General features: G+C 49.5%; 6 protein-coding genes across 16 annotated transcripts; 4 read left to right on the top strand and 2 right to left on the bottom strand.

Annotated features, from left to right (window-relative positions):
* Window positions 1-19,544: 19,544 nt before the first annotated feature.
* LOC310890094 (uncharacterized protein) lies at window positions 19,545-21,941 on the top strand (the record flags this gene model as incomplete). Of its 2 annotated transcripts, none has more annotated exons than XM_083818644.1 (5): window positions 19,545-19,651; window positions 19,879-19,983; window positions 20,249-20,334; window positions 20,778-20,889; window positions 21,135-21,941. In XM_083818644.1, the coding sequence occupies exons 2-5, from the start codon at window positions 19,981-19,983 to the stop codon at window positions 21,939-21,941; spliced, it is 1,008 nt and encodes a 335-aa protein (XP_083674770.1). In that variant the 5' UTR covers window positions 19,545-19,651; window positions 19,879-19,980. The 2 variants fall into 2 exon arrangements, with proteins under 2 accessions (XP_083674770.1, XP_083674771.1); XM_083818645.1 differs by lacking the exon at window positions 19,545-19,651 and having other exon boundaries at window positions 19,956-19,983; window positions 21,135-21,221; window positions 21,387-21,941.
* A 934-nt stretch (window positions 21,942-22,875) lies between these two features.
* On the top strand, window positions 22,876-24,632 carry LOC310890092 (uncharacterized protein; the record flags this gene model as incomplete). 3 transcript variants are annotated; one of them, XM_083818628.1, is made up of 4 exons in its annotated part: window positions 22,876-23,034; window positions 23,232-23,636; window positions 24,215-24,402; window positions 24,491-24,632. In XM_083818628.1, 4 exons carry the CDS (start codon window positions 22,876-22,878, stop codon window positions 24,630-24,632), a joined length of 894 nt encoding a protein of 297 aa, XP_083674754.1. The 3 variants fall into 3 exon arrangements, with proteins under 3 accessions (XP_083674754.1, XP_083674753.1, XP_083674752.1); XM_083818627.1 differs by having other exon boundaries at window positions 24,215-24,550; XM_083818626.1 differs by lacking the exons at window positions 24,215-24,402; window positions 24,491-24,632 and having other exon boundaries at window positions 23,232-24,188.
* Window positions 24,633-25,428: 796 nt separating this feature from the next.
* LOC310890095 (maestro heat-like repeat-containing protein family member 7) lies at window positions 25,429-27,737 on the top strand (the record flags this gene model as incomplete). The annotated part of the gene is made up of 4 exons (XM_083818646.1): window positions 25,429-25,506; window positions 25,923-26,063; window positions 26,597-26,773; window positions 27,273-27,737. 4 exons carry the CDS (start codon window positions 25,429-25,431, stop codon window positions 27,735-27,737), a joined length of 861 nt encoding a protein of 286 aa, XP_083674772.1.
* Window positions 27,738-31,503: 3,766 nt separating this feature from the next.
* LOC310889672 (adenylate cyclase type 10-like) lies at window positions 31,504-67,563 on the bottom strand. Of its 3 annotated transcripts, none has more exons than XM_083817498.1 (25): window positions 67,437-67,563; window positions 46,578-46,682; window positions 45,604-45,642; window positions 45,127-45,270; window positions 44,179-44,381; window positions 43,622-43,715; window positions 43,218-43,306; window positions 42,454-42,645; window positions 42,117-42,238; window positions 41,414-41,490; window positions 40,340-40,529; window positions 39,346-39,398; window positions 38,453-38,606; window positions 38,030-38,222; window positions 37,620-37,706; window positions 36,883-37,166; window positions 36,079-36,215; window positions 35,310-35,441; window positions 34,460-34,714; window positions 33,977-34,315; window positions 33,707-33,758; window positions 33,236-33,458; window positions 32,759-32,866; window positions 32,404-32,585; window positions 31,504-31,736 (listed from the first exon to the last, which is right to left on the bottom strand). In XM_083817498.1, exons 2-25 carry the CDS (start codon window positions 46,594-46,596, stop codon window positions 31,523-31,525), a joined length of 3,582 nt encoding a protein of 1,193 aa, XP_083673624.1. In that variant the 5' UTR covers window positions 46,597-46,682; window positions 67,437-67,563; the 3' UTR covers window positions 31,504-31,522. The 3 variants fall into 3 exon arrangements, with proteins under 3 accessions (XP_083673624.1, XP_083673625.1, XP_083673626.1); XM_083817499.1 differs by lacking the exon at window positions 67,437-67,563 and adding an exon at window positions 62,562-64,005; XM_083817500.1 differs by lacking the exons at window positions 45,604-45,642; window positions 46,578-46,682; window positions 67,437-67,563 and adding an exon at window positions 44,543-44,779 and having other exon boundaries at window positions 45,127-45,262.
* Window positions 67,564-75,344: 7,781 nt separating this feature from the next.
* On the bottom strand, window positions 75,345-99,499 carry LOC310889689 (fatty acyl-CoA reductase 1-like). Of its 2 annotated transcripts, XM_083817553.1 has the most exons (9): window positions 87,285-99,495; window positions 85,489-86,103; window positions 83,719-83,894; window positions 80,911-81,090; window positions 79,691-79,868; window positions 78,614-78,658; window positions 77,762-78,525; window positions 76,782-76,918; window positions 75,345-75,766 (listed from the first exon to the last, which is right to left on the bottom strand). In XM_083817553.1, exons 2-7 carry the CDS (start codon window positions 85,549-85,551, stop codon window positions 78,505-78,507), a joined length of 663 nt encoding a protein of 220 aa, XP_083673679.1. In that variant the 5' UTR covers window positions 85,552-86,103; window positions 87,285-99,495; the 3' UTR covers window positions 75,345-75,766; window positions 76,782-76,918; window positions 77,762-78,504. The 2 variants fall into 2 exon arrangements, 1 of the variants encoding a protein (XP_083673679.1); XR_014576712.1 differs by lacking the exons at window positions 75,345-75,766; window positions 76,782-76,918 and having other exon boundaries at window positions 77,820-77,829; window positions 78,614-79,868; window positions 86,016-86,103; window positions 87,285-99,499.
* Window positions 99,500-102,704: 3,205 nt separating this feature from the next.
* Window positions 102,705-112,302, top strand: LOC310889677 (maestro heat-like repeat-containing protein family member 7; the record flags this gene model as incomplete). Of its 5 annotated transcripts, none has more annotated exons than XM_083817520.1 (11): window positions 102,706-104,548; window positions 104,814-104,899; window positions 105,343-105,454; window positions 105,700-107,599; window positions 107,797-108,201; window positions 108,780-108,967; window positions 109,056-109,193; window positions 109,957-110,071; window positions 110,488-110,628; window positions 111,162-111,338; window positions 111,838-112,302. In XM_083817520.1, the coding sequence occupies exons 4-11, from the start codon at window positions 107,441-107,443 to the stop codon at window positions 112,300-112,302; spliced, it is 1,788 nt and encodes a 595-aa protein (XP_083673646.1). In that variant the 5' UTR covers window positions 102,706-104,548; window positions 104,814-104,899; window positions 105,343-105,454; window positions 105,700-107,440. The 5 variants fall into 5 exon arrangements, with proteins under 5 accessions (XP_083673647.1, XP_083673646.1, XP_083673645.1 ...); XM_083817518.1 differs by having other exon boundaries at window positions 102,707-104,216; window positions 104,444-104,548; window positions 104,814-105,454; XM_083817521.1 differs by having other exon boundaries at window positions 102,705-105,454; window positions 107,797-107,951; window positions 108,063-108,201.
* Between the last annotated feature and the right edge of the window lie 474 nt (window positions 112,303-112,776).

Here is a 112,776-nt window from a genome sequence, read left to right as displayed (position 1 = left end):
ATTTGATGATAGAGCGTACATAGATTCTATTGGGGTGCCTAGAGGAGTTCCTGATGTAAAGCCAGGAATCAAATTGCTACAGGGTTTGAGTCACTGTTCTGGTGGGTAACAATTAATAAAAATGTGGATTGGATTAATTATATCTAGTATAATCAGCAGAGATTCATAAACTATACAAGAGATGCGATAAGAGGAATCGCTGAACAACTAGATGCCACCAGCAAAATGGCTTGGGAAAACAGAATAGCATTAGATATGATTCTTGCGGAGAAAGGTGGTGTGTGCGTGATGCTGGGCAACCGTTGTTGTACTTTTATCCCTAACAATACTGCCCCGGATGGCACAGTAACTAGAGCATTGCAAGGGCTTACCACCCTTGCCAATGAATTGGCAGAAAACTCAGGAGCTGACACTTCCATCACAGGATGGTTGGAATCTTGGTTTGGTAAATGGAAAGGGATGGTAGTGTCCATATTTACATCCTTGATTGTAGTAGCAGGAGTTTTGACAGCCATTGGTTGTTGCATTATCCCCTGTGTAAGGGGACTTGTCCAGCAGTTTACTGAAACTGCACTTTTGAAACAAATGACCATGGATCCACCACCCTACTCAGATAAGATGATGATATTAGAGGAAATGGAAAGCAAAGAAAGTGAAGAAGAGGAAGACATCTACCAAATTACATCTTAGAGAAAAATTTTGCAAAAATCAACAAATTATAAAAAGAGAAAAGGGGGGAATTGTGGGAATAGAAATGTTGTTTTTGCGGTGTTACATTGTATAGAAGGAAGGAATGTGGTATTGAGATATGCTTACTGTGATAAGAAAGCTCAGCAGGTGACCTCCTAAAATGCAGACAACCAGACTCCTTAGAGCAATCAGGTGAAAATCACTATGTTAAGTCAAGCCAGATAAGGGGAGAAAACATTACCATCTCAAAAACAGGCCGGCAACTGAAGGCCAGGCATTGTCTGTGAAGCATCAGATAGATTGTGAAACTGGATTACCCACTCCAGTGGGGAAACAGGGGTGGGTCCTGTCATCAAAAAGTATATAAACTGTGTTTTTGGAACTAGTAGGTGCGCTCTCCTGCTTGTGGGGCGCCCGCCATTGCAATCGCGAATAAATTACTACTTCACTGAGATCCTCGCCTGAGCCTAAGTTATTGGCTACAGAGTGTTTCTCACAGAAAGAAGAGTTTAATCCCAGAGAATTGGGACATTTGGGAATAAGATTAGGAAAAGATAGTAAAAACCTGCAATAAAAAGGTTTGCGTGGAAATTGAAACAAGGGACAGTAACTAATATAAATAAATAAAAGGGAATGGGAAATCAAGAAAATGGGTAAAATCCAAAACAAAGATGTCCTAAAAAAAAAAAGCCTCCTTGGGTGCATATTGGCACATTGGAAGGATATTGTTAGAAATGGGGGCACAGAAAGCAAGAGGACTTCCACTGAGTATTGCAATCAATGGTGGCCACTATATAAACTAAATGGCCACTTTATGGATCAATCGACTATAACAGTGTCTTGCAATTAATGTTGTTTTTGAGGAGAGAAGGAAAATAGGATGAAATGTTGTATACTGATATGTTGTTTCAGCATCTTGGAGGGAAAAGGTATGGAATTAAGTTGGCCCCTGACTGAGCCTTTGGTGTTGGCATTAGAAAAGTACAGGCTGGAGAAAGATAAAGGAAGTGTTAAAAGGGTTGTTGAAGGTGTTAAAGGTTGTGTGGCATGTAGTATTTAACAGAGCTGTTTGAAGCTGAATGAGCAGGGAAAGAGGATGTAGGAATGTTAATAGTTCCGCCTCAAACCCCCCCCCCCCCCCCCGCCCCGAGGCTGAGATCTCTAAATCACAGGCGTGAGCCCTCTGGGGCAGAGGGACCATGATGGGTCCGGGAGAGAGTTGTCATGGAAACAGAAAAGCAGCTAACTCTTAAAACAACCTGAGTTCATGTGTGAGTTCAGATTGCCAATGGGACCGCACAGGGAACTGTCAACGATTGCATTCCCCTGACCGACCCCCTCACTGAGACCCTGATCACCCCGGAAATTATGTAAATACCAAAATCTGGTTAAAGTGGCTATTGGGAATTGAGAATCTGTTCCAGCAAGGTCCAAAAGAAACCCCTATGGAATTTATGGAATTTTTGGACCAACTTTGAAATGCAATGAGAAAAAAAAACGGACCTGGCTTAAAAAAAAAACACAGAGGCAACTGGCTAGCCTCTTTCCAGGGCAATTGGCCCCTGATATCAGAAAGAAATTGTCTTAGGCTGCAGGACAAACTTACAACAGTCAGGAATGACGGGGACATGGGGCATCTACCCTAGCAGGTCCACTAGTTGAAATAAAGCTAGGAAACGAAGACAGAGGCTTGAATTTTTTGTTGGTTATGGGAGCTTCTTTCTCTGTTAATTAGTCAGTAAATGTAATAGGAGCAACATATTCAGTGTTAAATAGTTTAAAAGGACGATTAGGAACTAAGACAACTACAATAATTGGAGCCACAGGGAAGGAGGAGGAACGGCCATTCTTACAACCCCTTGACTTGCGTTTTGGGGGTAAGGAACTAACCCATGAATTTTTGTATGTACCAGAATGCCCGATTCCACTCTTGGGACGGGATCTATTAGCCAAATTAGATGCAAAAATAACCTTTGAGGATGGAGAATTAATAATGAAGGTACCTGAGTCCAAAGTAGGACAAATCCTAACGATCGAAGATAAACCCTTTGTTAATATTCCAAGAGAAGTAGAAAACGCAGTTATACCAACAGTAAGGGAAACAGATGTACCAGGGAAGTCGAAACTGGCACAACCGGTAAAGGTGGAATTAAAGGAAGGAGCCAAACCTGTTCGAATCAAACAATATCCACTTAAGATAGAAGCTAGGCAGGGGACAGTGAAAATTATTGACAGATTTCTCAAACATCAGATTCTGGAAGAATGTAAATTGGAATACAATACTCCAATTTTTCCAGTAAAGAAGCCGAATGGCGAGTATAGATTGATTGGTACAAGATCTTAGAGCAATAAATGAAATAACAAAGGATATTCACCCGGTAGTAGCTAATCCTTACACATTGTTAACATCTGTGAGAGAGAAATATAAATGGTTTACCGTGATAGATTTAAAGGATGCCTTCTTTTGCATACCTCTTGATAAAGATAGTAGAAAATTATTTGCCTTCGAATGGGAAAACATATTGAAGTTTTTGGACCACATATGGTAACAACCGTTTTAGAACAAAAGGGGGGGGCCACTGGTTATCACCCAGCCAGATGATGAAATATCAGGCAATACTAACTGAACAAGATGACATAACCTTGAAAACGACTAACCTGTTATATCCAGCAGTATTTCTAGGAACTGTTCCAGCAGAAGGACCGTTGGAACACAATTGTGTGGAAATAATCAAACATACTCACGCCAGCCACAAAGATTTGAAGGATGTACCCCTTGAAAGGTATTCAGTGGGAATACCATACTCCGTGGCACCCACAAAGCTCAGGGAAAGTAGAAAGGATGAAACAAACAATAAAACAACAATTGGCTAAGTTAATGATTGAGACACAGCTGCCCTGGACGAAATGCTTACCATTGGCACTTTTAAACATAAGAACTAAACCACACAGTGAGACTGGATTATCATCATATGAAATGTTATATGGTATGCCTTATTCTCAAGGGATGCCCCTAGGGAACAATGTAGTTGAGGATCATAGTATCCAGAAATACATAATTACCATTGGAAGGAGATTACAGGAGCTAAGAGAAATTGGGATGATGGCTCAAACACCACCTTTAGGATTTGCTATTCATAAAATACAACCAGGAGACAAGGTCTTAATAAAAACCTGGAGAGAAGAATCATTGAACCCCTGATGGGAGGGACCGTACCTTGCTTTACTTACTACTGAAACAGCTGTGAGAACAGCAGAAAGGGGTTGGACCCACGCATACAGAATAAAAGGACCAATAATTACTGAAGCCTGGAGGGTTGAGTCCACTCCTGGGGAACTGAAACTGAGACTAAAGAGGAACTGATATCCCAGCAATGAGGTTCTGCATGAATTAAGGGCACTGGATAAAGAGGACAAGTCTGAAGGGAGGAAAGGGAGAAGGCAAGACTGGGGTAGGACCCTCCACTGCGGCGTGTATGGTCTACCGAGGGAGGCAACCCCTATGGGTATTGACCGCCTAGTGAGAGTGCCTCGACCGGACTTCTCCCGCGCTAAGATCAGTTTGTCCTGAGAAAAATAACATGAGAACCTTTTAAACCCATAATAAAATTGTGATTAGTTTTTCCAGGAGCTGGATCACCCCGAAGGGCTGAATGGTAACACAAGCTCTGAAAGCGGGCCCAACCCCATGATTGAAGGCGCTTCGCACACTCTCAAGATTGGACGGCGAAAAAGGATAAGAAATGCTATACTTCCTGGTATTGTTTTTACAGGGGCAATTGGACCATGGGCAGGAATGGAGGAATAACTTTTTCACTTTGGGGGAGGAAGTGGCCAAGGCCTTTAACCTTAGTAACTGCTGGATTTGTGGAAGACCGGGGGGGAACTGAAAGTTGGCCCTGGGTAGCAGGTCCGGTCGAACCCAAATGGTGGGTCAGTAATTTGAGCGAAGTTCATAATGGGACGCAATTTTGGAAAGAGGAAGGAGGCCCATGGCAGTTGCACTCGTCAGCTCGGGGTGTATACTGCTTGAACAGAACAGGAACAGTGGCGGTGGGAAAAAGCATTTGCACTTGGACTCTGTCCCCCGGATATGATTGTGCCGATCCTGGATGTAGCCCTGTAAGCTGTACAGCACGTAGTGGGAAATGGAACGCCACACATGTTCAGCTGAGAAACGGGACTTGGCTGAAATGCTCATATTGAGAATTTTTTGGATCCGGATGTGAAACTGTGGCAAGAGCACAAGCGGTGGGACAATTCGATAGTCAAATCTTGAGCTGTCAGCGTGATAACACCACTAAGGAATAGCATGTGGTGCGTGTCTATCGTTGGAAATGGCAGGATGAGAATGGGAGGCCAGTGTTCTTTAAACATTTCTGGTCAGCTTATAATATGACAGGCCGCCAAAGAGAACTGAATTGTGACTGTAAGTGGAAACCCAACGTGGGAGCTTGGAAGTGCGCATATACGAGTACAAACGGGGCAGACATTGTAACAGGAGCACTCGGTAACAAGGACACTCTGTATTATCACGCCCCAAAGGGTAAAGAGGGATGGGATGGTCCTTTTCCAAACGGGACGTGGGCCCTAAAGGGACATTACTGAGTGTGTGGCAAACATGCTTACAAGAGGCTACCCGGAAACTGGTCGGGAATATGCTACGTGGGGTACATAAGACCCTTGTTCTTTTTATTGTCACAAACACAAGGAAATCATTTAGGAATAAGATGATATGATGACCTGAACAGAGTAAAACGATCTATTGATACTTCCTTAGCTGGGGGTAGTGCCCAAAACTGGGGAAAGGATGAATGGCCTCCTGAAAGAATCATACAGCATTATGGGCCAGCTACCTGGAACCCGAATGAGTTGGTATCAGGAGCCCGAGAACCTATTTATAATTTGAACCGAATAATTAGGTCGCAAGCTATCCTCGAAGCTGTAACCAATCAAACAGCGATGGCCTTGGATCTTCCGGCTGATCAATCCACTCAGGTGAGAAATGCTATCTTTGAACATAGAATGGTCTTAGACTATTTACTAGCAGAAGAAGGGGGAGTGTGTGGAAAACTGAACGATTCTAGTTGTTGTTTACAAATTAATGATAATGGAAAAGTGGTTAAGCAGATAACAAAGGAAATTAGGAAGTTAGCCCACGTCCCAGTACAAATCTGGAAGGGTATGGATTGGGATTTCTTTTCGTGGTTGCCTGGTGGACCATGGGTTAAAAGGATGCTATTTTTATTTTTATGTGGTGTAATGACATTATTGTTTATACTTTGTCTGATACCTTGCTTTACGTTGTTGGTACTGCAAATAATAAATAGCACCCAATTTGTGATGACTTCGGGAGAGAAAAGGTGATGTGTCGATAATGATGCTTAAGAAACGGACACCCTGAGAACTGACTGATGAAATCCAATTGTTACTAACAAAGGTTGAAGAAGAGACACAAATTGACGATATTAAAAAGAAGGGGAGGAATTGTAAGGAATGGTCCAGCAATTCGTGCCACTAAGGGATTTGAAGGGTTAACACTGAGGCCTGGGTTTAGGTGAGAAGAGAACAAAGGGATTTCTTCAGAGAAAAACCGCTGACTCTGCACGGACGTGCAGTAACTTCTGACATCCGGCCAAGAGACCACTAGATAAGGAGGAAGAATATGAGCCTCCCCGTCCGAGCGGCCCCCGAGAGACTAACAGAGACTGATAAGCAGGCGCACCTGGGAGGACTTCGGATTCGGGAAACCAATTATAATAACCCTGCCTCTTCTAGAAGTAGTAATGAATATGTATTAGCCTAGGAGTATAAAAATTAGCCGCCTTACGTAACGGCTGTGCGTCCTGGTGGAGCAGAGACTCCTGGTGCACCCAGCACTGTTTGCTTGCCTCTATTCGTTTAATAAATTGTAAACTTTGACTGTAATCCTCTTTGGGACTCAGTCATTTATAACACCGTCTCATCACAGAGCTTAGCCACGGCGCCTCTGCTCCGCTCTACACTCCGTACTGCTGTTCCTCTTAGAGTCAGCACGCCAGGTTCCCCCAGTGTGATCAACATCTAAGGCTGGAGGCCTCGGGATCTTTTATGCAGAGCAGCTATGCTCCACCCTGGAAGCTTCTTCAGCACCGTACCTTTTCTTTAAAATGGGAATATCAGTTTAATTTTCAGGTCACCTGAGGCAATTATTCCCCACGGCAGGGACTAGGAATGCTAAGTAGAGGAGAAAATGAATGTTGTGGGCCTCAAGCGTGCGCAAAGAGCGTAAGGAGGGCTCCTGAGAGGACGGGGGAACAAAGGGAAAGCTGCTTACCTCTGACAAGTCGTCCTCGATCTTCGTGCCACGGACGTTTGTCTCGCAAGCTCGGCGCACGAATTAGGGGTCCCCATACATTTGAAGGCTTCTTACCTCTGAGAAGTTCCCCCCGGGCTTTCTTCCGCCAGACGATGGCTTTCCTGGGGACTCGCCGCCCCGCACGGAGATATCCCTGCCCAAGCAGCTCACGGCCTGCGACGCCACGCGCGTGCAGCCATTCTCAGGAAGAGGCACGCGCGGCTTTACAGCCTGAGTGGGAAATGGCAAGCGTTTCCTCGGGGCAGGTTTTCCACCATCATCTGCCTCCGCAGGAAAGGGAAAAGTCGCTCCTGTCGGCTGCTCCTCCTAACATTCCTAACATCCCCCCACCTCCCCGATCCCACCTTCCCCTGCTGATTTTGGTCCTCTCGGGTCGCTGCTCGGTACCCTCTCTGCAGCTATCCCTATTGTGGGAATGGCAGACAACCCCGCAGGTCGTCCGTACCCAACAGCCTGAAGGATCCGGTTACCCGGAAAGTTTTGACAAGAGATTACAGAAAAAGAGTCGCACCTCTGCGCAACGCATCCCCCTTTCCAGAGAGACGCAAAGACGTCACAGGCGACCTCCCTGTAACTTTTTCAAATTCGGCAACGGTTTGCGGTGGGTATTATGAAAAATAACATTAGAAAGAGAAGACCGGTTCCTGACAAGTTCCCGAAGCCAGGAGAACTTGCCCAATCAACCCCAAACCGTTCGCTAGAGTAACTTGTTAGTCCGTTTCCTTTTGAAAGCCAAACGAGGAGGCGCGCGTTCTACTCTTTCCCATCCGTGTTCTCGTTCCAGCTTAACCCGGCAGGCAGCCAGAGCGAATGGCTGAGTGGTGCTTTTCTCCCCACCGTGGGAGACTCGGGAAGAAAAAGTAGTCAAAGCTCGTGGGGTCGGATAAAGACAGTTTAATAGGACAAAGAAGGCAGGGAAATCATAACAACGATGAGGAGGGAACGTTGCAAAGCAAGCGATGCGTGATGCTATTGCTCACCACCTGCTGACTGACGCCCAGCCCTCCCCGAGCAGCGGTCCCCCCTCCGCCCCCCGCCATCCTGTTCTCCACCGTTCCACCGGACAGGTTAAGAAAGGGGCCAGGCAGCAGGACACTCACCGCAGCTCCCGCTCTGCGTGCTGCCGGGACGATTTCACGGTTCAGGTGCTTCTTGCTCGCTCTCTCCCCCGGCTTCCTCCTCGGTAAGGATCCGGAGGCTGAGCTGTCACCCCCCGGGAGAACACACCAAGAAGAAAGGAGAAGGAAAGCTTTTGCTTCCCTGGCCACAGCGTGTTAGAACCCCAGCAGGCAGCTGAGCACCACACAGCTGTTCTCTTACTCCGTCCTTGCACCGGGAGTAGGGAGAGAGCTGGAGGGTCCAAAGGGAGAAAAGTCATGCATTGAGGGAGTGCCCAAAGAGAGTGGGCTGGCTTCTCCTGCGATGTCAGCCATTGCTGCGATGAGCACTGAGCCAGGGCCAGGGAAGGCGCTGCAGCTGACATGCGGGACAATGGAGGGATCAGAAGCAGCCAGCGTGGGTTTCTGAAGGGCTGGTCCTAGGTCTTTGTGCCTAAAAGCAGGACTCCGCAGAACCAGCAGCAGGGGACAGGTATCAACCCTTGGGCCACTGGGTCCTCAGGGTTCATCCCCGAGTACTTTCTAATTCTGACCCCGAGTCTCTCATATGAGTTCTGTGTTGTGGGCTGTTACTGTTTCAGTTGGATAAGCGGATATTTCTGCTCTATCGGAATTACTCGTGGTCTGGGGGGGTGTTACTTCTTTCCTATTCTTGCATAGCTGCCTGGCAAATCATTTCCCTCCTAAACATTCCTCTCCAGTGAATAACGTACTCAAGATTGACATTTCCCTCTCGGGAATACAAATTAGGCCTTAGAAGCGGATTTGACTGTTCTGCTAGGCCCTCACTTAAAGGCTTCATTTCCTTCTTAAAACTCCTAACCTGTCTGCTGGTAAGGGGGGAGTGGCACCGGCCCCGGGTCGGCCCTGCACGGCCCCGAGGCCCCACCGGGACCCCCCCCCGGCTCCGCTCCTGCCGCTCCTCGCTCCCTGGCGCGACTTCTCCAGGGACAGCGTCAATTGCAGTCCCTGTCTCCCCTCCTGGAGCAGCTGCCGCTGCCTCCGGTGCAATATTAGCATTATAGGGAGCATAACTTGATTCCTCCTCTGGAAAAGGAACCTTATTGTTTGCATATAAATTTCAAGCCTGAATTTTCATCAGACCCGTATTTTGGCCAAAATACCGAAGCTCCTTTTATTAGCTTTTTAGGCCAGACAATTGCACAATATTTAACCATTTTTTAATTACATTTTTAAAAATCTTTTTCCCTAGTTTTTGGGTTGTTTTTCCAAATCCTTACCATTCTCTCCAAAGGCCTATCTTTAGGCACAGTCCCGGGGTCTCCAACCCCACCCTGCTGACTCTTGGAACCCTTAGTCCCCAGCTCTTCCTGACGTGCTGCTGTGGCCTTTACCACCCACAGGGTACCACACGCCTTCACCTAGGATTAGGACAGAGGTGGGGTGTACTGCCGAGCACCTCACTTCACTGTGCTCGGGGTACCATACACCTAAGGGCCCAAACCCCCGAGACTCTCTTTCGCTCTTCTCTCTTTCGCTTCATCCCTCTCCAGCCGAGGGGACCTCGTTCGTCCCCTCGCGGGACTACAGAACGTCGCGGATCGGGACTCCACACTCGCCTCGCACTAAAAGTGCGTCTCATTCACACTCCACACAAGAGTCTCCCCGAACCCAGCTCGAGGCAAGGCACGGTAAAGTTGCCCTTACCGCGGTCCGTGCACGGCTTCCCGGTCCGGGTTATCAGCAGTAATGCCTGTGCCTGTTCCCGATCTGGGCTGGACTATGTCTGGGCTGTGTCTGTGTATGTCAGAGCTGGCCTCCCTTCTCCCCAGAGCTTCGCAGAGCCTGTCTTCAGATTAACGGTCTCGGTCCTTTGCCGGCCGTACCGAGACAACCCACCACCCCCGACGGGACCGCTGAAGTCAGCAGGGTGCCCCTTCCTCTCTGTGGTGGCAAGAAAGCTTTGGCAGGCGACAAGATCCCAGACGAGCCCCCAGATTTAGAGAAACATCTCAAATAATTTTCTTCAGACAGGATCTTCTGCGAAGCTATTTTATTTGTGATTGCAATGGCAGGCATCCTGTCAATTAGGAGCACAGTTTAGTAAACAAATCATAACCTTTTATTCCCAATTACCCGACGCCTGATCACCTCCCCTGTTTCCTCATTGGCTGAGTACTACAGGTTCACAAGCTACTCGACGCTCCTCTATACCATATATGTACAAGTTTTCTTTTTTTCAACCCTTTAATTTCTCCTTTCTTATGTTTTGAGAACTTGTGATCTTTGTTTTACTGTTCTCACACCGCTCATCCTGTTTTTCTCAAGCTTCTGCCTTATTTTGGAACAGTGAGGCCTTCTACTGTCCACTTATCTACTTAGCATTTCTCCTTATTATGACTACACGCTACCTCGGAATACAGAAAATTAGTTCTCTACCGCAAAAACACAACTTAGTTTCTTACACGTTTGGAGAAAGTGCTGACTGCCTTGTGGAATGGGGATGTGAAAGGTTTGACAAAGGAGGCTGAGGGCTTCCAAAAGATTTCCATTGTGAACACTGTTTCCTGGGAGCCATAGATGGGGTGGGTGTTGGACGTAGGGTCATGGTTAGGGTTAGGGTAAGAGTTAGGTTTGGAGAGAGAGAAAGTGCAGACTCCCTTTATTAGTGGGGTTTTGAAAGGGCTTCTAAAGACAGTTGAGAGCTAACAGAAGTTTTCCCATGTGAGCGCTGTTTCATGGGAGGCCTACGGTAGGGTGGGTGTTGGAACTGGCTGCTCTCCAGGGTTAGACTTAGAGGCAGGGGTAGGGTTTGGAGAAAAATAAAGCTCATACCACTCTTGTGAGTTTGGAGAAAGCTGAAGCACAGACTACCCTTATGCATGGGGCTGTGAAAGGGCTGAAAATGAAGTTGAGGTCTACTAAAAGACTTCCCTTGTGAGCAATTTTTCATGTAAGCCTTAGGTGGGGTTGGAATAATACCCGGGTGTTGACTAGGATTAGGTTTAATGTTAAGGTCAGGGTTTCTGGTATGGTTAGGGTTATGTTTTGGGGAGAGAGAAAGCTCGGGCTCCCTTTGTAAGTGGGGCTGTGAAATGGCAGCTAAAGGAATTTGTGGACTATGAAACGCCTTCTGTTGGGAGCACTGTTAACTGCCATTCAGCAGTCACTCGCCCGAGGCGATGGGCTCCGGGGCAGATGTATTCTGCAGTGGAGTGGAGATCACAGCGTGCAGCCCTCAAAGCAGCTGAGGGAGCCACCAGAAGCCAGCAGCCCTCACGAGGGGGCTTTGCTGCAGCCAGGAGTGCCCCCCTCTGTCATACAAAGGCAGCCCCTGAGGAGGGGTGGGAAGGCTGAGCTGCCCGGGCACCAGCCCAGCGGTCAGAACAGCAGTGGGCTTTCTGTGCAAAGGGGAGGGTGGGACCGGCCTCTGTGCTCACAGAGCAGCCTGGCCCGTGCCCCCCCCCGGGTCTTGATGCCAATGCTGGCATAGTGACAGCAGCGCTCTGCCTGCCCTGCAGATCAGTGCCAGCCCCTGGCAGCTTCTCATGATTATTTTCAGTAACATAGCTATGCTAGTAAGATGCCTGTTAAGCAGTGTGTTTTGTTAGATTGCGATAAACTGCATGGATACAACTGCTGTGCCAAAGAAGTGTGTCTTTTTTTAACAAGTGCTTTTTTTTGATGGCCTAGCTAAGAAAGTAACTTAACTGTAGGCGGAAGAGAAGTCGTTGTTCACAGCTAGCAGTTGCCTCCACAGATGACTATTTTTAAATACTGTTATAAATGACTGAGTCCCAAATAGGATTGCAATCAAAGTTTACCATTTATTAAACGAATAGAGGCAAGCAAACAGCGCTGGGTGCGCCGGGAGTCTCTGCTCCACCAGGACGCGCACCTGTTACGTAAGGCGGCTGGTTTTGATGCTCCCAGGCTAATACATATTCATTACTGCTTCTAGAAGAGGCAGGGTTATTGTAATTGCTTTCTGGAATCCAAAACCCTCCCAGGGGCGCCTGCGTATCAGTCTCTGGTGGTCTCTCGGGGGTCGCTTGGGCTGAAGGCTGGTGGTCTTCCTCCCTTTTGTTCTTCAGTCGTCCTTCAGCTCCCCCTTCCTCCTTATTTGGCAGCCTCTGGGCTGGATTTCAGAAACTCTCACAACATCTCGTGCAGTAGTCAGCAGTTTTCTCTAAAAACTCCCTTTGTTCTCTTATCACCTAGACTCGGGCCTCAATGTTAACTCTTCAAATCCCTTAGTGACACGAATTGCTGGACCATTCCTTACAATCCCTACTGTGTCGATAAATATTTCCCATGTATCTTGCAGTGCAACGTACAGCATGATTTTATTTAGTAAATTCCAAATTTTTTTTTTTAGGTCTGCACATCTAATTCGAGACTGTTTAAAATCTGTAGCCAGAAGCACTAGAAGTTTGGACTAAAGATGTTCCATTCCCTTTGTCGTTTTCTGACTTGCAGACTCTAGCAGGTCAACACAATGTCTTGCCCGGAATTTCCTTACATTCTAAAATTAGAGAAGGATCTAAGAAACAATAGCAAATCAAGTCTCTAAATGTCCTGCTCTGGCTTGAGGCTTGGCTGTCATTTAGGCTTTCACCTACTTCCTTTTTTCTTAAACTGATTTTACATTAGATAAACTGAATTAAGAAGAGCTCATGCTGCTCAAAATCAAACTGAATTTACTCTTCTCCTGATAAAGCTTTTCATACTCACAATGAAGTGATACACATACGATTTCTGTTAAGCTTGAGTAAATCTTAGACAGCAACCTTTGCCAAGCGTCACAGCCTAAAGGGTTACCTGGCCTGTGTGTGTGCAGAGACTGCAGCGGTGAGTTTTCAGGATTCTGTAGGACACAAGCACACGGGAGCTTTCTTTCCTGAGCTTCCTTACTTCATTACAAGTTACTACAAATCACGAGCATACCAATGATTAAGAAAGCAGGTATACTTCAACCTCTTACGAATTATTAACAGGGAAGCACACATATACATCTCTATTATCAATAGAAGCAGCAATCAACGGTAGCAGCAATCAGTAGTAATACCCGAGAAAATACTCTGCGATCAATATTAAAGGTTACTACAAACCTATCCTTAGTAAAGAAGCGAATGTACTTACGATTGGTTCCCTATACGTGCATGTATATACACGTATTCCAAATGTTACCGGTATCAGGTGTGATCAAACTGATCCCTCAAACCGACCTCAAAAACAGCCTAATTGAGAAAAACAACCACAGAAAAGGGTCAATGAAGAAAATGGACTTCATAAGGCACAACCCCCCCCTGCATCCCCCCCAAAGAGGGCCCAGGTGTGGCCCTCTTAAAATAACAAGTCTCATTTTGAAGATGACCTGCCTTAGGGAGTTCAGAGTCAGCCAGGTGTCCCTAGCGAAGGTCCAGTTTGTTTAGGAAGTCCTGGAGGAAAAGGGAAGGTTTCACAGTATCACAGTATCACAGATTTCTAGGTTGGAAGAGACCTCAAGATCATCGAGTCCAACCTCCGACCTAACACTAAGTACTCCACTAAACCATATCGCTAAGCTCTACATCTAAACGTCTTTTAAAGACCTCCAGGGATGGTGACTCAACCACCTCCCTGGGCAGCCCGTTCCAATGCTTAATAACCCTTTCGGTAAAGAAGTACTTCCTAACATCCAACCTAAAACTCCCCTGTCGCAACTTTAGCCCATTCCCCCTCGTCCTGTCACCAGGCACGTGGGAGAACAGACCAACCCCCACCTCTTTACAGCCTCCTTTAAGGTAACTGTAGAGAGCGATAAGGTCGCCCCTGAGCCTCCTCTTCTCCAGGCTGAACAAGCCCAGCTCCCTCAGCCGCTCCTCGTAAGACTTGTTCTCCAGACCCCTCACCAGCTTGGTCGCCCTTCTCTGGACTCGCTCGAGCACCTCCATGTCCTTCCTGTAGCGAGGGGCCCAAAACTGAACACAGTACTCAAGGTGCGGCCTCACCAGAGCCGAGTACAGGGGCACAATCACTTCCCTAGACCTGCTGGCCATACTGCTTCTTATACAGGCCAGGATGCTGTTGGCCTTCTTGGCCACCTGGGCACACTGCTGGCTCATATTCAGCCGACTATCAACCAATACTCCCAGGTCCTTCTCGGCCAGGCAGCTTTCCAGCCACTCATCTCCCAGCCTGTAGCTCTGCTTGGGGTTGTTGCGCCCCAGGTGCAGGACCCGGCACTTGGCCTTGTTGAACTTCATACAGTTGACCTCAGCCCATCGCTCCAGCCTATCCAGATCCTCCTGCAGAGCCTTCCTGCCCTCGAGCAGATCGACACACGCACTTAGCTTGGTGTCATCTGCAAACTTACTGAGGGTGCACTGGACGCCCTCATCCAGATCATCGATAAAGATATTAAAGAGGACCGGCCCCAGTACCGAGGCCTGGGGGACACCACTAGTGACCGGCCTCCAACCAGATTTGACTCCATTCACCACAACTCTCTGGGCCCGGCTATCCAGCCAGTTTCTAACCCAGCGAAGCGTACGCCAGTCCAAGCCCCGAGCAGCCAGTTTCTTGAGGAGAATGTTGTGGGGAACGGTGTCAAAAGCCTTACTGAGGTCAAGGTAGACCACATCCACAGCCTTTCCCTCATCCACCAAGCGCGTCACTTGGTCATAGAAGGAGATCAGGTTCGTCAAGCAGGACCTGCCTTTCATAAACCCATGCTGACTGGGCCTGATCGCCTGCTTGCCCTGCAAGTGCCGCGTGATGACCCTCAAGATAAGCTGCTCCATGAGCTTTCCTGGCACTGAGGTCAAACTGACAGGCCTATAGTTCCCCGGGTCTGCCCTGCGGCCCTTCTTACAGATGGGCGTCACATTTGCTAGCTGCCAGTCAACTGGGACCTCCCCCGATAGCCAGGACTGCCGATAAATGATGGAAAGCGGCTCGGCCAGCTCCTCCGCCAGTTCTTTCAGTACCCTCGGGTGCATCCCATCCAGCCCCATCGACTTGCGCACATCCAAGCTCCGTAGCAGGTCGCCAACCATTTCCTCATGGATAGCGAAGGCCACATCCTGCTCTCCATCCCCTTCCACCAGCTCAAGGCACTGGGTATCCAGAGAACAACCGGTATTGCCGCTAAAGACTGAGGCAAAGGCGGCATTAAGCACCTCAGCCTTTTCCTCATCCTTAGTAACTAGGTTCCCCCTCGCATCCAGTAAAGGATGGAGATTCTCCTTAGTCCTCCGTTTCGCGTTGATATATTTGTAAAAGGATTTTTTGTTGTCTTTAACGGCAGTAGCCAGGTTGAGCTCCAGATGAGCTTTGGCCTTTCTAATTTTCTCCCTGCACAGCCTCGCTACATCCTTGTAGTCCTCCTCAGTGGCCCGCCCTTTCTTCCAAAGATTATAAACCCTCTTTTTTTCTGCTAAGCACAAGCCGCAACTCTCTGTTGAGCCAGGCCGGTCTTCTTCCACGCCGGCTCGTCTTTGGGCACGTGGGGACGGACCGCTCCTGTGCCATCACGATTTCCTTCTTGAGGAGCGCCCAGCCTTCCTGGACTCCTCTGCCCTTCAGAACCGCCTCCCAAGGGACTCGGCCAACCAGCGTCCTGAGCAGCTCAAAGTCAGCCCTCCGGAAGTCCAAGACAGCAGTTTTACTGGTCCCCTTCCTGGCCTCGCCAAGAATAGAGAACTCTACCATTTCGTGGTCACTCTGCCCAAGACAGTTTCCGACCACCACATCTCCCACCAGTCCTTCTCTGTTTGTGAAGAGAAGGTCTAGCGGGGCACCACCCCTGGTAGGTTCACTGACCAGCTGCGTCAGGAAGCTATCTCCCACGCTCTCCAGAAACCTCCTAGACTGCTTTCTCTGTGCCGTGTTGTGCTTCCAGGATATGTCCGGGAAGTTGAAGTCCCCCACGAGGACAAGCGCCGACGATTTTGCAACTTCTGTCAGTTGCCTATAAAACTCCTCATCCGTCTCCTCATCCTGGTTCGGCGGTCTATAACAGACCCCGACCAGGATGCTAGCCTTGCTGGCCTTCCCGCGGATCCTAACCCACAGGGATTCAACCTTATCATTCCCAGCCTGGAGTTCCACAACATCAAAAGATTCTCTAATGTAGAGAGCCACGCCACCACCCCCTCTGTGCTGCCTGTCCCTCCTGAAGAGCCGATAGCCAGGCATTGCAGCACTCCAGTCGTGGGAGCGGTCCCACCACGTCTCCGTGATGGCAACCAAGTCATAGCCTGCCTGCTGCACGATGGCTTCCAGCTCCTCCTGTTTGTTACCCATGCTGCGTGCATTAGTGTAGATGCACTTCAGCTGGGCCATTGTTTCCCCCGGCACAGCTCCAACAAGCCTTGTTTGAGCCCTGTCCCCCTTCTTACCTAGTTTAAAGCGCTCTCTACGAGCCCCGCCAGCTCCTGGCCTAGGATCCGTTTTCCCCTTGGAGATAGGGACCCGTCTGGGGCCATCAGGCCGGGTGCCGAGTAAAGCTCCCCATGGTGAAAAAACCCAAAATTTCTGTGCTGGCACCAGCCTCTGAGCCACCTATTAACCACGCGAGCTTTCCGTGTCCTCTCCGTGCCTCTCCCTTCCCCCGTAGGGATAGACGAAAACACCACCTGCACTCCCGCTCCCTCCACCAATCGTCCCAGCCCCCTATAGTCCTGTTTGATAGCCTTAAGGCTTCTCTTTTCAACATCGTCACTGCCAGCCTGGACTATCAAAAGCAGGTAATAGTCAGAGGGGCGAACCAGGTTGGGAAGCTTCCTGGTAACGTCTCTGACCCTGGCCCCAGGGAGGCAGCAGACTTCCCTATGTGTGGGGTCAGGCCGACAAATAGGGCCCTCCGTTCCCCTGAGGAGGGAGTCGCCCACAACAATCACCCTTCTTTCTTTCTTGGTGGAGGCAGTCCTAAGGCATGGAGTCAACTTCCTCACCTCAGGCATCCTCCTGGGTAGGCTTCCTACCTCATCCTCACCCGCCGGTCTCTCCAGCTCCAGGGCCTCAAACCTATTGTTCAAGGGCACCTGGGAAGGCGGCACCGGAAGGGGAGGGCATCTCCTGCGAGGTCGAGCAGGGACCTGTCTCCATTCCTCCTCAACTCGCAGGTCCCCTCCCTCTGCCCGATGGCGACAGGGCAGGGGGTCCACCCCCCTTTGGAGCGTCTCACCCTGGTCCCTCTCCCTCCGGTCCTGCAGGGAGTCGCTCCACCAGTCTATCTCCCGCTCGCACTCCCTGATATCCCTCAACCTCTGCACCTCCTCCTTGAGCTCCGCCACCATGCGGACCAGGTCGTCCACCTGCTCGCACCTCACGCAAGCAGTCTCCCTGCCTCCCGCCGATGGCAGCAAGAGGCTCAGACACTCCCCGCGTCCGGAGACCTGAACTGCCGCATGTTTGGACGGGCAGTCGGTCTGGGTGTGCACTGACTTCCTAGAGAAAGCACCGTGCCTGGTGGAGACCATCGCAGCCCAGCTGACGGGAGAGTGCCGTTAGAGGAGTTGTCCCTATGGGCGGGTGTGAGCGGTCTGCCCTTCCTGCCCGCCCTGCCCGCGCTAACTGCCTCGCTAACTGCCGCGTCACTCCCTGTTTGCCGGCCCTGTTTGCCGCGCTCCTGGTCGCTCGCGCTCCCTAAGGGCTGCCTTTGAACGGCCGGGGGGAGGAGCTGTCGCTGACGCTGCTGGCTCCGCCTACGCCTCGTCAGCCTCCCTCACGAGGGCTGCCGGTGCCTGGCGGCTCCCTCACGTAGGCTCGATGCCCGAAAAATAGCCCTGCCTGTCCCGATCCCGCGCTCCGCTGCAGCACGCGTCTGCCCCGGAGCCGGTCGCCTCGGAAAGAGTTTGTGTGGCACGAGAAGTTCTTATAAGAGAGAGGCTTCCTTTTTGGTCCAGACCAGGTCATTTCTGTGTCACAGAGATGTAAGAGGGTGTAGGACACCTCCTATTAGATCAGCCAAGAGATGCTGCTAATTTCTGTGATCTTTCACTGGCGACAACCAGTGACGTTTCCTATTCTCTCAGAGAAAAATCTTACATTTGCCAAACTGCTTTCTTTTCTTGCTTTTTCTTAAAGAGCCAAGAGGGGCTGACATTCCTACTTTCCCCCTTTCCCAAAGTATTTTTCACCTTTTCAGACAATAAACTGCTGTTAGAGTTCCTCCTTTTTGCCCTTATCAGTGGTCGCTAGGGAGGTTTCTGCTTCTTAGGTACGCAGCTAAAGTTCCAAGAGGCCACCTGGGCCTTCTGAAGGATTAGCAGTTTGCAGGCTGCCTGGCAGTTGCATCTGCCGGTGTTTTAGCAGACCTTTTCTGTCAGAACGTCTCCCAGGATTGCCAGGTTACCTCCATGGCCGCTCTGGCCACTGAGAGGGAGAGGCAAGGCTCTCGCGTGCCCATGAAGACAAAGGGAGGTCCTTCGGGCACACTGGCACTCTGGGACGCACCACAGAGCCACGGGGAGGTCCCAAGAGGCTGTGAGGGCACACAGGGGCCTTGGGGCATCCAAGAGGACTCAGGTGCCCGGGCCTCACGCCCTCCGCCCTGGAGACGCCTTCCCCCTTCTGACCCGGGTGACAAGTCACAGCAGGGCCCTTTGTGACTCGTCCCTGGGACAGCCATGACTACCCAGCACCAGCAGGGCAGCCCCACAGTTCCCAGGAGGATCACAATGGGACAAGGCAAGAGTTGTGAGGCTCCTGAAGATGCCCAAAAGGGCATTGAAGATCTTGCCCTGGCAGGGCTGCTATTAGTTGCCCCCAGGATCCTGGTGGCTGAGAAGGATGGCAGGTCTCCTGCCGATTCTCTGGGGGAAACCCATCTGCTCCAGGAGGGTAAGTACGCAGGCACCACTGGGCCCGTCCAGCCTGGCCCCAGTTGCCAAGGCTCCCCAGCAGGCTGCAGTCGGGGCTTCGCCAGGGACGAGTGCCGCAGCATGGCACTGCCATGCCACTGCCACCACTGAGGAAGCCAAGCGAGCGAGGGTCCGCAGCGGGCCGGGCGGGACCAAAGTCAGTGAGTGCACCCTGTTCTGCAGCGCGAGCCCGTTTCCCTGGAACATCAGCAGTGGGGTACAGCCGGCGGGGGGCATGCCGGTTCCTGAAGGGCAGGGTGGCGGTGAGCCAGGAGCCAGCCCCAGCACAGCCTCCCCTGGCAGGAGGGGAGGCTCCCAGCGGGAGAAAGGGGAGGGGACCCAGCTCCTGCTGCGGGGGCAGGCAGCAGAAGGCTGCTCACCTGGCAGGAGGCTGCGGTGCTGCAGGACAGGGACTGGGCAGCCTGCTCTGCTGCCAGCGGCAACCTTGAGGAGAGGGGGCATCGGTGCTGTGACCCAGGGCTTGCAGTTGGCAGGGCAGTGGGCACAGGGCTGAAGAGAGGGCACGGCTCTTCCCTCTGCCTCCTGCCCCGCCTACAGCTCTGCCCACTCTATCTTAATCAGATGCTGCTTCTGCTGCCTCCAGCAGGCCGCTGGAGGGCAAGGACAAGGAAGCCTGTGACTACTTCTGGGCGTTTCTCACTGGCACCCAAAAGGTAACTGCAGACCTTGTCAGTGCGTGAGGCTCAGCCTGCTGCTCCCAGCTGGGGGCCCCCGTGTTTGCTGCCCACGCACAGGCTCTTGGAGAGCTGCTGGCTGTGCTGAGCTGCTGCCCTCCTGGCCCCTCGTGCCATCACTGCACGCCCCGCGGTGCAGTGGCCCTGCCGGCCACGTTGCCGCCCTCTCACCCTCCCTGTTTGTCTCTCTGCTCCCTCACTGTCAGGAAGAGGACTCGAAGCTGAAGTTTCTGGCCTCGATCTGCACCCTCTGCGGCGCCAGGCTGGAGGGGAGGTACCTGCCCGATGGCAAACTGGGAGCGGAGAAGATGGTGAGGGGACACCCAGTGGGACGGGGAGGGGGGGAAGGCTGAGCTGCCCGGGCACCAGCCCAGCGGTCAGAACAGCACTGGGGTTTCTGTGCACAGGGGAGGGTGGGACGGGCCTCTGTGGGCACAGAGCAGCCTGGCCCGTGTCCCCCCCCGGTCTTGACGCCAATGCTGGCATAGTGGCAGCAGCGCTCTGCCTGCCCTGCAGATCGGTGCCACCCCCTGGCAGCTTCCCGTGTCCCATCCTGACCACGCTGTCTCCCTCCAGATGCAACTGCCTAAGTCATCCTCTGCCCACCTGCGCGCCGTGATGTTCCTGGGCTGGCAAGCTGCGTACGCCATCACTGAAAGGAGGTACCTTCCCCAGACGCTGGCTTGGCCAGGGCCTCTCCACAGCATGGGCCTGACAGCAGCAGGCTTCCCCCGTCCCGGCAGGACTTCGATGCTCTGTCTTAGGGCCTCTGCTCTCCCCTGCGCTCTGCCCATCAGTGGGACAGATGGGAGGGCAGAGGGTGCCGTGCCCAGGGGCTCTCCATCGTCTCCCTTCCCGGCTTTTTTCCCTGAAGGGAGAGGCAGGAGCTGGAAAGGGCTTTGGGCACTGCGTGCCATGACTGCCCTCTGTCCCTGGCTCAGCAGCACGGGAGAGGGAGAAGATGCTTCCACACAAGCCTTGCCCACCCAGTACGGGTCCCACCTGGTGACTCCAGGCCCTGACATCTACGGTCACCCTTCCAGGGCATCCGGGCACTGCTCCTAGTGCCAGCATCCAACGGGCGCCTTCTCTCCTCTCCTTGCAGCAAAGAGAACCTAGCAGTGCTGTCACAGCACCTCGGCCCCTGCATCAACACCATCTGCTCTCTTGCTCCAGAGAGGGAGAGGGGCAAGTTGGATGCTTCAGTTTATGCTCAGGTAAGCACTGAGTGAGCTACAGAGAGCCTGCTGCCAGTCAGTTCCCGCGCACTTCTTCCTAGTTAGCTTTGGCTGCTGGAAGACCACAGGAGAAGCAGAGAGACAACAGAGATCCTGAAACACCACCGGGCAGGTTGCTGGCACCACTGGGCAGCTGAGGCCTGCCTCAGGCAGCAGGCATTCAAGCCAGCTTCCCATGAGGAAAGACCAGCAAGAGAGCCCCACCCGCTCTATCCTCCTTACAGATTCTGAAATCTCTGGACAGCGTGCTGGAAGTGCTGGTGTGTGCTTCGCCAGGCTACACTGCCACCACCCTGGAGATCATCTTGCAGGTCTGTCCCCAAGGCCGCGACGGGGCAGCCCCGCTTTCCAGGCTCTTCTCTTGCTCAGGAGAAGCCTGGGCGCCTTGCGTAAACCCTGCCCGGCGTTTCGCAGAACTGCCGCTACGGGAGCTGCCACCGCATCCCAAGGCAGACCAGCAGCTTTTCTCTTCTCAGGCCCTGCTGCCCTTCACAGAATCCCAGAAAGCGGCAGCGCGTCGGTGTGCCGTGGGGAGGATTGCCAGACTGAGCGAGGTCCTGGTCCCCGCTTCTCTGGTGCAGGTAAGGAGCTGGTGGTTCAGGCAAACTCTAAGCACCCCCTCACCCTTTCCTGGTGTCTCAAGCGCACCAGCTCAGCCAAGCTACCGCTGTCCATCCTCTCACCCCCAGGACTTGTCCAGACACAGAGCGGGCACGGTCAACCTTTGCCCCTTCCAGACGAAGCCTGTGCCACTCCTCGGGCAGCTGATGGGGTGCCTCACCCTGTGCTGTGCCGAGGAGGACCACGACATCAGCTGCGCGTCTGCAGAGGCTCTGCACGCCATCCACAGGATCATGATGGTGCGACAGAGTAAGAGAGGCTGGGGCGGGCCGGCACCTTCCAGACACAAGGGCCCAGTCAACACCAGGCACGGTGCTGTGCCGCTTTGTCCGCCCTCCCCAGCTAGAGGAAGGAGTGGCAAATTCCTCCAACGGCGGAGCAGGGGAGCAGCCGCGCTGCACCAACCCTAGGGGGCTCCCACAGCCCCTGTCGGAGCAGCAGGATGTCCCCTGGGGCAGTGGCTTAGTGGCACTCCTGAGAACCAGCGGACTGGAGAGCCTGTAGCAGTAGCAGCATCGCGGGGCTTCTCTCCTGCTTCAGAGCAGAAAGCCGGACCAAACTCTCTGGCCTTTCTGCAGACTACGAGGCGGTTTGCCCTTCTCCCCCTTGCAACAGAAGACCCATTTCCTCCCCGGCATGTCTCCTGTCCCCACCCCCACCCAACGCAGAGTGCCCCTCTTTGCCAGACACAGGGCCCTGCCACAAACAGAGCTCTCCTTGATGTTCTCAGCTGTCTTCTCCAAGCAGCAGCTTCTCCGTCATTCCTACCACTCACCCACCCTCTGTTTCCCTTGCTGCCCAGGCTACATGATGACACCTGCCCATCCAAAGCTCAGGCTGGAGGAGGAATGCCCAAGCACCTTCCTGCCCAAGGAGACTGCTAACGAGATGACGGTAATCAGCCCCTCCCTCGCTGGGATTCTCGGCTGTGAGGTTGACAGGAGACCTGGATGAACCAGCGCCCCAGGAACTGTAGGCAGGAGGCAGGGTCCGTCACGGCCTACCAGCAAGCCGGCTGCAGGGTCCCACCATGTCTCAGCAGGGAGTAGCCAAAGGCTGGGGTCAGTGGCCAGCATCAGCACCGCAGCTCCAGCTGTCCTGGCCACCCGCAAGGCCTGGCTGCCCACACACAGCCAAGTGTGCCCCGACCCTGACCTCCACCACCTGCCTTCACCCTGCGCGGCGGTTCCCTCTCCGCAGCCACTGAGGCTACAGTCACCCCAGCCCAGGCCAGCCCTTGCTCCTGCCTGTGCTGGGGGCACAGTGCCAGCACTGCCCTGGCTCCCTCTCCAGAGCTGCCCCCACCGCTCAGCTGCGCCCCGCCACCAGGGCAGGCTGTGTGACATGTCTTCCCTCCCACAGGTCTTTGGCAGCTTCCTCCTCCCCATCGAGAGGAGGGCCTTCGTCCTCACCGTCTTGGAGGGCATGACACAGCCCAGGGTCGCCGACACAAAGGTGGTTGCCCGTGTGTTGGATGTGATCACAGACTCACAGATGGAGGAGGTTAGCAGTCTGCAGATGGATTGCTTTTTCCCTGTGCTTTTTCCCTCTTGGGGGCTGTTCCCCCTGGCCTGCGTCCAGGGCTTGGGAGCCCCCGACAGCCATTCGGGCTGGCAAAGAGCCACAGGAGGGAAGCATTTGCTGGTGGCAGCTGGGGCCATGGCTGTGCTCTGCTCCATTCTCCCTCGTCTCTCGTCCAGGTGCCATGGGTCATGCAGATCATCCACGACTGCCTGGTGTCGGTCAGCAAGGAGTCACTCCTGGACAGCCTGAACAGGACCCTTTTCCAGATCACCTCCTTGGACCCTGAGCATGCGGTCCAGGGCCTGCTGGAGGCCTTCCCGTGGTGCGATAGGTATGGGGCCCACCCATCCACCTCTGGCACAGCTCAGGACGCCCAGGGCCGGCACAGGCCGAGGGGCGGTGGCTGGGGTGGCCCCACCGACAGCATGCTTTGTCTCTGCAGGGTTGCCACGGCCATGTGGCAGACGATGGTCTCCGAGCCCCGCGTTGCAGAGGACGTGCTGAGAAGCCTGCTGATGCAACGCACAGGGCCTGAGCACGATGGCTTCGGCCCACAGCACAGCTGCGTCCGCTCCTGGGCTGTGAGTTCCTGGACCAGGCCTCGCTCACCCCCAGCGGGGCTGCACTCCCCTCCCCGTCCCCTCCTCCACTCTTCCCCTGCTCCCGAACGACAGCCTCCCCTGGGGCTCCCCAGTCAGGGGGCCCGGGAGCCAGAGCCCAGCAGGGCCACGTGCACTGCTGGGGCCCCACTGCGCACAGGCACGCAGCCCGCCCCGGCGCTGCCACTCTCCGTCCTCCTCCCTCCCCACCTGCTCCTGCCTTGCTGGGCAGCCCGGGGCCGGGCGGCTCCCTGGCCCAAGCAGGCTGCAAGGTGTGGCCCAGGGAGCCCAGGGCAGCTGGCAGGACCCCCGGGGACTGCTGGGGCCTTTGCTCTGGATACGAAAAGCTGGCTTGCCCGTGACACAAAGCAGAGCCGACCCCAGAGAGTCGCTGGGGCTGGGCCCCAGGCCAGGCAGCCAGGCAGCAGGCTCTGCCCTGGTGTCTCCGTCAGCTCAGAGCGGCGCCTCGCCCTCACCTCCCCCACCCCCCAACCCGCAAGCTCTGACAGTGCTGCAGGGACATCCGTGCACTGAGAGCTGCGCCTGGCTGTTTTCTGCAGGTAACCAGTGCCATGCACAAGATCTTCCAGCTGCCCTCCAGCAAAGGCGTTGCGCAGTCCCTGTTCCACAAGTCCTACGTTGCCGTGCTCTTCCAGATCTCCTTCACCCACGAGTGCACGCTGCAGGACTTCAGCATGAGCAGCAGTCAGACGGGGGAGCGCATGTGGCCCCCGGGCAGCTTTCTCAGGTGCTCCATCCCCACTGCCAGGTCTGTGCCCCAGGCCAGAGCCAGGGCCGGGGCTCCACATGTGACGCATGCTGTGCTCTGCATGCAGGACTGCTGTGATGACCATGAGAGCGCTTTTCCAACACCTGAAGGGTGCCGCTTTGGTTGAAGACATCCAGACGCAGGGTGGCTGGGACATGCTTTTAAGCCCTGAGACCTTCCACACAGGTGTCGCTGTGCTGACTAGGTGAGCGCCTCATCAGTTGTCCTTGTCTCCCCTGGCATTCTTCTCCCGGAGGTGGAGGGCCCCACGTGATCCCCTTCCTCGTGGCTGCTGGGGTGTCCCCAGGGGTCCGAGGGACAACGCTGACCCTGAGTGCTGGTGACGGAGGGATCTCAGAAGAGACCGACAGGGGGAGAGGCCGCTTTGATCTTTAAGGTCCCTTCCGACCCGAGCCATCCTACGGTCCATTCTGTGATTTCCACGCCGCTGCCTCTGAGAGTTCCTGGGAGAAGGGCTGCTGTTGCCCGGTGCACGAGGAGGACTCGCAGGACCTGTCACCTTCCAAAGCGCCCCTTCCTCGGGGACCAGCGGGACAGGAGAGTGCTGGGGCTGGCTCTGCAGGCAGTGCCGCAGCCTGCGCTGCAGCTGTGTGGCAGAGCAGCCGGAAGGGTGGCCAGCGAGCATGGGAAGGCTGGGGGGCCTGGGGATCCGAAGCGGTCAGGAAATGGCATCTGTTGGAAGGCCACAACTTGCGTGTAGGCGGGGCGTCTCTCAGTAAACCGAGCACATCTATGCTCGTCACCCTCCATGCTTGCAAAAGCAAGGTGTATGGCGAAGGGCGGGCGGCCTCTCCTCAAGCGGATAGCACCAGCTGCTGAAGCAGAGCGCAGAAATGCAAGCCTTGCCCTGGCCTGGCCCATGGGATAGCAGCTAGCGCTGGCAGCGCAGTCCCAAGGAGGTTCGTTTGCCCAGCTTGGTGCTACCAATGCGTTCTTCCCCTGGCCAGGGCTCTGCGAAGCGAAGCGCCACTCTACTGTGCCTCGATGTTTGAAGAGGCAGTCACGGGTCTCTGCCAGAGACGGAAGCACAAGGAGATCGTCGCCATGGCTGTCTTCACGGAGGTAGGGCCTAGCGGCAAGTGGTGCCTCTCCAAGGTGTCTTGAAACTCCGGGCTGTCTGGCAGATAGGGGAGGGGCCAAGTTGCCAGTCTGATGGAGCTGGGCTGGTGACTGCGCTCTCCTCCCAGTCACTGAGGCCTTTTCCACTGAGGGACCGGGCCTGGAGCATTTGCATTTTGTCCGTCCTCGTGGACAGCTCCCTGCACACAACCTCTTCCGAAAGTGCAGGGAGCAAAAGGCTGCAAGTGGTTCAGCGGGCAGAAGCAGCGGGCGAGGGAGCTGCACTGCGTGCCGCGAGGCAGAGCTGTGACTGGCTCCGGGGCCCTTGCCCCGAGCTGTGTGGGAGGGCTGATTCAGCGTACTGCCAGGAGTCCTGCCGGCTGGGCCAGGCCCTCACGGAGCTGCTGGGTGTCTTTCAGTTGCTGGACTGCGTCGACTTTGAGCAGCACATCGACGACTGCATCCTGAACCTTCTTCAGTCACACATGCACAGTCAGTCCTTGGTGCTGCGTAGGATGGCGGTCACAAGCCTCGTCGTGCTGTCTACGAGACCCAAGACAGTGAGTGGGGGCATCTGGGCCAAGTGGCGGCATCCACCTGGGGCGGGGCTGCAGGCGCTGTTGCCCGCAGAGGCTTGCTTGGACTTTGCCAGGAATCGGGAGGGGCGGTAGTGGCTCCACTGCTCTCACTGCCTTCTTCATCGGCCCCTGAGCGCTTCTGGCCAGCCCCTGGACCGTGCAGCACGAGGAGAGCGGCACCGGTGTCCGCTCAAAGGCACCTCCTGCTGTGCCAGGAAGAGGTCAATGCCAGGCCCCAGGCCGGCCAGCGCGGGGCTGCCTCCGCTGCAGGAGCACTCTACCCAGAGCAGTCATCCTGCTGAGGTTGGGAAGATGAGCCCCCACACGGGGCCAGGCTGACACAAGTGGCTGCTTCTGCAACCCAAGGCAGCAGCCTTCTGTCCCAAGGGGCCTCAGCATGCTCCGTGCTGGCCTGGAGACAGACCTCTGCCCTGGGCTGCGCCCGCTGTGAGCAAAGGGCTTCTGCTGGAGTGGTCCTCGGTGTTTCTGAAAAAGAACTGCTGTGTTTCATGCAGGCAGTAACTCTGCAAGGCCTGCTGCCAGAGGTCATGCAGCAACTGCAGGATGCCGACGGCGACATCAGTATGAAGGCCCTGACTGTCCTCCGCAACGCACTCCGCCTGGCAGATGGGCAGGTGGCTGGCCCCATCGCTCTGCAGCTGCCGGAGAGGCTCCTGCCCCTCTTTGAAAACGTAAGGCTGGTGGGCAAGCGGGAGGTTTGGCCAGCGTGGCCACGGGGCACGTGAACGTGGCCTGGGGGTGGTGCATCCCTCTCCGCGTGTCTCACTGGCCTGCGAATTCTTCTCCCACCACGACCCCTGGGCACGTGCTGGAAACTTTTTGCTTGGTGCTTCTTGGGCTCTCCTGCTGGGGCAGTCCCTCCCTGTGCAGAGCCCTGCAGACGTGTGCTCCACAATGGCAACTTCTCCTCGGCCCCTCGCTGCCCGTGGCAGCTTCTCCCCTTGCCACGTGTCCCCTTGCCAGCCCCAGGGTGGAGCATCTGCAACCCACTGCCTTGCCCTTCCTGCGTCCTGAGCCATTTTGCACTGCCTGCACGCTTGGCCTTACCTACCACAGCTCACTGCAGCGTGAGAGCCAGGAGCGTGTCTCCCTATGAGCCACACCGACCCCTTGCTCACTGTGAGCTCGGAAGAGCCTGGACTGAGGTCCTCACTTGTTCTGTCTCGCCAGGAGTCCAGCTGCGTGAGAGAGCTCTCCATCCTTCTCTGCAAGGACGCCATGGAGGTGGCAGAGGGCACCCATGAAACGGAGATGAAGAAGCAAGTGCAGAGCACCCTCCTCCCGCTCTTCTTCCACCTGCATGACCAGAACCAGTGTGTGGCTCAGGTGGGGATTTCTAAGCTGAGCGGTCGCTTGAGGGGGCAACACCCCTCAGGAGGGCCTGCGCATCAGGGGCACGGGCTGTTAGCAAGGCTCCCTCTGAACGTGCCTCACCCTGGGGCCGAAGCTCCTGAATCCAGAAGAAAGGTGCAGAGCCCCTCCGTGCCTGCACCAGGCCCACCACAGCCGTTTTGCCCTTGCTGCGCCTCCACCCACACAAAGGGCCAGAGCGGAGGGGCCTCTCCCTGCCCCACATCCAGCCCCACACGCCACCCTCCACAGAACAGCCCGCTGGGAGGCTTCCTGCAGCCCTAGAGCTGTCAGGGGCCGAGAAGGTGGGCACGGGCGTTTTCCAGGCCCGCCCTGCCTGCTCCCAGCAGTGCTCAGCAGTGGTGCGTAGCCACGGATACCTAGGCACTAGAGTTTTCACGGGCACCGGCCTGGGAAGGGAGCTGCAGCCAGGGCAGGGCTCTGGCCCTGTGTCCGCGGTGGCGGGCTCAGGAGCCCAGGCCCTAGGGAACAGCCTGCTGGGGTCCCCGTGGGTGGTGCCCCCGGCTGCCTCCTGCCGCGGCGCCTCGGTGACTGCAGCGCTTCGGCTGCCTCCTGGCCTTGGCTGCACATGAGCAGCTCTGGGGGACCTCTGTCCTGCAGCCCCAGCAGCACAAACTGCCAAGCCTGGTGCTTGCCCCACACCTCTGCTCGAGCACTGAACCCTCTGGCAGACGCCTTCCCCGGCTGCTGCACCTCCCCAGCAAGGGCCGGGAAAGCCCCCGAGCCTTGACGACGTGCGGGACAACCAGGTCCTGTCCCACGCGCACTTGTTTCATCTCCCGCTCTCTGCTGCTCTGCAGGCCTCTCGGGAAGCCCTCCTTGGTGCTGCCAAGCTCCTCAAGTGGAAGCAGCTCAGGAACCTGCTGGAGACAGCGCAGCCACAGAGGGTTGGCAAGTGCCTGGTAAGGACAACTGCCCGAGGGCTCCCAAAACCTGGCCCAGGCGAGGCCTGCCAGCCCTGGCCCAGGGTGTGGGGTGGGTAACCCTTGCCTCTAGCCACTGCTGCAGGCCAGAGCCCCCAGCTTGCAGCCACGCACGCGCCCCCACCCCCACCCCCCAGCACATAGCAGTACAGGCTCTTCGACAGCCTCGTCGCTCTCCCAGGTCCCAGGCATGCCGACAGCTGACCCCTGGCAGCGGGGTGGCACCTCAGCACCCTGCCCCCTGCTCCCTCCAAAGCCTCGCCCCAGCACCAGCTGGCTGCTGGCTGGGCATCAGGTGTCCCGGCAGGGGAAGCCAGTCCCGGGCACAGGGCCTGCCTGGCCAAGGGGAGAGGCTGCACCAGCCCCATCCACATGTACTGCTCTCTTCCAGCTGCTGAGGCACAGCAGCAGAGTGGATGATTACCTGTGCCAGAGCCTGCCGTACCTGTGGAGCCCCCAGGAGCCCCTGCAAGAGGCGGCCGTCAGGTTCATTGGTGAGTCACAACCCCACGGGCCCTCTGTGCCGCACAGCAGCTCGGCCCCAGCCCCAGCTGCTGTGGAATCAGCCACGTGGCTGCAGAGCACTGCCTGCTCAGAGTGGGCCTGGAGTGCCTGTGGGGCTCCCTGCCGCCCTCGCCCACCCCTGCCCACGCAGCGGTTGTGGTGGGAAGCTTAGCGGGTGCCTCGCAGCCTCCTTGGGTGTCGTCACGCTTGGGCACACGTGGCCAAGCCGGCGGGGATGCTGAGGGGGGACTGTGTCTGGGCCGAGCTGGCCAGCGGGATCTGTGATGGGCTGTGTGTACCTAGGGCTTGCCGGGCAGCACTTGGTGGATGGGCGCGAGGAGAAGCTGAAGAACATCATCGAGGGTGAGTGAGGGCAGTGGGCTATCAGCAGGAACTGGCTGGGAGGAGAAAAGACCCTGGGCAGTGAGCTGCGACCCCTGCCCCAGCCGAGGAGGTGGGGCGGCCTTGGCAGGAGGGGTTCCTGGGCTTGCTTCCCACTGATACGGGCTCTGACCTCCGCTCTCTTCCTTTCCACGTCAGCACTCAGAAGCACGGAGGGCTACAGCAGCCCTTCGGTCTCCTCCCTGGTGGCTGAAACCATCCTGGTCCTGCGAGCTCCCTCTGAGTTCAGCCTGCAAGCGCTACGTTACCGGCTCCGGAGAGTGTGGGAGAGGAGGCCCCGCGTCCCGAGAGCTGGCTGGCTGTGCTGCTGCAGCTGTGCTCAGCGCTGAGCCCAGCTGCAGCCCTCGGGCCCTGCCTGCCCCTTCGTGTGCTCCCTTCGTTGCGCCCTCTGCTGGGCTTTCCCCAAAGAAACAGCCCTCTTTCTTCACCGCTTGAACGTGTCATTTTTTCTGCGAAAACCGGACGGTTAGAAAACTCCACGGCACCAAGCTGCTCTGCTAGGCTGCGAAACCAAGAAAGGAGAAGGAAAGCTTTTGCTTCCCTGGCCGCAGCGTGTTAGAGCAACCCACCGCCTCGGCCTTCCTGGGCCTCGGGCCATTTGGCTAGGAACAGCACAATTTTAGAGCGAGCCCGATGGTACGGAGCCGATAGATTGCATGGCCAGCCCTGAGGCTGGCTGACAGCCTACTCACGTCCCCTGGATGAACTTTGCTCATTATAATCTCATTAAAATGCCCAGATACACCTCCGTTCCAAAGGCTACCTGCCTCCAAGGTGCAACTCCCTCTCACTGAGCACGCGCTCCGAATTTCCCTGAGCGAACGCAAAAGCGAGAAAAATTTATACCAATCACAACGAAGACGCATATGACTAGAGTCACTCGCTACCTAAAAGCAGGAACATAGGCTGAGCTGTCACCCCCCCGGAGCACACACCGGGGTGTGACACGCCTTACGCGGGCCAAAGCGACGGTGACGACGGGGTCAGTCGCGGCGCAGCGACCGAGGCGGCCGCCCGGCAGCGCAGGACTACAGCTCCCAGCATGCCTCGGGACGGAGCAGCCCACGTGACCCCGCGGGGACTCCGCAACGCCCCCCCCCGGGGCCGTTCCCCGCCTCTCCTCTCCTCTCCCTCTCCTCGCTCTCCCTCCCTCCCTCCCCCGCCCCTTTTCAGCCGGGCTCGCCGCCGCCAGACCCCACAGCCCCGCGGAGCACGGGTCCGGCGCGGCGCGGCGCGCCCCCCGCCCCGCACAAGGGCCGTTGCCCCAGGAACTGCTGCTGACGGTGCGGCGCCCCGACCGCCCGCCGCCTCGCCCCGCGCGCCGTCCCGGGGCGGCCCCAACCACCAAGCCCGTTGTGGTGTGGTGTGGTGTGGTGTGGTGTGGTGTCCCGTCCCGTCCCGAACCGAGCCGAGCCGAGGCGACGCGGCTTCTGCCCCGGAGCAGGGCGCCGCCACTTCGCCGCGGGCAGGGGCACCGACGAGAGTGGCGGCGGCGCGGGCGCCACCGCGCATGCGCGGGGCCGCTTAGCCTGCAGTACCGGCTTTTGGCCAGCAGGTGGCGGCAGGGGGCCGCAACCGCGCCGGTCCTCGGGTCCTCGGGTCCTCGGCTTCCCAAACCGTTTTCCCGGAGACCCGCAAAGGAAAACGGCAGAAAAACGCACCCCACGCCGTCTCGGGGAGGAAATACCTGCCCTGAGCAAGGCTGGAGGGGAGGCACCTGCCCGATGGCAAACTGGGAGCGGAGAAGAAGGCGAGGGGACACCCAGTGGGGCGGGGAGGGGGGGAAGGCTGAGCTGCCCGGGCACCAGCCCAGCGGTCGCAACAGCGCTGGGGGTTCTGTGCCCCCCAGTGGGGGTGGGACGGGCCTCTGTGGGCACAGAGCAGCCTGGCCCGTGGCTCCCCGCCCCGGTCTTGAGGCCAATGCTGGCATAGTGACAGCAGCGCCCTGCCTGCCCTGCAGACCGGTGCCAGCCCCTGGCAGCTGCCCGTGTCCCACCCTGACCATGCCGTCTCCCTCCAGGTGCCCACACGGGCCCCAAGGGAGCCTTCAGACCGCCTCCCCGGCAATGCAGCTTGTGCTGACGGGCCTTCTTCAGTGCCCCGCATCTCTCGCTGTGGGAGCGAGCTCTCCCTTTCTGAGAAGAACTTTCTTCTTATTTCCAACCTGAACCTCCCCTGGCGAGCCCCGACAACCACCACCATAAGAGAGCAGATGTTTTATTAAGACACGCTAAGAAGAGGAGGGATACAAAGGCAGTTGGCGGAGTGGGAGTCTTCTTCCCGAGCGGAGTCCATTCTCCTGTCCGTGTTGGCTTTCATGAGAGCTGCCAGGCGGGAGAACCTCCGTCCTCCTGATGTGCCCTCCAGGCTGTAGAGGTGCCCCAGTAAGGAGAGGCAGCGGGTCTGCTGAAGCTTCCAGGCGAGCTTCTTCCTCCTGGCACACAAGAGAAACTGCTGAGCCCAGAGGCACGGCTGTAGAGCACCAAATCAGGCTGGGCAGGGGAAAGTGGGGTGGCGGCTGAGACACGTCCGCCTCCTCAGAGGAAGGGAGCTGGTGCTGGAAGGGCTGCCGGCATGGAAGTGGGCAAATGAAGAAGTGCTGCCAGGGGCAGCCGACCGCTACAGAGGGTGTGCTGGCACTACGGCACGGAGGGGGGGGGAAGTGATGCCAGGCACCAGCAGGAGAAGGACTATCGCAACTCTGCGCCTCCTCATCACGCTCCCCGCCCCGCACGCACACCTTAACCCAACCCCATCCCGTCCCTGGAGGTCACTCCAGACTGCCTTCCTTCCCTTGTTAAGCCCGTCCTCCCTGTTCACACCTCTCTGTTCCCAGGCACCCCTGGCCTCATCTGAAACGTGCCAGCAGGTGCATCCCTCGGCACAAGCTGCTTTCTACCCAAAGGCCCAGGGACCGCACAGGGGGGCAGCGTGAGGCTGCACTGCCCGCTGTTTGACCCACACGTCGTGCCTTAATGCCTCGGTCCTGCTAATGAGCTATGGGACAGCGTAGGTATGGCCTGAAGTCCAGGCAGGCCTGGGCCTGAATGCCTGGCACCAGAATACTCTTCCTTTCCCATGTGCTCCCTTCTGCTGCTTACCGAGCCTCTGGCGGAAGGGAGGGTGTTCTTCTGTTTGGGGCACAAAGAGCACCCTGAAACCTTTCCCACAGAGACTTGACAAAGGCTCCGGCGCGCGTCTGAGGGAATCGCTTTTTCAGAAGGCTCAGCGCCCGCCTGCTCATTTTCTTGGCCAGCTTCATGCGTCCTAGATTACAGCAGACCTGCACAGGAAGAGGGAGACGGGCAGACATGGACCGCTTTCCCAAGCCTCTCCTCCTGCAGAGGCTGCAGAAATGTACCAGGGGCTGGCTATAGCAGGGACGCCCCCTGCAAGAAGGGAAAGCATCCGGCTCCATCCTCCAGGACACCCCTCTGCGTCACCCTGCCGCTTTACCTCCCCTTTGAGGCTGAAGAAGGTCGCCTCCTCAAAGCAGTCTAACGCAGTTGCTGTCTTCTCCATGGAGTTCCTCAGGGCCTCCGCTTCGTTGAGCTTCATAAGGGCCTTCGAGCAAGCACACAGGCAGCAGGTGAGCATCGGTGCAGAGCCCCTGGCCAGCTCCGTCCTTCCCACTTGCCTCCTGTGGCACCTGCCTTAGGAGGGCCCGCATCTCCCCACGCGATCCCTGCCCTAGCACAGTGGCCCGTGGGCTCGGAGCTCAGGCACCAAGGGAGCCTTCAGACCGCCTCCCAGGTAAAGCAGCTTGTGCTGACGGGCCTGCTTCAGTGCCCCGTGTCTCTTGCTGCGGGAGAGGCAAAGCGCAGGAAACAGTCCGGCTCTGCCCCGCTGTTTCTTTTGGGAGGCCCCTTAGCGGGCGTGTCCTGTTGCAGTGGACTCCAGGTGCGGTGCGTGCTGGTAAGCAGGGCCACTCACCATGTAGCTGTTGGAGACGTGCAGGTAGGCAGCCGCACACTCCAGCAGGTAATAGAAGGCTCGGGGAGCGTTGCCTATGGCCACATAGTGGCGAGCCAAAGGCACAAGCACTGATTCGATGATGGCTTCGCATTTGCAGGAACACTCGCCACCGTCCTCCTCTTCGGTCCTGCTGGGCTGCGCAGTTGTCCCTTCGCCCTCTGGTGGAAACCGCTCTGACGCTCTGGTCAGCGGCAGGATGCCAGGAAAAGAAGAGAGCAAAGAGCGGATGAGCATCACCTGAGATGACCCTGCTCTCCCTACAGGTAGCAACAAAAGCCCAGTTTCCTGCTGTCTCATCCCAGTTCCCACCCCACAGCCAGCCTCCTCCTCCCAGAGCTGGAGTCCCAGCCAGCAGCCAAACGGCAGAGCTCCATCTGTCTCCTCTGGAGCTCACTGGTTTCCACAATCATCAGAACCTTGTCTCCTCACCTCAACTCCTCCTCCGAGAAAGCCTGCTGCTGCTGCAGGGCATTTGCACTACCTGGGAAGAAGAGAGAGCGTGTCAAGGGCCTCCCCACGTAGCCCGGGCTAAGAGCTGCGGGCTTGCAAGGCTCCTGCCGAGCAGACCCAGGGCACAAGAGCTGCGGTGATCATCCTCGTCCCCTGGCTCATCCCTGGCAAGCTGGGGCCCACCAGGTCCCCAGCACATGGGCCTGGGCTTCCAGAGGGAGGGGGCTCCGCAGCACGCACACAGCCTACCCTCAGGGGTGTGAGTCCTGTCCTTCTTCAGCTGTTCTCCAGCGAGCACCAAGGCCTCCCAGCTGTGCCAGTCATCCTCGTCAGCAGAGCCCTGGCAGTCTTCCCCATCCTGGGGACTGGGGACGGCAAAGCGGTGGAAGGCCACAAAGTCCCCTCCGTGGCAGCTCCGGCATTTGTGCGCGTGCTTCTCCAGGAACGCAGCACACTTGCGCTGCGCGTTGGCCCTCTGCCTCTCCGGCCACAGCTCGTAGGCTGCCTCCCGCAGCAGCGGGGCACAGAAGGCCAGGACGCCAGCCCGCCACTCCATGGGCTCCTCGCTCATAGACGGCCTCTCCGCCCCTGCAAGGCAATGGATCGTGGCCTCAGACAGAGTGGTAGAGGCATTCTCAACAGCCGCTGGGAATTTCCCTCTGCGCAAAGCTGGTGGGGGAAGGCCCCTTTCAGCTACAGCGCTCCTGGGTCTACGTTACTGCCACCACTTACCGCTCCCTGCCTGCTGAGAGGTGGCCGGCCCCTCTCTAGCATCTTGGACGTCTCTGGGCACCCCTGTGTTCTTCAGCCACTTAATGATGTTGTCGCCCACCAGCACGTCCAACAAGTAATTCATCTGCTGCCTGATGCAGGTGGGAAGGATGTGAGCCAGCAGCTGGGTGGTAAACACCGGCCCTATGATGGCCGCAAACTTCAAAACCGTCTGCTTCATCAGCGTGATCCGGTCCAGCTCAGCCAGCGCAATCTCTGTCAAGAAGAAGCAAAACGTCTCTCTCTTTTGTGTCCCACAGCCTGAGCTTGGAGAGGCTGGACATTTCCACCACGGGAAACAGGGTAGACTTTGGCCTCTCTTCCTCAAGATGGCACCTGCTGGGCAATCGCATCCCAGGGGAATGTCTTCAGGATGGCTCCACTCCTCTGGCAACCACAGGCCACAAGGCCCAGGGATAAGAGAGACCCAGACAAGAGCTCCTCCACCAAGGATGGGGAGGGCACGATCCTGCGGGTACATGCGACCCGCGATGCGACCTAGCAGAGCTGAACTAGGCTGACGCCCAGCAGTGCACACAGAGAACAGAGAGCGCTTTCACCACCTCAGAGCTGGACTTGGAGCTCCCCGCAACTGCTGTGCGCCTCACAGGTAGGCTCACAGCTGGTCCACAGCCCGGAGGGGGACATCTGTGCCCTTAAGCACAGAGCTCTTTCTGCTCAGACCGGAGTCGCTTTCCTGGCAGGGACCCCCCGGCTGAGCGGGTGACTCCGCAGCATGCCGATGCCCAGCCCCTCTCTCATGTGCACCCCAGGAAAGGACCCCAGCACAGCCGCGAACCCAGCCCCTCACCTTTCAAGGTGGCCGGCAGCACGGTGGTCTCCAGGCTGACATCTGGTCTGATGGTGCAGACCCTGCCGCTGTTATTCCCAGCACTGGAGCTTGAGGTGGCTGAGACGAGGTGTGAAGCCTCGACTGCAGAAGCTGGGGAGAGAGAGAGAGAGCATGAACAAGGTGGGGCAAGTCCAACCTGTCACGGTCGGGTGCGCTTCATGGCCCGCACCGAATGCGGTCAGTGAGCGGGGCAAACCGGTTTCCACTGCAGTGTTTTTGTCTGCATCACCCTTGCAACTCTTTTTCCGCCTTCAGACCAGCTGCCCAGCTGTACTGAATGAAAGTCCCGCGACAGAACACAGCAGTTGCTGCCTTTGACAGCGCTACCTCCCACAGCCAGGGAAATTGCTGGTGATAATCCAAAAGGCAAAGCCCATGCAGGCTGTCCCCAGGGCAACAGCACTCTGCTTGGCATTGCTCTTGCAATTACTGCTCTTGCATTACTGCCAAGCTCCTCAGTTCCCAGCGCCTTTGCGGGCATTTATGGTTTTGGATTACAGTTTCCCAGGTCTGTCCCTCTCCTGCAGAAGGGCTTTCTTCTCAAGGGAGCTGGTGGCTTGCCAAGGTGACAGCAAGGTGTGCGGGAGCCCACACCTCAGCCAGATCAAGTTCTGTCCTGCTGCCAGATCGGACTCTGCCCAGACTCACTGGAGAGCCACAGGACACGGTCGTGCCGGGGGGACGGAGGTGCAACAGCGTCTAGCCAGTGCGCAACAAGAGTGCTTACCGACCAAGCCCTCCCAGTCGTCCTCTGCTTCTTTGTCCTGCCTCCCAGTGCGGAACAAGAGCATGTTGTTGCAACGCAGGCAGCGCAGCAGTTCCTCGCAGTAATATGGGATGCCAGAGCTTCTTTGGATCAGGAACCTGGGCAGGAGCAGAGCCAGCAGTGACCAACACCAGGGAAGTACGGTGCGACACAGTTCTGATGGGCGGGCGGCGAGTCACTCAGCCTCACAGGGTAACCAGCCTCTTTGTCACAGCTACGGCACACTTCAGAAGGGGGCGGTCCTCCCACTGGCTTGGACCCCCTTGGTTTGGGACCCCCTGACCCTACACCGTTTGCTGGAGTCCGTGGGGAAATGGTCGTGGACAATGTCCCAAGCACAACACAGCAAGCCTGACCTTCCCTGTCCTCAGGAGCCCAGATCTGCTCTGGCAGCTGGCTGGACCCCTGCTCCTGGGAATCCCTCCTGCAGCCTGGCCACATAGGTCAAAGCCTTTTGCACGCCTCAGCCATGCTAAGGCTTGGGCACCCACTCCCTCTGCTCTCCTCTTCTCTCCCCTTTCCTCCCTGCCTTGCCCTCCCTCCTCTGCAACAGCAAAGGGCTGTCACTGCCCACGTGCTGCATCTTGGGAGCTGCCTATTCTTAGCTCACGCCTGCTGTGGTGAGTCTTAAGGAGAAACCCAGGTCCTTGCTGGAGTCAAGGATGCTGCCAGAAGGCCCCGTGCTTCCTTTCCTGCGGGGCGACTTCCTTCCGTGGGCGGCGTAGGTCCAGCCCCTCCGGAAGAACTCCCTGGCCTGCAACATACCTTGCTAGATCCCTGGGGATGCTGACCACTCCAAGGTCCCGGCAGGCTTTCTGCACCACAGCTGCAGGTTTCAGCTCTTCCAGATGAAGACAGCTGATTCTCTGGGACATTGTGCTGTCTGCTGCAGCTTTGAAAAAGCTCTCCGTTCTCTCGTGGCCAGGAGCTAAGCTCATGACCATAAAGAGCGTGACGCTTTGGAGCACGGGCCACATGATAATCCAGGAGGCAGGGTCGATGAAGTGGGCGTTGTCGATGACAAATATGCCGAATTCTCCTCCAAGGGTCTGAAAAAAGCAGATGGGTCTGTGTGGGGTCTGGCGGATTCTCAAGCGTCTTCTAGGGGAGGAAATGTAGCCCCTCTCTCCGGAGACAGAGAATACTCAGAAGTCTCTCCCCAGCCGCTTCCCTCTTCAGAAGCTTACTGGCTGTTCATTTCTGCGAGACTTTAGGGTCTCCTCAGACATCACTTGCCCTTCTGAAGGAGGGAACTTGGGCAAAGGAACGCAGAAGGCGTCAATCCTCCTCCAGGGCACATACCCTCCAACTTAACAGGAGGCGAGCTACTAGGCATATGGGGAGGGCTCGAGAGGGGCTTCTGGGAGGAGGGGCTCCTGGGCCCTGAAGGGCGATGACCCTGGCACGTCGTCCTGCTGCCCACTCAGGCCGCTCTGATGTGGAGCCTGCAGCGGGCAGGGTTGTTTTCTTTCTCTGACCCAGGTGGAAGGAGGAACGCTCACCTTCTGTAGCACTTGCGTACAAGTCAGGTGCAACTCCCTTTTCCTTGGAGTGTCATGCATCTTGCGAATCTTGTCCGGGATGGCAAACTGGACAGGAAAGCGGAGTCAGAAAGAAACATCATCCTGGGACCAGGCATGCCTATCCACCAAGCTAGACGGCAGAGCAAAGCGCCTCTGCTTTTGCATGAGGTCAGCACGAGCCTCTCTTCACTGGCCTTTCCAGGGTGCTGACCAAGACACCTGGCTCATGCACAGGACATGAAGTCACCACAGGCAGGGAGCCTCCCCGGACCCAGGAATCAGAACGCGGTGCCATGAGCCCCGCAGCTCCCAGCCCGGAGCTAAGCCTGCCCAGCAGAACACCCAAACAACAACCAGACTACCTCAGGAGGCCTCCCTCTGGCTCTCACCTTGACGAGGAAAATGTCATTGAGGAGGCAATATCTGCTCTCTTCTATCGCCCCTTGGAGCTTGGCCTGCAGGGTGCGCTGCCTGTCCTCGCACGTTTCACCCGCCTGCAGGCCCAGAGCCCTGGCCACCAGCATACGGATGGCAGAGAAGGGCTGCCTCACGTTGGCCTCGGTCAGTTCCACGGTGACAACCCTGCGGTGCAAAAGCAAAAGGCACCTGAGCTGCAGAAAAGGCCCCCAGTAGCCCACGCCTGCCAAGACAGGAGAGCTAGAGATTCACGCCGCCTGGTTCTTACTGCAAAGGAACGCAGGGTGCGCAGTCCCGGGGGTGGGGGAGGAGGGCCAGGCACAGGGCAGAGGCATCGCAGTCTTCCACGAACGTCAGGGGACAGGCACGGGAAGGGTCTCAAAAAACCCACTTACCTGTGCCTGGCGGCCTGGCCTAGAAAGGCCAGCTCGGTAAGTAAGTGGCTCTTTCCAGAGCCCAGGACGCCTACATACGCCAGGATGTGCGGCTGTCCCAAAGCCTCATAGGCCTTCAAGCTGCGTTCAAAGAGGTCAATCTCCACCTCGCGACCTGTGAAGACCAACCAGGAAACAAGCTGCTGCAGCATGCTGAAAAGCAGGGCGGCATTCCCTTTTGCTGGCGCGGCGGCTTCCCCCCACCATGTCAGCAAGCCTGCCTACACCCAGGCCTCCTTCCAAGCCCCTCATCTCAGCTTTGGCACCACTGCCTTCCTTAGAGCACTAACAGACCCGCCTGCCCGCTGGCCACACGGCGCAGCTCCTAGGACCTCTTTCACCTCGGCTTCTCCTCCCAGAGGCAACGAGATTCAGCCAGCTGGACGCAGCTCCCCACACTGATCCAGCCCAAGACTGGAGGGCACACTTTGAGGCACTGCAGGCAGCTGCGCCCAAAAGGCATGCCAAACATCTCACTGCACCCTGAGCTCCAGAGCTCTTGCCAGCACCCTGTAGCTAAGGCAGCGTCTTCGGGCCTGTTCTGGTTTTGGCTGCGATACAGCTCCTTGTCTTCACAGGAGCTTGGAGCGAGCTGTGATGTGGTGGACTTGCCACCAAAGGAATGCTGAGAACACACTGAACCCTTGCCGAGCAGTGCTGGCACAGTGTCAAGGCCTCTGCACTTTCTCATGCTGCCCCACCAGCCAGCAGGCTAGAGGAGGGAGGAAGGGAGGAAGGGAGCGAGCGGCTGTGTTGGGCTCAGCTGCCTGCCGGGGTTAACCTCCAGCAAGGCGCACAGCTTTGGGCAAAGGGAAGCAGCTGGGGTTCTGAAGAGCGAGGACTTCTCTACTTACCCAGCAAGGGGCCATAGTCCGACCTCTCCTTGGTGAGACCCATGTCAAAGATGCTAGAAGGGGGAGAAGACAAAACATGCGTCTCACTTAGCTGGTCGGAAGCCAGGGAATATAGAGCCTGCTGTGTTAGGGGAGGAGACTCTCCGCAGGTAACTGCTTTTCTTTCCAGCAGCACGCTATCCGGAGCGTGCTCCCCGGCCAAAGTTCGAGTGGACATGCCAGGACAGCTTCAAGCACAAAGAAGGCCAGCAGCCGTGGCGGGACAGCAGAAGGTGTTGGGAGTCCCTCGCCAGAGGCCAAAACCAAAGAAAACCCAGATGGGGCAAAGAAGCCAGGGTGTGCTGTAGGCTAGTAGACTGCTTTGTCACCCTGGACAAGCAAAAGCAGCCTCTTGGAAAGGAGGACCTGTGTCACTTAGTGGCTCAGGACACCAAGCATCTGGCACCTTTGGCTCAAGTCTTTTGATAGTTTTCAAGAGACAGCAACGTTAACATTCAGAAGGTCCTCCAACCCTGGCCCAGAGGGACACCTGAGAACTGAGCAGGCAGACAGGAGGAAGAGTGGCCCAGTGGCCCACCTTTCCCCAGGGCGACATGACAGACCCAAAACTTCCTGCGCAGAAGGAGCTGGGAAAAAATTCCTCCTTGCGTCAGAATGACCTCTGCCGTAGCCTTGCACGTAGTGGAGCAAGCACAGCGCAGGGAGCCCAGCGGAAAGCCGCTTGGACAAAGCCTGCATGGCTAGCGTGCGTCTCCAAAGCGGACAACCTTCCCCACCCCACTGGCATCACTCCCGGCTCTCTTAGCAGCAGGAGACAGAAGGGCAGAGAGGTACAAAGCAGACCCGTGCCAGGCCTTTGGATCTTCCTGGCCACGGGGAAGGGATGTCTGTGGGAGACCAGGCTGGTCTCTTGCTGCACAGCTCCTCTTTGCCGGCCAAGGTTGCACCCTTGGGGTCCCTGTGCCCCCATCCAGATGGCTCGGAAGACACTCACCACTTCTCGGTGATCCCCACATATTGATAGATATGGCCGGGATTGGTAACGCCTTTCAGCTTTGTCTCCGGCAACTCCTTGAAGAAGTAACCAGGCAGGCGAGAGGCTGTGTAGGTGGCTTCATCACAGGACACCAGCCTAGGGTAGTGCACCATCAAGCGGGCAGCCAAATTCACCTTATGGCCAATCACTGCCACAGAGAGAGAACACGTTGACATGGTTAGGAAAGCAGCCTTGCCCCACCCTTCAAGGCCAAGGGCTACTTCCCCTTGTTGTCCATAGGTGCATGCCCAGTGGACTGCACCAATAAGCACACAGAGCTGAAATCCACACGAAGGTCTTTTAATTAAATAACTAATTATATAACTCTGCAGAGTCAGGTGCTTGGCGATCTTTTGCAAAGCCAGCACACTTCAGACTTGAATCACCGTTATTTATACACAGCAAACTTGCAAAAGCTATCTCTTTGGCTACTTTCGATTGGCTATTACAGCTCACCTAACTTATGTCTACTGAGTTTGCACATTACAGAGGAAGAGCGGGGGAGGAGGGGACACCAAATCCCACATCAGCATACATTAGCATTTTGATGGGTATGTTTTTTAATATGTTTATGACCCTTAATGAGCAAAAGGTTACTATAGATCAGTCTGGAGCTGTTGCTCTCCTTCTTGTTTTTACCTTTTATCCCATATCTTCCTTGCTTCTGCTAGCTCAAGGCTGCCTGTCTCTCTGCTCCCTTATTTTCTCAGCTAAAAGACTATACGAGCTATAGAAAAGACTACACAAGCTACGGGCCTCCCTATATTCTTCAAGGTTTCCTTGTTTTTTTTTTCCCCAGCTTTGGGACTACACCCTCAGGCACAGGTCAACCCAGCGGCAGGGCAAGCGGACCCAGCGGGAACCACAAGTCTCTGAGCCCATTCTCCCACCTCAGGTGGAGACCGGTGCCATCTGGGCCGCCACCGGCAGGCTGTGGCATATGTGCTTGCCCCAGCCTGCCCATCTCTTCATGACTGACATCCTTAAGCGCACCCACGCCAGCCTCCCACTCTTCAGACTAAGGTGCGGTACCTGTATGTTCGGCCCTCTCAGGGTGGCCACAGAGGCCGCAGAACACCGTCCCGCTGGTGACCCCGACGGACACTGCCCTGGCACGCAGGGAGAGAAGCGCAAAGTCAGTGGCGCCCCAGGCGCAGTCCTGCTCGCCCCGCTCCGCCCCTTCCCACATCTCCCCTTGGCGCCAGCCAGGGCCACCTGCTGTCCCACAGCCAGTGCGTGTCTTGGGGACTTGGAGAGCTCGGGGCGCAACACACCCCGCTCACAAGGGACACGGGGAGGGCGCACGCAAGATGGCTTGGACCCTTCCCCTGAGGCACGATGGCTGCGACCTGCAGCAGGCCACAGCCCCTCTCATTAGTGGAGGAAAGCAGGTGCTGCCCACAGAGCACCTACAATGCCAGTGACTTGAGATCACGGGGCTGGGCCCGAGCCCTGTTCCTGGCCCTGTTGCCCAGAGGGGCCTGCCTCTGGCACCAAGGAGCCTCGTGCCCTGGTGAGGGCTCGCTCCAGCACCACGACTGGCAGGCTCTGCTTGGAGGGCCTGCGCCTGGCTGCCCTGAGCTAAGCCCAGGGGCCGCCTGCTGCCTCTCAGGGTGCTGCCTCAATCCTGCCAGGGACAAAGGAGGCCAAGCCAGGAGGCCACATCTCTTGCTGGTCAGCCCCCTTGCGCTGTCCCAGGCAGCACGCACGCCCTGCAACGCTGCCACACACTCACTCAAGTTTCCTCAGCGACGCGGAGCACATGCTGACGATCTGAAGAGCGCTTTCCAATGCATGGATGCTCTCGTGCTGCAGCTTTGCTCCAGACAGTCCCAACACACAGAGGAACGTGCAGCCCTGCAGAGGACGGATGCAACACATCTGGTTACAGTGCCTGTGGCCAGCAGCTAATGTCGTTCCGCTGCAGTCGCCAGGGAGACCAGCACAGCTGCAGGTCAACACAAAGCCACAGAGGACTGATCCCACCGGCAAGGCAGAGCTGCTTCTCAGTCCCTCTCCACTAAACAGACACAGGCCACCCTCTGGGGGTGGGATTGCTCCCCCACGCTCACCTTATCAAACAGGAGGCTTTTGTTGATTTCGCCCTTGTGAGGACTGAGGATTGCTGAAATGATCCTGTTGGCATTAGAGAGGCCCCTCCTAAGATCCAGTAAGCTGGCCTCTGCAGAAAACTGCAGCTGGACAAAGAGGCTGGTGACTGGCCGTAGCTCAGACCACAGGTGCAGCGGCACATCCTCATCCATCTGGAAGGGAAGAGCACGACAGCTTTGCCAGCCTGTTCTCCCGGGGGTTCCTCTGGGCCCGTGCCATGTACCAAGGGAGAGCAGGCGTGCTCGCAATACCAGGTACTACTGGAGGAAGGGTAAGTCCTCTGCTCGGTGCCAATCGCAGGCCAGCCCGCGGCAGGCAGGTCATAGCACAGTCATAGCACAAACGACAAAGGAGGGGAATGTTCCAGCAACACCCCATCTTGTGACAAGTACGGACGCGAGGGGCGACCCTCTGGCACGTCCCAGGGACTTGAGCAGACTCGCCCCCTTGTCCTCGCCTCGTGCCCACAGCACGTCCCAGAACAAGAGTCGTGGAAAAGACAGAGGGAAGGCCACCTCCCGCCACCCGCGCCTCTTTGAGGAGCAGCACAAAATGGGCAGTTTCCTGGCACATGCAGCACCAGTAGCCCTGGCATCAGTTCCCCTGGGTTCCCGCCTCAGGCTGCTTTTCCTTTCGTTTGTCTGTTTTCACGAGAGCTCCACCCCTGCAATGCACACCTTCTTCTGCCCTCCCAAAATGCAGCCTCCAGCAGCGGTGGCCTTACCTTCCTGAGAGCGGCTGCCGGTATGTGCTTCTTCAGCCTTGCTGCCACTGTAGGATCACTGGACATGATAAGAGCTGGCCTTCGGTGCCCTAAGGGAAGCAAACACAGGCCTTCACTAGCAGGACGGGACTAGAAGGGGGCTGAAAGACGGGGCTAGCGCTGGGCAAAGCAGAGCAAAGATTCTTTGGTGTTTCCTCCTGCTCCCCTCTGCAGCTGCTCGGCCGGAGACGTCCCCTGGCAGGAGGGGGCGGCAGCGACAGCCTCAGCTGAAGCACAGGAGGGCCAAAGGTACGAACGTTGACTGAAAGGTGGAAGAGGGCAGAGGGAGTTCCTCCCTGGAACTCTGAAGCAGGCAGGCCCCATTTTTCCCGCCAGTCCCAGAACACGGTGAAGCAGGGACTCACTTATCCTTTCCAAATGCCGCATCTTCGCGTGTTGGTCAAAGCGGCCTGCAGCATCTTGGCGTTCCGATCCAGACCTGTGCTCCATCCTCAGAACCTGCAGACACGCAGAGGGAAAGTACTGCCACTGGCCGCCCCAAGGAGCCCCAGGAGACACAGCTGGCCCCTCCACTCTCGCTTTCCAGAGAAGGGCAGAAGCTCTTGGTGCAGCAAGCCCACTTCTCTGGATTTTCAGCTGGGACAGAAGTGCCTCCTCAGAAGGACCAGAGCCACGCAGGCATCACCCAAGCATGCCCCAGCTCTCAAGGACAGCTGCGGCGACCCACGGGGGACATTGCTGGTGGGGCCCAGACCCTTCCCGTGCTTCCCTCGGCCCCTCACGCCAAGCAAACACAACCCAGAGATACCCCTGAGGTGGAAGGGCAACTGCTTCAGCTCTCCACCAACCCTTACGGCTACAACTCTCTCCATGTCCAGCGCCTCAGCCTTCTAGCACCTGCCTCCTTCCCTTCCGGGTGCAGGTCTTCAGAAAGGCTCTAGAGGCCAACCCGTCCACCTACCTTCAGAGACCGTTTGCCACCAAGAAGCTTGGTCTGGATCTGTTCCTGCTCACACAGCTCCCAGCAGGTGGGTGAGAGGACCACTTCACTTTTAACTGCAAGGCTTTGGGCCTCCATAACTTCATCCAGGGCCTGGCTGCAGATGAAGTAATGCTGCTCCCTGTCTCCGGCAGTCAGTAAGGTCATTTGCCCTGCGGAGATCCCTGGGGAGAGAGCGAGAAGAAGCACTGACACCGGGGAGCTTTTGACCTCTATGGCCCCCCAGCACCTCAGCTGGCCAGCAGCTCAGCTGAAACCCAGCCTGGAGACAGGCATTAGGGAGGGGGAGGAGTAATGGTTTTAGACTAAGAAGAAGTAGATTTACATTAGATATTCTACTGTAAATTAGAATTGGCGTCTGCAAAGACACCAAAGAAGTCGACGCTGACGATGTGTTGGCACTGCCGGGCATCTCACCCTGCTGCCTGTGCCACCAGCCCAGCAGAACAGCAGGTTTGATCAGTGCCTGCTCTCTTTGCTGGCACGCAGGTTGTAGTTGTCTGCTTAAGGAAAGATGGGAGGCTCTCAGATAGCGGGGAAGGGTGGAGCTTGAGGTGAAGAGCTGGGAAGAAAAGCAAGCAGGGAGACACAGGTGATGTAAGGAAGGCTGCAGTCCGCTGCTGTCGCCTGCTCATTTGCGACAATCCTTCTCAGCAACACCAACCCTTGGCTGCTTGGCTGCCGGAACATGAGGCAGCTTCCCAGAGGCGACGCGTGCCTTACCCAAGCGGCAGGCAGGGCAAAAGTGCCTGTGCAGGGACTCGGTGTGGAATGCTGGCAGGGGAGGCTTTCCATTGGCGCTGGCCCCTGCAGAGGTGCCAGCCTTGCTCTGGAGGCAAGAAGCAGCCAGCAGCACTGGAGAGTGCCAGGGCTGTGCACGTGGCACAGCTGACCCAGCAGCGCCCATACCTATCTTCAGTTGGAGCTTCACACCCACGTGCGTGTCACGAGTGCCATGCTTCTTCTGGATTTGCTGGCAACACTGCAGCACCAGGCCGATGGTCTGAGGCAGCTGAGCTTCCGATGCTCTCCACAGCACCAGCACAGCATCCCCTGGGGAAAGGGAGGGGAAGGTGAAGGCTCTCCTGAGGGACAGCAGCAAGCGGCCAGCCGGCGTGCAGAGGAAGATGGGCTTGTGGGAGGGCATCCTCCTGAGGGACGGCACCCAGTCCACAGGGACCCCTCCCCTCTGCCGGGCCAGCCACAGCACCAGCCAGGGCGGCAGAGGAAGAGGGTGGGTGGCGGGGGGACCCTCTGCCCGGCACTCCTCTGCAGCTGCAGCGGCCAGAGAGCTGCTCCATCACGCCAGAGCACAGAGCAAGCGGCTCCCGCGGGAAACACTGCACAGCAGCAGGACACGGAGGCAGCCTCCTCCTAAGGACACACCTCCAAACTTCAGGATGTCTCCTCCAAAATCCAGCACATCTGCGGAGAAAGAGAAGGGAAGGCAGAGTTATGGGGGTGCCTTCTTCTGGAAGCCGTGGGGCAAGCCACTGTGGCCACAGCCCTGGCCCCTGCACAGCGAGTTGGGAGGCAGTGCCGTGGGATGCTACACAAGCACAGTACGCTGCAAGCTGGAAGGCACCTCTGGAGATTATCTGCTCCAGTCCCGCACCCCCGTCTCCACTCAAGCCGAGCCACCAAGAGCCACCTGCCTGGGGCCACGTCCAGATGCCTGGTGAATATCTCTGAGCGGGGACACTTGCAAATGCTGCCAAAGTGGTGGCCACCACATGCTCGCGGTCAGAGACATCCCCCAGCATAAGGGGCTCATGAGGGCCACACACAGATGTCAGTGCCAGCATCCCTAGGTCACTGGCACGCTGGCACTCACTGGATGCCCCCAGCCTGCCCGGGATCCTAATGGCACCAAAGCGGTGTTCCATCGTGGAACTGGAACTGTCTCTCTGCAAGCACAGAGGCAGATGCTGAGAAAGAGGGTGTCCCCTTGCTCATGCTATCAGAGAATGATCTAGGTTGGAAAAGGCCTTCAAGATCATCAAGTCCGACCATCCACCTGGATGTCCATATCGACTCAGTAGGCCAGTATCTGATACCGACGTCAGACTGACAGGCCTGTAATTCCCTGGAAAGTCCTTCCAGCCCTTCCTGTCGCCTGGAGGCACGTCTGCCAGCCTCCAGTCCGCTGGGGCCTCCCTGGTCACAGTGGGCAGCAGAAGAGACCTGCTGCGCTCCTGCCTCGCCACGGCAGCCCCACGGCTCCCACTGTCCCCCCAGGCCACAGTGAGCTCCACAGCCCTTCCAAGGAGGCAGGAGCAGGCGGAGCAGCAAGGCTGCCTCTGCCCTCGGCAAGCACCCTCAGGGCCCGATGTCCAACAGCCTGGCAGCATGGCTCTTACCCTCCAAAATGTCACACATGTAGTCATTGAGCGTTTGCGCCAGCTCGTCAGCACCTCTGTCTGCGCCGCTCTGCTGGACGCACTTCTCTGAAAACGCAGTGAAACCTGCAGGAAGGACACACAGAAATCAGGACATGTCTACGTGGGCCAAAGGACCTGGCAGCCAGTCCCGTTCTGCCAAGCCCAAGCGCCCGTCAGTCGCTGCGTCACAAGAGAAGCCAACCCATGCTCTCTTTAGCCATCACAGCAGGAGTCCTCAACAGTGACAAAACAGCTGTGCCATCTACGGGCCAGGGCTCCCGAGGGCCTGGTGGCTCGTTTCTGTGGAGGCTCCACCGTGCCCAGCCCACCTGCAAAATCCGCTAAGAACAGCACTCCCCCGATAACCGTGGGGACCAAGTTGTCCCAGATGAAGTCCTCAGAAAGAAGGAGATCGGGGAGGAGCACGGTTCTTTTCCCCAGCTCAGAGTAGCGGTATTTCCTCTCCCCGGCAGATGCCATGGTCAGCGCCCTGTGGTACCGGGGTACCTCAGCAGAAGATGACCATGCCCAGCTGGGAGGGAGGAGATGAAGACCCCTCAGCACCGGATGGTGCAGTGAGCCTGGGGCTTTCTTGAAGGACAGTTTAGTCTCTGCCGCCATGGGTCATCACAATCACCTGGCTGTGATGTCGTTCATAGGTCATCGCTTACTTATTGGCTGCCCTCCAGCAACACCGTGGGCTAACAGTGCCATCCTCCACAGCTCACTGCCTGCTGAGCAGCAGCCATTGTGACCCTGTGACCCAGGCGTTCTCGTTTACGCCGAGCCATGGCCTCCAAGGACTCCGTGGCCTCACTTACTCAAGGCAGTGCTGAGCTTGCATAGCCTCTGCACACAGCCAGTTGCCATTTCCCGGCTCCCAGGGCCTCACACACTGCCTCCCCCACGCACACCCATTTGCTAACACCAGTCCCACCCCTGCAGTTGCACAGCCTGTTGCCACCTTCCCAGCATGGTGGCTCCTTCTGACTTGCGGAAAACAGACTCCACAACCAGTAAGATTGTAAAGTAGGTATGTTTATTCGGCGCTGGGCAGCACAGGGGGGTAGTTCCACCAAAGTCATGCGCACCTGACGCAGCAACTTGCCATGGTTATATGCCGCAAAGAGTTACATATGCATGAAGAGAACCTAGCACTGCTGTCACAGCACCTCGGCTCCTGTGAGAGAGGGAGTTAGGAGAATCTTACCAGGTAGAGTTAGAGCGCTGATAGGATTAAACTAGTGGATGCTACTTAATGTCTTTGCTAACTATTGTGCATTGTGCAAATTAATTAAAGCAAGAAGCTTTGGGCCCCTTACCAAGGTTAGTCTCTTGATAAAAGTGTGAGCCTATCTTAAAGAATTGGCAGAAGCCGGTCCTGAGGGTGGACAAGAGCCAAGGAGCAACTGAGTCTGCGCAAAGACAAGAGGTCAGCTAGCGGTGACGAGGAAGAGTCACCAACCTCCATCCCCATGAACCCTGGCGACCACCACCAGGAGACACTGCGCAAGCGCAGATGGGAGGAGCTTATGGAAATGACTTCTTGAACTAATTTTAAGATGAAGAGGGGACAGGTTATGACTATGTATAGGCCCATTGTGAAACATAATGCATATGTAACTCTTTGCTGCATATAACCATGGCAAGTTGCTGCGTCAGGTGTGCACGACTTTGGTGGGACTACCCAAGTTTTCCAAAATTACTGTGTGCTAGAAATCTAGAGTTGATCCCCATTTTAGCAGTGTGGTGCTTTTACTCAGGTGGACGGCCGAGCTCCACCACAACTACTCTCTCACTCCCCCTCCTCAAAGAGGAACAGGGAGAAAATACAATGAAAAGGGCTCAAGGGTTGAGATAAGGACAGAGAGATCGCGCAGGAATTATTGTGACGGGCAAAACAGACTCAGCATAGGGAGACAGTAAGATTTATTGCTGATTACTAACGAGCTAGAGAAGTGAGCAAGCACACAGCAAGGCTGTTCCTCACTCCTCTCACTCTCCCAGCTGCTGTGTGGCCCAGCGTTTTTTTTTTCCCCTGTCTTAAATATGCTCTCACAGAGGCGCAAAACAACATCGCTTACTGGCTCGGCTCTGGACAGCAGTGGGGCCCTTACCTAACATGGGGCAGCTTCTAGATTCTTCTCACGGAAGCCACGCCTATGGCCCCCTGCTACCAAAGCCTTGCCATGTAAACCCGCTACAAGCAGGTAGATCCAGTCCCTAGCCACAGAGTAACAGCGCGAATCAATAACAGTCGGTCTGTCCTGTCTCTTCTTTTGCTGTACATTTGATTTACAAATATTTTATTCTCCATAGTATACAGCTTAATGCTGTAGAAATGTATATAGCTACTTCTTCCTATGAGGTTATAAAAAAAAAATAAAAAAAAAAAGTAGAAATAAGTTTAAGACTGGAAGAAGGCAAAGAATATAGATAACATTCATCACCAGAACCTTCCAGAATGGTTGCTCAGTTCTTCTGGTCTGGGGGGGCGGCTGGGGGCTGGGGGCAGGGAATGCAGGCTGCTGTTCAGTTAAGGTCAGTGGACCACTGACACGACCAGACTGAAAAATGCAAATACATAAATAAAATTCAGAAATTATTCTATTCTGGCTAGAAAAGTTGTTTCATGTTGTTCCATCCATCCAAGAAGAAAGGTGGAAAATAACAGTGACAACGTGAAGTTTAAGAGAAGAAGAGATAAGGAGTGAAGGATGGAGGATGAGGATGGTAACATAAGCAGCAAATGCTGGTTAGTAATTAACCTCTTAGAAGATCACTAGAAAAGAGATATTTAAATAGGAGATTTGTTTTGTTTTGTTTTGTTTTGAAAACACTGGCTTGTGCTTTTAAGGGTCACCGATCATCTGAACTGTTTGCAAGGTCACTGCCTGAAAACTGGAAAACTTGTTCAATAAAATTAACAATTCTGTATTTTGAAAATGATACCGTTTAAATACTAAACTTCATAAACGTTATAATTTGTGTATTACGTTTATGAATCCAGTAGTTCTTAACTGAAAACAGAACCAAATGTCTTAATTAAGGTTCAATAGAAAATAAATGTATTTCAACTTTCCAAACTCATTTTTCAGCAATTTTAGCCTACTGTAATTCCAATTACTTCATTCAAATCATGCTTCAGTCTGATGTAACAACAAAATCAAGTTTAACTCTCATTATTCCATTATTGCCTAACATTTTCCCAAAGTAAAAGTAATTTAGATGCATATAAAAGACACCGCACGTAACCAGCACAAAACCAGTCACTTCATTTTTAATGTGCATAAAAACAAACAAACCACACACACAAACCCACACACATGAATGGTTAACTTTTTGTTCACTTTTTTTTCAGACAAAACCTTCATCTTACTTCAGAGAGCAATGTATTGAAAAGCTGAAGGAGCTCCCTCCTTGAAATCACCCATTCCTAGAGTCAAAACGTTCAGTAATTCATCTACTCACAAACACCTTTTCTCCTCTTCCTCCACAAATTACGTCTCATCTCAGAGCAGAACCATGCTACTCTGCCATGTTATTATACCTTCAGCTGGGATTTACATGGCTGGGATTCGTGTACTTTTAGACCAGCAGAGATCATTCAATAAATTCGTTTGACCTCCTGCATAATGCAAACCACAGAGTTTCACCTCAACATTCCCACATCAATCCTGCAGCTCCTAGTTCAGCTATTTTATGGTTTATGATTATAGCTAAGCTTGGCAAACATTGCTGAAAAGATCTACAAACTAAAATTTTGCTAAATAATGCTCATAATGCTATCAACTCATTTTCCAGAAAGATTCATACCCATGTTTTTTCAGTTAGAACATTTTTAGGAAGCCAGATTTTGACTGAAAACTTATCAAAGAAATATTTATAAAAAATGGCCAGAGATAAAAGTGTTCAGCATGGATCATCCTAAATCTATTAACAAAAACAGTGCTGGTGATGGATTGCTACTCTACCAAGGACAAACTGTTAAAAACACACAAGGTAAATTCTTCACAAGTGGTAAGTATGTTCCCATTGTGCTTGTAGGTTCACAGTTGCTTTAAACCAACCCAAGTTCAGGCTGCTACCAAAAAGACAGCTGTGCCAATCTCCAAAAAAAAGCCCCTGTTGCTGCTATTCCCCTTGCGCTAGCCCCAGTTCTGGTCAGGCTGTGTGGAGAGCTGAATACTCTTCTTTTTTGACGTAGCTGGATTGGCTTCTTGATTAAAACTGTTACTCAAAAATTGCGTTGGCACAAGCGTTCAAAGGAGGAGGAATGAATGCATGCATTGAACAGATCAGTTCATTCTTTTGGATTGCAGCCTCCACTTTTGATTGCAACCTCCATAATTAAGAATACTTAAACCAACCATGAAACTGAAGCCAGACTGGACTTTAGACGTGATATTGTCCTAAAACCAGACTTAGAGCTTTCAGTTCTGTTCTAAGCTTTGCCACGACCTCCTATCTGGTTCTGGTTAGCAAACACATCTGAGCTGAACATTCGGCGATATTTAACTCTCAACTACCACACTCTGGGAACTAAAAAGTTCTTTAACTAAAAAGTTCTTTTTCTTAGAGCATGAAGATTCCTGAAAGGACAAAGCATCCTAATAAATTTTTAGTAGCGTAACAAAAGTTACAAAAAAAAAGTAACAAAAAGGGCACGGTCACCCCGTATCTCCATAGCTCCAACAGGATAGTTGCTACCACCCCTGCACAGCTTACACCCACTCCTCATCCTCCCAAGTATTAGTCAGCCCAGTATATCAAATTCCCTTAGATACAGACGACTTTCTAAGACTTTGTGCTTTCATCCTTTCCTCCCCCGCTACCACTGTGCTCCCATTACAGCCTTAAGCACAACTGAAAGGGCCAGTGTTCTTGCCTCACAGAGAGGCATTTAGTTATGTTTTATTGCTTCTAATTAACTAAGGCAAGGACTCGGAGGGAGCGGTAAAACAAGAAAGGCTGGCTTTTGATAGCGTTTTTACTTTAACTTGCTACATCCTTCTAAATTCTTAAGTTGACCTGTCAAGGCACAAAACAAAGCGCACAATAGCAAGAATGTTCAAATGAGTGCTTGGTGGAAAAAAAACCCACAGAAGTGCCCCAAAACTTTCTTTCCTCGGGACATTTAATCTTTATTTCAAACTTCTGGATATACATCAAAATCTATTTGAGTTTCCTGTGCAAAGGAATAGTGCAACTTCAAAAGAAAACGCATTAAGCTCTTTTTCATTATGCAAAGCAAAGCGGAATAGTTGCTATACTAGCCAAAAGTGACCAGAAACCAAAAGAAACAACACCTGCTAGCATTTTCCCACTTTTCACAGTAGCTCTGTTATTCCTGCTTTCAGAACTCAGCAGTATATGGGTATCGTAGATGTACGCTCAGTTACTTGTATCTGTAATGGATAATGCCGTGAAATACATTTTCCCTCAGTGGCTAAGCCTTCTAACTGATGATGATTTTACCCTTCCGAGCAAACAAGATCAAAACCAATCAAGATGAACGATGTCAACAAATGCAAAAACACTGCAGACTATAAAAAGCATGACATGTTAAGAAAGAGGCCAAAGCTTTCCTTGGATAAAGTCCAGCCTTAGACCTAGAGCATAACTGATTAATTGGTAAAGGACAAATGAAGACAGAGAAAGGGAACAAAATTGGGCTTAGCTTAAGTATTTGGCCAGAGTATCTCAACACGCTTCGTAAGAGAAGATGAATACTACCCTTTTTTAGCTAAGGAAAGACTGCCGTATCTACTAAGGAAATCAGTGCTGGTCAGAAGTACCCTGGTTGCTTAGCTCCCAGACATATAGTATCTCCTCAGGAATGTATTGTTACTAATGAAATACATAGTCCAAGAACAAATGTAGGAACACTAAAGCATTACTTTCATGCAACTGTGCTACCGCATGCTGAGCTAACATACTAGCTTTTATTGGTTTTGTTTTTGTTTCCTCCTCTGCAGGCATCTAGAACTTATACTTAGCACCCTCTCACATCCAGAAGGACAAAGCCTGAAACGCAATGAACCTGAGCTCACGAGGCCTTGTACTGCAGTTATTATGAGCACAAAGGGCACGGGGCATCTCCCCACTCAGCAGGCATCTCAGCTGCAAAAGATAAATGGTTGACACTGAAGAAACAGGCCCTCCATTCCCACCAGCTGTCTCAGTCTGCGGTTTTGCACACATACAAGAGAGCGAGGCCTAAAAGGAGAACATCTCTCATTAAATTGCACATCTCTTATTAAACTGATGCATGACAGACATATCATCCAAAATAAAGCCAACAAATGACTTGATTTTCAGAGACCATAGTGAACACACATTCTAATGTCTGATTTTAACACGTGGGAAAAGCAGTTACAGCACTACAGTGCTAAGAAATATGCTCAAAATACATGACCGTTCCATCTCGGTCAAACAGCAATTAGATAAATTCTTGCATATTCTTTCAGAAACATACTAAAGATAAATGTGTAGCACATTAGTGTGGATATGCTGCCAGTGTGATGTCTGTACTTCACATCACATCAACATGAGGACACAAAAGGACCACACTCCATGGTCCCGTTAAGTCCAACATACTAAGTCTAAAACTCAGTATCATTGTGCAGCTGATCTCAGTGAGGGTATCACTGCTTTACTAGTGCAGAGGTGAAACCAAGTCCAAATGAGATGGTATTAGAGATGAAAGATTTGTCAAAGTAGATTAAAATTCCAGGAGCAAGAGATCCTAAAGTAATCCATGTATTTGCTCTTGAGCAGTTGATGAGACAGCTTCCACTATCACAGAAAAGTGGCACATAACCATGGTCTACATGCTCTTGACCACACTTGGTCTCTGTGGCTTAATAGCTTATTTTCAGGACCCAGTATGCAATGCAGTCAGCCCAGGAAGAAGCAGAGAGCTGGGTAACAGCCTGCAGCTACTGGTTTAGACCAAGAGGTCCAGCAAGAAAAGAAGAGAAAGGCGAAAGAAGCATGCCCAGAAAAGTTTTTGTGCCAGAACTGTAGAAAGGCAGATTTTAAAATTTTAGGGGTAATTTTCAGACTGAAATCAGAGCAGGGTGGTGGTTTTGTTTGTTGTTGTTTGGGGGGGGGGGCATGCAGGGGGTGCAGTAGGTTTTTATTTGTTGTTTTTTTTTTTTTGTTTGGTGACAGATAGCAGAAATTACAGTCCCTATCTTTAAACAGGGAAACAGAGACAGAAAAGCCAGAGAAGAAATCTTTAACAGAGCCAGTAGACAGTTCTGTTCTTATCTCACACTATCATAGTAACACAGGAATACAGGAAGTACCAGAAGGTCAGCCCAAGCCCACAGAGCAGGCCATTTAGTAGAGATGGGAAAAGTTAGTAAGAACACTGATAAGACAAAATATAAAATTGTTTATTTATAATTAAGACACAGCCCCTTTCAGAAGCATCTGCACTCATATTTATTGCTCTAGCTTCCACAAATCAATACACACACAGTAATCTCCATTGAAACTGAAGTAGGAAGTGGTGTGTTCTGGCTTCAGCTCTGCCATAAGGTGGCAGAGCAACACCATTTCTGTCATAGGTGTAGTTGAGCTACAGCTCACAGTCTGATAGTTGCTGCAAACACGCAGCTATGAAAGTATTGTAACTTATTATTTCATAGCACGCAGCTATGAAAGTATGAAAGACTGATCAAAAGTCTTGTTCATAATCCTCTTAACAGACTTTCAAAGAGTCAGTTCTAAACTGTTTCCGTGACAGCAGAGAGAGCTTGAAGAAAACCAAGAAGCCTAAAATGCTATCTAATCAGAAGGAAAATGACTACAAATAACAGTGACACAATCAACGCAGCTCTTCCTACATGATTTTTGTATGGCTTTGCCATTTGTATCTTACCCATGCTGACTGCAGCGACAGTCATTTCTGAATCGTTTCTCCCCTTGACAAATCTAAGCAGGATTCATCCTAGCACGTGGATAATCCTAGCATGTGAATATGCACTGATACAGCATTGTCCAAGTTTTCTGGAATTGTTTCAATTTTAGCTAGCTTAAAATTTCCTAACTGGATTAACATGCCTACTTTCCCACTTCTTTCCCACTTCCATAACTAGCCCTCTGCCTCCAGGAAGCAAAGCAGTGGCAAGCTGCTTCTACCACTACAACCACCTGCAGTGGTATTTTCTGCCACAGGGCACTCACTGCTTAGGTATTATCAACCAGCAATGGAACTACTAGTTCCCCCTTTTAGTGAAACTTACTGCGCATGCTCTGCGGCAGTACATACCACACAGGAGGATTAAAGAGGGGAAGTACGAAACCCTTCTAATGAAGCCAAGGAGACACATTCCCTGTCTCTGCAGTAGTAGATGTAGCTATGAGTACAAAGAAGGAACTTAGAAGTCTGTCTTGCAAGATATTAAGCGTTTTAAGTGTTTTGGATATGTAAACACAACAACTGAGGTTTTTGCAAAAAGAATTGTGGAGAGACGAGGCAAGAACAACCAGCAGCAAGAACTGGTATCTGGGGTGAAGTCCAGGTCCCCGCTTTTAAAACAGGCGGAGCTGAGACTTCAGGTCTGTTACACGCTGGGTAAGTGTCTTAATGAATTCACGACAAACAGTGGTCTTTCTTTGGAAAGAGGAGCTTAGGAAACACTAGAAGAAGCATTCGAGTACGCTGAGGCCGCTGAACAGCCAGTAAATGCAGAGAGCTTCCATCAAATACTCTGGGTGCAATATGAAAGAGCTAAATAATGCAGCTACTAAAATGTTTTGTACACCAGAAGTGTGATCGTGCATGCTGTGAAGAGATGACATGGATGTACGGCCATTCATTCCCTCTCAACCGCGCTTTGGAGGGGGTGAATTTCAGCTGTCTCAGCAAGATTTGGCAGATGACAGAGTTTGAGGGTTTAAATTACTGCCATCATATCTGCAATGACAGGCCAGAACAAGCTCCAGGCAGCACATGGCAACAAAATGATCATAGGAGATTCTTAATAGCTAAAGAAAATTAATTTTAAACGAGTTCCAGTGCTGATATGAGACCTTAGTATGATGAAAATTGAACCACATCACTGGTCAATTCTGTTAAAGCACTACAGTCAGAAACTGAAGGCCTTTAATGAACATCACAACGCTACAAAAAAACACATTACGTTCAAAGAGGCATTTGCCTTTAATCAGCATATGCGTGATATTCCACACAATCAGCAATAGTCGAAGCAGCGAAATTCTTTCTACGCAGAACAACTGAAATATAGGCCACCTAAGGTTTCATGTCAACTCTTTCTTCAACTTACAAGATTTCTGGAATAATGCTATGTTGGCAGTTCGTATTTATTACAAGCTCAAAATGATGTGAATTCAACCAATACAGAAGCAGTTTTCAATTAGAATACGCAACTTTTATTCTTAAGTTGATCTTAAGGAAATAAAAACTAGAAGAGGAGACAGAACAAAAACACCCACGAATTCTGTACGTGCTTGACTTACACTACATTGCCACAGGGGTCTGCCACACATTTGTGAGCAGCACCATGCTGATCATGCAAGATCTCTGGCCAGTTCCACAAAAAAAACTAGACAGCCACTACTAACTCCCTACAGATAAACAGCTGAAGAACACTGAGTGGCAGTGTTTCTTTCACAACTTTGCACACAGTGCAACCCTTTTTGTGTAGAAAAGTGCTATGTCAAGCCCCTAGAACACTGCAGCTCACAAATACTGCAGAATACTGTAGTTTTGTGCCACTACGTGCTAGGTTATATTGAATTACAGTACATCACTTGCTGCACTGTTCCTTGCCCTAATGCAATATGCGTAGGGTTAGATCACTAATTCATGGGTCATGAACTTTCTGCCTTCTTCAGCACAGAGGTCAGAGGTAAACTATAGCTTTTGTTATTTTCTCATTCAACAAAATGTGTGTATCTATGTATCACTCAAACTGTGTGTACACACGTGGGAACAGATGGATGAAAGGAAATGGGATAGGCTAGATAAACCTGTAACCTAAGTATAGCAAATTTCAGTGAGGCACATCTTAAGCTGCAGAGTAAGCAAAAAAAAAAAAAAAAAAGTTTCCTGACACTGAGATCGTATGGAGTTGAAAACAGCAGGAGATGTACCAGGGCTGTGGGCTAAACATCAGAAGACAGCCAACGGAAGCACTACCATTGACATTCAAGTAGATATTACAAATAGACAACCCCATCAGGATAGCCGATTTTGCATGCTTTTCTCCACCAAAACAAACAGAGCCATTTTCTTCCCACACTGTTTTGACTATTTTAGAGTTCTTCCACGCACCTAATACATTCTTTGGAGTCCTGAACTGTTGCCATGTGCAAGAAAGCAAACCAAAAGGTTTCTGTAGTTTCAGCCCCCCATCTCACCTTGCCAGAAGGATTCCAGATTTAAGACCATGAAGAGTTAATAATTCAACTGGTGTCCAGCATTTTCATTGTTACAGGCAGTAAAGAATCATGCAAGAAACTACTGGTTATGACTTGCGGAAAACGGACTCACAATCAGTAAGATTGTGAAGTAGGTATGTTTATTCAGCGCTGGGCAGCACGGGGGGTAGTCCCACCAAAGTCGTGCGCGCCTGACGCGACAACTTGCCTTGGTTATATGCAGGAAAGAGTTACATATGCATGAAGTTTCACAATACGCCTATACATATTCCTAACCTGTCCCCGCTTCATATTAAAATTAGTTCCAAGGAGTCATTTCCATAAGCTCCTCCCATCTGCGCTTGCGCAGTGTATTCTGGTGGTGGTCGTCGGGGGGTCATGGGGATGAAGATTGATGACTCTTCCTCGTCACCGCTAGTTGACCTCTTGTCTTTGCACAGACTCAGTGGCTCCTTGGCTCTTGTCCATCTGCAGGACCAGTTTCTCCCAGTTTCTTAAGACAGGCTCACTCTCTTATTAGGAGACTGACCTTGGTAAGGGGCCCAAGGCTTCTTGCTTTAGGTAATTTGCACAACGCACCATAGTTAGCAAAGACACTAAGTAGCATCCTAGTTTAATGCCGTCAGCGCTCTCTCTCTACTTGATAAGATTCTCCTAACTCCCTCTCTCAGTTACTTAACAGATGTGTTCACTGTGAGTCATTTCTAAACCCAAGATAAATCAGTGTGTTTGACACTGCTGTGCCACAAAGCCTATCCTATGGACTGGATGTAACACTGAGAACAAGAAGCTTCCACTTACATTCCAGTTTTCGGTGCTTTCACAGACCTTCACTTGTGAGCTGTGTTTAGCCTAGATTCTTCTACTTCCTAGAAAAAAATAAGCTTGAAATGCACAAAGCAACTGTTTAAACTTCACAAATGTGGAAAAACCTTGAGAACAGGATCTAGAAACACTTCAGCTTAAAGACTTCTTAAAATTGAGATTTTTTTTTAGTTACCCTCTTTCGTTCCTCACATACTCATGTTGAAATATCCAAAGTTTCCTGTACAAAACCCTATTATTAAAGGATACAATTAAATACAGCCAGAATTTCATCTCTCAGAATTAACTTTGCACGAGTGGCCACTGCAAAGGTTAGAACAGCACAAATGGCTAAATTAACTTAGAATCAGAGAGAAGAAAAAAACAAATTCAGAAACACTGTAACATCACTCTTACGTTGCACGTCATTTTACACACATTGACCATTTGATCACCCAGAAGTGTCAATATCCCAAACTCTTGACTTCTTATCAGAACAATCAAGCCCACAGAAAGCTCCATTTTGTCACAGCTGGAATACTTTGTGTACACAAACTCCCAGAAAGCACTGCAGTCTTCACTAACATGAAGTTCTCTACAGTAGCTTATGATTCCTCGAGTCACGGAAGATACTTGTAGACTCACTGTTTGCTAGGCAAAGTCATCTGCTGCACTGTGGCTTTAATCAGCCGTCAGCCTCAAACAGCATTTGAGCTGCGCTGTTTGCCTGCTTGGTCATTTTTCCTCCCCCCTCTGTTGGGAAAATTACCTTTAATCAGAACAATCCTCTTCCCCAGAAAGATGTTTCGTGTGCGCATGTGCATGCACACAAAACCTTGGAAAGGGTTGGCTTTGCCGTGTAAAGTATCCGTGATGCAGAATCTGTGTCAAACCTCTCAGAAGACCCTACTCCCTCTTTTGGTTCACGATCCTGCAGTTGATATCAGTGGCAGCAAAATCAGGCCTGGCCAAGTTCAACCCTGAAGGCAGGCAGCAGACCTGGAGTTTACTGTAGAAACAGTTTTGTAACAACAGGGGGCTTGGAGCGACGTCGCAAAAACATCAGCAACTTGGAGCCAGACATCCGAATTTCTCATCTCTGCAGAGCACGACGTTCACAGCCATGCCAGCTGTTAAGAGTGTAAGCATTACCAGGTAACAAGAGATGAACAGGTATATGAAACAAAAAATTAAATACCTGTCTCAAGGTATCCAACATCAGGGAATTCTGTTATGCCAGGGAAGTCAGACAACAGTCTAATACAGCATTACTACTGCAGTGGCTGATTTAACCGGGCGGATTTTAACACACATTTTCAAAACGGCACACAGTAATTGCCGTTGACATGCACTCAGTCTATTTATCACTGCTTACCTGACAGTTTGCAGTGCAACAACAGTCCACTGTATGATCCCTGTTTTAAAACCTCCTCCTTTGGCATGCTGTCTCAATTCGAATGAATTGCCAGTCCACAAACTCACTGAAGCAGCAGCCTCTGCTATATCATTATTGGTGTATCAGCACTTTCACTCAGCTTCTGCTTAGATGTATACTTCAATTGCTCTAAAAATTAATCCTAGAATACAGCTTCTACAGAGCTGTAGGAAAAAATAAAACTAAAATGATACACACAAGCAAGGTGTGCATGTGCAGTTAGTTACAAGCTCCCAGGTTGTTTTCATTAACTGGCAGCAGGAAAGTGCCTTTCGTGGATTGCAGCTGAACTTGCTATTCTTCTCTCACCTTTCCATTTACTGCTACCTGCTTAAGCATGTAGCAAGTGTTTTTAAAATTCTGATAGCCTCCGTGCAGGTTTATTTACTAGTCATCAAACATTCAAACCCAACGGTAAATAAACTAGGGCCTACATATCTTACTGCAGTCAAAAAAAGTAGTTCTTATTACTTGCAGCTTTTAATATTTCCAGGCTCTATTGATACTTTGTTATTCAAAATTCAATTGTTTTGGAGCAGAACTTATCAACATTATATGCGCCACTGTCTCTATATGCAATAGCTAATAATATATCATAAAAATACAATGATATGGGTCTAAACTGCATACTACATTTAATATACCTATAATGATAAACCTCAGTTCTGTAAAGCGGTGAAAATCCTCTCATACACCTTGCGCTGCAAACATTTAAGACTTTGCTAGAGATCAACACTGAAAAGCCGTTCCTATATGGATACGCATGCTTAGAGTTCGGACAAAAATAAGGAAGTCATGTATTTTAGAGGATGAGTTTTATGTGGAAATACTTAAGTTTGGGCTACTATTTTAGTCACTAATGACATGGAAGTTGTTTAATTGAAATAAAGTTAGAGCTTTCTGCCAAAATCACAATACGGCAGGTATTGTCCATACAGCGCTAAACTTCAATTTATTTGAAAAAAATACTGACGGTATAGATGACTTATTGCAGTACTTTTAAAAACCTTGTAAGGGCAGACATGCATCACTTACAGTCTTCTGAAGCAAGACTCTTTCCTAAAGAAGTTAACTGCCAGGTAAGAGAGATCTGGGATCTGTTTCTTACAGTTTCCAACAACTAATCTTCACAGTCATTCTTTTATTCTAACAGAAAAAAAGGTGAAAGAACAGGGATGTCAGAAAATCTACTGTGATAATCTTACAGTGCGAGTTCATAACGACAATTATTGTGTGTTGCTTCCTCAGAACACTGACCATTGCTCTTCTGGTATGCTTATTAATGCACGCTGATACTGATACAGCGGTTAAATCTAAGCAGAGCGTACCAATTAACACCACACGTACGCAAGTTACTTTAGCTCCAAGCAATCCCAGCCAGTGCCCAGAAGTCTGTTGATCAAAACCGACCGTACAATCCAAATTTCAACTACAGCCTTTTAAAGTTTTCTCTTCCAACAGATACCTTATTTTGGCAGAACAGAATTAAAAAGCCCAAGAAAAATCATCCAACAGCAATTTTAGTAATGAACTACGATTGAGCAAAATCAGTGTTCGAAATAACTTAGTACGAGTATTTACTTTCAAAAGAAATCTCATATTGTCCACCCTCAAAGAACAACAGTAGAAATACTGTAAGAGCTGATTCATCATCCAGCTTCCATTTTAACTTGCATTTTCCACTTCTCCTTTGGACAAGTGAAGATATTACCGCGAGCTATACAAGTTGTATTAATCCAGTTGTATAAAATAACACACTTTCTAACCACTTCCCAATTTTTTCTTTTAAGCTCCCGTGCTTCTTACTTTCAAAAGGTGGCAGGGCAGAAGGCTTTACAGGAGTCTTGGGAAGTAATTTCTGCAATAAAGGTAAAAGGCTTCTTTCCCTTCCTTCGCTTTACATCAACATACTGCAGATACCAGGTGACAATCTGTGCTTCCCTCACACTTCAGTCCTCCTGCCCCCAGTAAACTAACAGTTAAACAAACCCATTAACATTTTAACAGCTATTAATTGTGTATGCTTCAAAGGCCTTCTTTAGAAGATTCCTGGCAGACACGTGCTTAAGAGTGTTTAATTCTACATCGCACCATCAAGTCAGCAGCCCAGAAGTTTCAAGTAATGCCGTGCCCAGGCCGACTTTGTGTTTTCTCCTCAGACCAGAGGGTGCTCTTTCATACAACACAGACTAGCGGTTTTGACACAAGCCGGGTATCCAACAGTTCACACGAGTTACCATAGGCATTGTATAAGTAGCCTTCTAGTCAAGCAACTAGGTTTTGAAAACGTTTGTTTCCTCCCTTATTGCCAAAAATGGTCCCTGATAGAACAGCAAAACAGAAGCTCTGAATAAAAACAGAGCAGAGAAAAACTGGCCATATATATGTTGTTCTTTATATGCACGTGCATGAATATTGAGATGAGACACGCACACATTTCACATTTTGGAAATTTCTTATATTACTATACTATGCGCGCAAATTAGTATTAGTTTCTGCATTGTAATTAACGCAGGTGAGTAATACTTCAAAGAAACAAGACAACTCAAATCTGCTCTGGATATATCTGTTCCAAATCAAGTTCTGCCAAAGACTATTTTCTGCCAAAGACTATTTCCAAGGAGTGTAAATAGAAGAGCAATAATCCAGAAGGCTGGACAACAGAAACTATATGTACTGCACGTCACATAAAACCTAACAATTAAGAAATAGCGCACTTCTTTCTGGAAGAAAGAAGTCAAAGAGTCATTTTTCAGTACACAACTTTTCACGTTAAAAAAAATCTGTTTTACCTTACAGATGGCTGACTGTGCACAAGAAATCCCATCAGTGTTTTTCTGGTGAACTACATCTCCACGGCCAGTCAAGCTAAGGACGCTGAAGCACTGAACTGATAAAGGACTACATAAAGGAAGTCATTTGCAGTCTATCTATTAGGACAGTTGAGAAGCTCTACAAAACCCAAAATCCATTAAATAAATTTGAATGCCAGCTAACACAATATATATTCCAACAGAAAAAAAATGCTGTCATCTCAAAAGAGCTATGCTTGCCAAAAGGCCTGCATTTGAGAACAAATGCTTTAATTACATGCAGTGAAGTAGAGGAAGCAAACAGCCATTCTGGAAGCAACTGTTTACAAGCCAGCATGGAGAGGCATGTCCATTATGTGGAGAAGATAAAAGAGGCAGATCAGCAAGGAGTTCACCGTGGGTCAGTTCAACCAAGCTGCTATTCAGAAGAACATCTCAGCCTTTCTCTGTTCTCTCCTCGTGGAGAGACAACACTCATTTGTGCTTCTGCCTTACCTGAAAGCCTGTGTCCATCCCTATGGAACCTTATGAAACTGCTGAAGAAGACGGCAAGCAAAAGCTTCTAAAAGTGATTGAGAAGAGGCAGCAGCAAACAACCTTGAAGATCAAGGAATGAAAGGAATGGGAAGCAAACTGTGCAGAAAGACTAACAACAGATACTTTCGGCTGAAAGCAGTGGCAGCCCATTCTTTCACCAGGACTCGAGGCCCAGGTGGGCTTCTTGTTCCATATCAGAGCCCCAGGCAGTTAATTATGTGCAATGCCTGTGTCTTTTTACAAAAACAGATGCTAAGTACCTCTTCTAAACTCTCCCACCTGGGTTTCTAAGGCAATCTGTCCTAACATAGGAGCCATCCAATGCTTTCATTGCTGGGAAGAAGAATTAAGAGATAGATGTCCTGAAAGAGATTTCATGCTTTAAATCTTATAATCGAGATGCAAGTCATCATCTTCACTTATGTTTTAACAGGTCTCGGAGCAAAACATTCAAATACAAAAACATTCATGGGTGGTAACACCGCCTCAGGAGTTACAAAGGCTACTACTTTAAGTATACAGTGAGTGACACTGCATTGACACTGGCTTTCCACCTTGCATGGCTATTCTAGGTGTTTTGGGTTTTTCTGCTCTCCCCACCACAGGTGACTGACAGAGATGGCCTTTTCAGGCAAGCTATCTTACCATGACATCCAGCTTCATATCCAGTTTACTCCAAGAGATGGAAGACATAAAAAGGTTAATTACTAAACCTGCATGCCAAGCACCTGTGAAGCCCGTTCAGCCTGGAGAAGAGGAGGCTGAGGGGGGACCTCATGGCAGTCTACAACTTCCTCGCGAGGGGGAGTGGAGAGGCAGATGAGCTATTCTCCGTAATCACCAGTGACAGAACCCGCGGGAACCGTGTTAAGCTGAGGCAGGGGAAGTTTAGGCTGGACATCAGGAAGAGGTTCTTCACTGAGAGGTTGGTCGCACACTGGAACAAGCTCCCCAGTGAAGCAGTCACTGCACCAAGCCTGTCTGAATTTAAGAAGCGATGGGACTGTGCACTTAGTCACGTGGTCTATACTTTTGGGTAGACCTGTGCGGTGCCAGGAGTTGGACTTGATGATCCTTATGGGTCTCTTCCAACTCGGGATATTCTATGATTCTATGAGTCTAAGATACCAATAGTCAACAGATAACCACAGCCTCCAAAGAGAAAGGTGGTTTTCTAAACTGCCAAGTGTTGAAAGAGTAGAGGTTAAGTATCCTTACATTTGAAGCAATCCTTTTCTTCTGTTACATATTCAACAGAATAGATTCCTAAGTAGCATGGATCAGAAATAATCAATTAATTGGCTTCATAGTTCCCAGCATTAACAAATCAACATTAAAAGTATCACGTGTAATGGTGATAAAGAACAAAACTTCTAAGTGAATTGCTTCACAGAAATAATTTTCAGACTATGGTGCATGTGTTATTGCAAACTTCAGTCACATGCCAACACGGGAAGAGGGACATCATTGGATTGTAGGTACCTCTGAAAAAAAGCCTGCAGTGCAGGAATGCTTAAGCATACTTTCAGATCTAGTAAGATGCTTGCGGAGGTAACTAAAAATGCAACATATCTAATGTATTTGTTAAAGTATACCATCTTCAGTCACAGAAGCCATAATTTATTTTCAGCCACAGTCAGGTCTCTCACACGAGGTGTGGTCCTAGACCATTTAGGCTTTCCATCTCTAGCTTTATATATATATATACACAGGTCGTTTTAAAAAGGAATTACAGCTTAACTACTTACTACAGAATACTTAAGCTTCAACAAGGAAACCATTGTCTTTTCAAAATGATACACACCTGCATGAAAGGTGTTCTCTTTAAAGTAAGTTTCCACAAGAATGGCAAAATAAGTTCTTTACATACTTAATTCAAGTCGGACAAAAAACTACCAAGGGCAAGTATAATGTAGCTCCTGCGTAATTAAGTCTATTAAGTCTCTGTAATTAAGATTTTTTTTTTTCCTTTTAAAAGCAAAGTAGTCACCATTATGACCCTACTTTGAGAAGTGAAGAATCGGCAGAAGTAAAGACAAATTATAGAAGTCCTGCAATAGTTTTTCCAGGAGATCCACCAGCATTTGTACACTTCTGAAACTCAGAATCCTTTGCAGTTTTAGGATTTCAAATAAATAGGTCAATAAACTAGCAATTACGATGACAATATTTACCTTCCTCAATGTGGTGTAAAAATTAAAAGAAAAAAAATAAGTATGTTAAGGCAGATTTCAATCAGAATGTTCCAAATTGCACAGTTATGTTGGTCAGTGGTCTAAAACATTCTCTCCCCAGGTCAATGAATTAAAGTTATTTAAATGCTTGTCTAACGCCAATTCAGACCGGCACTTGACCGTTTTATTTTCTATGTCTTCTGGAAGATAGACAACTAACATTACATATACCATACCATATATTTTGCACTCCAATTTAAGATGAAATTATGCTTTTACAAAAGGTGAGATGACTATGTTACAGGCTTTGTGTAGTTAGACCACCATATGCATAGATGCCCTAGTGCTCAATTGTCTTCTTCAGTATCTCATAGTACTGGAGGCTCTGAAGTACAAGAGGAATTTGTAACACAGACTAACCACAAAGTACCAGGTATTTCTTGCCATTTGTGATCTTGCAATAAAGATAAGTCAGACCAGGATCACAAGAACTGTATTGAATCCATAGCGTATATTCCTTAACTTAAGTGGGGAAAAAGGGAAAAAAAAAAAAAAAAGTAAAAGCCAAGGTACCAAGAACTACAGGGAAAAGAACATTAAAATAACTTCTAATGTAGAATTTAACTTGTTCATCTACTCATCTCAAGATACTTTATTAAAATGGTATTAAGTTAGTGCATTAAGTAAGCCAGTAAGTTGAAGAATGAGCAGAGAAGGCCTTTTTGATTGTTTGCTGCTCAAAGAGAAACGTGAAAATTCAGGAATAGAACCAGCCTTGTAGCTAACTACATATACAACTGCTTCATAGTTGCTTGGTAAAACCTTTGAATGCCAAGGTCACACCCATTGGCTCACCTCAAGACAGCCACTCACCTAAAACCGGGCTAATTTCACCCTAGCTCCCTTCCAAGCATTTAAAATTATGTATTTAAAATTATGTATTTGTAGAAACTTCTATTACTGCTGACAAAAAAGTTTAAGATTTTTCCAGCCACAAAGTTCATAGTCTCCATGGCAATTGGAAACTCCCTCCTTCTCAGAGAACTTCCTTCTTAATCCTTTAAGGATTAGGAGAAAGGAAGTGTGGAAAAAGGAAGTGCTGTTTTAGAGTCTCTCTGATTTTTAGCCATCTTCTCATGTAAAAATGGAAGCTGCAAGATGACTTGAAACCAGAATTTGCTCAGATTCATTAAAAAGAGCATGACATCTTTGGTTCAGTAGACCATAACAATTTGTATTTGAAAGGTAGCTCTTTTTAAGAAAATACTCACTGGCCTTATCTTGCTGTACAGGCATAGTGGGTGTTATTACAGCCAGGCCTTCCTTTACATAGGATGACCAGATGCCATTCCAATATAAGACTATTTCTCATGTTATTTTGGCACGATCCTTTGTACAAAGAATGTCACTTGTGTTCAGCGCATTTCCGAACTGCATCTAAGTCCAAAACTAGAAGGGGACACCTCTTCAGCTATGGCCGCCATTATCAAAGAAAGATTACCATCTTTAAAGAGTACATTTGAGATTTTAAATTTCTTCTTCTTTTTTTCTTTTTTTTGACAAGAGCCACATCATAAGAGAATTCAGGAAAAATGTAGTCAAAGTAAACATACAAGGATATTCACTTAGTCCTCTAGATCCCTCACTTTTTTCAGTCTTTTCTGCTATCAGCCTTAATTCTGTCGGTCAAGTCCTCGTCAAGATTCAGAATTAATCTCTGAAAATCCAGAAAGCCCTCATTCCCATTAAAAATTGCTTGCAAATGTGTAATTCAGGCTTACGACACATCTAGCTGAAACGCTTAATTTCTCACAAATTCAGATTACTTCGTTGCTATACCATGTGTATATTACAAGCATGTATCACAGCTGTGTCTCTGAATATGCTATTGTAAGGTTAACACTGGCAAGTTTGGCCAAAATTCTCACTGAGATTGTGCCATGCCAATCTCTTTTGAAGACGGCCTAGACCACTTTCCCTCAGGTTGACAGCATAACAGATAAGCAATATTGCAGAACAAGATAAATTGTTCTTTTTTCTTTCTTTAAAGGGAAAAATCAAAAAGACTATCAACTGTCTTTATGAATCGCCCAAGAATAAAACAAATGGAACTATGCCAGTAAAGTTCTGAATAATTACAACGCATTCAAACTGGAGGAGTTCAGCCACAGATAAGACGCTAAGAGACTTCGTCTTACAGCACCAACATCAAAGTTTCCTGCGCTGAGGTGGAAAGTCCATGCCTGTTTACTTGCCTGCTTCCAGCAGTCATGTTCCCAAAAGAAACAATTATTGTTGTATTAAACCACCGTAGTCGAACAAACCATTCTGACCCTGTATTACTGTGTACCTTTTTGATGTTCCAAAAAGGATACACAAGTAACATCAGAAACCTGGATTCCAGTATACACTAGTGATCAGAGCTATAGCCATAAAAACAGACCTACTAGGATTACTAATACAGGGAACAAAGCAAGATCTACAAATGAAAGAAGAAAGATGGCATCTGACTAAAGCATTAGAAAACGCTTTAGACGACATGCCTGGAATAGAAGAACTCTGGTGGAACTAAACAAGTGCTATAAAGAACAGTATAGTATAAAATGGAAAAAGTAAAACTTGACATGGACAGAGAAACAAAAATAAGATGCACACTTACTTATTCAAGTGTTTCCGAGCTGCAGAGAGGCCAGACATTTCTTCATTCAGCACGTATTTCTTTGTTCCCATGCAGTAGTTTTCCATGTATTCTGCCCAGTGTAGTTGTCGAACATCAAAATTAAAGGCCTGCATAAAATAAAAGCTTTCATTATTAACTGCCAAGAAAGTCAGTCATTTCTGATAAAGATGTAAAGAAAGTAACTACCCTTCTATCAGATTAATTTCATTGCAATGACAATTTTTTTTGTCCTTAATCATAAGAATGATTCACGTTTAGATCCATCTGTGACCCAACCAGCTTCTCGTACAATCAATCTCCTGCAAATTTCAACCATTCCATGCCTTATTTTGTCCTCTTCAGTAATATTCTTCCCTCAGCTTCCAAGTGCACTAGTTTCACATTTCATCTGTCTGTAAAGAACTCTACTCTAGAAGTAACAATTTTGTGTTGTTTCCTTTCCAGCCAGGAAATAATTCTCACATGCTATAGAATAAGCACACTGCTCTGTACCGAGTTCACTGACAGAGATGCGGTTCGTTTAACTGTGCTTATAGTTGTACCACTATGTTTTAAAAGGAGTCATAAGAATATCTACTGCAGAAGTTACTACAGTACATTCACAACTTCACTTTCTCACTGACGTCCATTACTTCATCCCAAACGATACTACAGCAGCCAGTTAAGTCCCGATAAGGACAATAAAACCTCTAGCTCACAGCTTCTGAACAAAATATTTAAACGTTGCTCTGTAAGAACCTGCCTAATACGACCGTTCTATGAAATCACAAGCTAATACAACAGCTTGTTTACTGGTTCTGCAAGTTTCACTCCTCTGTAGTTCCCAATCCCTCCTAGCTTGCATGTTCCCACTAAACGTCTTGCAGTGCTCACAGTGATCAGCTTTGACACGTTAAAGGAGCAGAAAAAAAAATCCATTGAGCAGAGATGGGAAATCTGATGCTTAACTACTAAAAATACTGTATTTAATGACATTTGAACAAGCCGATAGTGAAATTTCACCAAACAGGGCAAGTCAGAAATCGATTACAGCTCGTGCTATGAAATGTAGTTAGTAACAATGAACACACAGTTCCACTGTGTTTCAGAAAATAACATACCTAATTCTGGAAAAACTATCAAAATCTGGGAGGGGAGGGGATGGAACAGGAGGAAGAGTGAGGTATTTCTTATGAGACATTTCGTTCACTCTTACTCAGGTCCTCTGTTCAACAACAGTTTTTGTTCTTCCTCAACCACCTTCAGGACTTTCGTCACCGTGCTTCTAGGTAAACTTCCCCACTGCATGGGGCAGTTTTAGTTCACAGTGAGTGAGAGAATTTGAGGACATGTAGCTGTATTGCCAAAGCGTGAAAAGCACACACAGAAGTTGTCACTAGTTTGAAACACAAAGAGCAAACAAAAAAGCCCCTCAAAACCTACCTCCTGTTCCTCAGAAAAAGGAGACAGTGGTCAAGAAATAAAGCCTTGTTTTACTCATGATGCAGGTAAAACCAGTAACAGCTTGGCTACTTGGCTGACATATAGGGCAACACCTGATCATGTGCGATCAAGCCACCCTAACAACCATCTTTTGTATACAGCCTCCTTCAAGGGGTCCTGTCTTTCTTCATCTCCGATCAGATCACTGATCCGGCTTACAACAGAGCCCTGTACAGACACCTCGGTACATTCAAATGGCTGTGGCAGGACTATCCAGAACTGAGTTAGTACCACACTTAGTTCTGCGTTGCGGTAAGCAGCATTACTGACTCGTGTCATCTTAGAACAGTAAGTTTGTATTTCACTTTCAGTCTCCATATCACACAGCTACTTACCTTTTTGTCTTCAGGGGTTAGCTGATTCATTAGCATAGTCATATTTTCGGTATTCCAGACCCAAGAATTGCTCGTAAAATATTCTAATAACATCATGGCCTTATGAAGACATGATATTGTTTTCAACATCCTACAGGCCAAGGAATAGAATGAACAGGTTACAGTGGTAAGTATTAGTTCAAACAAGTAAAACAATAAGTTTTATAACCCCACACCTCTACTTCAACATAACCCATCCTACTCTGTACCCAAACCATGAAAAAAGTTATTCAGATACAGAACTATCCTATCAGTCTAAAGCGAGACGTTACTGGACTTTAGCTGTCCAATCCTGATATGAAAGCAGAGCTTACCGGACAGCTTTTTTTTTTTTAAATTCTACTTCCCCATGGAACAGTAAGTTTCCTCTCTGAAAAGAGCGGCCAACAGAAGACAGCATTTTACCATCCTTTCTTTGTAATTTAGGACAGTGATACTTAATGCTTTTCACTTCAGCATAACTGAAGCATCTAGCTGTACCGAACAATTTAACTTGATGAACTTGTTTAAAATAGAGTTACACAGTGCAGAACACAGCAAGGGAGTAAGTTTCCCTAACCTTCTGGCACACTGTGCAAGGCCACATCTCTAAGAAAAGAAAACCCATTTATTACGGTCGGTAAGAGACCAAGGCTTAGAAGCACCAGAAATACAGCTTTGCCCCATTGTCCCTACTGTTACTGCAGCAAAGAGCAGGACCTATTCAGTGGGGCAGATAAACCATAGATCCTGCTAGTTGGGTGATCAGTGCCAGGCTACTTCAAAATATGCAGAAATACCTTCTGTTATCCTTTATTACGCAGGGGTGACAACTCTGTAAAAATATCACTTGGAGTACAGAGAAATTTTGTTAGAAGGATCAATTTGGGCAAGTTTCCCTTTGATCAGAATACCTGAAGTAGACCCAAAAACCATGAGTTATCCACTCTTAGATGAAAGAATTTCCTTGTTGTGAAGGTGGGAACTTTGCAAGCGTTGCAGAACTACAGACGATCCCTCAGCTTTAGTAAGTACTAGCTAGTACTCACATGAAATGCTATTACATTTCCGCTTACGGGGCTTGAGCTATTTCCATCTCACAGAATTGCTTCCAATTTGATCCTCACAGCAGGGCACAATGGTCATTTTAAGCAAAGCAGAGGGGCACATAGGAAAAGCAAAGAAAGCAGAACAACCCAGCAGTAACAGGAAATGGCTTGCTGAAGCTAAGTTTTGTTCAGTAAAATACATAGCAGCAATATAACCCCCCGATTTTTCTCTGAAAGTTGCCTTGGTACATTCATACTTGTAGGGGAGACACAGCACAATCCCAGAAACTCTTCCATTACAACATATTGACTAACATCAATGACTGCTATCTCACTATCTAAGGGAATAGTGAAATTGCCTCTAAGTCTCACGAAACGGAGTATTACAAACGGTCGAGACCATTGAAAAAGAAAAATGTATTTGAAGTGCAAAAAATATGAACACTTCCTTAAAACCTTCCACAGGAGCATACTTATAGAACTGTATTCCAATTTTAGACCATCAGTTAATTTCATCTGAAAGAATCTAGGAATGTCTACTAACACCCATTTACAGTTTCCCCAGCTGGGCAAGTTGGCTGTATGGGAGCTGAGTTGGAGTTCCTCTGATTCAAAAAATAATTAAGAATATAGACTGTGTCCAATACATGTCCTGCGCTAACAAGGCTGAACTAAACATCCAAAACAAAAAAAAAGGAATGATCCTCCAGCAACTGTCTTAACAGATATAAGTCCAAAATAGTCAGAAAAAGATAAACTCGGAAAGCAAAGAGCTCACTGGTCAGAAGAGCCAGAAAGACCACTTAGCAAAATGCCCTGGATAACAATAATGCAAAACAGGACAAGGCAGCTACATGCTTAGACTCTTCTGTGGATGCCTGTCCACTGACAGTCTTAAGTTTATTTAATGTAGTTGAACTTATTGTGCCACTCCGGTTTGTTATGCTAAACCGGAAGAATAGCTGGATTCTAGTTAGAGCGCCTAGACTGCTTCAGTACAAGAAAACTTGCGTCCCTGCAAAAAACTAAATGGTGTAAATGAAAAATCTGAGTAAGTGTAGATTTGGAGCTTGCTACCGGCCCCTGACATTATTTTTAGCTCTTCGTTTTCTAAGAAGAGTCTCTAACATTTGCAGGGAATCCTGCTGTCTCTACTTATGGGGATGGTTTTAGAACACAGATAAGCTGATTTGAAAAATAAAACAAACACACTCAAAACAAGTGGCTAAAGACAATTCTTTTAGCTCAGCTGCAGATTCTGTCTCTCATTGCATTTAGTGACTGGCAACAGAACCAGCTAATTGAGTTCATCATCAGAAAACAGTGTTGTTTGCGGTGTGATTTTTTTTTTTAGGATTAGCTTCTCATTATATCAGCCAAAACAATCAAATGCCTCTACATTCTCTTAACTGCTCGATCCGACTCGAAGGAAGTGAACATGTGGCTAAGGGATGGCAGCTTCCCCAGTGACAGCTTGGTAGCCTGCACTAAATGAACCTGAAACTATGTTTCCCTCTCCCACCCGCCTGGCAAAAGAAAAGGAATTATGGTGACAACCTCTTATATTCAGAGATGTCAGCAATAAGTGTCATTTACTGGACACTTATTCTGGCAGACTAAGTTTTGTTAGAGAGATTTTCTGACTTCAGTAGCACCACATTCCTCCTGCAAATGGGAGTACAGATGACAAAGGAGAATGTGAAAAGTATGTAATGAAGCTTTCTCTCTCAGCCTGAAATTGATATATACACTTGATGGCAGTTAGCTACAATTCTTTAATATCAAAGATTCCTTAATATCAATAATTCTTTAATATCAATATTAAAGATTCCTCCTAAGGTATATGATACAAGTATTCACATTTGTAAAATGGTAAGTTTTTATTTAGCTGTAAGTGTTGAAGTGTAAGACAAGAGGAATTCTTTGTTTCTAGCAGCTCTGTTGTTCCTGTAAGTGCAGAATTTTTTTTCAAAGTATTTGCAAGGGGAAAAACCACAGTCATCTACTCAATGAAAGCATACTGTTTACGCATTTCTGGTTTGTAAGACAGAGACTATGTCAAGGGTGCTTCGTGTAAAGCTTTAAGAAGCTTTAACTAAAGTGATCTCTTCATGCCTCCCTGCGCTTATCAGCTCTACCTCCTCTTTAGCTTTCTAAGAAGCAGTAGCAGAAAATGCATTGCTGGAGAAACACGTGAATTACAGCTTCAATATTTCATGCTACTTTCTGTTACAGAATCACAGAATGCTTGAGGTTGGAAGGGACTTCTGAAGGTCATCCAGTCCAACCCCCCTGCCAAGCAGGATCACCTAGAGCACATTGTGCAGGATGGCACCCAGGTAGGTTTTGAATATCTCCAGAGAAGGAGACTCTGCAACCTCTCTGGGCATCCTGTGCCAGTGCTCTGTCACCCTCACAGTAAAGAAGGGCCCTGTCATATTCAGGTAGTACTCCCTGTGCTTGTTCTTCCAGAGTAATTGGAAAGACCTGCCGGGTGTGTGTTTTCAATGGCTTTAAGATTTCAAACGTACTGAGCTGCTTTTGAGAAGAGATGGTTCTGCCGTGATAAGTCCTGTGCAAAGTTACAGGCAAGAACTATGCCTTATATTAGACAATTAATAAGCTTTGCTATGCAACTAAGTACATATAGCAAGCTACTGACAACACTGTCAAACTTGTACAGTGAGAATTATCACCGCTATTTATATAGAGGCACAATACTACAAAAGTCTACTTAAGTAGTTTAAAATATTCAATCCTCATTATGACAGTCGATCCTTATTGTACTTGTTCCATCTACAAAGCTCAGAAGAATTACATGCATTACTTTTTCCTTCATTTTCCTTAACTCTTACTCAGAGAATTGTTAATTTCAAGAATGTTTCACTAGATGCAAAAGCAGTGAAAAATAAGTTCTCCATCTCACTAGAAGTTTTATCTACTTCCACGAGTACAGTGTACCAGAACAATTTCATATTGCATAAAGATTTCAATTGGTTACGGCTTCAAAAAATCCAAACCCTTCAATAGAAGGGACTTTTGTTTGCTTGTTTCTTTGTTATAATTATGAGCATATTCATTTAGTCCTAAAGGGTTATAAAAACCAATTAGTTCTATTTGCTAAGAATTTCTCATATAGTGACGGTACAATATCCTGACAGTATGACAATAGTGCAGTTCAACCTACGCGGCAATTTCACTGATCAGTTTTTCCTACATTATATGCAATAAAGAGCCTAGAAATGTATTCAGATTCTTCACAGAGGGCAGGCTGTAGACCAGGTGAAGTCAAGTTAGCACAATATTCGGATTTGCTTGTGCTGATTTCATCATTTTTTTACTACACTGGTCAAGTTTTTCTTGCTAAATTGTGGTGCAGAGAGGTCACATTTTAGATTAAGCTAGCCCTTCACTCAGAAGAGCCTAATAACAAGCTTAAAAATCTGCAATTAAGTTTCCAAGGCTCTAGAAGTTCCCTAGTGCACGCTACCTGGTAATTAAAACCAGAGGTCAACCAGACAGAAGGACAACAGCAACAGTAGTACACCCCTATACTAGTGCCATCTCCAGCCCCTCAGTTAAAGTAGGTTTCAAAGTACTTTGAGCCAGACAACTAGAAAAAAGCAGAAGAATAAAGATCTGGCTCATTTCTCTGCTATTATTAAATAATGCATGAAACACATTAGGATTTAAAACTGCATGTCTCCTTTGCATCTCGATCAGAGTTCCCTTCTATTACGCTTTAAAGAAAAAAATGCCCTCTTTTTAAAAGGGCTTAAAATTAAAGAAAAGAATCCCTGTATAATGAAAGCTATATTCCTGTAAGTGTGCTGGGCATCAAACTTAAACAGTTTTAATTCCAAGCAACTGAATAAAGTGTGCTACAGTTTGCTACCTTAGCAACTGAAGAATCACTTTTTGATTTAGTTGAACCTCCCATCTTTCCTCCAAACTTGAAATCTTGTGCATGATAGGAAACCTATCCAGTCACTACTACAGAAAACTAATTAGGAATACTCAAATAATTTATACTTCACAGGCCAGAAGATACACGTTTAACGTCACCTCTTGTACTAGTACCGATTAAGGTTTAAATTCTGTGTTTGAACACTAAACAGGAACTCCAGAAAAAGCAAAAAAACAAGATTCAATGTTTCCAATGTTATACACCTGTAAGAGCGTTCTAAACAATGTGTTTATTTATAGCCTTGTTTTACTCCCATAGGTCAAATACTTAAAAGACTGGACTTCCAAAGACTGACACGACTCTGGCAGCATCATTTCCCGTTTGGAAGACAGCAGGTTGATATTTGTAGTATAATTATTTTTAGCAAGTGATGGAATCTTGACGTATATCAGGGAATTTCTATTAATTTTTATTAAGAACATTTTATATTGCAAAAGAACCTAAAAAGCTAGGAATTCATGCTTAATACCTTCCTGTGATACACAGAGCTTAAATCTTTTCAATGTGGAGAGATGACTGCTCAGGCAGAGATCTCTGTCCCTACTGTTGCTGTGAGTGCTACACTATTGAATAGGCTTGGAACAATGGAACCCAAGGCAGTTTAGAAGTTTTTGCCTACGAACTACCTACATTGCTTCCTTTTATTGATCCGGTGCTAAGCATTAAAGAATTTTTCCCCTCCTTGTAAGACAGACCGAGACTACAGGACAACGAATGAATGCTCACTTGTATTAAAACACTGTCACCATAGTGGAGATTTTAGAGTCTGATGATGAATACTTTTGAAAACATAATATATGCAATGAGTTAAGATCATATGGCTTGGCAGATCTGAAACAAATTGCAGTGACATCTTATATTCCTTCTATGTAATCTAGTTTGGCCTAGTTAGCAGAATTATGCAATTTTTACCACTTCAGAAGTTAGCCAGCTAGTGGTGTAATTATCATAAACTGAATGGAATGTTGAGATGATACAAAGCATACCAGATGGAGCTGTATCATCTACAGGAATAACCCACAGTTATTTACTCTGCCTCCCTTCCACTTTCAGTTTATAATAGCAACAACAATCTTAATGCCAACCGCTTCCCCGAGTTTACTGACTGACTAGGATTCTGACCCGAGACACATCGTGGACAGCGTTGGTGAGTCAGACATTAATCTCTTAGAAATGCAGTCAATGGATTGTTATTGCTTATAGTTAGTAAATCTAAATAGTACCCTTGTCGTGTCGTCTTCATCTCCACCACCTTATCAAAATATTTTTAGCCCTGTCCTTCTTACCATGGCTTATGACCTGTCAATCTGAGCAAAACATCGTGAAAAAATGCAGGCGATATATGGGAGGCTGTGGTCCGACAGTGATGCAGAAGGGGGTTTGAACAAAGACTCATGCTACGGTGCCTTACTGCACTGCTTAACGGATTTGTTGTGTAGTTCAAATATAGGTGCTTTGCTGTAGGAGAAAAATAAGGATCAACATATTTTAATTATTTATCATTCAAGAATGAACATAATTTGCTAGATCTTGTATTCTGTTTACCTTGATTACTCAACCCCCCAAACAAAATATCCAACAAAAAACATCCTCATTTTCGCTAGAAAGTTTAAACTCGCTTCAAATTCAATGACCTATTCTCAGAGAAAAAAGTAGAAAAGGTGAGTTTTAGTCACACAGCATTCAGGGGAAGAAGAAATCAATATACATCACAGTGGAAGCATAGCTTTGTTGTTTAAATCTAAGAGGAACAGAAGAGGCAGAGCTAGTCACCATTACCTTGGGCTTCTTCCAGTAATCCTGAGGTAGATATCCTACAGGAATGCTGGGGCCTTATGGCTTACAGCAATCCAGTAATGATATAAAAGGTGATCGGAAGTTAGATTAACACTGGGCCGTCTGAAGGCCTGTTCAAGAGGATTCCTCTTGAAAGCAGAAATTACATGGTACTCTGAGAAAGAAAAGCTGCGTAACAGCTTTGATATGTAAAGTTCAATGGTTTTCAAAGTACATTGCAGCGTGCAGTATTTACTTTAGTATGCTATTTAAGTAACCATCCTAGCTCTTCTAATAACCACAAAAACTAAAACAGCTATAAGCTTTAAACCTAAGATACTGTTAAACTGGTTCTTATTATATCGAAGTTTTTTAAACCTTTATCTTCAGAATATTTTACTGTAGCTTCTCTTTCTGGTCCTCTTCCCTACCGTCAGTTGATTTTGAGAATTCAGAGCAATTTCAGTTTACATAGCATGTAAAGCTATTTAAATATCCATCTGTATTTCATAAAGAAGGCTATTCTAATCTTTAAAATGAAGAACACTTTAAAAAAAGTAGGCTGAGGACTTTGCAAGCATCTGAAGTGCATTTCAAATTACCCATATTCAAGCTTTTTTAAAAAACATTGTTAGGATTGGACTCCAGGTCAAACTCTCGTTGACAACTGAAAGTTCTTCACATGGTAGACACGTACATCTTAAAAAACTACATCAGAATTCACTTTATCTTTGTAGTCATCTCTTGTAACTTCATTCCATTGCTTACAGGAAGCCTTTAAATACCTCAATTAGAATCGTAATATAAATGAAGCCAGCAACTTTCCAACTTCAGCTGAAATGATAAGGCTTATAAATATAGATACATAAAACAGCAAAAGCAAGTAAAAAGGGTGAAGAAAGTAGTCAAGAGATATAATATGGATTTAAGTATTTAAGATAAAGAAGAAAACTAACAATCTTTACTGAGAAATTATTTCTAAAAACATGTAGAGCTAATTAACAGCTTTACCATACCAGCCAGCTTGCGTTGCTATTTATTACAGAGCTCTTAAGCCTATTACAGAGCTCTTAAGATGCGGGTTACATTTTAGTCGGGATATCTAAGATGAAAAGAAGTGGCCATACTTAGAGATTACTTTTCCCTCAGCGGGAATAGAGGAAGTCTCATGTAACCATCTGAAGACTAAGAGCCACCTCAATCGACAATTAACTGAAGCTAGACACGACAAAAAAGCTTCAAGTGCAAAACTTGTCGTACACCCTCCATTATGCAGCTGTATAAAGTAATCCCAATGTTGAGCTCTTTACTCATATATTTACAGGAAGGTTGGCATTAAACCCAACATTAGTACTGCTCCTCTCGGCAATGCTTTTCTCTGCACACTACCCACGCTCTACAGATTAAGCCGTTGAAGCATCAAGCAGAAAAATCAGTTCTGCCATACTTTAAGAAAATTGAATTAAAAAAACAGGAACAAAATGGAAGCGATAACTCTACAAGGAGAGAAAATCAACGGAAGAGAACAAAAAAACATGAGGCACTGCAAAATTGAGTTATGGCTGTTATACTAATTTCAAGTATAAAAATAAAATTTGACCTGCAGACTATAGCCTGTGCTTTTATTACTGATCTTATTTTTCTATTAAAGCTCATAAAAAAAGAAATATGACATACCAACTTCACTCCAGTGGAAAGCGTTGGTACCACATGTTGTACAGTTGCATACCATGATATTTCTTGGTCTGGAGGGGAAAAAGACCAAAGAGCACATCAGAAGACAAAAAAACACACAAAACACATCAAAAGCCATATCTAAAGTTATCTTTGCCCTCACCATCATTTACATAAAGCAAAAGTTGTCAGCCTCACGTTAGGTTTTTTGCTTCCTGAATCCTTCCAGTATTTTAATCCATCTTTAACATCTGTATATATGATAGTTTATAATTATAACTATGTATATATATAAAACTGTGTGTATATATACATACATAAATGACAAAAAAAGTATATATTTTTCCCCAGAGAAGGCTTTGCCTACATTATTCTAAGTCATACTGATTGCACTGAGGCCCAGGAAAAAAAAAATCAGGTATAGCTTATACAATAGTATCATAGGTGATGTCTTCCTCCTCATCGTCAAATGTTGGCCATTATCCTAAGTTACACTCTGCTGGACTAAAGCTGTTAAAACCTTAGAACCCTTTTGTCCTAGATGAATAGCAGGACACCGATCAGAAGTTCAACAGAAGACTGATTTATCAAAATGCACAGTACCATCACTTCAAAGTACTCAGTGCTTTCAATTGTCACCTGCTGTACCTATTAACTCCAGAATACTAGGCTGCAGACAGTGTCATACTGACAACAACCTCTACTGGAACAAGACCTGCTACTGCACCATTGGTAGCTCTCATTGTTCAAAGAATTCCTTTTCCTGCCTTAAAAGAGAAAAAAGACAAGACGCACCAGTAAAACGCAAGAAGCTTTGCTGTCTCCAAAAGGAAGAAACATTTTTTCATTACTTACAGCAATGAAGAGGCCACTAGGTCCACTGAAGTTATCAATCCATCCCTATCACAAGCAGGTAGGAAGGAAAGGTTTTCGTCTAGTGAAGTCAACAGTTTAAAGTGGAAATTTGACAAGTTAACCCAGGAGAGCAATACTAATTTCCATGTGTCTAAATGAAGTTCTTCCATAGTAACTTGTTATATCATCAGATTTTGCTACAACTCAGACATGAGATCCACCTGTAGTTTCATTGGCCCCTCCAAATGAGCAGCTAGCTTGCTTATTTCTTAGTTAATAAACCGCAAACTATTTCCTACATAAATACATTATGTTGAAAATATTTCACTAGCTTATATCAACTCAGTTTAACAGTCAATAGCAAAACTGCTTATCTGTCTTTTGTGTTGGTTTTTTTTTTTTTTGAATTTTCACATAGATATTTTCACTCAACTTCAATGCCAGTGTTTAAACATTATATACTTAATTAAAATTTATATACTTACTGTCTGCCATATATGTACATCGTACCTACTCAAAAAGGCATGTGATGTTGATGTATTTTTAAGTGCTTACGAAATATTCAGCGTTGAACTGGAAAAGCCGTTCCAGCGCTATCTCCCATACTGGAAGAAGCATATAGCATATATACTATACATCAATGTAACAGAGTTCATAAAGCTTCTGCCATCTCCTGCCTTGGCTAAAACAAGTGAAGTCCAAACAGTTTTACGTCCTGCAGACCCCAGTTTCATTAATGATACTATTCAGCTATTGACACACCAAAGCACCTCGAAGAGGGAAAACAGATGAAATTACCTTTCTTACTTCACGATTCTGTATAACTATTTTGTGTGTAAAACAGTATCTCCCATTGTGACAGATGTGTATTGTTCTATGCTTAGAAGTAATTTATCCCCTAAGCTTCCCACATACGAATGCTGTATTTGATATCTTTTGTATGAGAGTTGTTATTCAGAAGCAGTCAAGCCACAGCTTTAAGTTTAAAAGATTTTCCTCTATGAAGGTCACTACATACACAAGCTGTCAGTACGTGCTACAGTTTACAGGCGTGAGTCATGTGAAAACTCAACGTACAGGAAAAGGCTCCTTCCAGCTAGCACCAACAACAGATGGCCTTATAACGGCTATGTTTATTTTTGCAGCTTCTTGCTGTACTACATATTCGGCTAAGGCTTTTGCATAAGTGTAAGTGTTAGGCCTATCGCCAATCAGTTTAGGTGTAAGATCGTTCACCAGGCCATCATCCATCCACCTACAAAAACAAAATAAGAGGCAAGTGTAAGTTACCGCGTACTATTCTACTGGGGAAGCGAAGAAAAAAGGATAACTAGATAAATCAAAAATAATTCTGCAAGTAAAATTAAAATACAATCTTTTCTTCAAAATACCACCCAGGAAAACAAACGCGGAAGTATTATCATTACCTCAGTTCATTTTTAATGCTACTGCTGTTATATCTATAATAAGTAGTAAAATGTCTTCCTTACCTTGATAATTATGAAACTAAAAATGATTACCTTACAAAAGGTAAGATTTTCTATGACATGGAGGAAGGGATAGACTGATTTAGAGATATGATTATTATTATTAATTACATTGTATATGACTCATCTCATACTTGTCCCATTTCACTTAGGGCTTGACAGCTACTAAATAAGACTACTAGATAAGACCTCAGGACAGCAAACGTACACAGGCAATACAGAACAAGTAACTTTCCCCTAGTAACATCCAATTTAAGAGTAAAAATCTATAGAGCACGGGTATTCAGAAAGCACCAACATTAAAGACCTAACAGAACTGCTTGTACATTTTTGTTTCTGAGCAGTTAAAAGTATTTCAGTATATCAGACCGATCTTGCAATGGCCTTAGGTGGAAGTAGTGAAGGTTGCTGCTAAAGGTGAGCTGCTGTCTTAGTTCTCTCTGTCCTTCACAGTACCAGCACCAGTACATCTGGAACAGTGCAGCTTTCTTCTGTTTGTTTTTAATAGCTCCTGATCTAGCTCCTCATACAGCCGAAGAGCCACCAGTCTCAGCATACAGGAGGCTTCAGGAATGGCCTGGAGCATCTCCCTCTTTCAGCACTGCTCCACACCTAGCTCAGCTTAAAAGCGACCATGAAACCTTAGCCTATTTCCCTTACAGGAAAGGGTAGCATCAGCCATGTATTAGACTAACAGAACACCATCAGCCAGTTTCTTCATCTTTGTTTCTTAATCATTGGTTGGTACTTCATTACTAGGAAGGCACGTGGTTACAGATTACTGAAGTAACTTGATAAAATAACACATACTCAAGAGAATCCATCAGTTTCTTGGGATCAACAGGAGGTGGATAAACAATTTCCTCAATGTGTTTTCGATTGCAATATGCATACGCAGTCGAAACACGTATGAATACTTCTAGATTCGTCATTCGGTGTGCCAATGAGAGGAGCTGTTTCGCGGAAAGCACATTTAACTGAACAGCATCTCTGTTGATTAAACAGAAACTTGATTAGTAGAAAGCAAAACGAAAACAGCAAGCAAAAAGAAATAACCAGTCAATCCCCTAATTCTTTCCTAAATGCTTCAGTGGTGGCTGTTTATACAGTAATTCTAACATTCTGGACCCCTTCCTCCACCCCCCAAAAACACTATGGAAGTTAGTATCCTAACCTTCTACTCAGAACAACATGACACATTCCATCTAGAAATTTCTCTCTGTCTTCAGGATAGTTTTCCTAAGTTTCCCCTTGTTCTCACTGGCATCCTCGTGCTCTGTTACTAAACAGGCAAAGACAGCGTACCTTCGATCTGCTCAAGCTAAATTCTAATCCAGTAAGTTTTTCCTAAAATGTGATGGAACAACTGCAACAGGACACCTAGCTGCCAAATGATATAAATGCCAGTCAATTTTAACAGCAGCTTTGAGCTTCCTAGGTCAAGACCTCAGAATGAAGGTTTAGGGGGGCTAGTAAGTTGGAAGTGATTATCATCTTCATGTAAGATAGCACAAGACTCAATAGTGCAACAGGATTACAGGAAGGAAGAAAAAGTGAAAGGAGGAAAAAATAAATAAATCAAGATCCACACTTTCATCCCTCCAACCTGACTGCTTCTCATTAAAATAGAGTCCTTAAGTACACTGTAGCAGGCAAGGTATATCTCTACATTTTGCACTGTATCAGAACACAGCTTATGGCCCAACTGCTACGATGATTTTTATGTATTTCAGATCTTCTCTCCAGCCTCTAAAAACTTATTACAAGCACTAGCCTTGTTTACAATGTACAAATCAATTAAGTTTTAAGAGTACTGCTAAAAAAAAACTTCATCAAAATCTTTGCATTGGTGTTACAGTTTAAGGATTCTTTATCACACATTATTACTAAAACATTAGGTGGGCAATGGACAAGGAACCCCCGTCCCAAAGCAATTAAGTCCAGAAAGTGTTACCTCGGAAAAAGTTACTTTATCTAAAATAACGGTTTTTAAGTCTTCAGTGCTTCTTTCAAGAGGTCAAAGGAAAGAGGTTCATAATCATAGCTGTAAGCATTGTTTTAAGATATAGAAACACACAGCCAATACAAATCAGGAAGGGTTCCAAAATAAGCCAAAGTATTTTGCTTTCTTGGCTTTATTCCTACCACTGACCCTGAGCTAAATACTTTGAACTTTACATCAACTAATCCCAGTAATAAATATGTGAAGGCTGCTGGAAGTGATACTCAGATTTGTCAGGTTCCTCAGAAAAAAAAAAAAAAAAGCCATTCTAGCACATCTGCTATGTGCTCCGGCCTCAAATCCTTCCTAAGAAGCTAATTTTCTATTTTGCTAAGCAATGCACTAGGCCCTCCAGGAAAGTGTAAACTGCCAGAAGCTTGCTGTATCAAGACCTTTCCACCAGTTTTTCCAATCACATTGAAGTCCCTCTAGACTTTTCATAGGTTGGCAGTTCCCTAGCAGTGCAGGTCCATGAAATAGCGATAAATAGGGGCTACCTTATGTCATTTCAGTATACAGTTCAGCATTCTCACAGAAGTAGTGCCAACATTTTAACAACTCAAAATATTTCTCAACTGAGATTTTCTTTACCTAAGAGTTGCTTTACATTCATAAAAATTGGAGTTATTTTTCACAAAGTCATTTCTCCAAATTGTTTATTTATTCCAGTGTTTCAACACTGAATCAGGTCATTTTTTCTAGAAAGCAAATATCTTTTCTTGCTTTTGGGAATCCTTTTTTTATTATTATTATTTCCTTAATAAACTCTGTACAAGATGGAAGTTATTCAATTTTGAGTTTTAAGCTTTCTCCCTCCGCACCTAATTCTCCCTACACCCTCCAACGCAAACTTGCATTCTTCTTACTGGAGGACTTTCTGAAGGCTGGGCAACATTTAATTTGCTGTTGGTTCATCAACTAAAGAAAGCAAGTACTAGAGCTTCCGCCCCATCCCAGTTTTGGGGAAAAGTTATCCTCTGAAAAGATACACTTGCTTTCTAACAAGGGGAGCTAAAGGAATAGTTTGTGTTCTCTTACACAAAAGAAGCTCCGATATGAGTAGTGAGCACAGTATGTACTGCTTCAGATTATTTATACCCTCTTCAGCCATCCCAGAAATCAGAGCAACACGTGATGTTAGGAAGACTTGGAAAAGCAGTATGTTCTCGAGTCTCTCTCAATTTTTTCCCTTCAAAATGCCTTTGAAATTCAGGTACCGGAATTCAGTAAAAACACCAAGGGGCCTATAACACAGTACAAAAATCATGTTTTGCTTCTAAGCACCAAAAATGGATGTCTTTTTGCCTAAAGCTTGAAAAAGATGTGATTTCTTTCATGTCAAATCGTGTATTCTAACTGCTGGCAAAGCAGGTTTAAATAACGTATCTTCTGTCCGTCTATGAAAAGCAAATGAACACCCAATAGCGAGTTTTAGGTAGGGAGAAAAGTTTAACACCCAAGGGGGAATCATTAAATTGACCAGACACACAAAAAACAAATGAGATTAGTAGTCAGACAGCCTGAATATTTGCAAGATTTTGCAGACACCTGATTCACCCCTTCCCTCTGAATACCATCAGCTTACCAAACTAGAGAATACAGTATTTTAAACTCACCTTAGCATTTCATTGAATCTGACTGTAGCAGCACAATGAAATATAATACTGATGCAGTCTGTAAGTTTTGGTTGGATTGGGCTACTACGGTCCAGTTCGGGCTGTGTAAGTTCACTTGCAATTACTATTATTTTTTCTTTGAAGTCAGGCTGCTCCTCTCTCAACCTGTCAAAGAGCTGTCAAAAAAATACCAGGACTAAAAATTCAAACTAATAGCCAGTGAAGATAAAAGACGCATGTTTTATAAGTGAAGATAAAACACATTTTCTGCCCATATATAACTATATTGCCTTATTTCTCAAAATCAGTAGTGTTAAGATAGTGTTTTAGGAGTCCTACAACACGTTACTGACTTACCATGAACATATTCAGTGATGAAGTTGTTCGTATACTTTTTAACCCAAGTGGTGAAAACAGAAGTATTGCATGCGTTGCACAGAAAGCAGTGAGATTTCGATGTATACTTCTAAAAAGGAGGAAGAAAACAAAGGAAAAGGCTACAAGCGGGACACAAGCAGCAAGAGAGGAACTGGGTGGACGGACAGCCAGCGGGGCAGAGGGACAGAAGAACCACCCAGGGGCAGGGAGTAGGACAGATGTGATCGACAGGGTTGGACAGAGAGCCCAACAGAGACACAACTGCGACAGCCAGGATGACCAAGAGTAATAATAGCAATTTTACTCTTACTGACATCAGAGAGTGTTGGTTTGGGATGAAATCAGAGTTTTAGTTTTTGGATCAGAGATGACTCTGTTGAACAGTCTCTGCCTTTCCAGTATGCGAAAGGAAAAGCCACGAGGATAAGCACAGAAGTATGAAGCTATCATTACCAACAGAGATGCTGGAAGTAGGCTTCTCAGTATCACTTTTGGTACTCGTGGAATAATTGCCTGAAGTAACTAGGCAAATTAAACTAATATTCACATTTTAAAGAAAATGTACAGCATTGAAGAAGCTTTCAGGGTGGAGGGTAGCTGTGCTACCTAAGCGTTACCTAGGCCTCTAACTTTACATGCTATCGCACTAGGGGAACTCGGTGTGCTAACTCTAAGGAACAGTACAGAGCGTAGAGCGGAGTGGAGACATCACGGATAGGCCCTGTGACGAGATGGGGACCCGATGCTCTTGTGCACACTGAGACCGATAAGCTGCACGTTTGCTACCCTGAGCCAACGACCTGTCATGGTTTTGACAAAACGCTGTACTCTAGTGAACTTTTGCTCATTATATCATCATTATAATACCGAAACACACCTCCATCCCAAAAGCTCCATGCCTCCAAGGTGCGACCACCCCTCACTGAGCGTGCAATCTGAATTTCTCCTTTAAACAAAAGCAAGAAAACTTTCTACCAATCATAACCAAGATATGCCTGACTAGAGTCACTCAAGCTCCACCTAAAAGGACAGAAAATAGTCATAGAATATCCTGAGTTGGAAGGGACCCACAAGGATCGTCAAGTCCAACTCCTGGAACCACACAGGTCAACCCAAAAATTCAGACCATGTCACTAAGCGCATGGTCCAAACGCTTCTTGAACTCCAACAGGCTTGGTGCAGTGACTACCGCCCTGGGGAGACTGTTCCAGTGCACGACAACCCTCTCAGTGAAGAACCTCTTCCTGATGTCTAGCCTGAACTTCTCCTGCCGCAGCTTGACACCATTCCTGCGGGTCCTATCACTGGTCACTAAAGAGAACAGATCAGCGGACAACGTAAATTGGCTTAAGTGAAAGGGGATGTTAGGGAAGATACCATCACGAAGGATACCTTTCTGACTTCTGGGATCAGTCGACGGGCTGAGCCTCTTTTCCCCCCGCGTTGGGATGTCATGGGGTAAGATTTGAACGCTTGGTTGTACCAGGTGTCTCCATGGAAACTTAGAAATCTCTAGAGCCTTTGTGCCTTTTAACGCATTAATAGCCAGGACGAGTGCCTGTGTATTTCACGCATGCTCACTTGCTTTTGCGGACAGTGAATTTATCTCTGGCAATCCAAAGAACCTGTGTCCCTGTTGCTGTAATAAACTGCCCTTCATTGCATTGTTCCTAGCTGTGATAGTTCTCATTGAATGCGACTACATCAAGGACGTGCTACATTATGGTGAATCCGTGACCGTCATAGTTCAGTAACCTGAATCCAACCAGACCCGTAACAGTTAGTCAGCTACGCCCCTTAACACGACAGTATTTCATAGGGAAAAACATAAAGCCTAAGATTTCTCATCCCTGAGGCCTTGGGAGACAGGCAGAGAAGGAATCCGAGACTCTTAGTGTCTCCTGAGAATCGCAGCTTACAGTTACTCCACGTCTTCTGGTCTCACAGGATGAGGCAGAGGTATCATTAATTCCTTCTCCATCTCGCTGGAAAGAGCTTTTCTCCTCTCTGTGACAAAGGAAAAAAAATGCTATGATCGTGGGAGTCATTATACAAAGCCACGCTCGGTGAATTCACTATTACAGTTAAGATCGTTTTTAATCAAAAACACCTTGGCAGCAATGTTACCACTGCAAACATAGCGCTGCAAAAAAATTCAACTCAAGAGAAAGAAAAGGGCGAGCTAAAAGGACAAATAACGTGACCAAAGGCATCTGCAACAACCATCTGGTAGATGGTTGTCCGTAGCCCTCGGATTTCATGGTCGCCTTTCCTGACAAACGAATCCTGGAAGAACAGAAAAGATACACAACGTGTCCACTAAAACTTTTGGGGAGACTACTGAAAAGAAAAACAAAAAAAATAGAAACAGCAAGCGGCCAGTACGTCAGTTTTGTTAACAGAGTAACATTAAAATACTAGAAATTTCCACGTTCTGTGTAGCCCCAAGGTGGTGCTGGGTACATCCACTGATATTAACGGGGTGGCACAATGTAAGAGATAGTTAATAGACCAGGTACACCTGAGGTGCACAGATTGCATATTCCAGGCGACAAAAAAGGCACAGCTTGGCACCCAGTTTGGATCAGTTTGCATATGAGTCTGCTGAATCAGGAGTATATGCAAGAAGCAGAGAAGTCTTTTACTCCACAGACTCAGTTTCATTACGTATATACAGACATATACATATGTATGTATATATATATTTATATAACAAACAAACAGTTTAAACTTTATAACCACTTGAGTAACAACCGTTAGCTACACCTACGCTTAAAGCCAGGACTACACTTACGTGATTAAGTAAACATGGAGCCTTATCTGTGAAACGCTGGGAATGCCCCATAACCGCTGGGCATCTTATGCACAGCGTACATAATTTTTGCACAAATGTGCATCTTAATACACAAGGAGGAGGGGCGAGGCGACAAAGGTTTTTAGAGACGCGTCAAGACCAGAACAACCACTGGGCAATCGCTCAAATGTGCAAAGCTCAGCTAAAACCTGCGCAATTCCACTGAAGGAAGGAGGCTACCTACTTGTCTGCTTAAAACAACCTCCACAAAGAACATATTACAAAATCAGAAATGAAACCATCGTCCAGCAAAACAAACATCTGGAATACAAAGGGCTAAAACTGACAGCTGAGGTTTGATTCTTTAGCAATGTCAAATGTGTTCAGATCCTACCTGACTTCTCGTGGATGGTGGTGTTGCAGCACAGAAATGAGGGGATCGGGAAGATCACAACAGGCCAAATGTGGTGCTGAGCTCCTAAAGGAGCTGGTGGGATAGCACTGATGAGAGTGAGACAGGCTGTCAGCCTTCTGCACGAGCTGAAGAAAAGGAGCCCAAGTGTCGGAAGAAGCTGTTTCTTCTCATACTTCATTTAATACATAGCGTCTTTAAATCCGGGGCGTCTCCTTAGGGAACAGATAAAGAGGTAGAGCCAGCGGCTCCAAGGACACTTCAGGATCTTAGTTCTTTTTGTAGTTAGCTGCTATCCATAAAATCACACCAGTTAAAATGGAGAGTTATGTTAAAAATTCTGGATAATAACAAAAGTATGGGATTAAAAAAAAAAAAAACAAACACACGTTTGCATGGAAAGGAGGTCAAATTATCTCTTTCATTTCCCAATTCCCCTGCAAACTCTATGCTCAGCTCCTCTTAACTCACTCACCTATCCAAACACCGGGCAGATGCATCAGTTCTCATTGTTCTTGGTAAAAAGACAACATTTTCACGCTTGCTCTCAAATATCATCTCTTTCCAGCACACTTTCCTGCAAGCTATGCTAATTCCTCCAGACTTTTTAATATATGCTAGAAACTTCACTGTTTTATCCTAATGACCATCTCGATGGGAGTCGCCGAGCTGCTATCTTTCATTCTGCTGTCTTCACAAATACAAAGAAAACAGTACTTCAGCAATGCTCTCTGACAAACTAGGCGATACGTGCATCGACCTCATACATAAGGAAGGAAAGAATTCGTAGACAACATCCAGAAAGTATTACTTTGTTAGATATCAGAGTGGTGGGGCAGAATGACAATGCTACACAAGACTGTACCTATGCTCCTGGGATTGTACACAGTTTGCTGGAATACAAAAAAAAAAAAAAAAGTAAGGTCACTGTGTGGAACAAGTTCACTCACTCCATTATTATTGTGAATGATAAGAATATTTTAGTAAGCGTTCTTTTAAACCCGTAGAACTTTTCGGATTTATCTCAACTCGGCTTCATGAAAACTGAAACTTGCAGTGCAAAGATCATTTATAAAAGCTTTTAGCAGCTGACCTTTTAAGGCATGGATTTGGTCACCTTCCTGGTGGGTAATATTCGTCTCTCTCCCCCTTTGCCCCCCACCACCAAAAAGAAAGCTTAAAGATCACAAACTGGGACTTCTTGGAGGTGCGACTCCATTTTTCACCTTACCTAATACACACTGTTTCTTCGCTATGCTAAGCTTTCACCATGACTGCATAACAGAGTCTCACTGATACTGTTTCTGTCTGTGAGTTTCATACGACTTCCCCCAGTTGAATGAAACGAGCGTTTTCCGTTGTGATGGACGTCAAAACCAGCGATGTCTCTCGTCAGCTGTGGAGTCCTGCTGGCAGTATCACCAGCTCTCACACAACCCCATCTACCTTTTGGGGTCCGCCCCATCCGTCCTCAGCAGTGGGAAGTTCTTCCAGAAGCAAACAGACTGTTATTCGTTCCTCGGTGGAGCTGAGGCTCTGCAAGGCTTTGCTTTTTTTCTTCCCTCACTCCCCCTTCATTTCCAAGCTTAAACTTAACACATAAGCTCGTGGGGCTGCGGCGGGAACCCCCAAATCAAATCCCAGCCCCAGCATCCCACAGTCCCCTGATTCAAAGATCATAAATCCAATTTCTTTAAGTGATTTATTCTTTATTGACGGCGCCGGATGCACGGGGGATCTTTCCGCCTATCGTGCATCCCGAAGTGAAAAGCCGTCCCAAATTTATACATCACAGTGAATAATATTTTATTAACGCCTATACATATTCATTATCTAACCCCGCCTACTCTCGCTTCTCATGCTGATCAGTTTTTTGTGTCCTGCGCCTGCGCAGATCCTCTCGGTGGTCTTGGGCAGGGGTCGTCGAGCTCTGGTCGGTGGTCTCAGAGAGGAAGGCCATAAGTCTTCCTCACAGTGTACTTTTCACCCTTGGTCAGGATTCTGCTGAGTTAGCTTTCTTCCTAACCGCAAGGACTGTTTTTTTTTCTTCGATTCTTCTGCTTGTTATTTTCTTATCTTGGATTCCAATGTCTTGTTCGAGATATATTGCCCGTATATGTCCTCTTTCGAGATACATTGTCCATACATCTGTTTCCTGCCCTACACCTAATGTTCTGTTCTCCTTTAATAGTTACATTCTTAACCCTTTCTTATCTGGAATCGCCTCAGCTTCCCTAATCAATCCCCCCTTTTCTTTTCCCCATGCAAATTCTTTTGCATTGCATGCCCTTATCATTAGCAGTATCGCAGTAACATACATACAAATATTCCTACTACCAATAACATAACCAGATCAGTAAAAACTTGTTCTAACTATTGAAAGTTGGGTAACCATGAGGTTAACTTATTCCACATTTCCTCAAAGCCCCATGAAATGCTATCCTTACTAATCTTATACAGAACCTTTGTTTGTTTCTGTATTTCCTCTATGTCGGTAGAGACCTTTCCGAATACAAAAATTCTTCTTCCCAGCCTCTACGATATGCATCCCTCAATACCTTGCCATGTACTTTCGTCAGGGAAGCTAATATTGCCATTCGTTGTAACAATTTCCAATTCCAAACAAGTATTACAAAAGACAATATTAAACTTATACCATGTACATATATACCATATACATAAACATCAATAGAACAATAATTGGGTGACACAATGTGTTCAAAATCCCAGTTGCAGTTGGCGACCATCCAAAGAGTTTGTCCCACCAGCTATGATTTGTGTCTTGTTTTACTCTTTGCAAAACTCTGTTTATTTCTTTTGTATCATGGTGGACAGTGATTAAAGTCTTCTCTCCATCTTCCTGAATACCTTTTAAAATTTTGATCAGGTCTTGGTGTTTAAGTAATTGCTTCACTAGCGTGAGGTTCATCCCAATAGGTGTGGGTAATAACGTGTGATACATTGTGTTGTTGGACTTGATCAACTGGTGGGATACCACTGGTGCTGAATATAAAAAGTCACACCCGATGATTCTAACAAAGTTACAAATACAAAAGTTAGAATGATTTTTGCTAGGTAGAGTTATGTTTTCCTTATCTACTTCTACAAAAGCACAAGCAGTTCTTAAACACACACAGCCTTGACCAATATATACAAGCACAGTCTTTTGACTAGTATTTGGATGAATTTCAAAGTGGCAAACACCTTGCTCAGTGTCAAGACATACATCCTGAGCATCAATTGTGTTGCTTTCACAAATAAATCCTTGTTGTTCCCGGGTAACACATGATTCTAGATTCACAGACTGCCATTTCCCGTTCTTCATCCGGGCCCAGGTTCTATGCTCCGAAGGATAGAGCACTGTTTCCTCATGATTTAATCCTAGTGCAATAATGGGGTGGATAACATAAACTGTAGCATTACGTATAGTAAGCACAAAGGCAGTAGCCATGTTAATAATGGGATCATAGGTAAAATTTACCAGAGTCCACCAAGATTGGAACTTCTTTTCAAAATCATTGGCATTGTCCCAAACAATCTTTCGGACTTCAGCCGGAAAAATGCCTTCACTTCCTTCCCTAATGATCAAGGCAGCCGTTGCCTGCATCCATAACTGTACCTGTATACAACTAAGAGCTAAAGATACATTATCTTGCGCCATACTAAGTGCATCTATTATTAGTCTGTGGTCCTGGTCTTCAGCCTTTTCCCATATTGGTAACACCTTTGAAACTTGCCATTGGCTAGTTCCCAATGCCAGTAAGGATGATTGCAGGGGCTGTTTTAGTTTTGTCAAATCACTTGTTGCTGTGGCTAGCTTATTCATTAGTATTTCTGAATCAATTCCATTTAAAACTCCTAATCCTGTTCCTAGCATTCCAGTTAAGTCTCTTTGTGTTCTGCCCCTGAGGTGTACTTGCTTTTGTGACCATACTGTCCAGCCTTCTAATGATGTCTTTAGGAAAGGAGAACAGGCTGGTTGAACTGCTGAGATGTCAATTTGTATTAGCAATTCAACACGCTTGAGAGACCATTCTGGATTAAATAACAATTGTTGTTGGCCTGTGTTCCTTACTACATATGGGCCTGTTTCATAAATTTTGGGTTCCAGCTTGACTGGGGCTTGGGCATAGGTTGTAGGGGGAAGGAAGTGCAATAGGGGGTCTCACTGTCGTAGGAGGTATAGCATATATTGTAAAATTTATCATGAGGCTCTCGCCTTCCTTGATCTCGAGCTTTTGACCATTATTAGTCCAAAAACAGTTAACTGCTACAGTCTGTGTTAATATAAAATTATACCAACAATCTAATTTACCTGGGCGGATACAACCTTCTTGTTGGCCACTTTTGGAAGTCGGTTTTACTAAAATCCCCGTTGCTTTCTCGTGGGCTGTTCCATTAATCATTCGGCACCCTATTTTAATTTCGTCCCCTACAGTTCTTTGGTGTATCCACCCTTCCCCTAAATTTTGCCATTCTGATAATGCATGTAAATGATCACCATTTGTTCACCAAATAACCACAACAGCTAACTTTCCATTAATGCTCTTATCCTCTGTGGTTACGGCTTCAGACCAAGGCCACCCACCATTCTCTATCATCATAGAAGCACCTTCCAATTCTTGAATCACAATTACAACTACAAGCCACAGAAATAAAACAATTCTGTTAACTAAATTTCTGCTAACTACATTACTAAATACTCCTGACCATAGTGTCTTCATTTTGCTTGACTGAACTTTAGTTTCAGTTCACCGTCACCCAGCGTTACTTTCCAGGGGGCTTTTGGAGCTTTCTTCACTCTCAAATAATGGATCCAGGCCGTTTGCTCCTTAATCTTGATGGCGGTATGTGTTAGCAGCACCTGGTATGGTCCCGTCCACTTTTCTTCCAAAGGGCGACCTGCAAATGCTTTTACATACACATAATCCCTAGGTTTAAAGGGGTGGATTGGTTGGTCCAGCCCTCTAGCCCTGGTTCCTGAGACAACTTTAGATATTTGATCCAACTGTTTTTGGAGTCCTATTAAATAATTATACAAGTATCCCGACCCCAGTTGCGTCAGGTCCTCCCCGCTGAACAAAAACTGATAGGGTCTTCCGTATAATATTTCAAAAGGGCTTAGATTTTCCTTTGTCCGTGGTTTTACTCTAATTCTAAGTAAAGCCAAAGGGAGAGACTGAGGCCATGATAAATTAGTCTCTTGTCCTATTTTGGCTATTTGTTGTTTGATTAGATGATTCATCTTTTCCACTTGTCCGCTTGCCTGTGGTCTGTAAGGGGTATGGAGTTGCCAGTCTACCCCTAAGACCTTACTTACTTCTTGAACTATTTGCGCACAAAAATGAGAGCCTCTATCCGAGGACATTGCTGCCGGAATTCCGAAACGCGGTATTATCTCATTCAGTAAAACCTTAACCACTTCTCTTGCCTTGTTGGTTCGACAGGGAAAAGCCTCCGGCCACCCGGAAAAAGTATCTGTCAAAACCAACAAGTATCGATACCCCCCTTTTCTTGGCAGTTCTGAAAAATCTATCTGCCATTGTTGTCCTGGATAGTTTCCTTTACTGATTATTCTGAACTTTACCCTATTTTCTGTATTAGGGTTACGATGCAAACAAATACTGCATTGCTGGGTTACTTGTTTTACCGTAGTATACAGATTTCTTCCCACCAAGACTCGACTCAGATTTTTATATAAGGTGTCTGCTCCCCAATGAGTCTTATTATGTTCTGCCATGACCGTAGGCCATATTAAATTAGAGGGTAGTACAACCCTATTATCTTTCAGGTATACCCATCCATCACTCCTTGCTTTTCCTCCCAGGTCCCCAATTAACTTTTGATCTTCCCGTGTGTACCTAGGTTCCTGTCCTTCACCTAAAGTTTGTATTTTACCATCTGGTATTAAAGTGAGCGCTTCTGCCTCAGCCAATCTGGCCACCCTTTTTGCTTCTTGGTCAGCCAATCGGTTCCCTACCTCGAAGTCAGCGGTTCCTTTTTGGTGTCCCCGGCAATGTATAACAGCCACCTTCTCTGGGTGCTTTACCGCTTCCAACAACTTCAAAATCTCCTCAGCATATTTTATTTGTTTTCCTTGGGCCGTTAATAATCCTCGTTCCTTCCAGATAGCCCCATGTGCATGCACCACACCAAATGCAACTTAGAGTCTGTCCAGATATTTACTTTCTTTCCTGCTGCTAGTTCCAATGCCCGCATAAGGGCAACTATTTCTGCTTTCTGAGCAGACGTCCCAGGGGGTAATGGTTTCGACTCAATTACCTGTTGAGTGGTCGTCACCGCATACCCTGCTTTGCGTTGTCCTTGTTTCACAAAGCTGCTTCCATCAGTATACCATGATTCATCCGCGTCTTCCAAGGGCTCCTCCTTGAGATCTGGTCGGCTAGAATACACAGTTTCCATAGTTTCGATACAATCGTGGACCACTGGCTCGTCAGAAGCGTTACTAAGGAAAGAAGCTGGGTTCACAATGTTAGTAACCACGATTTCTACGTCATCTTGCTCCACCAGTATTGCTTGGTATTTTAAAAATCTTTGAGGGGATAACCAGTGTGCCCCTTTCTGCTCCAAGACTGCCGAGACAGTGTGTGATACCAGCACGGTTATCTTCTGTCCCATAGTGAACTTCCGAGCCTCCTGTATATTCATGATGACAGCGGCCACCGCTCGAAGGCAACCCGGCCAACCTTTACTTACTTCATCCAGTTGTTTAGAGAAGTAGGCCACAGCTCTCCTGTAGGGGCCCAGCTTCTGTGCCAGCACCCCCAGAGCCATCCCTTGTCTCTCATAGGAGTACAACCAAAAGGGTTTAGACAAGTCCGGTAGACCTAAAGCTGGTGCTCGCATTAACTCCAATTTAAGCTTCTTAAAGGCAGCCCGTGCTTCCCCCGTCCAGACCAATTTTGATTGGTTATTCTTGATGAGGTCATATAGGGGTTTTACAATTAGTCCATAATTATTAATCCATAGACGGCACCAACCTGTCATCCCTAGAAAAGTTCGTAATTCCTTACTGGTCTGTGGTTCTGGGGTACGGCAGATAGTTTCTTTCCGTTCTGTTCCTAACTCCCTTTGTCCCCCTGAAATCTCAAACCCCAAGTAAGTTACACGCGACTGAATCAGCTGAGCCTTCTGTTGAGAGACTCGATACCCATTCAAACCCAGAAAATTAAGGAGACTTATCGTCCATTGCATGCAGCTGCTCCTATTCTCAGTGGCTATCAAAAGGTCATCAACATATTGCAGCAGAACTCCTTCGGTGTTTGGGGCCTCCCAAACCTCAAGCTCTTTTGCTAGTTGATTCCCAAAAATCGTGGGGCTGTTTTTGAATCCCTGCGGCAATACGGTCCAGGTCAATTGAGCCTTTCGTCCTGAGTCTGGATTTTCCCATTCAAAAGCAAAAAGCTTCTGACTTTCTGGGGCTAAAGTCAGGCAGAAGAAGGCATCTTTTAAATCCAGTACGGTAAACCAAACTAAATTATCTTTTAATTTAGTCAGTAATGTGTACGGGTTGGCTACCACAGGGTGTATATCTTCAGTGATCTTATTTATAGCTCTTAAATCCTGCACTAATCTATAGTTCTTCCCATCTGGCTTCTTAATTGGTAGTATAGGAGTATTATATTCAGATTCACACTCAACCAGCAGTCCATGTTTTAAAAACTTATCCACTATCCCCTTAATTCCTTTCCTGTCTTCTAATCTTAGGGGATATTGCTTAATCTTAACTGGCCTTTCCCCTGGCTTTAATCTCACCACTATCGGGGCTGCATTTTTGGCTCGCCCAGGGATGTCAGTAGCCCAGACTCCTGGGTAAACTTGGTCTAAAATCTCCGAAGGTACTTTACCGATGGGGTCTGCTTGTATCAGCGTTAAGCTTAGCGTGGTTATCAGCTTTTCTTCTCTCACCTTTAACCCCACCTTCCCTTTTTCAAAGACAATTTCCGCTTCTAATTGTTCTAGTAAATCTCGCCCCAGCAAAGACTTCGGGGATCCTGGTAAATATAAAAACCTATGTATTCCCATCTGTTTCCCTAACTTATATTTTAAAGGCCTTAGGAAAAAGGCTTTCTCGTGCTGGCCTGTAGCTCCTATCACCGTCACAAAATCCTCATCCTCTGGTATCAATTTCTGGTTTAATACAGAATAAGTCGCTCCTGTGTCAATTAAAAACTCCACTTCCTGTCCTGATTTCCCTAGCTTAATTTTAACCAGCGGATCTGCTAGGGTAGAATCCCCCGGTCCACTTCATTGGTCGGGAGATACACTAGCTACCATCAATCTGTTCTTCTCCCGTTGTTTCGGACATTCCCTTTTCCAATGACCCACTTCCCTACAATATGCACACTGATTCGGTCTCAGGGGAGGCTTTACTGACCTTCCCCTTATCCCATTCCCTCTTCCTTTTCCCCGAAAAGGTTCTTCTTGCCTCTGTAAGGCCGCAACAGTTGCCGCAGCAATAGCCCTACCCAGCCTTTGTTTCTCATTCCCTTCTCGATTCCTAAATACCCTCCATGCCTCTTCCACCAGCCTTTCTAAATCTCTCACATCCGGCTCTTTCATTTTCTGAAGCTTCCGCCTTATATCGTCCGCAGACTGACCCAAGAACAATGATACTAGCTGGACTTTACCTTCCTCAGAAGAGGGGTCTATCGTTGTAAATTTTTGCATTGCTGTCCTTAGTCGATCGAGAAATTCTGACGGGGTCTCAGTTTGCCCCTGTTTTATGGTATATAACCTAGACCAGTTTACAGACTTTGGTATCGCACTTTCCAAGGCGATCCTAATCCATTCCTGATATCTTTTTAATAACCTATAATCACCCTCATCATTATAGTCCCAGTTTGGGTCCACTCTGGGCACATATACCTCCACAGTTCCAGGTAAAACTCCTGACGTTACCTGGGTCTGTACTTGAGTTTGTGCATTCTTAATTACCAGTTGCTTTCCCAGTTTCCGATAATGCTGCCAGCATTATCTCTATATCTTTCCAATCGGGATCTAAATTCTTTACAATCAGCTCAAACCTCCGGGCCACTGATTCTGGATCATCCCGGTATCCTTTCACAGCTTCCTTCCATGAATCTAACTCAGCAGTTGTGAAAGGTACTTTTATCCGAGCTGGTCCGTTAGCCCCCATAGCCTGTCGTAACGGGGCTTGAATAACGGGCCCGACCTTACTTCGGGTTCGAGCCGTGATCGGGGTGAAGTCTCCATTCCCCCAACTCTCATTTTTCTTATCTATTCTGCCGTTTCCTGGGCTCGCCCTCACGCCTCGTTCTATTATCTGGGGCGGGAGGACATAATCCTCCATTCTCTCCTCTGACTCATTCAATTTCAAACATCTCTGCCCGATACTGCACGCCGAACAACATCTTTTCATTTTTCCTGCCCCTTCCTTCTTCATATCCTTTTCTATTGCCAGGATCAAAGGATCCTGTGGGGCTAAGTTAATTCCACACTCCTTCTGCCATTCCGGGTGGTTTCTCAAAGTGAAAAACATATCTGCGTATGACACCTCATCCCACTTTCCTTCTCTCCTTAGAAACAACATTAACTGTAGTAAAGTATTATAATTTAAGGTTCCATTCAGTGGCCATTTTTCCTCACAATCCAACTTATAAAGTGGCCACCATTGATTACAATATTTTATCAACGTTTTCTTATTTTCAGTTCCACCGGGGGATCCCCCTATATCTTTCCAATGACTCAAGATACATCCCAACGGGCTTTTCTTTGGAATCCCACTACTCTGCTGCCCCCCCATGTTACAGTTCAGAATGTTTCTTGTTACACAATACAAGCCGGCAGCTTTCCACAATAACACCAAGATCCTAGTAACGTTATAAAGAGTACAATCAAAATCCCAAAGACAATAGCCAAGGTCAAGTTCCACATGTAAACACAACGTAATACTAACCTCGCATGCAAAGGTTATTTGTTTCCCAACAGCAACTGAGTGCTTTCCAAAAAACCAAATGCCGTCCTGCAGAAAACTTTTACTTTCCGACTTACAGATGACCCCAATTGACCGGTCAACCAAATAAACCAAAATAAAGAATATAATCACTTACAGTGATGGGGTCCGTGTCTGCCTCCGCAGTGATCCGTTGAGTCGAGGAGTCCCTCCGGGAAATCCCGGGGGTACCCTAGGGAGTCCTGTTCCCAGCGGGTCCTGCGGTCCGACAGAGAAGAAGTCCCATCTGGGGTGCCAGATTGATTCAAAGATCATAAATCCAATTTCTTTAAGTGATTTATTCTTTATTGACGGCGCCGGATGCACGGGGGATCTTTCCGCCTATCGTGCATCCCGAAGTGAAAAGCCGTCCCAAATTTATACATCACAGTGATTAATATTTTATTAACGCCTATACATATTCATTATCTAACCCCGCCTACTCTCGCTTCTCATGCTGATCAGTTTTTTGTGTCCTGCGCCTGCGCAGATCCTCTCGGTGGTCTTGGGCAGGGGTCGTCGAGCTGTGGTCGGTGGTCTCAGAGAGGAAGGCCATAAGTCTTCCTCACAGTGTACTTTTTCACCCTTGGTCAGGATTCTGCTGAGTTAGCTTTCTTCCTAACCGCAAGGACTGTTTTTTTTTCTTCGATTCTTCTGCTTGTTATTTTCTTATCTTGGATTCCAATGTCTTGTTCGAGACATATTGCCCGTATATGTCCTCTTTCGAGATACATTGTCCATACATCTGTTTCCTGCCCTACACCTAATGTTCTGTTCTCCTTTAATAGTTACATTCTTAACCCTTTCTTATCTGGAATCGCCTCAGCTTCCCTAATCACCCCTACTCTCAGGCCCATCAAGCTACAAATGCACACAATGCTACAGACTGCAGTGGGCAGGTCCTTCAGGGCAGGGATGTCGTCATCTTTTCAGGTGATGTTCAGCTCCCTGAAAGGGCTGAAATACCGCGCCCATACTCACTTCCCCTACTTGATTCACACAGGTGTAGTCAGGGGAGCAGGGCCACGCCAGCACTCCCTGCTCACAAAGCCGACTGCCTACCTCCAGGTTTGCATCATTTCCCTGGATTACTGCTGCTTCTGACACATTCCTGCTACGAAAGCATAGCTCACTGGCATTACGCAACCAAACGCGTGGATTGTGCTGTCTGCAGTATTTTGTCCCACACGCTCCTGCCCCAGGACAGTTATTTAATCAGCTGGTGAGCCCGTGCCTCGAGCAAGCATCTTGCTGGGTAACCAGCTCCTAGCCTTGAGGGGACACGTGAGAACTTCCAACTTTGTTTCCTGGTAATGGTTGAAGTAAAAGCAGTAGGGAAAACCCCTGGAAGAAAAGTCTTCCTTAAGCTGAAGACCTGCAATATCGCAAAACTGCTATGAAATATTACGAAGGCAGAAGGATGGCTCAGTCAGCCCACTCTGACCAAATGTCAGTGACCTCCCAAAGGTCTTTCTGTTTGCAGGAGCCCGTTTTTCAGATACTTTTGTGCTGCTACCCTAGTGCATGCTGTGTGTTTCTCAGGCCACCTAAAATTCCTGAAATGCAACAGTTCTGGTTTTCCCACCTATTTATTATTAGTACCATTCTTTCAAGACAGTCAAAAGAAGTAATTTATGGTTTTATTTGGTAGAGAGCGAAATCACTTTCGCTATTATGCTGTCACCAAAGTCAGCTGGAACTATAACAGAATGATAAATGAGAGATAAAATAATTTTTCTTTCTTGGATAGCGTTTGCTTCAAATACTCATGCCAGGGCCAGTTTAAGGAATCCACGGGTTCCAAGGGAGGGAGGCTTGCCAAAACAGATTCTGTCTCTCTGATAATTTCTCAATGGAGCATTTCTCCCTTCGGTATTACTGGGGTAAGGACAATGACTTGGATTTCAGAGAAGCAAGGTTTGCAAGGATAGGTAGTACCTTGAGATAGATGAGATTTCAGGGATACAACCTCGATACCTACCAAAACCTGAATTCCACAATGCTGCTTCTGCAATCTGAGGGTCAAACTCTTTTGCCACAGACGGGCAGGGATATCAGACCAGCGCAGAGGATCGCTTCAGGAGTCAGCAGAAGTGGTAACGAGAGAGCTGCATCCCTCTGTGATAGATATCTGTGCCCAAACAAGCTTTCCTTCCGCTCACAGGGGAAAAGACCTGGCGTCCTACAAAAAGTCTCACGTCTACCACTTTGGGGGGTTATCAGTCAGCTTGTCTGTGCTTCAGCTTCCCTTTGAAGGAAGTGGAAAAGTACATAAAAGCCTCCTTCTGGTATCTCGGCACTGACCTGCAAGCCAGCACCAGCAGCAGGGCTCTGTCACGCTTTGGCCCGGAGAAGAGGAGGCTCTGGGGAGACCTCATTACTACCTTTAAACACGTATAATGGACTCACAAAAAAAGACAGGCAAGGACTTTTTACCAGGGCCTGTAGTGACAGGGCAAGGCAACAGCTATAAACTGAAAGAGGACAGATTTAGATCGGACAAAAGGAAGAAATTCTTCACGATGAGGGTAGTAAGACACTGGAACGGGCTGCCCAGAGAGTACTTTCTAATTCTGACCCCGAGTCTCTCATATGAGTTCTGTGTTGTGGGCTGTTACTGTTTCAGTTGGATAAGCGGATATTTCTGCTCTATCGGAATTACTCTTGGTCTGGGGGGGTGTTAGTTCTTTCCCATTCTTGCATAGCTGCCTGGCAAATCATTTCCCTCCTAAACATTCCTCTCCAGTGAATAACGTACTCAGGATTGACATTTCCCTCTCAGGAATACAAATTAGGCCTTAGAAGTGGATTTGACTGTTCTGCTAGGCCCTCACTTAAAGGCTTCATTTCCTTCTTAAAACTCCTAACCTCTCTGCTGGTAAGGGGGGAGTGGCACCGGCCCCGGGTCGGCCCTGCACGGCCCCGAGGCCCCACCGGGACCCCCCCCCGGCTCCTTTTATTCCCAATTACCCGACGCCTGATCACCTCCCCTGTTTCCTCATTGGCTGAGTACTACAGGTTCACAAGCTACTCGACGCTCCTCTATACCGTATATGTACAAGTTTTCTTTTTTTCAACCCTTTAATTTCTCCTTTCTTATGTTTCGAGAACTTGTGATCTTTGTTTTACTGTTCTCACACTGCTCATCCTGTTTTTCTCAAGCTTCTGCCTTATTTTGGAACAGTGAGGCCTTCTACTGTCCACTTATCTACTTAGCATTTCTCCTTATTATGACTACACAGCTACCTTTGAATACAGAAAATTAGTTCTCTACCGCAAAAACACAACTTAGTTTCTTACATGTTTGGAGGGAGAGAAAGTGCAGACCCCCTTGTGGAATGGGGATGTGAAAGGTTTGACAAAGGAGGCTGAGGGCTTCCAAAAGATTTCCATTGTGAACACTGTTTCCTGGGAGCCATAGGTGGGGTGGGTGTTGGACGTAGGGTCATGGTTAGGGTTAGGGTAAGAGTTAGGTTTGGAGAGAGAGAAAGTGCAGACTCCCTTTATTAGTGGGGTTTTGAAAGGGCTTCTAAAGACAGTTGAGAGCTAACAGAAGTTTTCCCATGTGAGCGCCGTTTCATGGGAGGCCTATGGTGGGGTGGGTGTTGGAACTGGCTGCTCTCCAGGGTTAGACTTAGAGGCAGGGGCAGGGTTTGGAGAAAAATAAAGCTCATACCACTCTTGTGAGTTTGGAGAAAGCTAAAGCACAGACTACCCTGATGCATGGGGCTGTGAAAGGGCTGAAAATGAAGTTGAGGTCTACTAAAAGACTTCCCTTGTGAGCAGTTTTTCATGTAAGCCTTAGGTGGGGTTGGAACAATACCCGGGTGTTGACTAGGATTAGGTTTAATGTTAAGGTCAGGGTTTCTGGTATGGTTAGGGTTATGGTTTGGAGAGAGAGAAAGCTTGGGCTCCCTTTGTAAGTGGGGCTGTGAAATGGCAGCTAAAGGAATTTGTGGACTATGAAACGCCTTCTGTTGGCAGCACTGTTAACTGCCATTCAGCAGTCACTCGCCCGAGGCGATGGGCTCCGGGGCAGATGTATTCTGCAGTGGAGTGGAGATCACAGCGTGCAGCCCTCAAAGCAGCTGAGGGAGCCACCAGAAGCCAGCAGCCCTCACGAGGGGGCTTTGCTGGAGCCAGGAGTGCCCCCCTCTGTCATACAAAGGCAGCCCCTGAGTGGGGGTGGAGGGGTAGGAAGGCTGAGGTGTCCGGACACCAGCCCAGCGGTCAGAACAGCACTGGGGTTTCCGTGCAAAGGGGAGGGTGGGACCGGCCTCTGTGGGCACAGAGCAGCCTCGCCCATGCCCACCCCACCACCCCTGTAGGCGAAAGAGAAGTCGTTGTTCACAGCAGTTCCCTCCACTAGCAGTTCCCTCCACCGATGACTATTTTTAAATCCCTACTGTGTCAATAAATACTTCCCATGTATCTTGCAGTGCAACGTACAGCATGATTTTATTTAGTAAATTTAATTTTTTTTTTGAAGTCTGCACATCTAATTTGAGACTGTTTAAAATCTGTAGCCAGAAGCACTAGAAGTTTGGACTATAGATGTTCCATTCCCTTTGTTGTTTTCTGACTTGCAGACTAGCAGGTCAACACAATGTCTTGCCTGGAATTTCCTTACACTCTAAAATTAGAGAAGGATCTAAGAAACAATAGCAAATCAAGTCTCTAAATGTCCTGCTCTGGCTTGAGGCTTGGCTGTCATTTAGACTTTCACCTACTTCCTTTTTTCTTAAACTGATTTTACATTAGATAAACTGAATTAAAAAGAGCTCATGCTGCTCAAAATCAAACTGAATTTACTCTTCTCTTGATAAAGCTTTTCATACTCACAATGAAGTGATACACATACGATTTCTGTTAAGCTTGAGTAAATCTTAGACAGCAACCTTTGCCAAGCGTCACAGCCTAAAGGGTTACCTGGCCTGCGAGTGTGCAGAGACTGCAGCGGTGAGTTTTCGGGATTCTGTAGGACACAAGCACACGGGAGCTTTCTTTCCTGAGCTTCCTTACTTCACTACAAGTTACTACAAATCACGAGCATACCAATGATTAAGAAAGCAGGTATACATCAACCTCTTATGAATTATTAACAGGGAAGCACACATATACATCTCTATTATCAATAGAAGCAGCAATCAACGGTAGCAGCAATCAGTAGTAATACCCGAGAAAATACTCAAGGATCAATATTAAAGGTTACTACAAACCTATCCTTAGTAAAGAAGCGAATGTATTTACGATTGGTTACCTATACGTGCATGTATATACACGTATTCCAAATGTTACCGGTATCAGGTGTGATCAAACTGATCCCTCAAACCGACCTCAAAAACAGCCTAATTGAGAAAAACAACCACAGAAAAGGGTCAATGAAGAAAATGGACTTCAGAAGGCAACCCGCCCCCCCCCCCCCAAAGAGGGCCCAGGTGTGGCCCTCTTAAAATAACAAGTCTCATTTTGAAGATGACCTGCCTTAGGGAGTTCAGAGTCAGCCAGGTGTCCCTAGCGAAGGTCCAGTTTGTTTAGGAAGTCCTGGAGGAAAAGGGAAAGTTTGTGTGGCACGAGAAGTTCTTAGAGAGAGAGAGGGGCTTCCTTTCTGGTCCAGACCAGGTCATTTCTGTGTCACAGAGATGTAAGAGGGTGTAGGACACCTCCTATTAGATCAGCCAAGAGATGCTGCTAATTTCTGTGATCTTTCACTGGCGACAACCAGTGACGTTTCCTGTTCTCTCAGAGAAAAATCTTACATTTGCCAAACTGCTTTCTTTTCTTGCAGCTTAAAGAGCCAAGAGGGGCTGACATTCCTACTTTCCCCCTTTCCCAAAGTATTTTTCACCTTTTCAGACAATAAACTGCTGTTAGAGTTCCTCCTTTTTGCCCTTATCAGTGGTCGCTAGGGAGGTTTCTGCTTCTTAGGTACGCAGCTAAAGTTCCAAGAGGCCACCTGGGCCTTCTGAAGGATTAGCAGTTTGCAGGCTGCCTGGCAGTTGCATCTGCCGGTGTTTTAGCAGACCTTTTCTGTCAGAACGTCTCCCAGGATTGCCAGGTTACCTCCATGGCCGCTCTGGCCACTGAGAGGGAGAGGCAAGGCTCTGGTGTGCCCATGAAGACAAAGGGAGGTCCTTCGGGCACACTGGCACTCTGGGACGCACCACAGAGCCACGGGGAGGTCCCAAGAGGCTGTGAGGGCACACAGGGGCCTTGGGGCATCCAAGAGGACTCAGGTGCCCGGGCCTCACACCCGCATGCACCACTGGGCCCGTCCAGCCTGGCCCCAGTTGCCAAGGCTCCCCAGCAGGCTGGAGTCGGGGCTTCGCCAGGGACGAGTGCCGCAGCATGGCACTGCCATGCTACTGCCACCACTGAGGAAGCCAAGCGAGCGAGGGTCCGCAGCGGGCCGGGCGGGACCAAAGTCAGCGAGTGCACCCTGTTCTGCAGCGCGAGCCCGTTTCCCTGGAACATCAGCAGTGGGGTACAGCCGGCGGGGGGCATGCCGGTTCCTGAAGGGCAGGGCGGCTGTGAGCCAGGAGCCAGCCCCAGCACAGCCTCCCCTGGCAGGAGGGGAGGCTCCCAGCGGGAGAGAGTGGAGGGGACCCAGCTCCTGCTGCGGGGACAGGCAGCAGAAGGCTGCTCACCTGGCAGGAGGCTGCGGTGCTGCAGGACAGGCACCTTTCCTGCTCTGCTGCCAGCGGCAACCTTGAGGAGAGGGGGCATCGGTGTTCTGACCCAGGGCTTGCAGTTGGCAGGGCAGTGGGCACAGGGCTGAAGAGAGGGCACGGCTCTTCCCTCTGCCTCCTGCCCGGCCTACAGCTCTGCCCACTCTTTCTTAATCAGATGCTGCTTCTGCTGCCTCCAGCAGGCCGCTGGAGGGCAAGGACAAGGAAGCCTGTGACTACTTCTGGGCGTTTCTCACTGGCACCCAAAAGGTAACTGCAGACCTTGTCAGTGCGTGAGGCTCAGCCTGCTGCTCCCAGCTGGGAGCCGCCGTGTTTGCTGCCCACGCACAGGCTCTTGGAGAGCTGCTGGCTGTGCTGAGCTGCTGCCCTCCTGGCCCCTCGTGCCATCACTGCACGCCCCGCGGTGCAGTGGCCCTGCTGGCCATGTTGCCGCCCTCTCACCCTCCCTGTTTGTCTCTCTGCTCCCTCACTGTCAGGAAGAGGACTCGAAGCTGAAGTTTCTGGCCTCGATCTGCACCCTCTGCGGCACCAGGCTGGAGGGGAGGTACCTGCCCGATGGCAAACTGGGAGCGGAGAAGATGGTGAGGGGACACCCAGTGGGACGGGGAGGGGGGGAAGGCTGAGCTGTCCGGGCACCAGCCCAGCGGTCAGAACAGCACTGGGGTTTCTGTGCACAGGGGAGGGTGGGACGGGCCTCTGTGGGCACAGAGCAGCCTGGCCTGTGCCCCCCCTCGGTCTTGACGCCAATGCTGGCATAGTGACAGCAGCGCTCTGCCTGCCCTGCAGATCGGTGCCACCCCCTGGCAGCTTCCCGTGTCCCATCCTGACCATGCTGTCTCCCTCCAGATGCCACTGCCTAAGTCATCCTCTGCCCACCTGCGCGCCGTGATGTTCCTGGGCTGGCAAGCTGCGTACGCCATCACTGAAAGGAGGTACCTTCCCCAGACCTTGGCTTGGCCAGGGCCTCTCCACAGCATGGGCCTGACAGCAGCAGGCTTCCCCCGTCCCGGCAGGACTTCGGTGCTCTGTCTTAGGGCCTCTGCTCTCCCCTGCGCTCTGCCCATCAGTGGGACAGATGGGAGGGCAGAGGGTGCCGTGCCCAGGGGCTCTCCATTGTCTCCCTTCCTGGCTTTTTTCCCTGAAGGGAGAGGCAGGAGCTGGAAAGGGCTTTGGGCACTGCATGCCATGACTGCCCTCTGTCCCTGGCTCAGCAGCACGGGAGAGGGAGAAGATGCTTCCACACAAGCCTTGCCCACCCAGTACGGGTCCCACCTGGTGACTCCAGGCCCTGACATCTACGGTCACCCTTCCAGGGCATCCGGGCACTGCTCCTAGTGCCAGCATCCAACGGGCGCCTTCTCTCCTCTCCTTGCAGCAAAGAGAACCTAGCAGTGCTGTCACAGCACCTCGGCCCCTGCATCAACACCATCTGCTCTCTTGCTCCAGAGAGGGAGAGGGGCAAGTTGGATGCTTCAGTTTATGCTCAGGTAAGCACTGAGTGAGCTACAGAGAGCCTGCTGCCAGTCAGTTCCCGCGCACTTCTTCCTAGTTAGCTTTGGCTGCTGGAAGACCACAGGAGAAGCAGAGAGACAACAGAGATCCTGAAACACCACCGGGCAGGTTGCTGGCACCACTGGGCAGCTGAGGCCTGCCTCAGGCAGCAGGCATTCAAGCCAGCTTCCCATGAGGAAAGACCAGCAAGAGAGCCCCACCCGCTCTATCCTCCTTGCAGATTCTGAAATCTCTGGACAGCGTGCTGGAAGTGCTGGTGTGTGCTTCGCCAGGCTACACTGCCACCACCCTGGAGATCATCTTGCAGGTCTGTCCCCAAGGCCGCGACGGGGCAGCCCCGCTTTCCAGGCTCTTCTCTTGCTCAGGAGAAGCCTGGGCGCCTTGCGTAAACCCTGCCCGGCGTTTCGCAGAACTGCCGCTACGGGAGCTGCCACCGCATCCCAAGGCAGACCAGCAGCTTTTCTCCTCTCAGGCCCTGCTGCCCTTCACAGAATCCCAGAAAGCGGCAGCGCGTCGGTGTGCCGTGGGGAGGATTGCCAGACTGAGCGAGGTCCTGGTCCCCGCTTCTCTGGTGCAGGTAAGGAGCTGGTGGTTCAGGCAAACTCTAAGCACCCCCTCACCCTTTCCTGGTGTCTCAAGCGCACCAGCTCAGCCAAGCTACCGCTGTCCATCCTCTCACCCCCAGGACTTGTCCAGACACAGAGCGGGCACGGTCAACCTTTGCCCCTTCCAGACGAAGCCTGTGCCACTCCTCGGGCAGCTGATGGGGTGCCTCGCCCTGTGCTGTGCCGAGGAGGACCACGACATCAGCTGCGTGTCTGCAGAGGCTCTGCACGCCATCCACAGGATCATGATGGTGCGACAGAGTAAGAGAGGCTGGGGCGGGCCGGCACCTTCCAGACACAAGGGCCCAGTCAACACCAGGCACGGTGCTGTGCCGCTTTGTCCGCCCTCCCCAGCTAGAGGAAGGAGCGGCAAATTCCTCCAACAGCGGAGCAGGGGAGCAGCCGTGCTGCACCAACCCTAGGGGGCTCCCACAGCCCCTGTCGGAGCAGCAGGATGTCCCCTGGGGCAGTGGCTTAGTGGCACTCCTGAGAACCAGCGGACTGGAGAGCCTGTAGCAGTAGCAGCATCGCGGGGCTTCTCTCCTGCTTCAGAGCAGAAAGCCGGACCAAACTCTCTGGCCTTTCTGCAGACTACGAGGCGGTTTGCCCTTCTCCCCCTTGCAACAGAAGACCCATTTCCTCCCCGGCATGTCTCCTGTCCCCACCCCCACCCAACGCAGAGTGCCCCTCTTTGCCAGACACAGGGCCCTGCCACAAACAGAGCTCTCCTTGATGTTCTCAGCTGTCTTCTCCAAGCAGCAGCTTCTCCGTCATTCCTACCACTCACCCACCCTCTGTTTCCCTTGCTGCCCAGGCTACATGATGACACCTGCCCATCCAAAGCTCAGGCTGGAGGAGGAATGCCCAAGCACCTTCCTGCCCAAGGAGACTGCTAACGAGATGACGGTAATCAGCCCCTCCCTCGCTGGGATTCTCGGCTGTGAGGTTGACAGGAGACCTGGATGAACCAGCGCCCCAAGAACTGTAGGCAGGAGGCAGGGTCCGTCACGGCCTACCAGCAAGCCGGCTGCGGGGTCCCACCATGTCTCAGCAGGGAGTAGCCAAAGGCTGGGGTCAGTGGCCAGCATCAGCACCGCAGCTCCAGCTGTCCTGGCCACCCGCAAGGCCTGGCTGCCCACACACAGCCAAGTGTGCCCCGACCCTGACCTCCACCACCTGCCTTCACCCTGCGCGGCGGTTCCCTCTCCGCAGCCACTGAGGCTACAGTCACCCCAGCCCAGGCCAGCCCTTGCTCCTGCCTGTGCTGGGGGCACAGTGCCAGCACTGCCCTGGCTCCCTCTCCAGAGCTGCCCCCACCGCTCAGCTGCGCCCCGCCACCAGGGCAGGCTGTGTGACATGTCTTCCCTCCCACAGGTCTTTGGCAGCTTCCTCCTCCCCATCGAGAGGAGGGCCTTCGTCCTCACCGTCTTGGAGGGCATGACACAGCCCAGGGTCGCCGACACAAAGGTGGTTGCCCGTGTGTTGGATGTGATCACAGACTCACAGATGGAGGAGGTTAGCAGTCTGCAGACGAATTGCTTTTTCCCTGTGCTTTTTCCCTCTTGGGGGCTGTTCCCCCTGGCCTGCGTCCAGGGCTTGGGAGCCCCCGACAGCCATTCGGGCTGGCAAAGAGCCACAGGAGGGAAGCATTTGCTGGTGGCAGCTGGGGCCATGGCTGTGCTCTGCTCCATTCTCCCTCGTCTCTCGTCCAGGTGCCATGGGTCATGCAGATCATCCACGACTGCCTGGTGTCGGTCAGCAAGGAGTCACTCCTGGACAGCCTGAACAGGACCCTTTTCCAGATCACCTCCTTGGACCCTGAGCATGCGGTCCAGGGCCTGCTGGAGGCCTTCCCGTGGTGCGATAGGTATGGGGCCCACCCATCCACCTCTGGCACAGCTCAGGACACCCAGGGCCGGCACAGGCCGAGGGGCGGTGGCTGGGGTGGCCCCACCGACAGCATGCTTTGTCTCTGCAGGGTTGCCACGGCCATGTGGCAGACGATGGTCTCCGAGCCCCGCGTTGCAGAGGACGTGCTGAGAAGCCTGCTGATGCAACGCACAGGGCCTGAGCACGATGGCTTCGGCCCACAGCACAGCTGCGTCCGCTCCTGGGCTGTGAGTTCCTGGACCAGGCCTCGCTCACCCCCAGCGGGGCTGCACTCCCCTCCCCGTCCCCTCCTCCACTCTTCCCCTGCTCCCGAACGACAGCCTCCCCTGGGGCTCCCCAGTCAGGGGGCCCGGGAGCCAGAGCCCAGCAGGGCCACGTGCACTGCTGGGGCCCCACTGCGCACAGGCACGCAGCCCGCCCCGGCGCTGCCACTCTCCGTCCTCCTCCCTCCCCACCTGCTCCTGCCTTGCTGGACAGCCCGGGGCCGGGCGGCTCCCTGGCCCAAGCAGGCTGCAAGGTGTGGCCCAGGGAGCCCAGGGCAGCTGGCAGGACCCCCGGGGACTGCTGGGGCCTTTGCTCTGGATACGAAAAGCTGGCTTGCCCGTGACACAAAGCAGAGCCGACCCCAGAGAGTCGCTGGGGCTGGGCCCCAGGCCAGGCAGCCAGGCAGCAGGCTCTGCCCTGGTGTCTCCGTCAGCTCAGAGCGGCGCCTCGCCCTCACCTCCCCCACCCCCCAACCCGCAAGCTCTGACAGTGCTGCAGGGACATCCGGGCACTGAGAGCTGCGCCTGGCTGTTTTCTGCAGGTAACCAGTGCCATGCACAAGATCTTCCAGCTGCCCTCCAGCAAAGGCGTTGCGCAGTCCCTGTTCCACAAGTCCTACGTTGCCGTGCTCTTCCAGATCTCCTTCACCCACGAGTGCACGCTGCAGGACTTCAGCATGAGCAGCAGTCAGACGGGGGAGCGCATGTGGCCCCCGGGCAGCTTTCTCAGGTGCTCCATCCCCACTGCCAGGTCTGTGCCCCAGGCCAGAGCCAGGGCCGGGGCTCCACATGTGACGCATGCTGTGCTCTGCATGCAGGACTGCTGTGATGACCATGAGAGCGCTTTTCCAACACCTGAAGGGTGCCGCTTTGGTTGAAGACATCCAGACGCAGGGTGGCTGGGACATGCTTTTAAGCCCTGAGACCTTCCACACAGGTGTCGCTGTGCTGACTAGGTGAGTGCCTCATCAGTTGTCCTTGTCTCCCCTGGCATTCTTCTCCCGGAGGTGGAGGGCCCCATGTGATCCCCTTCCTCGTGGCTGCTGGGGTGTGCCCAGGGGTCCGAGGGACAACGCTGACCCTTAGTGCTGGTGACGGAGGGATCTCAGAAGAGACCGACAGGGGGAGAGGCCGCTTTGATCTTTAAGGTCCCTTCCGACCCGAGCCATCCTACGGTCCATTCTGTGATTTCCACGCCGCTGCCTCTGAGAGTTCCTGGGAGAAGGGCTGCTGTTGCCCGGTGCACGAGGAGGACTCGCAGGACCTGTCACCTTCCAAAGCGCCCCTTCCTCGGGGACCAGCGGGACAGGAGAGTGCTGGGGCTGGCTCTGCAGGCAGTGCCACAGCCTGTGCTGCAGCTGTGTGGCAGAGCAGCCGGAAGGGTGGCCAGCAAGCACGGGAAGGCCCGGGGGCCTGGGGATCCGAAGCGGTCAGGAAATGGCATCTGTTGGAAGGCCACAACTTGCGTGTAGGCGGGGCGTCTCTCAGTAAACCGAGCACATCTATGCTCGTCATCCTCCATGCTTGCAAAAGCAAGGTGTATGGCGAAGGGCGGGCGGCCTCTCCTCAAGCGGATAGCACCAGCTGCTGAAGCAGAGCGCAGAAATGCAAGCCTTGCCCTGGCCTGGCCCATGGGATAGCAGCTAGCGCTGGCTGCGCAGTCCCAAGGAGGTTCGTTTGCCCAGCTTGGTGCTACCAATGCGTTCTTCCCCTGGCCAGGGCTCTGCGAAGCGAAGCACCACTCTACTGCGCCTCGATGTTTGAAGAGGCAGTCACGGGTCTCTGCCAGAGACGGAAGCACAAGGAGATCGTCGCCATGGCTGTCTTCACGGAGGTAGGGCCTAGCGGCAAGTGGTGCCTTTCCGAGGTGCCTTGAAACTCCGGGCTGTCTGGCAGATAGGGGAGGGGCCAAGTTGCCAGTCTGATGGAGCTGGGCTGGTGACTGCGCTCTCCTCCCAGTCACTGAGGCCTTTTCCACTGAGGGACCGGGCCTGGAGCATTTGCATTTTGTCCGTCCTCGTGGACAGCTCCCTGCACACAACCTCTTCCGAAAGTGCAGGGAGCAAAAGGCTGCAAGTGGTTCAGCGGGCAGAAGCAGCAGGCGAGGGAGCTGCGCTGCGTGCCGCGAGGCAGAGCTGTGACTGGCTCCGGGGCCCTTGCCCCGAGCTGTGTGGGAGGGGTGATTCAGCGTACTGCCAGGAGTCCTGCCGCCTGGGCCAGGCCCTCACGGGGCTGCTGGGTGTCTTTCAGTTGCTGGACTGCGTCGACTTTGAGCAGCACATCGACGACTGCATCCTGAACCTTCTTCAGTCACACATGCACAGTCAGTCCTTGGTGCTGCGTAGGATGGCGGTCACAAGCCTCGTCGTGCTGTCTACGAGACCCAAGACAGTGAGTGGGGGCATCTGGGCCAAGTGGCGGCATCCACCTGGGGCGGGGCTGCAGGCGCTGTTGCCCGCAGAGGCTTGCTTGGACTTTGCCAGGAATCGGGAGGGGCGGTAGTGGCTCCACTGCTCTCACTGCCTTCTTCATCGGCCCCTGAGCGCTTCTGGCCAGCCCCTGGACCGTGCAGCACGAGGAGAGCGGCACCGGTGTCCGCTCAAAGGCACCTCCTGCTGTGCCAGGAAGAGGTCAATGCCAGGCCCCAGGCCGGCCAGCGCGGGGCTGCCTCCGCTGCAGGAGCACTCTACCCAGAGCAGTCATCCTGCTGAGGTTGGGAAGATGAGCCCCCACACGGGGCCAGGCTGACACAAGTGGCTGCTTCGGCAACCCAAGGCAGCAGCCTTCTGTCCCGAGGGGCCTCAGCATGCTCCGTGCTGGCCTAGAGACAGACCTCTGCCCTGGGCTGCGCCCGCTGTGAGCAAAGGGCTTCTGCTGGAGTGGTCCTCGGTGTTTCTGAAAAAGAACTGCTGTGTTTCATGCAGGCAGTAACTCTGCAAGGCCTGCTGCCAGAGGTCATGCAGCAACTGCAGGATGCCGACGGCGACATCAGTATGAAGGCCCTGACTGTCCTCCGCAACGCACTCCGCCTGGCAGATGGGCAGGTGGCTGGCCCCATCGCTCTGCAGCTGCCGGAGAGGCTCCTGCCCCTCTTTGAAAACGTAAGGCTGGTGGGCAAGCGGGAGGTTTGGCCAGCGTGGCCACGGGGCACGTGAACGTGGCCTGGGGGTGGTGCATCCCTCTCCGCGTGTCTCACTGGCCTGCGAATTCTTCTCCCACCACGACCCCTGGGCACGTGCTGGAAACTTTTTGCTTGGTGCTTCTTGGGCTCTCCTGCTGGGGCAGTCCCTCCCTGTGCAGAGCCCTGCAGACGTGTGCTCCACAACGGCAACTTCTCCTCGGCCCCTCGCTGCCCGTGGCAGCTTCTCCCCTTGCCACGTGTCCCCTTGCCAGCCCCAGGGTGGAGCATCTGCAACCCACTGCCTTGCCCTTCCTGCGTCCTGAGCCATTTTGCACTGCCTGCACGCTTGGCCTTACCTACCACAGCTCACTGCAGCGTGAGAGCCAGGAGCGTGTCTCCCTATGAGCCACACCGACCCCTTGCTCACTGTGAGCTCGGAAGAGCCTGGACTGAGGTCCTCACTTGTTCTGTCTCGCCAGGAGTCCAGCTGCGTGAGAGAGCTCTCCATCCTTCTCTGCAAGGACGCCATGGAGGTGGCAGAGGGCACCCATGAAACGGAGATGAAGAAGCAAGTGCAGAGCACCCTCCTCCCGCTCTTCTTCCACCTGCATGACCAGAACCAGTGTGTGGCTCAGGTGGGGATTTCTAAGCTGAGCGGTCGCTTGAGGGGGCAACACCCCTCAGGAGGGCCTGCGCATCAGGGGCACGGGCTGTTAGCAAGGCTCCCTCTGAACGTGCCTCACCCTGGGGCCGAAGCTCCTGAATCCAGAAGAAAGGTGCAGAGCCCCTCCGTGCGTGCACCAGGCCCACCACAGCCGTTTTGCCCTTGCTGCGCCTCCACCCACACAAAGGGCCAGAGCGGAGGGGCCTCTCCCTGCCCCACATCCAGCCCCACACGCCGCCCTCCACAGAACAGCCCGCTGGGAGGCTTCCTGCAGCCCTAGAGCTGTCAGGGGCCGAGAAGGTGGGCACGGGCGTTTTCCAGGCCCGCCCTGCCTGCTCCCAGCAGTGCTCAGCAGTGGTGCGTAGCCACGGATACCTAGGCACTAGAGTTTTCACGGGCACCGGCCTGGGAAGGGAGCTGCAGCCAGGGCAGGGCTCTGGCCCTGTGTCCGCGGTGGCGGGCTCAGGAGCCCAGGCCCTAGGGAACAGCCTGCTGGGGTCCCCGTGGGTGGTGCCCCCGGCTGCCTCCTGCCGCGGCGCCTCGGTGACTGCAGCGCTTCGGCTGCCTCCTGGCCTTGGCTGCACATGAGCAGCTCTGGGGGACCTCTGTCCTGCAGCCCCAGCAGCACAAACTGCCAAGCCTGGTGCTTGCCCCACACCTCTGCTCGAGCACTGAACCCTCTGGCAGACGCCTTCCCCGGCTGCTGCACCTCCCCAGCAAGGGCCGGGAAAGCCCCCGAGCCTTGACGACGTGC

Source organism: Anser anser, assembly GCF_964211835.1.
Source record: "Anser anser genome assembly, chromosome: Z".
Taxonomy (NCBI): domain Eukaryota; kingdom Metazoa; phylum Chordata; class Aves; order Anseriformes; family Anatidae; genus Anser; species Anser anser.
Note: the sequence above shows the minus strand (reverse complement) of the source record. Positions and strands in the feature narration are given on the sequence as shown.

Bases quoted from the DNA above. Each gene is read 5' to 3' on its own strand.
- LOC310889672 (XM_083817498.1), bottom strand. The intron at 43,716-44,178 runs GTAGGTGGACGG...GCGTGTCTGCAG, and splicing joins GTGGCAAACGGTCTCTGAAG to GTTCTGAGGATGGAGCACAG. The intron at 39,399-40,339 runs GTGAGTGTCTTC...TCCCCCTTCTAG, and splicing joins GTGGGGATCACCGAGAAGTG to CATCTTTGACATGGGTCTCA.
- LOC310889689 (XM_083817553.1), bottom strand. From the start codon at position 85,551: ATGACATCCCAACGCGGGGGGAAAAGAGGCTCAGCCCGTCGACTGATC. The intron at 79,869-80,910 runs GTATGTGTTATT...TTGTTTTTGTAG, and splicing joins AAACTGATGGATTCTCTTGA to GTGGATGGATGATGGCCTGG. The intron at 78,526-78,613 runs GTAAGTAATGAA...TTCTCTTTTAAG, and splicing joins CTAGTGGCCTCTTCATTGCT to GCAGGAAAAGGAATTCTTTG.